The sequence below is a fragment of the Hydractinia symbiolongicarpus genome, chromosome 11, assembly GCF_029227915.1.
Source record: "Hydractinia symbiolongicarpus strain clone_291-10 chromosome 11, HSymV2.1, whole genome shotgun sequence".
NCBI classification, from domain to species: domain Eukaryota; kingdom Metazoa; phylum Cnidaria; class Hydrozoa; order Anthoathecata; family Hydractiniidae; genus Hydractinia; species Hydractinia symbiolongicarpus.
In genome coordinates this window covers 21337838-21454051 of record NC_079885.1, presented here as the reverse complement: position 1 = coordinate 21454051, position 116214 = coordinate 21337838, and the positions used below count along the sequence as shown (strand labels likewise).

Genomic DNA, 116214 nt, shown 5'->3' with positions numbered 1-116214 from the left:
TTTATTAAGGAGAAAACACATTTTTTCGTCTTGCTGCATTTTGTTTTTAATGAAAAGTACACATAAGTACACATCGACGGAAGTTAAAAAACTGGAGAAAACAAGGTTTCGTCTCTAACAAACTCTTATAAAAACACGATTTTACCTCCTTTTTTCCGATATTATAAAACGATGGAGAGCAGTAGGAACGCATGTATAATTGAATTATCGTAAAGGTGTATTGATGACAAGAGGAATTATGCTCACGAACAACGAGAAATTTTCAGGCAACAAACAAATTTTTAAAATTTCTCAATCCCTAGCGGATTTTTTTTTCAAACTTCAGACCCTCTCTCCCCCTTAGCTCTAACGGGGCCTGAAAAATTTTTTCGAAGGCTCCTTATAGAAATAAGTTGGACAAGTTCAGAATTTTAGTTTAGGCATTTCAACTAGTTTGGAAACATACAAGCAGAATTACGAGCTATAATTACTTTTGCAGATTTTTTACCTGCAACGCCTTCATTTTTTTAATGTCTGTTTTTCTTATCTTTACTTTATTTTGAACTTCTTTCGGTAATAATACAGGACAAACATAAATCTTTTGAAAATCACAGAAAACATAAAACGTGTGAGAGATCTGTTACTTTTACCACCACCACACCAGACTGACTTGTTGAACACTTCTTGTGTGTGCCCTAGGCCTAGCTAGCTAATTATACATATTTTTAGATCAGTGAATCTAGCTAGCAGACCAGCCAGTTAGCACAAATTTAACTTCAAAGGAAATAGGTTTTTTTCTTAAATGAGTTAGCAATCTTATATATTAACAAACAAAAACATAAATAAATAATCAGCTAAAACACCAAATCAACAACGACTATTTTCAATTTTTTTTACCGCCAAACGATCTTAAGACAAACATCGCATTTGCTTGTATTTTTATTGGCAAAGTGGATATCATCCAAGGATCAAAACATAGACTTTGGACTTTAGTTAAGTAAGAGAAGTCGAAGGAAGAGACCGGGGAGCCGTAGATTATCGCCACTTGCTTTTATAATTGTCACCAGATATGAAGGCCGCTTTCCATATTATACGACAAAGTGCAGGAAGAATTCAGTTGGCTCAAGCCAGAAAAAATATACCTACAATACGATATTACACATCAGCTGTTAGTCAAAAGATGGAAGACGCAAAAAAACGTGTTGCTGCATTGACGGAGGATCCTGGAAACGATGTAAAGCTCAAAATGTATGCCCTCTTTAAGCAGGTTAGCTAAAAACGAACTATTTAAACAACGTGTCACTGAGTGATTTCAGATGAAAATGATTGTTACAGGAGGTAGCTAAGCTTTAAGAAACTTCTAAAATACTGGTTTATGAAGTTACTTTTTCTATGTCATAAAATATTTACATTATTTATCTAGCGAAAGGTAAACCACTGTATTGATATGGCCAATTAATTTCAAAATATTTACACCTCATATCAACTCACTTCAGTACTGAATGTCAACGTCACCATCTTTTTCGATTATACTTCACCAATTGAAAGAGCCTATTTATTTCTAACAGGTTATTATTTAGTCCCAAAACATCCATATCATCATCATCATACAGCCATATCATCATCAAGTCTTTTACTGGTCTCATCTTTCAGTCTTCTTGTCTTTAAAATTTTCCTAATTTTAACATTGTCCAACAAGTTTTGTATTTCTAAAGATTTAATTAAAGCTATCCTCATGTATATAGCTAAGTAACCAAATAATGGAAAAATAGAAGTTTTACAAAAAAGTAAGCTGCTAGTACAAGTTAATTGGTCTGGAAAAGTATTATATAACTTCGCTGCATTAAACTGACATTTGTTTTTTGTCAAAATCTGTGTTGGAGTATTACATTTGAAATATAAACCCATTATGGCCTTGAATCTTTTTAGTTTTAAATCTTTTTGGTTGGTTTATTAGTTCAATATCATGAGGCCCTTCTTAATTGTTCTGAGGTTCTGTAATGTGCAAGTGACTACTTCTGCTACATTAGAAAAAGATCTTCACCTTATTACACTTAAAAAACTTTACAATGAGGCCTGGATTTAAAATTGAATACTGCCTTTGCTTAAAATCTACTAACTCCTATCCTTTACTTTTTAGGCTACTGTTGGGAAGTGCAATACAAAGAAACCTGGGGTGTTTGATTTTGTTGGACAAGCTAAGTGGAGTGCATGGAATGAACTAAGTGATATGAGTAAGGTAAGTACAATTGCAAAATGAAAACCTTGTACTGAAATTTATGCTTTTGCAAATATTTTTTTCACAAAAACTTATACTGTTCCAGGAAGAAGCAGAAAAGCAGTATATTGAAATTGTTGATAATTTGGCAGGTTTGTGCATAATTTTTATTTATAATTCTAAAATCTAAATTTTCGCTTCTGTAGTAACAGGACCTAAAATTTATGTACAGGCTTGAATCTGTACTGTGTACCTAAATTGAATTTAGAGCACAGAGAAGTGTGTAGTTGCATAAAATCTTATTGCTTGCATGGCGTTTTGGAAGTAATTCACAAAAACTTATTCAGAGTATCCACTTTTTCAGAAATGTTGGGAATTTTAAAAATATTGTGAAAATGTCAGGAATATTACAACTTTTTCAATATATTGGGACAATTTTCTATCTTCAAAATACTGCAACTTTCCAACCGTAAAAAAAGCACAGAAAAATCAGATTTTTTGTGGCATGCACATAATAATTAAAGAATTATATTTTTCGGTATCTTAGCTACAATTTACTTTGTTTTATGTCTATATGACATATTTCACAAGATATATATATATATAGCAAATAATCTAAAAACGTAGTTTATTGGTCCAGATATGTAGCACCTTTTCTGATATCGTTAAGTCTTTCCCTTCTTTTTATCACTAAAATTTTGTGCTAGGTTCTGCACCAGTTAAATCAGCTGGTACAACTACAACAGCATCATCACCGTCATCTGTGGTGGAGGGCATTGACATCAAAAAAGAAAATGGAATATGTACAATCAAATTTAACAGGCCAAAGAAATTAAATGCAATTACCACATTGGTAAGGAATTTTTTTTTCGTCACATTACTATTAGGTTCTGTTCAAAACCACTGGCTTTATAGTTTGTACAACCTTTTTTGAAAATAAAATTTAATGTCCCGAAGTTGGCAAGTCCTAATTTCTATTATCGAATTTAGCAAAAAAGATTTTGATGGCATTCTGTACCGTTTTTCAAGGGCCTTTATGTAGGAGACATAGAATAAAGACTGCTGGAGTTGAAATTTACCTAATATAACATTTATAGTTTTAGGTAAATCAGAAGAAGAAGATTTAGTGTAAATCGTGTTTTAAAAAGAAAAAGCATATGCAAATAGCGAGTTTCCTATTAATTTTCTTACAAATCAATTTTCGCTAAATTGACAAAAAATTGCGAAAATTAATTCTCTGAAGGTAGCAAAACACGTAACCAAGAATTTTTATCCTTTTTACCTTTGCAAACAATGAAAACTATTTTTTCAATATTTCAAAGAATAACACTTACTTCCAAGTGGAATAATTGTGAATGGTTCAAAGTTTAAAAGAAGGTTGATTTTATTGTAAGAATTTAGTTGTACATAGAGATTGGTGATGTAAATAGTTTTTACGAAAAGCTTCTCTCATATTCTAATCTTTTAATTTTTACCGTATATGCTTGGTATTTTATTTTTAATATTTGTTTTTTATAATTTTTTACCTCAGTAAATGTAACCTAGGACCTAGGGACTGAGCTGACCACACCCTTTCCCTGTTATAGATGTACGATGTCATTCGAGACACATTGAATGAGACAGCTAAAGATGACACAATCAAAGTAGCAGTGATCACTGGTGAGGGTGATTTTTACTGTAGTGGTAACGATCTTGCCAATTTTACACAAATGCCACCTGAGGGTCCCGCAAAACTTGCAGCCGAGGGAAGAGAGCGATTGAGGTATTTTTCTTGTTGGTGTCAATGTTGTTTTTCGTCGTTCTCGTTGTATGAAAGACTAAATTAATCCTAAAAATTATCTAAAATTTGAAAATTACTGTGTTCAAAAAACGTGTTTCTAAAAATCTTGAAATTTCATATTGTTAATGAAAATTAATTTTTGCGTGAACTTTAGATATAACTTTAAAACATGTAATCTTCTCTACAATTTATAGGTTATTTGTAAACGCATTTATTAATTATCCGAAGCCGTTAATTTGTGCAGTAAACGGACCAGCTATCGGTATCTCTGTTACAGTGATGGCACTCGCCGATCTGGTGTATGCATCTGAAGCAGCTACCTTTCACACACCGTTCATGACTCTAGGTCAAAGTCCAGAAGGCTGTTCGTCGTACACATTCCCGAAAATAATGGGGGATGCAAAGGTTGTTTTTATTTTTAATCAGCTTAGGCTTTTCATACATACCGTATTTCCTCCATAAGCGCCCTTCTTTTAATGAGCGCCCACCTTCTAATAATCACCCTCCAATAAGCGACGTCCTAACTTTTTAAATGTTTTAATAACCGCCCGGGCGCTTAAATATGATACTTCAATTAACGAAATTGTATTTTATTGTGACCTAACGATGTGTGTTTTTATATCTAAATTTTTTTTATTAAAGATGAACCACAGCTAGAAAACTCTAAACAACAAAATGTATGTTGTTTTCAACAACAAACGTAAAAATTCGCCCAAATTTTACCCGTTGCGCTAATGCAAGTATCAGTGTGCCAAAATTTTGTGAATTAAATTTTCCCTATAAGAGTAATTTTGGAGCGCCAGAAGCTTGTTTTTGCCATTTTTCTCTACTTTCCGGAACGTTCACTTTGTCTAAAAAAAAAGCAAAAATTGACAAAAGTGCAAAAGATTTTCAAAAAAAGTGGTAAGGAAAATACACTGGCATTTCGAAAGTGTTGGAAAGCTGTCATTCGCAGACTATAAATTGAAAAACATCGTTTCTAGCCTTTCAAATTTTTTCCCTGTTTTTTCACGTGTACCATTTTTTTTGTGTGTTCTATAGAGGTTTTTTTACTTTCCTCATGATTTTGGTAATAGAAAGTGGGATGAAATAGTAGTCAGAAAATTAAGCTTTGTGACATTACCATACTACCGCGTTTTGTTGTAGTCGTGTAATACTCATTGATTTTTTTTCGTAGGCTAACGAAATACTTCTAGCTGGCAGAAAACTTACTGCGAAGCAAGCATGCGATCGTGGCCTAGTAACAGACGTCATACCGCACAGTGAATTTCATCAGACGATAGCAGAAAAAGTTAACGCAATTGCGCAATTACCTCCAAAGGTACTTGTCCTTTGCGCTGTTGGTTTTCGATAAATGACTTTTAGATTTTAATGTTTTAAATTTATATCTTTTAGTCTGTGATGTATTCCAAAGCTTTAAATCGATCGCGGGAGAAGGACATGTTAGAAAAGGTCAATTTGGAGGAGTGTATACGACTCGAGGAAAGATGGCTTTCCGAAGAATGCATGAACGCTGTTATGTCGTTTTTGTCGAAACACTCGAAAATGTAATTTATAAAGTTAGGCGTTGTTTATATTTTTGTATTTTCTTTTCAAATTCAAACTCACTCTTAAAATTTTGTAGTATCCTACTCAGTCCACAGCAAGCTAGCGAGTTTATTTCAGCTTAGATAACATGATACACATGTGATAAGCATGCTTTACAGAGAGAAATTTTTCTCGTTTTATTTTGGCTATTTTCGCGAGACCTGCGAAAAAGACTGACTTGCGGATTTGCAAAAGTTTATCCACGCGAAATAGCCTAGGAAGCTGATTCGCGAAAAGTAAAGAAAAAATTTCATATGTTTTTCACGTATATTTCTTTCCACAACACGATATCGGTCTAAATCAATATCATCGGCTTTTGATGTTTTTTCTATAAATAATAAAATAAAAAATTTATGTTTAATGTAAACTAATCTTAAAAACCGAAAAATCGGAAAAGATTATCCCACCCGAAATTCAATTTTCAAGTTGAACCCGAAAGATTATTTTACGCGAAATAGATTTAATCACTCATTCGCAAAAGTAAATCCCTAAAATTTCGCGTTTGTTTTTTCGCGAAACTTCCTCCCCGCAAAACTTTCTCCCTGTAAAGTAGTTGATCAATAATCTAATAAATGTAAAAGGACACCAGAAGGCATAAAGGAGATTGATTACAGATTACATGGTATTGACGCAAATGGTTGTTAACACATTGGAAGTCAAAAAGATTAAAAACAAAATTCGAACGGAAACGATTTATAAGCATATATTTGAAGCTAGAAAAGCCTAAAACGGTGGAAAATAACCTTTGGAATAATACTAAATTTGGTCTCAACCTAAATTATTTAGTCCGAAATTAATTGAATGCACCACATTATTTGTTTAAATTTTGCCTATATAATTGCGATTTTGCGAAATATGAATAAAATATTAAATAAAAAAAAAGAAGAGTATTCGAAATAAAATAGTCAAAAAAATATAAAAACTCCAACTGGATTACTTTTCGTTAATTGTTCTTTTTTGAAAAAATTATTTTTTTATTTCATAAAATCTCCGTAGATCTAATACTGTATTCTTCCAACCCTCATTGCATATCACTAGAATCCAGTTCTCCATCCACCTCTTCTAACTTTTCTCGCTGCAAGAAAAGAAGTATGTATAATTTCACAAATTTTAATCTTTAATTATTACATTAATAATTTGATGAAATGGATGAAATAAGTATCTCCAAAGAACACAACACGAAGGTCATCATGAGATTCCTTCGATTGAAGTTGTCGATCATCAAAATGGAGATATAAAGCTACAGATAGACTATTCAAAAAAAGAAATTTTGCCTTTTGAAATATTAGGCAAGGAAGTTTTGTTTCAGTCTCTCCGACCAGAGACGATGAACAACCCGGATTTTCTGGAAGGTCTCCAGTCCGGGTAAAGCAAAGAGCTAAGAAAACTGGAAAACAAAACGTTCCCCTAGTCCTCATTCTGACAAGGCTTTCAGATGAGTCAGCGAAAGCTTTCCAGCCCGGGAACAAGTTCTTCTGAAGAAGAATCCCATCATGACGATAGTGACGAGTAACAAAAAAAAACGTGCTAAAATTTCTCGTTTTCGAGCAATATCGTCGGAAAAGAAACATTGGTGGAAATTACCACGAGATATGGCTAGATATGTAAACAAACACTTGAATAAATACATAGCTAAAAAGGATTTGAAGGACTTCATTACGGATCAAAATCCGGCCCCTAGCGATGTCAGACATGAAATTCCACTAGACGACTTTTTAAAAGATGTAATGATTGACGACAACAAAGTCAAGGGACATAACTTCGAATTAAACTTAAAGAAAATCCAAACTAGGCTCTTAGACGGACGACAAGACAGTGTTTTAAACGACACACTCAAAGCCAAACAAATACTCAAAGAACACGCAATGCTCTTATATAAGGAAAAAACTTCATAGGCAAATTGGACATGAAGGATGCTTACTTCTCGGTTCCTCCAAACAACAAGTCTCAAAAATATGTTCGTTTTCAATGGAAAGGGAACTTATACGAGCTTCTATGCCTATGCTTTGGTCTGGCACCAGCCCCACGTATATTTACCAAACTTCCAATTGCTATTTTAAGAAGGATAAATATACGAGTGATAATATTTTTGGACGACATGCTTATTTCTGGACGACATGCATATTTTTGGGAAAACAATCAAAGAACTAGTTATGGCTAGGGATACAATGGTATTTTCACTGCAGACCCTTAGGTTCATAATTAATCAAAAGAATTCTATTTTCCTGCCAGTTCATAAGATAGAATTTCTGGGGGTGATAGTAGATTCAGTGGAAATGACACTATCACTGCTATATCACAACAATAGTTTCTCAGTGTCAAGAAATTTTAATAAAAAGGAAAGTGTCCTTGAGGGGTTTGACTCAATTAATAGGGAGACTGTCTTCCACGATACAAGCAGCATTGCCTACAACAATACAGTTTCGATACCTTTAACAACTTCAAATATTCTCATTAGTAAAGGAAAAGAAATTATACGAGGACATAGTCCATTTAGACCAAAACTCTAAACCAATGGGTAAATAATCTCTCCCTAAAGAACAAGAAATCTTTAGTTTCTCTTTCAGTTCTGGTCATACTCACAGATGCTTCAATGGCTGGGTGTAGCATATCAAGGGATAAAGAGAGGGGGGGCATGGTCCATGATAAAAAAGAAATTGCATATCAATCTTTTGGAATTAAAAGCAGTGAAAAAGCTCTTCTCACTTCCTACAAAACAAAACCAGTGAATTCAATTCACTTTCAAATAGACAACATGACAGTATTGTCAAACCTTTTGAAAATGAGGGGCACCCACAACAGGGAATTAACAACAGTTGCCAAGGAGATATGGGATTATCTAATCCAACATAAGATCACGATTACTGCCGAGTATATCCAAAGCAAAATGAATATGTGAGAGATTCGAGTGAGTGGAAACTCTCCCCAAGGGTTTTCAAGCAAATAATAGAGAAGTATGGTACCCCATACATGGACCTATTTGCTTCAAGTCACATCAACTTCCAGCGTACTTGTCCTGGAAACCAGATCCATTTGCCAAAGCAAAAGAAGCGTTGCAACAAAATTGGAAACATCTTTATCCTTATGCTTTCCCTCCCTTCTCACTAATAGGAAAAGTGCTAAAAAAGGTCCAGAAGGATCAGGTTTGGATGATAATAATAACTCCAGCCTGGCTATCTCAAGGACGGCACCCTACTTTAATTCAGATGACTGTCAAGCCACCTATCCTGTTACCTCGATCACTAGATCTACTGCAGGATCCCAACGGACAGATTCATCCACTGATAGTTTTTAAACTCTCTACTTCTAGTGGCATGGATGGTTTCGAGAAAAGTCTGGCAGCAGAAGGTATTTCAAAATCAGCTGTTATGCTTATCACAAAAGCCAGACGACCAGGTACTATCTCTAAATACCAATCGCCCTGGCGAATGTGGACTGGCTGGTATTTACTAAGAAAAATTGATCCATTTCGATGTACTTTAAGTTATATTTTGGATTATCTAGTAGAACTGTTTACATCTTGGTTAGCATACAGAACAATTAGTTGTCATAGATCAGCTCTATTATCATAAATCGTTGGATGGGTTTACAGTGAGACAACATCCTGGAGTGACAGCTCTCATGTCTAAGATATTTAATAAGAGACCTCCACAGCCACGTTACGCATTTATTTGGGATGTGGAGAAAGTATTGGCTTATTTAAGAAAGTTAATTCCTAATGAACACCTTTTGGATAAGGACGCTAAAAACGACTGCATTGTTAGCTTTGACAGGCGTGTCTAAGTGTTAAGAATTTAAAGAATCTAGACATCAGATATATGACGAAGTCTGACAAAACTTATGCTTTTACTTTTGGAAAATTATTTAAAAGCTGAAAGAGAGGTAAAACTCCTCCTATATTATATTTACAGAGAATTTATGAAATAAAAATAGAGAATAACATAGAAGGGCCTACTAAAATCTAATACGACCCCACCCTCCACGAGCTATACATTTTATGCGATGTTAAAATTATTAAAAAATATGTGTTTATTTTTTTTCTTGTAGGATCGTCCAGAGGAAGGAACTAACTTGTATATTCTTTTATTTTGTGTAAATAAAAACCTATCTGGACCTGATTATTTGTTTTTTCTGTGTAAGAATAATGTTATCCAATAAAAACATAAATTATCGTTTCTATCCAAACTGGGTTCTAGTAATATGCGACGAGGTTTAGGAGAATACAATATTATATCTTACTTCGATTTTATTCATAAAATCCGAATTACATTTATTTAGGCCGTACGGGCCTCTATGAAATTCTCTAATTTTCCACTAAATTTCTCCTTTATATATTCCTAAATTTTCTGCAAAACTATGTCTACTTTAAAGAAGAACTAACGAAAGAAACTACATATATGTTTTTATGTAATAAAAACATTCTTACATATCACGAAAACATGGCATAAATTTTTTTAAATTTTCTCATTTTATTACGTCCAAATTTCGTCCCAGAAAAGCCATTATCAAATGAAAGCTAACTTGGTTCGTACATATTTTCTTGATTTGTGACGTCAGCAGCGAACATACACTTATGAGAATGCACTCGCTTCTTGGTCCTCCAAAAAAGATTATAATTTATCGCGTGGTTTGAGCGATGGAGAAGACAAGTTTAATTCCAATAGAACAACATCATTGTAGAAAGCAGGTAAACAGAGAAAAACTTGAGACGATTTTTGTTTTGTTTTACTACGTTATTTGGAGAAACTTTCGCGAAATCCGCAATTGGAAAGTTTTGGCGAGATAAACTTTCGCGATTCGTGATTATGAACTTATTTTCTATTTTCTTATAAAAAAGGTGGCCTATATTTCTTATGATAGAAAAAGGAAGAAGTGTTTTTTAACGATGTAATTTTCTTTCTAATGGTATGTAAAAACGTCTTTTTACAAATTGGGTTCATCGTCAAAATCACAAAGCAGATCAAACACATTTCTAGGCTCGTCTTTTTCCGGCTCCCACGCATCGTCGTCATCGTCTTCTTCGCCACTAACTTGGTTATAAGCATTCCGCTCCTCTTCATCAATTCTGCAAACCGTGTCCAGATTCAAAGCTAATAAGGTAGGGTCTTGATCGAGCAAGGGATTAATATCATGGAAAGGATCTATCGTCGGTAGCTTTCTTAATCTAAGTACAATGGTGTTGTGTATTCCAGCGGGTTTCCATTCATTAATGATGATATCTTTACCATCGGCTGATGTTATGTAGTTGCTAAAGGCAATCACCCACCCAGCATGCAAAGGCTTCAACGTTGTTCCTTTTTTATATCGGGAGGGTGAGCCACGTGAGGGAAATAACTTTCAAAAACTGCAAATTTTTTTTAAAATTTTAGTCAATAAACTTTCGCGAATCGACAATTTAGAAAGTTTGTACTGAATAAACTCTGAATGGCCATTTTTTGAAAGTTTTGCGAGACAAAGTTTCGCAAAAAGGCCCAAAAACGCGAAATTCGCGATAGTTTTTCTCGCGAAAGTTCCTCCGAATAAGGTATCACAAAATCCAGTACACTTTATTGCGTATATTCATTTGAAGTTTTATTTCCAAGTCTAGCTAATTAAATGAAGCATCTGTTGTTATCTTTCTAGATGTATTGATGCAAAAAAAATTTTAAACACAACTTGTTCTCAGTCGTTAATTCTCCTTTAAGGCTTGCTGTGAACCTTGAAGAAAACAGGAGCCAAGTTAAAACATTGCTTTAAAAATGTAAGTCACGAAATAACTTCATAAAATTTGCTCTCCCCCTCATTCATTATATAACTCAAAGTATTCCACGCTTGATTAGGAACCACTAGCAAATATTCGTTCCCAGGGGCAATGCAATTATACCAGTATTCCCCAGCTATACTGCACTGTATGTACCGAGCTAACATTATCGTATACAAAAGATTGATTTCATTCTTCTCAAGCGGAGATATTGAAATATACCCGCGCAAAAATTGTTGTATGTTACGAAAACAGCGTTCTTTCGTTGCAGAATACGAGATATGCATCAACGCGATACCAACATCGATGACGCGATACGAATACGTCATATCATCAAAATCGATAATTCCGACGATTTTGTCATAGTTGTTTTTTAAAACGTTAAATTCGTTTATATCGCTGTGAATCCACTGTTTCGGTAAATTCTCCAACTTTGGCACTACGTTGGATTTGAACTTGTTGATTAAGTCTACAGCTCTTCCTTTTCTTTCTTCGTTCGTCATGGTAGAAATGCAGAGATCCAGCATCTTATCTATGTTCACCATATTCCACTCCGAGTCGCTGCGATAATCTACGTGTGGCTTCGGAAATGTCTAAATGAAAATACTTTCCTGTGAGAGAAACTTTATAGCAGAGATACTTGCAAATCGCTAAAATAACTGAAGTTAGGTTTAGCAAAAACGTTGTTTTGAGATGCATTCCAAAAGGAACGTATTTTTGCAATACAGTCAGGAAAACACAAGTGAGAAGCGACTCATTCACACTGTCGCAGTGAAATCTGTTTACAATAGACGTAATAGTAAACCAATCACGAGCCTGATTTTTACAAATAACCAACCAAATCTAAACAGTCAGATCTAGGGTTACAACAACCATTTTGGATGTTGTGGTGTTGAAGTTTGCAGATCAGAAAAACATGTGTTTACATGTGGAAATAAGCATATTATCACGTTTTCAGCCATAAACAAACCAAATATTAAGATTTTGGCTATACAAACGTGGATCCACAACTCGGATGTGTAACATTGTCTAGCTGCATTTAAGCGCTCAACCTGAAGTTCAACGCTGTTTGATTGGCTTCGATATAAAAAGGACGGGCTATTATTAATTAAATCCGCCACACCGTGTGATGCTAAAAACAAACAAAATAGCGATGCGGAAATATGTACAACATGTGAAAAACTGAGGACCGAAGAACCTGTGGATTTTTCCACGGACTAACGACTAGCCTACAATAATGTTAGCAGGATTCATGATGACTTCCTGATGATTAGATGCTCAAAAACAATTCAACATTTGAACGGAAACAAAACAAAAACATACTTTTAGAACAGTATCCAACTGTGCAGCACACTTTCCATAACAAAACGCCATATCATCATCCATACTTTTAATTTCGATAACCTGACCAGGTATAAATGCTGTTAATCGAACTACATGTTTCACAAAATACCACGAATTTTCTTTAGATACAAATTTATTGTTTAAACATAACTCCTGTAACAATTCTTCACTTGCTTCAACATTTTTTTCCAGTGGTATATCATACAAAACACAGTTCCCATTTGATTTCACATCACCAATTGGTAATGGCACTTTAAAATTGTTTTGGCATTTCTCATATATAGCAGCTACCATACCATTGATGTGTGAAAACCAAGGAAAACCAGGAGTTTGGGAAGCATTATAAATTTTCAAAACAAATTTATCGAAACACTGGTACACTTCATCAGTTTGATTTCCACGAGCGTTCAGTTTACCTGTAAGAAAAACTTAGCTGGTGACTCCGAGTTTATGCGTAACCTTTTTTAATCAGCATTGTGTATTTTTAATCATACCCTATTAGGCTTGTTTCTTATTTATTACAGTCTTTATATACTTACAATCCCTTTTTCCATTTTTCAACCATTTTATTATCTTTAGGTAACTTAAAGAATCCAACGATAATAAGTTCCGGTGTAGCCTGTTTCAGCTATTCCAAAAATCTTATTTTTGTTTTCAATGATTCATTCACATTTAATGAACTCCGCGCTTAATCATTTTGCATTATGAAAATAAAATATAACACAGACCCACATTGATAACAGTGCTTCCAACACTGACGTGGCTATATTTTACATGTATAATATAACATAAAAGTGAAACACATAAAAAGGTATTCCTTAAAATAATCCCAACAGAGAAAGTTTCTATAAGTAATAGTTTTTATAAATTTCTATAGGTTTTGATTCTTCAAAACATATACCGTCAAATTCAGTTTGAATTTAGTGAAGATATCCCTTACCACTTAATTGTTTAAAGAACTTTAAGGGAGATCGAGGCGATAAATCATGTTTAACTTTACGAGCTTAAAAAGTTGTTTAACAAGCTTTTTAAAACTTTCTTTTGTCGTACAAAGTTGTTGATAATTATCATTCTGCTTAAACTTTGTTAACGCCACATAAATTTTCAATATTTTCAATTGTCATAAGGATAAAAAAAGAATAAAAATCTAAACTTTGCCAACACATCATGGCTGCAGACAAGACAGAAAACTATTACACGAAGTTCGAAATAGTACTACTTTACTTGCAGCAAGTCCCTTATATTTCCTTTAACCATCAACGTTTTTTATCTGGCTAACAATTAGGACGTCAGGTGTCTTTGCAAGGCAACATACCTTTAAATATAAAATTTCGGTCATCATAAGAAATTGCTTCTTTAATTTCACTGCATTCGTCAATTTGAAGACCAAAACATTTCTCTGCTATCTCTTTTATCTGTTCTTTATCAACAAATGGACGAATTTTCACCACGTCACTTGTAACAATGGTAACTTTTTGACTCATAATTTCATAATGCAATCTATCTACACATATAAGCAAGTGATACGAATAGTTTAAAAATATGAACTGCCAATCATATTGAAGAGAAGTTACTTCTCTAAACACCTATGAACTGCCAATGTTTTGTGGAAAAACTCCTTTATATTCACCTATTTCCTGTGATACAACTGTGAAAAAAATACATTGGAAATTTCCCTCTAAGGTCCTCAAATTTAATGCTGCTCAATAATTATTCTTAGCTTTAGATACTCATGATAGGACTTAAAGTTGTATAATATTGATGCTTTAACTGTAGTTAGTTTTATGAAAAATCAATGATTCTTGATCACTGTGAATAGCAAAAGACTACGAAAAACTACAGAATTGTTTTTATGTCTAAGATAACATAAGTATTAACAGCATGTGGCTTTAGATTGAAAAAAATGTTTTTCTATGATAAAACATAAAAATTTCCTTTAGTGTAATCGCGTTAAAATGGAACAGAAAGATTAATATGATTCAAAATTGCTCAGCCGTACAGCAAACACTAGACAAACATAAAATGATCTTTTAAGAGGTAAATTTAAAAGAAGCAAAATACTTGAACATTTTTACCATAAAATGTTTTATTTAATAGCAAATGTTCTTCAATCAAAGTATGTTTGAAAAAAAAAATTGTAATGTACATAACATAATACAACAACTACAAGTAAACACAAATAAACAGAAGTAAACACAAGTAAACATAAGTAAACACAAGTAAACACAAGTAAACAAAAGTAAACATAAGTAAACATAAGTAAACACAAGTAAACACAAGTAAACATAAGAAAACACAAGTAAACATAAGTAAACACAAGTAAACAGAAGTAAACACAAGTAAACATAAGTAAACAAAAGTAAACATAAGTAAACATAAGAAAACATAAGTAAACATAAGTAGACGTAAGTAAACATATTTAAACACAATTAAACACAAGTAAATTATAAGAAAGCATAAGTAAACACAAGTAAACAGAAGTAAACACAAGTAAACATAAGTAAACTGAAGTAAACATAAGTAAACACAAGTAAACACAAGTAAACATAAGTAAACAAAAGTAAACACAAGTAAACAAAAGTAAACATAAGTAAACAAAAGTAAACACAAGTAAACACAAGTAAACACAAGCAAACACAAGCAAACACAAGTAAACACCAGTAAACACCAGTAAACACAAGTAAACACAAGTAAACACAAGTAAACACAAGTAAACACAAGTAAACACAAGTAAACATAAGTAAACACAAGTAAACACAAGTAAACACAAGTAAACACAAGTAAACACAAGTAAACACAAGTAAACAAAAGTAAACAGAAGTAAACATAAGAAAACATAAGTAAACATAAGTAGACGTAAGTAGACGTAAGTAAACATATTTAAACACAATTAAACATAAGTAAACACAAGGAAACAAAAGTAAACACAAGTAAACACAAGTAAACACAAGTAAACAGAAGTAAACAGAAGTAAACATAAGTAAACACAATTAAACACAAGTAAACACAAGTAAACAGAAGTAAGTAGACGATTGATGTTACCTACTTGATATATTGGTAAAAACGACAGCCGACAGCCCAAGAACACAAAAAAGCAAGTGCTATGTAGCTTGAAAACATTTTGGAATATTTTTAGTTGCGTGTCTTTTGTATACACTACAACACAGCTATATTCGAAATACCTTTTATGCTATTTAAAAATATGAAATAATTTTTAGGAACTTATTTTGAAAAATCATCACATGGCACTATCAAAGTCATCATTAAAATGTATGACAGAGTTTAAAGGGGCTACCAAACGGCTGTTGGTTTTCGACTTTACTGACTTATACACGAAAGTCGAGCTAATGGTGATGGAAAAGTTTATGATCACTGAGGACAAAAACAACAACTTAAATCTGTTAAAATATGATATGGAACATCAAATATAACTTAAATGACAGAAAAGTTCCCTATATTATATTGGATATCCATGATTTATTCAATATAAGTACTTACCTTGCTTTTAACTCAAACTTTCTAATAAAATTAACTTTAAACCTTTTTAACTAGCTAGCTAGTTATATCATTCGAAATTCGAAACAAATAAGTTTATTGTACATTCTAAGCAACAACAATGACTTTTACAGATACTTAATTACCTTTTTAAAGCTAATAACATAGTATTTTTTAACAAGTAAAGCTTCTCATGTTGTCTCTGTCCCGTTGTCAAAACAAACTTTCGATTTACTGATATTTAATATATTTTACAGACCGTAGCTTATTTTACCGGCAAAAAGATTACTGAAGGGAAATTTTTCTTTTTTAAAAAACAAAAATAAAAGTAGCAAATTCAACATAAAAAATTAATTATTTATAAACAGGTTGTCTAGATGTCTGTGGTTCTAAAGTATTTTTAATTTCTTGCACCTATCGAGCGGTCCGTTTATTACACGTCATTCTTTGGAAATTGCAGGGATAAAGCTTATTGAATCGTTTCGTAGCCCCTTTAACATAATAAATTCAAAAATTCACTATAGAGTGCAGAAAAGGTCCATACAGTAACATAGAAATCCGATTTTTAGAGTAAAACTTTCTTCTTTACAACAAATACAGTAATAAAATCAAATGACAAAGTACTTTAAAAATTCAACTGCCGTAAGCAGATATTTATAAAAATCCATATGATGGGTAAACACGAAGATATGTGACAAGTAGTGCTCTTCTCCCCTGATTTAAATCGTTCAGGTATATTCTAAGAAAAGCTTATTTTTTTCTTATGCTCAAGAAAAATATATACCTAATTTGAATATTCTAAAAACCAGCTACAGATGGCTTTTTGATATTAGCTAATAACTTCTAAAAATTTGTCTTCACCTTCATTCATTAAAAACTTTAATGTCTCCCATGCACGACTTGGTGTGAGTAATAAGTATTCATTTGTTGGGTCTACATAATAATACTGGTACTCCCCAACAATGCATGATTGTATGTATCGTGTCAACATAATTGTAAACAGCACATGTTTTTCAGTGTCTCCTAATAACAACACTGATGTATACCCACGTATGAATTTTTTGATGATATCAAAACAACGCTCTCTGGGTGATGAATATGTAATATACATCAATGCAGTACCAACATCAATAACACTATATGAATAGCACATATCATCAAAGTCAACAATTCCAGTGATACGAGATTTACCATTATTGTCTATGCATGTCAGAAGATTAAGTTCATTTAGATCACCATGAATCCATTGCTTTGATAAATTTTCTAACTTGGGTAATACATTTTTTTCAAATTTTTGTAATATACCTATTGCAATTGTCTTTTTCGTCTCGTCTTTCATAGATAAAATGTAGGGATCTTGTAACGTTTTATAGGTATATAATGTGTTCCACACAAAATCTTGACGCAAATCCTCCTCTGGTTTTGGGAAATCCTAGGTACAACGTAAAAGGACAGACAGGTAAACAACATATCAGGAAATTTTAAGAAAAACAAGAATCGTCAAAACAAAAAATGTCACTTAAACTTCAGTCATTTACCTTCAATATAGTCGCTAACTGTGCAACACATGAACCAAATTTAAATGCAAGATCATCATCTAGATTTTTAACATCTACAGTCTGACCAGGTATAAATACTGTTAATCGAACTACATGCTTTACATAATACGACGAATTTTCTTTAGATACAAATTGATTGTTTAAACATAACTCATGCAACAATTCTTCACTTGCTTCAACATTTTTTTCGAGTGGTATATCATACAAAACACAATTTTCATTGGTTTTTACATCAGCAATTGGAAATGGTATTTTAAAATTGCTTTGACATTTCTCATAGGTAGCTGCTACCATATTGTTAATATGTTTATACCACGACACAACACTGGTTTCAGAAGCATTGTATATTTTTAAAACATATTCCTCAAAACTTTGGTACATTTTGTCAGTTCCACTACCACGACAATTCAGCTTACCTGGAAAGTAGACAAAATGGGTTTAAATGCAAATAAGGGTAGTGGTATGGCTAGATGATACAGAATTGTTCACAAATTACAGAATATAACATTATCAAAAGGGGGCTGTCCAAACGTATGTTCATCATAAGTTAAAGGGTGGTCATGTAATGGTAATAACAAACAAAAAAAGCAAGGGATGGATTTAATATAATGATTTTGCATATGTTTGCTTTACAAAAAGTTTTTCTTTCATTTTCTTCATGCTTTTTGATTGTTTACAGATGCGTAATACCATACCAGTTAATTTTCGCGAGTAGTTGATCAGAATAATCGCTAGATGTTTGCAAATAATATGGCCAATCATTCATCACATTTCATTATTAGCTTTATGAGAACTAACCCTTGTTAGGGTTAGATGTATAAAAATTGTAACCAATCGATCATCGCATTTCGTTATTAGCATTGGGAAAATGCGATACATTATTGACAATGGTCAATCTGGCCTTCAGAACAATCACAAAAGGTTTAAAATTTTGGGATGACATTTTGGAATGTAAACATGAAAGTTGAGTTTATTCCTGATTAGAGAACCCTTTCTCCCCCCCCCCCCCTCCCCCAAAAAAACAACAACTACAACAACAAAAATATTACTTAAACGTGCAGCACTGAGATTAAACACCTCTAGCTTGCTAGGTCATAGCTCCAACAATTTACAAATTATGTTAATACAAATCTTTCCTCCAAAAACATGCAAGAAAATTCATTTCTAAATAGTAACATACCTTTAAACAAAAAATTTCGATCGTCATACGAGACAGCTTCTTTAATTTCCTTTGATTCATCAATTTCCAGACCGAAACATTTCTTTGCTATCTCTTTCACTTGTTCTCTATTCACAGACGGACGAACTTTAATGCCATTTGTAGTTACGGTAACCGTTTGAGTCATTCTGCAATTATACTTCCTGGGATAAAGATATTAAAAAAGGTTTAAGGAGCACACTTTAAAATTTTTTTTTTTAAATTACTTTTTTAAGCTTTCTTCTTGACCAACATTTTTAATACAATTTGGCATAATTATAAGAAGGTTCGTTTTCAGTTATGATAGACAACTTGTTAACATGTCAACATTACAACATGACAGCAACTGTGTTGACATCTTACTATCCCTTATAAAGTTCTGGAATAAAAAGCTGATTAGTAGATTACACTTCTTTTCTAACCTTTTGCAATGTTATTGAGTACTCAGGACTGAAAAATAAGAAGTTTACCCTGTTCTTTTTTTTTTTGTTTAGAAAAGGAAAAGGGGAGGGGGCTTTATAGAAATATTTTTCGTTCAATTCACAAGCCCTGCAACTGCTAAATCTGTTAAAATAACGTAATTACTTTAAACCAAAATAAGTAAATTATGCAAGTGAATTTTAAAAGCATCTTTTAAAATAATTTTAGTGTTTTTTAAAGCAGAACTTTTTAATGATCATGTTCAAAAGTGTGTGTCATTTTTAAATTAGCAATTTTTGCAAAAAATACTTGCTTCAAGTTATTTCAAACTCGGCAACTACCATAACTTCATATAAACTATAAGGAAAAGTTTTTTGAAGTGTTGTGGGTTACACCAAAATATATGTGCCCAGTTCAAAAGTAACCCCAAAAAAGTATACATTGATAAAACAGAAAAATTATAAAAAAACAGATATTTACGCATGCAATAGAAAAAAAAAAAACATATATACAACTTAAATCTTTTTTATTAAGTCACTCTTGACTATTGAAGTGCTGTTTATTTCAGTCTTTATATATAAGAAAATGAGAAAAACTGGAACCAAGTAAAGGTGTGTCGTCACCAGAGCGCAAACATTCCATTCAATATAGTCATTGTAAAAATTAAAACAAAATATCACAATCAAAATTTACCCTGTATTACTTAATAGAAATATCAAGAAAAAATGCAGAAGATTTTAGGACAAAATTTAAAACTAGAAGGCATAATGGTATTAGCGGTGTGCAAAATCACACTTTTTTAATTCCACTACACCAATTATACTTGCATGTCATGATCGACTGATTGAAGAAAAACATTCTCAGTAAACAATGAATAAACGTGTGTATCATAAATTTTCATACATTACATCTGGACAAGCTGCCTATGTGTGTGTTGTTAATACAGTGTTGTAGCTTAGAGTGAGTCAAATCCTGCACAATCAATGCACAATGTAGAACTGCTTCAATTTCTTGATCATTCTAGACTTAATGTCTACACAACAATATCATATGACCATAAATGTCTTAAATTACCTTTTTAAGAACAAACAAAAGTGTTTTTCACTGATTAGTTTAATTTATTTTTTTACTTTAAAAATTATGCTGCATAATTTATGAGAGGTAACTTTTAATTTCCACACTCTATAAGGAAATTGTTTTGTTTTTACATTCTATCTATCAGTTAATTACTTTTTGCAACTCTTGATAAACCACAGACATATCGTCATACTGTTCATTTTTGCAATAAATTAATTTGTACTTGAATGATATTTTATCTTTCCATCAGAAATAATATTATAATACAAAATAATATTAAGATAATTTAGCTCTACATATAAGACATTATATTTTTAACGTTTAGTCCTTAAATTTCTTTTATAAAGAGTTGTTTGTTTCACTTTAAATATTTTGAAATGCTTTCTCAGTCGTAAAGATATTATTATCGCTATGAATGGTGTTGTTGCTTCTAAAATACTTTTTGGGAGAGCACTAAGTATACTCAAAAAAAATTCTAGATCATGTAGCAAAAATTATGTCTTATTAAAAGCTTCGTACACAGGCTTTTTAGTGAATATTTTTTTAAGCCTAACTAATCAGTTTCATTATTGTAAAACAAAAGCAATTTTTATGGCATCATGTTTTTAATTTTATTACTATTATTTCTTTGAATATGTATTTAATGAAGTGAGGCTACTAATGTTTTACTACAAATGCCAAATTTAGTTCAAAACGCTGTGATACATTTTTTTGAGAAACGTCTCATAAAACAACAAGTAGAAACTCTTAGACTTCATGTTGCATCATTTAGTTTCCTCACTTGTTACGTTATATTGCCTTCCTTGCAGAAATTGCCAAAGCCCATAGGCTTCTTGTTTAGACTTGACACCAATGAACCTACAAAATATTATATATTTTACGACAGGTCGCCAATAACTTACATGAAGGTATCTATGGTTGCTAATTCAAAAAACAAGTAACTAAAATAATATTATATCCTAAAATTAAGTTATTAAAATACTAATTACATATAATTTCCAAAATGATCTGGGCATGTTAGGTCACAGAAAAACGCCAGTAAAAAAATAAGTACACAACAGCCAACAAAGTTGTAAATATTCCAAGCGCCATTAAACCAGTCTAAAGTATAAGTAGAAATATAACATAAACAGGTTGGATACCCTAAATGCTCTTTTAACCATTTTTTTGGAGCAGGCAGGAAGAGCCTAAAAGATCAAAAAGTCAAATCATTAGTAAAATTGAGGTCTAATATATGAGGGTGGATTTGATAAAAATAGTTACAGAGAACTACCTTATTGGCTTAAAAAAATTGGCCAAATTGGAGATTTTCGTCTAACATTGCCAAACTGCACTAATATTTTCTTCCTTTGCCAACACCAAATTAAATCCAAGCAAAATTTCTGTTATCCTCAAGTTAAATAAACAACAAATTTAAGTTTTACTTCTGTCAACAAATCAACAAAGTCTTTTTTGCCCTAACTGCTTAAAAAAAATTTAGTTTTAGTTATATTTTTAATTCAACTTCACCAAATTAAATTTGACTGAATTTAAAGATTTTTTCTTCAATCACCAAATTATATATATACACTCTATTAGTACTTAAAGTAAAGTTACAAAATAACCATCTACCTTGAGTGGAGACTCTGATTTTCTCGCTTGTGCACGAGTTTTAACAGCCAAAGTATGTTTTTTATTACGTCCTTTAAATTCTTGTTTTCCTGAATTGAAAAAAAAAAAAAGATTTAAGTTGCACATTTCTCTCCCATCACAGAAGAAATATAAAAGCAATTTGATTACCTAACTGCTTCCTATACTTTTCAACATCACTTCTTGATTGGTTGGCATCTTTTCGAACCATAATGATACCAAATGTATATATCTTTTAGTGCTAAATAAAAGAACAAACAATTATATTAACAGTAAAGAATGATTATGCATGATTATTATCGAGTGATACTTAGTGCCCAGCTTCCATCAGTCAATTTTAAATTAAGGCTTAAGACTATTATGCGCTCCAACCCAGTGCCATTGATTCATCTTAAAGTATGGCTTTCTTGCGGGTGTTTGGTGGGAATATGGATATTCTCTCAACTGAGTGAATTTTGAGTAAGCAAGGGCACATCAAGAAATACACTGTCACTTTTGGAATTGGCCTCACATTTAGTTGCCTCTTCCACATCTGAAGTAACAGTGAATTACATACATAATACTTAATTCACTTAATTTTCACACAATTCTATATTTAGCTATGCAAAAAAATATTTACCACACTTAACCCTGCTAAATCTTTTTTTGGTACTGTGAGTACAGGCTGTGTATCATGAAACCAAGCTGTTTTGAGTATCTTAATGCAAAGAGATTCCACGTAAAAATAATTTAAGTCATACAAAAACAAATTTATCCAACAAAATTTTAGTGAGACAAATTATTATTATTTCTCCCTTCGCAACAAAAAATATTAACTGCGTATGTGATGCAATAATACATAAAAAAATGCTTGTCGTAACACACTTCTCCGTTGTAGACACTGTATTGAAGAATTAAACTTATTATTTAATTCTAGCGCAAGCAATATTATTTAAACTTATTATTTAATTTTCAAAAAGTAAAGTTCATTTTTTTTATATAACAAGACGCAGGAAGTTTATTTTGAAAGTTTTTCTTATAATAAGACGCGTAATAAGCGTGAATAATATTTGTTAAACAAACTTCGTTAATAAACGAATTTTGTCATTTGTAAAAAATATTTGAATATAAAAACCTAATAAGTCCATATAAAATAAACGAACTTCGTATAACGAAATAAACTTTATAATTGTTAAATAAATTTAAATATAAAGACTTTAGATAATAGTCCAATTATAATAAACGAACTTCTTATACGCAATTTCTCATACAAACTTCTTTGAAACGATACAAACTACAAACAAACTTTATTTTAAATTATACAAACTTTATGCGAACTTGTAATTTTGATAATACGAAAAAGTTTGTATTAAAAATACAAATGATACCAAAGATTTAACTTATTAATTTGTCTTTCACAACTGGTATTTTTCCTACAAACCTAAAAACTGCGAAGACCATCCCTATTTATATATAAAAAAGGATCCAAATTAGAATTAACAAATTACCAACCTATATCTTTACTCTCAAATATTGATTAAATATACAAAAAAATCATATGCAAACGAGTGTATGGTTTTCTCGAAGCAAACAACGCCCTCTACAAGCATCAATTTGGCTTTAGGAAAAATTACTTGACTTCTCAAACTCTTCTGAACATCACTCAAAAAATCATGAATGCTTTTGATGAAGGAAATTATGCATGTGGAGTGTTCATTGATCTTCAAAAGGCTTTTGCTACGTTGATTATAAAATTTTGCTTAAAAAGCTTTTTCACTATGAAATTCGTGGTACCCCACTCTCACTATTTAAGTCTTACTTAACAGGACGTCAACAGTTTGTATCCATCAATGGAAATATATCAAATAGTAATCTTATCAGGCATGGTGCCCCTCAGGACTCTGTTTTAGGGCCTCTTTTATTTTATATTTTATATTAACGACCTAAAATTTCTCTTCATGCTAATAAGACTAAGTACATTTGTTTTTAAACATGCACGGAAACATCTTAATTACGATTTTAGGCTTTTTATCAATGGTAAAAGGCTTATACCTAGTAATTTGTATTAAATATCTTGGTGTTTTATTAGATTCTGATTTAAGTTTGAAGTCGCAGATCAATGATACTGTTACCAAGCTCAAGAGGGCCAATGGAGATTTAGCTAAACTTCGTCACTTTGTGCCTTTAAATATTCTTATTCTAGTTTACTATGCCATTTTTCATTCACACTTGCAATATTGTAATCAAATTTTGGGTCAGTCAAACAGTCTTGATGTTAATCGTATTACTGTTTTGCAAAATTTTGCTAATCGACTCATGTCTTTTGAATCTCGAAGAGCATCATCCAGTCACCTGTATGGTAATCTTGAGCTCCTCAAATTCTCTGATATTGTCACAATATTCTATTTTTACATAAACTATTTCATGAAAAATTGCCTGCTTCTATCCTTAATACATTTGCGGTTGATTTCACCCATGCTCAAGGCTCTCAGGCAGAGAAGATTGGTTTGATCAATCTCCCTACCTCTAATACTATTTCTTTTGGGAAAAACTCAATGAGATTTAATGCCATTAATTTCTGTAATAAATTGCAGTCTTTAATGACTATAAAATTTGTTTCCCTTGCTTATTTTAATCTTAAAAGTGATCTGAAAAAGTACTTTGTTTCCTCTTACTATTCCTTCCTGAATTTTCAGACTTTTCAGACCATTTGTTTCCCGTATGGTTGTTTATCATTTGACCCACTATTATGTGTGTGTTGTTTTGTGTGTCTCGTATCGTTTAGCTTTATGCTATTAGGTATGGTCTCCCTTCAATAGCATTATACATTTTAATTTTGTTGCCCTGACTAATTATTATATTTATTTTATTTTTCTTTATATTTATTTTTATTTTAATTGTATATAACTGTTATTGATAAATAAAATATCTATCTATCTATCTTATATAAAAAAACACGTGCCTGCACTTTTCTAAACATTTCTAAACATTGTAAAGTCAGCAACTGCAGAAAGTTCTTATATGGCATGTTCTAGATAAAGCTTGTTTGTCTGGGTTACTCCTTTCTAAAAAAATTTGGGTTGGTTAAATACGAAGTTAGAAGAAAGATTACGTTAGCCTGACGTTACGTTAGATTACGCTAGCTTTATTTTAGTTCAGCCAAGTGGGACACTGTGTCTGGTAATATTATAAGTTCAATATCTGACCATTTCCCTCAGTTCTTAGTCTTAAAAAACTTGTCTGCAATCAATCCTTTGCACACCTCTGATGATATATTTGTTCATGATTGGAAGAAATTTCATCACAATGACTTTCTCACTGAACTTCACAATAAAAATTGGGATGATATCCTACAATTGAATGTAGATGATCCCAACTTATTGTTTAACAATTTTTACAATTGCATCAACAGTCTATTGGTCAATCATGCTCCTCTAAAAAAAATATGCAACAAAAAAAGAAAAAAAAAATCCAATCCTTGGATTACTAATGGTATCCTTACCTCAATAATCAAAAGAGACCATCTGCATAAATGCTTTTTAAGAGAGAAAGATCCACTTTTAAAGTCTTCCTTGCTAGAGAGTTTTAAAAAGTACCGCAACAAAATTGTATCTCTATGTAGAATGAGTAAGAGTAATTTCCTCAATAAATATTTTAGCAATAACCAAAAAAATATTGGCAATATTTGGAAAGGGGTTAAAGATATTATTTCTGTTCGTTCTTCTGTTTCTGCTTCTCCCACCTGTATGAACATTAATAACTCTGTTGTAACTGATCCAGTGACAATTGCTAATTCTTTTAATGATTACTTTGCTTCAATTGCAGATAACATCAGAATGAATATCCCGTTCACTCGAAAACATTTCTCCTCTTTTCTAAAAAATTCTACTTCTAATTCGATGTTTCTTTCACCAACTGATGATTTAGAAGTTCTGCATTGCATTTCTTCCCTTGACCCTGGTAAATCTTCTGGGCCATTCAGTATTCCTGCCCATATTTTAACTCTTGTTAAATCTGAATTATCTATACCACTTTCAAAACTTATTAATTTGTCTTTCACAACTGGTATTTTTCCTACAAACCTAAAAACTGCCAAGACCATCCCTATTTATAAAAAAGGGTCCAAATTAGAATTAACAAATTACCGACCTATATCCTTACTCTCAAATATTGATAAAATATATGAAAAAATCATATACAAACGAGTGTATGGTTTTCTCGAAGCAAACAACGCCCTCTACAAGCATCAATTTGGCTTTAGGAAAAATTACTCGACTTCTCAAACACTTCTGAACATCTCTCAAAAAATTATGGATGCTCTTGATAAAGGAAATTATGCATGTGGAGTGTTCATTGATCTTCAAAAGGCTTTTGATACGGTTGATCATGAAATTTTGCTTAAAAAGCTTTTTCACTATGGAATTCGTGGTACCCCACTCTCACTATTTAAGTCTTACTTAACAGGACGTCAACAGTTTGTATCCATCAATGGAAATATATCAACTAGTAATCTTATCAGGCATGGTGTCCCTCAGGGCTCTGTTTTAGGACCTCTTTTATTTTTAATTTATATTAACGACCTGCATTGTTCAATTAATTTTTCTTTGGTGCATCACTTTGCTGATGACACCAATCTCTTAAACTTCAGTAAATCTTTGAAACAACTGGCCAAACAAATGAATTTTGATCTCAAGCTTCTTTGCCATTGGCTCAATGCCAATAAAATTTCTCTTAATGCTAGTAAGACTGAGTACATTGTTTTTAAACATACACGGAAACCTCTTAATTACGATTTTAGGCTTTTTATCAATGGTAAAAGGCTTATACCTAGTAATTGTATTAAATATCTTGGTGTTCTATTAGATTCTGATTTAAGCTGGAAGTCTCAGATCAATGATACTGTTGCCAAGCTCAAGAGGGCCAATGGAGCTTTAGCTAAACTTCGTCACTTTGTGCCTTTAAATGTTCTTATTCTAGTTTACTATGCCATTTTTCATTCACACTTGCAATATTGTAATCAAATTTGGGGTCAGCCAAACAGTCTTGATGTTAATCGTATTTCTGTTTTGCAAAATTTTGCTATTAGACTCATTTCTTTTGAATCTCGAAGAGCATCATCCAGTCACCTGTATGGTAATCTTGAGCTCCTCAAATTCTCTGATATTGTCAAATGTCACAATATTCTATTTTTACATAAACTATTTCATGAAAAATTGCCTGCTTCTATCCTTAATACATTTGCGGTTGACTTCACCCATGCTCAAGGCACTCGGGCAGAGAAAATTGGTTTGATCAATCTCCCTACCTTTAATACTATTTCTTTTGGTAAAAACTCAATTAGATTTAATGCCATTAATTCCTGGAATAAATTGCAGTCTTTAATGACTAGAAAATTTGTTTCCCTTGATTATTTTAATCTTAGAAGTGATCTGAAAAAGTACTTTGTTTCCTCTTACTAATCCTTCCTGAATTGTCAGACTTGGCCATTTGTTTCCCGCTTGGTTGTTTATCATTTGACCCACTTTTATGTGTGTGTTGTTTTGTGCGTCTCGTATCGTTTACTGTAATTGTCCAAGGGTGGCCATACCCTTTGCCTTAGCTTTATGCTATTAGGTATGGTCTCCCTTCAATAGCATTATATATTTTAATTTTGTTACCCTGACTAATTATGATATTTATTTTCTTTTTCTTTATATTTATTTTCTTTTAATTTTAATTGTATATATATAACTGCTATTGATAAATAAAATATCTATCTATCTATCTGGGTTAAATATTCTTGAAAACTGAAAGCTTCCCTACCTCAACCAGGTTCCTGGAAAAGCCCAGTCCACGTTTCATTACTTGATTATTTCATCGAATCGAGGCGTAACAAATCTCCTACGCAGAGAGTTTAAAAAAGACATTATAAAAAAATTAAACAAAATGTTGGTTTGTATTAAGGAGGAGCTTTTGAGCCCCTCTCACACAGTGAATCATAGCCAGGTTAGGGAATACAAAGAAATATACTAAATGTAATGTAATATAATGTTTTTTTAATCTTCTGTTTTTGTTTGTTATAAATACAATTAAAATCCATTCTTTTCTCTAAAAATAAAATAAAATAAAACCTAGGGATAGTGTTTTTATAGTAGATTCGCCGTGTGTACCGCACCTTAGCGATAAGCAGCTGAACTGTTCTGCCCGGATTGCGAAAAAGACCTGTTTACAACCGGGACAGCCGGATTATGTACGCACGGTCCGATTATGTTTTTTTTGCACTGTTATGTCGTGGTGACCGGATTATGAACGCTGATATAAATAGCTGGGAGACAGGCTGTGATTGGCATTTTCTTCAAGCTTTTGTAAATTAAACATTCTCTGGAAGATAGAACACCCCTAACTAGACATGGCGAAACAAAAAAGTGTCGACGTAATTCTTAGTATAAACTACCCTTGTAGTAAATACATTTCAACATAATATACTTTGAAGCAACGTGTCGACGTAATTCTTAGTATAAACTACCCTTGTAGTAAATACATTTCAACATAATATACTTTGAAGCAACTAAATTTCACGGAACCTAAATTATTCTTTTTGCGGGAATTAATTTTGGTGAAAAGTTATTAAACTTGCGAATCCCAAAATTTAGTATTTGCCACGAATGATATAAAAGCAGTCAGCCCCAATTATATTTGTTTTATTTAAGTCCTATAATTGTCGAATAATATTTGACTGTCATACATAAGTCGGCCTGCCCCGATTATGTTCGTTCTATAATAAGTGAGAAATAATATTACACTGTCGTATATAAACTGCCCTGATTATGTTCCTTTTATAAGTGCCAAATAATATTTTTTGAGTAATAAGTTGGCCTGTCCCGATTATGTTGCCCTGATTATGTATTTTCTGCCCTGTTCTTAACCGGGGCAAGCTGCCGTACTTAATCAGGCCAATGTTCATTATCCGGGCAGAACAGAACGAAGGAAACAAGATGGCGGCCAGGTTTGCATGTGCTCGTACGTTGGATATTATTCGTTCCATCAGACAATATGGACCTAAAGTCGCCATGAAAACTTCTACTCAATTTTTTCAGTCAAGATGTATTGTTTATTCTTCCGTCTTACGTAAGTATATAGTTATTTACAAGTCTACATTTTTTAAGTGAACTTAGAACTCTTTGCAAAGAGAAAAAAATTAGCATTGGGATGAAATTTTCTATATGTATTCTGTTTAGTACTGACACATGCGTTTATGAACGATTTATATCTTTCAGAAGCTCTGAAATGTTTTTTGGAGTTTGAAATAGACATCCAGTTGTGGTTTAATAACATTTTGTGTTCCTTCAAAGGGACCTCCCACCTGAATTTTTTTTCTTATATCGAAAATATATCTGGTGTGGATAAAGAATTCGATAGTTTTAGTTTCTTTCTGATCTAGTATCTCAAAAGAAAGCTAAAACATTTTATTAAACTCAAGTTATTTCTTAAAAATCCTGATTCAGAAGTTTTAAGACATGTTATACTTAAAGCTGTTAAATCTGATAGAAAAAGAAAAGAAGTGACATAATAGACGGCTTGCGTTGTGACGTCATTTGTTTACATTTTCTCGGACCTTTTGGAAGCTGGCAGGATAAAAAACAGCGAGCGCTAATTCATAGGCCACCAAATTCACATCTCCCAAGGTTTACAAAAAAATATGTTCGCCGAAATTAACTGGCCTGTTTGTCGTTGCTACTGAAATAACTAGGACGCCATGTGGTCAGATTCAATTTATTTTCTTTCGCTTGATAAAGATGAGAAAACTTTGTATATTAAAAAGCTCACACCTAGCCAATGATGAGGTATTACCAGATCCTTATACCTTAAAAAAAGACTGGCAAAACGATCCAAAGTATTTACCAGATATAATATTTGGAGATATCCATATGTACTTAGTGAAAAGTCCTAGTAGTGGTATCACTCACGAGTCGATGAAGGCTTTTAAATCATTGGATTCATACAACTTTTTTATGTGGTCATGTACAAGACGTCTATTATCATAACATTGATGCAAAAAGCGAATTTTGCTACATTAAAACAGAGGTTTGTTTGCCTTTGCTGTATTGTTAGCTTTTTATTTTTATGATTACTCCACTTAATGCTCTACTTGCATTTTAAAGGTTTTACCAAGTCAAAGACAAGGCCAAAAACAAAAACTATATGAAGTATGGGTTGCATTACATAAAAAGGGTGGCTGGGACCTTACTGCAAATTGCACATGCATGGCCAGGTAAGCAGGTTATTAAACATTGTGTATATAACTTATTAGGCAACCTAGCTCTAATACACCTCTTTTTTTGTTTAGACTTGGTTCAGCATGCAGCCATGTTGGGGCTCTATTATTTAAGCTGCAAGCCGGTGCATTATTAGGAATAAACAATATTGCATGTACAAGTAAACTTTGCGCTTGGAAACACTCTAGACGATTCAAATTCAAAAGCAGAAGCAAACAGTACCCAAAGAAAAAAAAGTTGTGTCGGATAGAATGAAGAAACCTTTTTCTTTCGGGGATCCCACACATTTAAATAATGAGTTTCATAAACAAAAATTAAAAGAACTTTATACAGTAAATCCAGATGCTGCAATTCTTACTAGCCTATACGACAATGATCCAGAAGATTTTACAGTTACCAATACTGAAACTGACACTGCTGACGAAACCGAATTAAATAGCATTACTGAACCTTTGACAAGCCTTTTTAAGCCACAATTAATTAATAATAATCCTGAAGAAATTCAATCAGAGTGCAGAGAGCTTTATTACGAATACAAAAATGGCTACTGTGACAGTCAGTACAAAAATTTAACGAAAGTTACAAGAGAACAGCGCTTGTCAACAGCATGGCAAATTCATAGAGCAGGTAGAATCACAGCATCTGTCTCAAAAAGAGCATATAGTTTAAACCTAAATAATGAAAATTCTAAAAAAAAATTTACAAAAACAATCATGCAATATTCTACAAATATAACTGTAAGAGCACAACAATACAGTATTGACATGGAAGCAACTGCTAGAAAAAAATTTGTTGAGGTGTTCACAAAAATCATGAAAACGTTATTGTAAAAGAAACTGGAATACCCATTTATGGGAGCATCACCTGATGCTCTTGTTTTGTGTAAATGTCACAGCTTAGGCAATTTAGAAATAAAATGTCCTTCTAATACAGCTCAGGTTTGGATGATGTTGAGTGTGATAAAACATTCCCTATTGATTCAGATGGCAACATGAAAACAAATCATCAGTATTATTTCCAAATCCAACAGCAAATGATTGTTACAAACACAAAATTTGGTTACTTTTTTGTGTGGAGTGATAAAAATTATAAACTATCCAATGTTCCTCAAAACACAGAATTTCGTAAAAAAATAATATCAAAAATTGAGCACGTTTTTTTCACAATTATTTTGCCAGAAATTGTGACACGAAGCATGGATCAAGAAAGTGACAAGACAGAAAAGCTGTATTGTATTTGCAAAAGACCAAGCTTCCTACCAATGATTGCATGCGATGACAAAAATTGTGCAATAGAATGGTATCATTATTGCTGTGTAAATTTACTCTGTGCACCTTCTGGAAAATGGTTTTGCGAAACACCCAAAAACAAAAAACATTACAATAAAGAGCCTATTGTGCAACAACACTTTTGTTAATGTTTACTAACACACATATAACTGACATAACAGAATCTATTAAGTCAATTTGCGATATTGGAATAATTGACTGCAGGATACGAAACTTTCGAAGTCTTCCAATAACATGTTCTACATGTATACGAACATTGGAAATTTTCCGGGATATCGCCACATCACTTGCACTCATTTGTGCTTTTCCACGTGCAAATTTAGGTATTTTCAAGTAAGCACCCCTAGTAGCAAGATCTTGTGCTATCGTAAAACCACGATCAGCCAGTATACAATCGCCATGCTGCAACTTATCAAGAAATCCACTTCGTGTTGTTATTTCCTTATCAGAAATTCGACCACCATAACCATGTGACAAAAAGCTAACAGCCCCAGCTGGTGTTATTCTGATAAGATATTTCATTGTGCAAGTATTTTTGTAGTTGGACCATGTTTGTGCACATACATTTAGGTTATATGGTTATTCAGCAAAAATTTCAGTGCAATTAATTATGCATGTACAATTCTGAAAATTTTTTTTTAAACTTTTTGGCAAATGACATCGCAAGGCTTCTCTATCAGGCCATATTATTAAATGGCATGTCTGTCTAGATATGATAGGGATCCATCTACGATATATTCGAGAAGCTACTGTCTCACTCAAGCCAAAACAATAAGCTAAATCTTTGTTTAATAGACCTAGTTTTAGCTTCATAAGCACCAGCAACAAATGATCATTATGAGAAAGTTTCTCGCTAAAATATCTCACTTTTCTAACAAATAACGACAAAAACCATTCAAATAAACCAGGCGTGGTAATCCCAGTATAAAAGTTCAACATATTTTCAGCAACCACAGTATCATAAGAAAATTTGGTGCTTGAAGCATTTTCTAAAGGTTGAACCACATCATTCTTCAGTTCTAATAATTACACCCTAGCCGTAGATAACGCTTTTTGAATGCCTTCTTTTTCCTTTTGGAGATTAAAAATTTCTTGCTGCAATTTTTCAAATGTAACTTCAGTCTGTGAAGATTTTGTACACAGCTCTGCATCATTTTCAACATTGTCTACACCTGTATCAAAGTCAGCATCAGTGTCAGTGTGACTAGATGTAGAAGACATCCTTCTTTTGTACTCGCTCAAATCAATGTAGCTTTTGCTGCTGAAACACTTCTTTTTTGTACGCGAACTTTGATGGCACGTAATCTGGATGGTGTGTGTCTTTAGATTTTTCTCCTGAAATATAAAAAAAAATTGCTAAGACTTTTTTGTGGCTCATTTAGTTATTATAGATACTAAATAGCTAGCTAGGTTAGCTAGCATTAAAGAGTTTAATTTTATATATCTAGCAGGTACATCTAAATAACTAGCTAGCTATATGGATACCATTACTTTTGTTGTTAAAAATTATGTTTTATATAAAAAGGTATTTTTATTTACCAGATATATAATGTTCACTGCAAATTCTTGAGTTATCTATTTGTTTTTTTGTCCATTTTTCTCTCTTTATTGCTTGTACCCAAAGTTGACGAAGTTTCTTGCTTTCTTCGTTGTGACCGAATGGTATGTGATAAAATTTTAATTTTCCACCTTTTTTTCTTTTATTGGAGCAGCCTACTACACAACAAGAATCAGGCATTTCTTCAAATATAATACAATCACAACCAGAACCTCTTGTTTTCACTGGCGCTACTATCCTGCCACCTAGTGCGCATGCGTTCGGTTCCATAAACACGCAATCCGTTTATAGCAAGCTAAAAAATATTAATAGAAAAACATTTTCTATAAAATATCTGACAAGCAATATTAAGAAGTAATCAGACACATAAGTAATTTTTGTGTATATAATGCGTGTGACTGTTACTCACGCAAATTTAACCCTTTCTCATCACTTACCCACGCTGTTTTGAATTTGCTCATATGTATATAATGAGAGTTAGGATTTACAAAGACAAAAATATACCAAACAAGTGTGGGAGAAAAACACCTTAATGTTTTCAGTCTTTAAAAAAAATCAAGTTTGTAACATTGCTGTAGGAAATATATTAGATTTTTATTGTTAAGGTTCTTGAAAAAAGATCACATGAGAGATTATAATACTAGTTATTGAGAACCACATAGGTTTTTCTGCAGCCAATAGAAATTTACTGAAAGTAACAATCACACTCATACATGGTACGTAAGGAATGCAAGGGAGGAGTACAATCTTAATATGACATATTATTATTCCTACCATTGTATTTTAAGAGGCACTTCATAAGCAATTTTTGCTTTCTTTTTACTCCACACATCATTTTAGTTTTGTCGCTTTCGTCGCTTATATCTCTATCTATCTGTATGACTCTCTACTTTGTTGCCTTTGAAATCTATAATGAAATTGCCCTGATCTCTTGAAACGGCTGCCAAAGGTTAAATTCACATGATTTGTTTACATTTAGTTTGTTCAGTTTCTCAGGTTTAATTCCAGGTAAATAGTTGTTCTCTTTTACAGTCTTCTCAGGAAGGCTTGATATGTGGCTTTTTATTCTTGTTAGTAAACACATTAATAACCATTAAAGCAGTTAACCTTGCCGTAATCAGAAGATAGCTTTGTATCTCCTAAAACAAAAAAATTCAAAGATTTTCCATACCGTATTTTCTGGTATATAACCCGTGGGTTATAAGTTGCGGGTTATGTGATAAGTTTTATATTTTCTGTCATTTATTGTGAAAGTTTATACATTAAATGAAGAAAATACTAATGAAGAAAATACATAAGGCGGAGAGACAAAACTTTTCTTGCATGTAAGGTATGTGGACAAGAAGTCCACAAAGAGTGTTTTTTTAATCTTTTTCCAGATGGTACTCCAAACTACAATCGTTACAACGTCCCGGGGATCTACTATATCTGCGGAGCTTGTGAGCTTGAAGTTATTCCCCAAGAAGAAACGAACCCAACCTTTCAAACACAAAACCTTCCATCAGCCCCTGGGACATCAACATCAACATAGTGTCAACAAAATCTTTCACAGCCAGCTTCTTCAGAACCCCAGTCCTCTTCAGTCACAGTAGTAGATGATATAGGTGAGCATGAAACAGAAACTGAAAGTCAGGCACCACCAAGTCTGTCCAATGAAGACGAAGAAGATGACATCACCCTGCCAAAAAACAAACCAGAAAACCAACCATTGTCAACAGAGAACCCAGAATCACATGAAGATAGCCACAAAACAAAACTGACATGCAGATTCTACATTAAGGGAAAATGCGAATTTGACAGAATCAAAGGTAAAGAATGCAAGTTCTTGCACCCACCACCATGTAAGCCCTTTTTAACTCATGGAACCAATGCAAGAAACGGATGCACTCTTGGCAATAAATGTACCTCCTTCCACCCATTAATCTGCTCAACGTCACTCACAAAGAGAGAGTGTAAAACCTAAAATGCAACAAAAGCCATATGAAAGGAACAAAAAGAGTCAGACCATTAATGAGTACCGTGATCAGCCCACCCAACCAAGACCAAATGCTGCCTCAAACCACAAACACAGATTTTTTAGAATACATCCATCACATGGAATACAGGCTTATTGTGGCAATGGATACCAAAATCAAAGCCATGACTACCCAACAGACCTACAATCCTCACCCAAACCAAAATCAAGTGCCAATGCTCAATCAACACAACATCCTTCCTTCTGTCAACCACCAAAACCGCTAACCCACCTCATATCACTTCCACATCAACAAATAACAAACAACCAGATCCCAAAGAGGTACTGAACTCCTTCTCATATATTAACATACAAGGACTGAAACCAAAAACTGTTCAATCTAAAGTTTCATATATCTCTAACATACTTCATACCAAGAAGCAACTCTTTATTGGTCTTACAGAAACCTGGTTACACAACCATACAGATGCCAAACTACGCATAAACGGTTACAAAATATTTTAAACAGATAGCACTCGTAAAAAGACATCCCAACATGGGCAGTACTCAGGTGGTGTAGCCATGTATGCTCGAAACGACCTAGCGGGCACCTTCAAACCAGTCCTAAACTACTAAGACAATGCAATTCAGATCATCATCATTTTCTCAGAGCATGAGAACTTAGCCCTAGCTACTATATACTGCCAACCAGATGACCACCAAAACAACAGATCAACATCAGAAAACTACTCACAAGCAATAAATGAGCTACATCAAGTACTGAAAGCCTCCCTATCTCCAGACATATTCATAATGGGTGACTTCAACCTACTTCACACGAACTGGCCGGATTGCACCCCAAGCCAAAATAGTAGCAGAGGTGAAAAAGAAATGATCACCATCACAAACAACCTACTACTTGAACTCAGTCTCACCCAAATCATCCGCAAACCTACACACATAGCTGGAAACATACTTGACCTTGTATTCACCAACAACACCAACATCATTCACGATATCTCATTTATACCTACACTCAGATCAATATCACACCACTGCTTCCTAGATATATCAACATCTTATGTACCCTCACATATCCCACAACAGACAATTCCTAGAGTCTTCTCATCCCCTTTTGATCTTCTAAATTACCAGAGTGAAAGTGTAAACTGGACTTGCATAACGGAAAACCTCCATGCAGTCAACTGGAAGCGGGAATTCCAAGATCTTGATGTACCCGACATGCTAAAGAAATTTTACAACACCTGCACCAAGGCATCAAAAATACATGTCCCATCAAGAAAGATAGAACAAACCAACAGAAATAAAATTCCAAGAGGGAGAATGGCACTCATGAGAGGACGAACCAGGATAAACAAACAACTAGTACGCGTTACATCGCCACCACGTACTGATAGGCTCCAGGCAGAACTAATTCAGATTGAAAAGTCACTACAACTCTCATATAGAAATTCAACCATCATGCAAGAAGAGAAAGAAGCCAAAGAATCAATAAAGCGCAACCCTAAATTCTACGCAAAAAAGTTCTCAAAAGTTAAATCCACTGTTGGTCCTCTAGTCGACAAGAGTGGGAACTACATTTCTGATTCAAAAATGATAGCCGACATGTTACTGACGCAGTACTGCAAGATGTTCAGCACACCAAAACAGTACACAAACAAACAAAACTAAAGTCCAAGCAAATCCTCACTACAAAACATGATATTCGATGAAACACACTTCATTAAGGCAATCAATGAACTCTCAGCAAACTTCTCTTCTGGTCCTGATGGCTTCCCGTCAATCCTATTGAAAAAGTGCAAAAACGTCATAGCCACCCCACTCAAGCTGATTTGGACGAAATCATTTGAAGAAGGAACCATTCCAGACACACTAACTAGTGCTATAATAACCCCAAAACACAAGAGTGGAAGCAAAACTAAAGCTGAAAACTACCGCCCAATTGCCCTAACTTCCCACATCATAAAGGTCTTTGAAAAGGTCGTCCGAAATCAAATTGTGTCATTCATGGAAGAAAATAACCTGTTCAATAGCTCCCAACATGGTTTTCGTGGTGGACGGTCATGTCTGAGCCAGCTTCTTGACCATTTCGACAACATTCTACAAATACTCTGCAACAACTCAAACGCTGATGTTGTATACCTGGATTTCGCAAAAGCAGTTGACAAGGTCGATATAGACATAGCCCTTTAAAAGATAGAAAACTTAGGTATCAAAGGCAAACTACTCAAATGGCTGAAGTCCTTCCTAAAAAACAGAACCCAGTACGTCTCATTAAACGGTCTCACCCACCACAAAAGTCATCTCTGGTGTACCACAAGGAAGTATGCTTGGACCGCTCATCTTCCTGATCCTTATGGGGGATATTGATCTTTCTGTAAAGGACGAATCACTCTCAAGCTTAGCAGATGATACAAGACTTACAATGAAGGTTAGCTATGAAAGTGACGTTGAAAAAATGCAAGCAGACCGAAACTCAGTCTACGAATGAAGTAAACAAAACAACATGATGTTCAGAAATACAAAGTTTGAACTCCTGCAGTACGGAAAAGACCTAGATCTGAAGTCAAAGTCAAAGTACAAAACAACAGCATCAACACAAATCCAACCAAAAACACAACCAAAGATCTTGGAATACTAATGACAGATGATGCTACCTTCAAATCGCATATAAATAAAATCGTAGAAAATACAAAACAACTTACAAGCTGGATTCTTTGAGTCTTTCGATCGCGATCACCAGAAGTTCTCCTACCACTATGCAAATCCCTTGTCATCCCTAGACTCAAGTACTCCTCTCAACTCTGGTCTACTGCTAGTAAAGGACAAATCAAGGTACTAGAAGCTCTGCAATGGAGCTACCTGAAAAAGATCAACTGTGTACACAGAATGACTTACAACAACGCACTTAAACAGCTCAAATTGTACTCGTTACAACGACGACGTGAACGCTATCAAGCCATATACAGTTGGAAAATAGCTGAAAGCATTGTCCCAAACCTTCACCCACCCATGCAAACCCATGCAAAACAAAGAAAAGGGCGTTTCTTTCAACTACCATCGGTGCTGAACAATTCCACAAGCTTCGCTAAACTACACAACAGCTTCCGTTATCAAGCTCCAAGAACCTTCAACGCCCTCCCCAAGTCTCTAAGAAGCATCACTTCATGTCCAGTTTTAAAGTTTAAAGCAGCCCTCGACAAGTTTCTCAAAACCTTAACAGATGAACCTCCAATCCCCGGGACAAATGAAGCCTCAGAAAACAGTATAGTCACTGTAGTTCGATCTAATCCTCATCCTCCTCTCTTTAGAGATGGAGTAGAAGAAGGTAAGAAGTGACTGACGTTGGTCGTCCACGACAGGCGTGAAGCTACAATTTCAAACGTTAACATAAGTAAGTAAGTACTACCAACGGGATAAAATGCATACATTAATATAACTGCATGCGCGATCCTATATCTACGCAATCTTACTTCAACTACGTGATTTAATTTTTTTAACACAGTGAAATTGCTTTAACTTTCTATTGCTTGCCAGTGCTACTATTACGAGCTCTCTCTGAAACACAATCCTGAAGATCATTTTTCTTTTGTGTTAATGTAATTTTAATCTATTTATATCTTTGCAATCACATTGAGCACATTGAAATGATTTGCTTCTGGTAATAGAGCAATATAGCAGGTATCATTTTTAGGTTTAATTGACAGGTATTTTACAACCTAGTGCCCAGGACTTAATTATTAATAAAATATTGAAAAATTTTAAAATTAAAGTATAGATAATAATTTTCTTTTTTATCTTCGCTACCTTCGAGCAACAGGTGGCCACTGAAAATATCAAAAATTAATATAAAATACAATTAATAAGACACACGCAACTATCTCCTCCTCATTGCCGCCATTCATTTTATTATGCACACTGTGATTGCTGAGATATCAATAGATAACAAAATTCTATAAACATTAGAAAAGAACGTTCCGTACATTGTTGTTACAGACAATCCGTGATAATTATTATGTTGTTTATTTTTATGCCAAAAAAACTTAAATATACATAAAAAACAGAGATTTTACTTTAGGTTTATAACCTGATAGCATGTTTTTTTTGTTTGTTTGTTTAATCGCAGGGAGCAAGAGTTATTATTGGCTGAAAGTAATAAAAAAAACAGCGTTGTCTGTTTTATTACTGTCAGCTTTAGCAGAAGATCGACTTGTCAAATTAATTTTAATTCATTGTTATTTCGGCAATCGGAGACAAGGAAGTTAAGCTGAGAGAATCGCTAGTTCAGACACTTGGTTCTCGTGTTTGGGGTTCACAAGTTTAAACATCCCCCAATTGTCTCCAGCATGAAAAATAAACGAACTCAGGCACACGTTTATAAAATGATTAGGGTAAGTGAAAATACGCTAAATTTTTCTCTGAACATGATGCGGGTTATGCAAAGGTGCGGGTAGGTAAAACACATGGGTTGAAATTTTATGCAGGTTATACGAAGGTGTGGGCTATCTGATAGCATCTAGTTTATAAGCTGAGATGTGCGTTATACGATGTGTGGGTTATATACCGGAAAATACGGTAATGTGTTTTTACATATAAGTAAAAAACCTTGGGTTGTATTTAATTTCCTTTGCTAATATTATTTTTAACACTTTTACTCCATTTCGGCATGCTGACTTGACTTGGTTTCTATACTTTATATATTCCAAGTATTCCTTGCCTTCTTTTGATGCAAGGTCGATAGGGATTTTTTTTTTTACTTTAAGTAGAGCACTTTTATTCTTCGTTTATACCTACTTTTGCAGATGAAATGCGTTTACGATATTTCTTTTTCTGCTTTTCTTGCTAATGTAATTATCTAGCACTCTCTTTTCTATTTTTCATGCTCTATCTCACCCCAATTTTATTGTTGATTTTGATCTTAATAGTAAGATACATATGTATTAACTGTCATGGAACATAAACAGAACAAAAAGATGCACATGGTCAGGATCCTGACCAGGAGGTCAAGACATGGACAGCTTTTTTGTTTGAATGTGAGAAGAAGAAAAATTGTACTTTTTATGGGCCAATTAAATAAGTTTTGAAATAACACAGTCGGCAAAGAAGTCTCCTTACAAGTGTTTATGTATACCTAATATGTATGTTTTAGTTTCAGGTAAATCTATGTTGCTGCATGATTACATTTTTTGTTAGTAAAGTCATTGTTAGAACAGTTTAAAAATTTGCACAACACGTGTTTGCTTTTAATCTTTCCTTTCAATATTTTTATCACAATAGCTGTGGGTGCAGTTTACAGGCGACAGTCTATACACTTCTGTAATTGTTGCATTTTAATTACCCATCATGCTTGATTTCCGCTAAGCATCCTCAAATGATTGCAGGTTTTTTTGTTAGGAGGTCTAATGATAAAGTTGCTTCACAAATGGACATAATAAAATAATTTCCAGAGAATATTATTCAGGAATTTGAGCCAAGTTTGGTGATGAATATTTATTTTAACAGGACCTATATGATAATAGTATTTAGTACTGGAATAGTCATCATGTATAAATATTCAATTTAATAATAATAATAAAATTTATTATCTATCTAAAAATCGTTGTCCACTCTCTTAACATTTTGGAACATATTTTAAAGGAAAAAAGCTAATTCTTCAGTATTGCTTTACTTTGTCAATAAAAATAAAAGGGGTAAACAAGGCATGAAAAATCTTTCACTCATCTAAAATAAACATTTTAGAAGTGAGATATTTTGCAAATGTAAAGTAGTTACAGGTTGGCATGTGCATAGGCATGCATGTGTGGTGGCACGATTTATATAACTAAGCCTGGATTAACTTTTATAAAAAATTTTCATTTTATGGTAGGTGAAAAATATTTCTCCGATCAACATGAATGGGTAGATGTCAACGAAAACATTGCAAAAGTTGGGATAACAAATTATGCTCAGGTAGATTTTATGTTGCTTTATGTAATAATGTATATATTTTGTAAACTTGTCTTGTGATTTAATGCTATATAGGGTAAGAGTTTGGAACACAACCAGAAACTTTTTCTCGAAATGGTTCAGTAACTGTTTTGGACTTTTCCATTTCACAAAATATTAAGCATTTCGTTATCTTGCCTATGCATTTCACTAACGGCCCTCATTCTTTTAGCTTTTTTTTTCTATATTATCTTTCAATATCTTTTTTTTTTAAATACAATTTATTACATGTGGGAGTTGTCATAAACTTAAAATTAGGAAAAATGTTTACGTTTTTGCATTGCAATGTTTTAGCACAATCCGAATGTAATTTTTTTTCTAATTATCAATTCTGTTTTTTTACAGCAAATGAGTTTATATGCTAAGATTATAAATTTAATTTGCTCTCCCTAATGTTGTTCTCTATCACTACTTTAAAAAACCCTCCCTGCTTTCAAACTTCTTAATAATTTTAGGTTTAGACGGTCAATCAAAACTATTTTCGTTTTCCAAAATATTGGATTAACTTTTAGATTGTTCTAAAAGGAATTAGCATTGCTTTTTAACCGGTCTGTTCTATCAATATGTTGGGTATTAAAATTTACATTTTTAAAGTAATCCAAGGTTCAATAGCATGAAAGTCCCTTCGAAAAGTGAAGAAAATATCAGGAAATTGAGTCAATAAATTTCAGGAAAGCTAGGGAAATGAAGAGTTATATTGAGTTGTCACCCTGTAATGTATTGAAAATATCAATTCTGTATAGGCAAAACTAGGTGAATTGGTTTATGTAGAATTACCAGACGTTGATGCTGAGGTGGACAAGGATGGTGAGTTGTAGATAATTGATCTAAAAAGGTTAAATGTATCACCTAGAATATGTCTCATCGTTTAGGCATGGCATGGAACACAGGGGCAAAAAAGTATTTAAAATTATCATTTTTAAAAAAGTTCGGAGGATATGGTGTACCTTAAACTAAATAAAAATTGAAATATTTCTTTAGCTATCTTACTAGAACTAATTTTGTAATTTTTGTCTCCTTTTCAACTCGAATTAGGTGCTTCACTGTTCTATCAGTGTTACATTTTGATTTTTAACCAAATAAAATTTATGCAAAGCTCAATAACATCTTTTAAAATGATACTATTTAAAATAGCTTCACTTGTAATAGTTATCATGGGTATACTTCATGTAGATGTTTACAAAATACACTGAAACAACAATTTAACCAATTACTATAGGTGCTGTCATTAATAGCACTGATCACAATGGTTGGCTAAATTTAATGCTGAGTCATGAGAGCACGATATGATGCCTGGTCGCAGCAAAGAAAACAAATCTTTTGCACGCAAATACAACAGATTGGCTTCGAATTCTAGCGTTTTCACAGTGTGGTTTTTTGTGTGTATTTCTTATTGCATTTCAAATCTCAAAAATCTTGTATACATGTGAATGTTCCTTCATACAGAAAAAATAAGCTATACTCTATTAGATATTGAAGACAGATATACATGTTATTATACCATATTGTCCCATACCAAATGTTAATAATTAAGTTATATGACAAACTACTTTTGCAAATAACTTTACTGTTGTCAATGTCAACTTGCATTGCTCCAATTGTTTTTAAAACTCCTCACATTGTATCCTTCTTCAACCTTCCTGAAATCTTTCCAATTTTCACAATGAATACTTTCAATCAGTTATGTAAGGGTAAGTGTCGTTGTTTTTCAGATATCACTGGCACTGTTGAAAGTGTCAAAGCTGCTTCCGACATTTATTCTCCAGTAAGTGGCACTATCAAAGAAGTAAATGAAGAATTATCGGCTAATCCTGGTTTATTAAATACTGCAGCTGAAAGTGATGGTAAGGTTTATGAAGTTAAATGTTGTAAGTGATGAGTGAAATGTACGAAAGGACAGGCCCACTCAGAGGGACACGCCCACTCAGAGGAACACGCCCAGTCAGTGGAACACGCCCAGTCAGTGGAACACGCCCAGTCAGTGGAACACGCCCACTCAGTGGAACATGCCCACTCATTGGAACATACAAATAGTAGATTTGTACTGTGTATTGAACCTCATTTGATTTTTTTTTTTTTTTTTTTACATTTTTCAGAGCCGTCGTTGCAATTTTAAAAGTAAAGGGGTCGGATTTTAGTGATGTAAAATGACCCACCACGGTTGGGTCGGACGCACCAGAGGAGGTTTGCTTCTAAAATTTCAAAAAACTTTCCCTCCCGTCCGTATCTTTAAACAAGATTAATTTTTTTTTCTTGGCCTTTTAAAATCGACTTTGGCTTGACTTTCAGATTTGTTCTTCAGTCAAACGTATTCTTTTACTTGTCAAAGAAAGTTTAGCTTTTATTGAACAATATCACTATTCTTTTTCCTTGGTAGCACAACAGGTTATTGGAAGCGAGATTATAAAAGATTTACTGTAATATCATAAATTTTCCCAAACAGAAAATATTCTTGATTTTGCGAATTGACATCTCGTTCGAAAAATTAAATTCCCACGAAAAGAAAAGCTGTTAAAATAAAATATGTAAAATTAAATTTTCGCGAAATTTTCCATTGGCTGATTCGCGATATTTTATTAATTAAGCTAAAATTATCAAAACTGATTTTTCCAATATTCTTTAAAAAAGAGAGTAGAATACCAATTTTTCGGATTATAACAATCTTTTTTTCAGTCACAATAGAATATTATTTGTATGAAATCGACCAGAACTTGGTCGCTAATAATATCTATGAATTAACATCTCTTCCACAATGTTCGCATGTAAAATTATAAGTTTTTGCTGGTAACGCAAAAGGGATATTCGCAAAAATGGATTTCCGCACAATATTTGAATTTGACAAATTCTCGCAAAGCGTACAACATGTTGCAATTTTGGATACCTTTTTTGCAAAAAAATTAGATTTCTAAATTTAAATTGCAGTTGACGGCTAAGAAATAAATGGTTTACTAGCAGTATTTTTCATAATAACCTAAGCCTCAAAAGTTATTTGCGGCCGAACCCTGGGGCGCGTTAACCGTAAATGGACCGTAGTTCAACCTTCTCAAAGTAACTTCAATTTTAATTTAAAGTTATTTTTACCCACAATCGTGGACAAAATATAGTGAGACAGGACGGATAATTTCGAGATTGGCCACCACCTGATAGTTTGGTTGTTTCTACTTGTCAATGTTTACAGCTGAGTTAGCACATAAGATCTTAGGTTATTTGATTAAATCCATACTCTTGAAACATACAAATTGTTGCTGACGTCAGCACGACCATTTTTCCCGAATTTTGCCACCTTCGTGGGCCGCGATGTGGATTATTTCGTTGTACCTGACTTACGTGTGCGTAAAAGTAGAGAACATTTTACCCTTTTGTCTGTGTTTGAAAATATGACTTAAAAACTGCCTTTATTTCATTAATTTTTTCCATATTGTAATATTCACAAAGTTGAAAGTTTCATTAGCAAAGTTGACACTAATTGCTCTCTATCTTTACCTTTTATACATCGCAGTGACCAAAATCTTTTAATTGAGAATTTGCTGGGCTGCAACATATAAAATTAATGATTATTTATAAGGAAGCAACGTCGTTTGTCTGTCATTGATTCATGCTCGATTCCCAAAATACTTTAAGGGGCTTCAAAACGGTTGCTGGTTTTCGACTTTGGTGACTTTCACGAAAATCGAGCTAATGGCGGTGGAGCAAATTATGATAACTCCTCGTGTTGTCTCTGTTCCCTTGTCAAACAAACTTCGATTTTCTTATATAAAATATTTTATAGACCGTAGTATTTTACCGACAAAAAGAATATAGAACGAAAATTTTTCTATTTTCAGAAAATAAAAATAAAAAAGCAAATTCCTCATAAAAATTGATAATTCATGAACAGGTTGTCCACGCGTCTATGTGGTTCTAAAAAGTGTGTATAATTTCTTGCATTTTCGCCTTTTGAGTGGTCCGTTTTTACACGCCATTCTTTAGAAATGGCGGGGATTAAGTTTATTGAATCGTTTCGTAGCCCCTTTAAAATTTAAGCAAAACGAAAATATGTTTTATCACATTCAAAAAGAAAGACTCATTTAAAAAAACTGCAAGATTTTAGCCACTAAATGTTTTTTAGTAAATAAATCGATTTTTTTAGGATGGGTATATACAATCGAGCTGAGCCAACCAGAAGAGTTGAATGAGTTGATGGACCTCGATGCTTATAAAGCATTATGCGTCGATGAAGAAGAATAAAAAAGTTCAATTTTATATTTTTCGTGTTTCAGTTTTATACTGCGTTTTTAATTAGTACCAACTTGTACCAGAAAATGTATTTTTTATTATTTTCGTTATATTTTTTAATCAAAAAAAAAAAAAAAATAAATTATTTTGTATTGAAAATTGCGAAGTCCAACATATCGGTTTTTTCTTTTTCGAAATTTTGATTGAAGATTTTATATTTTCTTTTGTACTTTACCTGCCTTTTTATACCCACCCTTAACGCCAAACTGTTAGTAGCGACAAATATTAACGCCATCAAGGGTGGGCGTAAAAATGGGTCAAAAACGAATGCTTTGTGTACTATGTATTATGATAGAATAATAAAGGAGAAATTTTATATACTGTATTTAATTTACTCCCTCATCCAATACTTATACACTGAATTAAGAATGGAAGCTATACTTCAAGTTTCGAACCGCGTGACAATACCGGAATGGTGTGGAAGGCTGACCACTGCTCCGGAAACTACGCGGGATGTAACAAAAGTATTGACCATGGAATATACTCTGAAAGTCCTTTTTCTGAAAATGTTTTTTCAGAGTAGCTCTTTTTAGGGTTTTTTGTGTTTCTTAGGACTGTTGACATGAGAATTAAAGCTCACTTTATGTGGTATTTTACTTGGTCAAATTGACCCAATTCCAAATCAGTGCGAGATTTCTATATAACCACTTCACCTGGAAGTGAAATGCGGTTTTCGGTGAAATGCCCTTGCTTGAAAAGTCACAAACATTAAAGTTTCAGACCTTTACGAATGGGTCATCGAAATGAAATTCAAGCCGAAGTAAAAAATGTTAAGACGCTTGAGTTTTACTTCGGTGCCATTAAACGGGCTTTGAGTCGTCCGGTTATTGAAACCATTTTTTGTTTTTGTCGAGCCAGATCGATCTCATAAAAACTCCTGCCTTCTACTCTGTCAAAATAAGTTACCATATATGTTATATTCGGCAGACACCCTGATAATTTTTTTAACAAATAAAACAGAAGACAGCCGCCATCTCTCATATTGAAAAGGCAAAAATCTCTAGGGACGAGGGTGATCTCAAAGCTTCGCTTAAACCTTGTGCCTCATTATTCATCATTCTCTAGTAAAGAAAAATTCTTAAACCCTGAAATGTGATATTCGCAAAAACATTTGTCTGTTTTTAGTGTTTGATAATGCAACTTTTTTCACATTCTCCGCACGCATTTTAATCAACACTTTTTTAACCTGTTAGCTGCTGAATCAAATTCGCGCCCATCGTGCTCATCTTTTTCTCCAGAGCTCTTTGAAATGAAACTTTTGAGGTTTATCTGAAAGAGCTCTGGTGTCGAGAATGACACGCAGCACTTTTTTGACACCCACAACTCTGTGGAGTATATTGAGAAAAACCACAAGTAATTAAGTACTATTCTATCTAAATGACTTTGTTTGGTTAGATACAAAATCTTAAAGGTGCTAATTTTTGCTGACGTCAGTATGTCCCAATTCTACCATATTTCGGACGGTTTTGCGTGGTGGAGTGGATTGTTCCACAATGCGGACATTATTGAAAGTCCAGCTACCGCATTTTTGACGTTGGTTACTCGGCCTACACCCCTACCAAAATAGAACTTTTGTAGCCTAGCGGCTGTAAAGCACTGGCCAACTAATGCTCTTTGCTCATTTCGAGAAAATGCTGAAAACGAAAAACTTCCCAAATATTATTTGCGGGGTTATAATTTTTTTAATGAGCGTGACAAAAAATTATTAGGGAAATAGGAATATAATGTAAAATTTAGAACACAAGAACTTTTGCTGATAAACTAACTTCGTCTTGCTTCAACTTGTTTTTTTTTTTTTTGGCGAAATAAGGTTTAGCAAACTTAAGTCGTTTACACTTCTCCTCTTTGCATGTGGCGTTAAAAGTAGCGATGATCATAATAGATATGGTCGTTTGCGCTCTCGCAAAAAGGCCAAGAATCCGGAAATTTGACTCGCGATGCGGAAAATATATTTCACGGTGATATTGGAATGTTATATGCGTGCGCCATGTTGAGCTAGCCTCGTGTTGATAAAAAATTTTGAGCTCCGTGGTCAGTGTGTCCTTGTTGCTTTATAATAATTTCCTATGTACTTTCTTATAGTATATACGGATATTATTATATATCCGTTGACAACCATCATTTTTCGCAGAAGGACATAAAAAACTAGATGTAACAAAACAGCATATGTAACCTAACAAACGTGCTACAAAATTCAGAAAAAGTAAGTTATAAGTATGTTATAAACTGCTGGTTATTTGATGGTTTTATTAGCTAATATATACGTATTTTTTGTTTAGCTAGCTAGCCTGTCAAATTGTAGTAGTATTATAATAAATTGATTCTTCTTCTTCAAACGTGATTAGTTAGGGTAAACTTTCCTTTCCCTTGTTTTAAAAAAAGTGTTTTATTAAAAGGAAACTCACAGGACAAAAGCAAAATAAAATTATTGTTTATGCAAAGTCACTTTTGTATTTTGCAGTGCCCCACTATAGCCTAGCTATAATTAAAAAAATCACCATGCTATTCTGACAGTTTTTGATGGATAAACACTTTTACTCTAATTCTACGATTTCCAATGTTGATTTACATCAATCAGTTACTGTACACCTATTATTTTAATGTAATAGACTGAAAGTACACTGATGCAAGATTTTAACAGTAGTTTTTATATAATATATATATACAAAGATTATTTCTCTATTATCTGACATGGATAAAAATTTTGAGAAGCTAATATACAAACGTGTATATCAGTTTCTAACTCGACATAAAATTATCTTTACACAACAGTTTGGCTTCAGGAAAAAATACTCCACTGCACAGACCCTTCGAAATATCTGTCAACAATTAATGGATGCATTATATTCTAGTAATTTTGCCTGTGCTGTTTTCATTGACCTTCAGAAGGCTTTCGACACTGTTGATCATGAAATTCTCCTTAAAAAACTTTTCTATTACGGCATCAGGGGCAAACCACTTAATTTGTTGCAATCATATCTTTCAAATCGCCAACAATTTGTATCAATAAATGGATATAATTCAACGTACAAATTTGTCCGACATGGTGTCCCTCAAGGTTCTGTGCTTGGTCCTCTTCTATTCCTTATCTACATAAATGATCTGCATCATGCTATGAAGTACTTTCTTGTCCATCACTTAATCTAATATGCTTTAACAAGACGTTAAAGTCACTTTCCAAGAGAATCAACATTGATCTCAAGCTCTTAACGCAATGGCTCAATGTCAACAAAATTTCCTTAAATGCAAGTAAAACTGAGGTATATACCTTGTTTAGGCACAAATTTAAACAAGTAAACTATGACTTTAGAATCAAAATGAACAGCAAAGGAATTTTCCCTAGTGACGCTATTAAATATATTGGCATTTTCTTAGGCTCTAACCTGAGTTGGAAATCTCAGATCAGTGCTGCTGCAATAAAACTCAAAAGGGCAAGTGGAGCACTCTCTATCCTTCGGCATTATGTTCCGCGGAGTATACTTGTATATGTTTACTACGTAATCTTTGGCAGTTATATTCAATACCGCAGTGAAATCTAGGAGCTCTTTCATTAATCGTATTTATATCCTCCAACGACACGCAGTCAGAATTATACCTTCAGTCTTGGCATACTGAAATTCTCTGATATGATACACCTTAAAAATATATTATTTCTTCACAATCTGTACCACAAAAACCTCCCAGAGGCCCTTCTAAGTACCTTTAAGGTTGACTTCACTCATACTTATATTACACGTGGGTCCACCCTTGGCCTTATAATCATTCCCTTGCAGCATACAAAAGCTTTTGGTTCTGATTCAATACGGTACCAGTGCATCTCTTCATGGAATATCCTTCAACTTTCCTCTCCTAATAGCCTATTCATCACCCTCAGTTGTTCTGAGCTCAAAAAGTACTTGACTAAATTTTTTTTCACATTGTACACATGATTTTTCATTTGTTTTTTGTTTTTTTGTGTTCGCATGCCTCTAATATTGCATCTCCTTGTATTATTTTTGTACCGACGGGTGGTCGCCATCTTTGTCATATCTTTTAGCTAATAACAGTAGGATCACTTGCCATCAGTATTAACTATTTTTTGTATATATTATGTGATACTACTGTTAAATAAATCTCTCTTTCTCTCTCTCTTATAAGAAAGCCACTAGTCAAAAACAGCTACTTTTTTCTTCTCCCCTTAAAAATCACCTAATTCCGATTTGTCTGTATTTTCTAAATTCTGTATAAAAATCTGATTTTTTCACCTGGTGGTTACTATGCAAAAAGAATACAACATTTTCTTTAATCATTTGCGTAGATCTTCTAATGTATTATTATTATTAGTTGATAAGCCTGTGAAATCCAATTTAGCAGAGAACAGTGGAAAAGATCCGTTAATTGAATATTGATGACATCTCCAATAACTCGTTAATACACAGGATTTTTAGAATTCGTTTACCTGTTCCCTTTGATAAAAAATCTGATAAAAAGATAAAAAGTAATGTGTATATAGGATCATCTGATTCTGGCGAACTGTTAAAGAGATATTGGGATCGGTTTTTTGTTTGTTCCAAAAGTGGTGAGTTGAAAACTTAAGGAAATTGGTCCTGTTTTGGCCCAGGTGATTCCTAGTTACCCATGCAGGACATGATTTCAATTATTTTCACCTAAATGCAATGACGCTAATTGACTTTATAACATTGACACCAACGTAGTTTATCGACCTTGTGACATAACGTTAAGTAATTTGGCGTTTAGCAATAAAGATATAGTTCCTCACATATTTTTTTTAGAAAAAGTGCATGTTGAAATTCTCCCTTACAAACATAGACTTGTGCCCCACCATAAATTTTGTTTTTTCCATTGACTTTTTCCACAAGCCATATACATCGAATGCGTACTTTTTAAAGCAAAATCTTTTCATTGTTAAAAACCTGGTGGTTTACACAAAACTTTTCTGTCGACCTGTTTTTATGCTTGAATTCTTTTTTGTTTGTTTTTAAATGTAAGAAACACAATGAAGATAATAGACCTAAAAAACCTTTTTTAAAAACATTTAGGTATAAAAAGTATGAGAAGTATAACCAATCAACACCATGTGTGAATGTTGTTGTCCTACTAACCAATCAAACAACAAAGTCTCCCCAGGAACTGATGCGTATGTGACACATTATGGACGCGTCAATGGTTGGTCTTGTCCCTGGCATCCATTACAATTTGTTGGATGGTTCTTCATCCTTTTATTTGCCATAACACATTTCGCAATTTTAGTTCATTATTTACCCTTGGAATGGATTCCAGCTGGTGTTATTGTATCTTTTCATGTTTAACAAAAACTAAGTATTTACATTGACTAAACAGTTCCACACTTTGAATCATTTTTATTATTTCTTCTGTTATTTTATATAACGAGCGAACACTGTATGATATTGTATTCCTTTACTCTCAAAACCCAGATACCAGCTAGCGGCTATTTTATTCACCTTGTATATCACTTTCTGGCATTGACATTAGATCCTGCAGATTTGGCTGTGAGGAAAAAAGGAATCTTTCCAAAACATAGCTTTGACCAAACAAAACACAAGCATGTTATAGAGAATAGCTATTGTTACATATGTCAAACAGAAGTGTAAGTTTTATTTTGTTGATCTGTGACAAGGAAATTAAATATTTCACCTTTTTAATTTAAATGCCGCTTTGATAAGTTGTGTTTTATCAATTTAAACCATTTTATGTAGTTGACTTGAAGTCACATACTTGATTGATTGATTGATTGATTGATTCGCAGGTCATCACACAGTAAGCATTGTTCTGTATGCAACAAGTGTGTATCCGATTTTGATCATCACTGCAAATGGTTGAATAATTGTGTTGGTGGTAGAAATTATAAGTAAGTTAACTTTTGTTGTTTGTTGTAATATATCCAGTTGATAAATGATATCTACTTTCTGTCTTGTTGTGCTAATTTTATAGGGAGATGCTTTGTAAAGAAAAATTTTTTGGGAAATTTTCAAGTAATAAAAAACAATATTAAGTGCCCTTTCAGGTGTAAGTTAGTGTTGACACTGACCAATGTACTAAGTTTAAAAAAGTATAACGCCCAAGTATAACGTGACATTATACTTTTTTCGAAGCGCATGTTAGAATGGTATATTTCCAATGCATGGTTTTTACATTTTTTTTCTCTTAACTTGTTCAATCCATCTAAAAATCAAAAATTTTGAATTTTTTTGCTGACCAGGAATTTGCTGACTCACATGACTGTTTTGACCTTAAATTTTCAAACTATTTTTTTTTCAATTATTTGACCAGAAGAAAACAATGAAACAGAAAAATTGCATTTAAAAAAAATTAAAGATAAACCTTCCCAAATTGATTTTTTGGAAAAAATTCAAAAATTTTACAAAATTTATTGAATTTACACCTTTAACAGTCTGCTATTATTAGGACTCTTCCACTTTATATACCTCACAGCAATGTTTTGTTAACAATATTGTTCTATATTTTTAGGTTGTTTCTTGGAAGCTGTATATCAGGTTTTGCCACTGCTCTTGTTATGTTCATCATCGATTTATACTTAGTGGTTGCATACTATGTTGATCGACCTTACGTTTTACCAAGAAGTGGTATGTATCTTTTTTTCAACTTGCACCAAATGCATGTTTGCACCCCGATTTACTTATCTAGTTTTTTATTCTGTCCTTATCTTAAGTGAAAGTTGCAGCCTTTTCCTGTTTCTCTGCTTACAAAATTGGAGAATACCAAGCATGACAAGAATTAGCACACAACTGGATATGTCTTATATATAATATATATATACTGGATATACTGGATATATATAATAGGTCCAAAGTTTTACCTGACCTATATTGCAAATTTTGATTTAATTAAACATAAATTCAGAAGATGCCCCAATTGACCCATCTTTACAAAAATTGCCTATTGGACATTTCATTTTTTTTTTTTTTTTAAAAAAAATTGGATATTGTTTATAATCTTTTTTACCATAATAAACATATAAACCTAAACATTTCTCTATTTTGTAGCTATGGACGATTGGAAATTATTTGTACCAGTTTGTAAAGAAGCGTACATTATTTTCACCATTGTCAATGGAGTGTTACTATTAATTGCAATGGCGCTACTTGGACATCTTCTCATATTCCATGGATACCTGAGTAAGTAATATTACCAATATACTTTGTTTAGAGTAAAGGTCAATTGCAAGCTTTGTCCTAAAGTTTGTTATTGATGGAATAGAACACTTCAATACCAGCTATTTTATATTAATAAAAACTGATCTTGGAGAAGCCTGTTGATCTGATAACTAACAGCTGCTGGTAGTGGAACCACTCACTAAAAAGCATTTCTTAGAGGTGAAATAAACCTTGATCATTGTATGACTTGGCTTTTTATTTAAGGTGTTTTCAATGTTTCCAAGCATCTGTTTGTGTTTCCTTAATAAAAGTACCCCTACAGGGTAACAGAGGTTTGGCAAGAAAATTAATATATTTTTCGTTTAAGAGCAAAGTGTTAGTATTCATATAAAAAAATAATTTAAAAAAAAAAATGTATATTAAGAAAAATACAAGCATTTAAAAATTTCTATTTTTGAGTACAAAGTTAATTTTCATGAATAGATGCGTATCGTAGTGTCGTTTAAACGAAATCACATATCATATGGAAGCTGAACATGCTGTGTCTTTTCGTCTTTCTACTGTTATATTGTGTCATGTATTATGTATAAATATGACTTAGGGTCAACATATCAAAGTTTCTGGTAACCTGATAGCTTTATTGGTTTAATAATGTCACTTTTACCGGTACGTGTGTATGGCACATTTATATGCGAATGTTTTCTACTCTAGTTTGCAAGAAGATGTCCACGTATGAGTATATTATAAGAGAACGTCAAAGGAGTAGTATGAAAGATTTCACCTCAGATGTCGAATCTTCTGGCGATCCAAGTGTACCACCCAAACCGTTACACCCGTTAAATGTAAGCATGTTTTATACTTACCTGGTGCAGTGGTTTTAATGTCTCTTTAATTTATGTTTTATTGATTCTCATCGTTGTGATCATCATCATTATTATCAGGTTCATCATCATCATCTATAATTATATGTACTATGTGACTCTTGCATAATTTGCAATATACAAAGTGCTTTAATGTTTTTGTATCTTTCCACATTTAATGTCTCTGTCTAATGTTAATCAACATTTGCCAAAAAGTCTCCATTGTAATATACAAAAAAATCGACTCGTAACGTGTTCATCTCAAGTTATAGGGAAGCTATATTGGAAAAGTATAATGTATTAGTTAGATGAAGTGCACGCACGGTCATTCTATCATTTGCATTGACTGTGTTTTACATTTTAGTCTACGCATACACACCACGAAACGCACTACACTCAGGACACATACGTGAAAGGGTATATACACACTACTACTACATTCATTAACTACATTCAGGAAACTACTTTTTGCGCATTTTACGTTGTAAAAGTTGTACTCTTGTTTATCCTTATTACACTAATTTTTTTGGGAGGCTGTTTCGCGAGCTTCTCTCGCAGAAGTGTATGCTCATCATTTCAGCGAAAACTTTTTCTACATCCCTGCCTCCTCTCCCTATCCTCCCTACGTGTAAATGACAAGGAGCCAAGTGAGTAAGGCCGATTAATTTCACGCCCGTTTTTGTTTCTGTTTTTACTTGATTTTTTACGATCGACCTCTTGTAGATCTACAGGCTCTAATTTTCAAAATTTCTCCCTCAAGCAAATCCGTGATTTAGCGGAACAGCCAAAATCTTTTTAAATAAATTTCATGCTCGGCCGATTTAGGGGAAGGAAGCTTTCAGAGACAACTGCGTAAAAAAATTGTTTTCGCCCATTATAAGTGCATTTTCTTTTAGGATTTATGAAGAGCCATCTGATAATGTACGAATCTACGCCGAGGTACTATTTGAGTATTTGATGTTATGTGTACAAATTATATTGTAAATTATTTTGAGTATATTTTATGGTTTTGGTTTCATTTCAATGTTTCTCTTTCTTTAGTTGAACAGTGGTAGGCAATCCAGAGCAAGTCATGAACGTGTTTCATACGTGGGTACGCCGGAAACCAATAGTGTTCGTGTTACTGACAATCAGATGACTTCTACCTCTGGTTATGAGTTATCAGAAAGACCTCTACCTGACCAATGCGAGGAAAGTTTGGACGAAGCCGTTGCGGAGAGTAAAAAGAAACGCAGGCTGAAACATCGTACTTCAAGCAAAGTAGGCTTGATACAATCGGAAGTGAACGAGCATCAAAGTGATTTATCGCCGACGCTGTCCAAGCGGTCAGTGGAGAGCGATCACGACCGTTACAACAGAAATATAGATGAAATGGTGCTAGATGATTTCCGATCGCCTAAAGTAAGTCGTGTAAGCAGAACGTCCAGACCGTCTCACCTTACGGAAGAATCCGCGTACGCTAACATTCAGGAACAACGAAACGAGTCGGTAGTTTCAAGACCCAGGTCTCCATCTCCCGAGTCGACTCATCGCTTATCGAATGTTCAAGAGACTGATTATCTTTTCTTGACACGTGGTAAAGCGTCCCAAAGCTCGTTATCAACACTAAATTTACAAGACCACGCAGAAGATGGAAAACCTACGTCGCCGCGTGTCAGTTTATCATCGCGACCTATATTGACGCCGACGAAGGAAGAATCTGTGCACAGTAAGTCATCGAATACAAGTCTCCTCTCCCCCTTACAAGAAAATAGCTCTACAAAAGGCGATGTCCAAGATGAATCTTTTTTAATCGAAGATGGAAGGATCGTTTCCCCAAATCCTAGTTTGTCAAAACAACCAGTGTATGGCACGCAAGAACAAGGTGCTATATTATCACCTGTGCCAAGTTATTCATCTCAGTTGTCTCTGTCTAACGCTGGGGGCATGCGAGGGATGTCTCCAACCAACACGCGAAATTCCACCCAGGGTGCGTACGTAACAGAAGACGGAAGAGTAATATCACCTAAAACTCATCGAAGAGAGACTCCACGACAGAGTACAACGTCGGAGCTAACAAACGTGACTTACGACAGCAACTATGACTCAGACATGCGTCGCCTGTCTCAAGCTCATCCCGCAAGTGAGCAACTTATTTCTTCTCCTCTTGGTAGCGAGACCAAACTTACTCAGGGCGTTCCCGGTGAGAAACCTGTACAGAAAAAAAGCACGGATGATTTGAAAGTTACCAATGTTTTTTCTGAGGATGAAAGTTTGATTTTTGAAGATGAATTCATTAATGTGAGCGATCAAAACAATGAATTCTTGCAAGCTTCTGTACAAGCAGCTAATGCGAACATATTGGCGGAAGATCGTCGAAGAAAGCTTTCGAAAAGTCCTAACGCGTTTACCAACGATCCCCCCACCGATTCGCAAGTTGGTTTGTCGGAACCTGGATTTTTAAGTGACGCTGATAGTCAAAAATTAGCAGGCTATGTCGAAGCCTTCAAGAAAAAAAGAAATTCCAGTCAGTACTCTTTTGGCTCTGATTCGGGTGGTTCAGGTTCTGACATACCGTTAGCAGTGTTGAATGAGGAAACCGATACTTACGCCTTGACAGATTCGTTGAACCGAGTCAAGAAATTAAGTGATGCGTTTCCGTCAGCGATAGATCAGGAGAAATTAAAGAAACGTTCCTTGCCACACCCACGCTTTAAATCAACCGAATCGATGGCAGAATTGTCGGTTGTTGAATATAACCGCAAAAAGAAACTCAAAAAGAAGCGCCCTGGTACTGGTAGTAAGCAAAAGAATCTCCCGCCATTACGAGGTAGAAAACCTTTAGCGGAGGTTACAGAAGAGAGCGATCAAATCTAAATCGTACACCTTTGCGTACAAAAGCAGTACGGCATTTATGTAAACCAATTACGTCTGTGGAATGTGGTAAATTCTGTACGAGAGCTTCCCGAAAAGAATGGGGAAGATTTCATAAAGATATTTTTACTAGAACTATTAAAATATTCTTGTTGTTATAAAGAGATATTTTTTAAAGACAAAACTTATTTAAACTTTAACTACCAGTCAGCTTTTTACTAGTCTCAAAGCATTTCATGATTGGTGGAAAAGATTTATGCACGCGTTCGATAACAGACGATTTTTTATAAGATCTAAGTAAACTTTTCGCTTCAGTGCCTACGTCTATTCTTCAAAATCACTGATTTAAGAACACTTCAGTCATTATTCGTAGATTATTTATACAATCAGATGTATTATATGATCGGTATAGTAGTTCAAGGTGATTTCGTCTGCATTTATCATCAAAATGTTCAAGCAAGCATAGAATTATTTTTTATGAAAAAAAGACTTCGTAAAAAGTAACCACAGATGCTTCTGATGTTTTGAACTTTGAACTCTGTTTTGATATTTTATTGCATTTCGCGCGAAACTTAAAATATCAATCAATTAACACGCACCAATAATTATATTTTAGTGGATGTGTTTTTTTTACTAGCAAACAAGCAACGTTTATCTGTTACTATTTTGAAATGCATTACCATGATTTCGTGCGTTTTTATGAAAGTTTAAATAATAAAAAAAATATATAGCTCAAACGTACTTTTGCGTGTACTCGTTTCGTTCAATTTTGTTATATAGAAATCACCTCTAATAAGATTGTATAAAATATATGTAAAAAAGTAAAGTAAATTTTTATAAAAATGTGAGGAAAAATTAGCTATGTATAAAAAGATTGCAAATAATTAAAGAGAAATTATCACACATTTCGTTGTTGATTTTGAAGGCGAGTTTAAGGCTCGTTTCCATTTGACTGCGCGAATTTATTGTTAGTGCATGCGCATTTTGGAAAAATCTCTTATTTTGTTAAAGTGCTCACTTGATTGGTTGAGAAAAAAGTGTGTTAAAAACGATTTCAAAGTCTTTACCAATCTGCTAAAATACGGGTAATACGCGTGCGCAAATACCGATTGTTGGAAGCCTGTGGACAAGAACGCCTTAATGTAAAGACCTGTTGTTGCCACAATCAACAGCTAGTTGAAGACAGAATTAGAAAAGAATTATATACTTCTAAAGCATTCGAACTGTGACCACTCTTTTTAAGGACTTTTGTTAAGTCAACATAAGCTTGAAACTTGTCAAAAATACCACTGCTTAAAATATGGCAAAATTCCAAAAATCATCCGAAAATCCGATTTAAAACTACACGCAATTTTGAACAATGAATACGGGACTTATTATAGAGACTACTTGTTAGCCCGTTGAAAAATCTACGGTTCTCCGTAAATTTTCTCTTTTTTTATATATTTTCAGTAACTTTCTTTAGTCCATTTTTATCCTCCTGTCAGCATGAATAATGAAATTACTCTGCAAGGCACAAAATGAAGCTGCGTCGCGACCATGTTAAACAGGCAAAATACAACCGTTATCTACAAGAAACTTTAAACCCTAAGCATAATTCTAACAGATAGTACTAAATTAACCGATCATAAAGATTTCCCAGAAATTTAAGGGAGTATTTTTAAGTAGTACTCGATATCTAAAGCTTTGGGAGGTATGAGACCTAAGAAATTGGCAGGAATATGTCTAATAGATAAATATCAAAACTCAGTAAGTGACCTAGCTATAAAACGAAACATAAGACAGTTATTAGGCCAAATATGGTCAAGAAAACAGCACGCTAAACACCCTACCTTATTCACAGTTTATGTTGATTTGTTTACACGCAATAATGTCAGAAGGGTTTGGGGACGAAATTTAAAAAGTTCCAATTAAAGTTTATCTCAGCATCACGTGCTATGGTTATGTAATCCTACGTGTCGTGTTACCGAATTTTTACGACGATACGGTAGTTGATTTGTCGATACATCCCATCACCTCTTGCAACGCGGAAATACTAGGTTCCACACTTATATCCGATTTTAACGCAGATAAAACTCCACTTCGCTCTCCAGATACGATTTCCCGCCATACTACACTGTTAACCGTCACTTTAATGTCTGCATGTCGATTGTAGCCACCACTTAGATCCATAATACCGTGTCTAACATGAAACGAAAACTTTGATTTAGTATCAGGAAATATAAACAAAATAACCTTATCTAAATCCATGCATTCTTCAGCTTTAAACTTGAGCGAAATCAAGTAAAACAGATCTTCCATTTTCACACTTCGAATTGTGTGTTTTACCATCGCCTTGTTACTGGGAACATAGTCTTTTCCTTCAATAGTCGAGTAAGCGCAAGTGGCATAGTAATTATATCCGTTCATACTCGTTTGCAGCGAAGCAAGATCTAACAATGCTTTTGACTTTATTTCTCTTGCCTTCATGATCTTTCCATCGATTCGTAACGCAGCTGACGATAAGCGGAGCGCCCATTGTGGATCGTTGTCATTTAATGACTCCTCGGCAGCAGATATCAGCGCATCAATTCCACCTGCTAGCTTTGTCAAACGGTGAGCTTGTTCAGTAGGAGTATGAGGACTCAACTCAGCTATATCGCCACTAAACCATCCCATATAACCGGTAAATAAACTTTTTGACGACCATTTAACCGTTCCGTATAGCTCCTTCAAGTAAGGCTGCTCTTCGAGAAATTTAGGTAGCTTGATACGATTAGCGATCTCGTCTGGATGTAGACCAAGATTCATCATTCGAACGGTTTGATCGTGAACAAGTTGAATTGCATCGCGGTAGTTTGTGAGCTTGTTGTATATAACCTCTGCACCTATCACAGGATCTGTGTGACTAGGTACAAGGTACTCTGGCTTCAGTTTTCTCATTGTATCGATGGAATCTTTCCATTTCTTTAAACTGCGGTAGTGTGTTCCACGTATAGCATATAAATTTGGGAACGCTTTGTAAAAATCATCGGCACAAAGTAGAACTTTCTTGGCTGGCCAGTATACTGCAATTTGATCATCAGTTTCACCTGGAATTTCCATTAACTCAAGATCCATTCCAGCAATATGAATACTTTGCTGTTTTTTGTATAAAAGACGATTCGGTGGAATTAACCTTGAAGACAGGCCATCTAAATTTAAACGTTTTCCTATACCAGCAAATATCAATTTATCCTTTAAAAATGCACCGAATTGATGCATGCTTCTATAATAGTGTGCTTGACCAACTACTCGCATGCTGTGAAAAAACGTATCCACAAGAGTGTGATGCGCCCAAATTTCGACTTCAGTGTCATTGGACAAAAATGATATTGTTCCCATCACGTGGTCCGCATGATTATGGGTGTACACAATGCCTTTTATTGGTTTATCGGTTATTTTTCGAACTCTTTGTATATCTGTTCTGTTGCAAGGACTGATTCCGTTGTATCCACAATAACAACTCCGGTGTCACCGATCAACATAATCGAATTTGCGAGAGCATACCCGACAGCAACATATACATTATCTGTAACCTTTACAACTTTAGGTGGCTCAGTGCTTTTTGTCGGCTTAGGGTCTGTCGTCTTCATTTTACCTTGATGGTAGGCAATCACGCTCTGCGATAGTTTCCATTGTGCATAGTAGTGGTAGCTATGATACAGTATGATGGCCAGTAAAATGGGTGTAGATATTTTTTCCAGCATGATTTACATCTAAAAAGTAAATAATTTTATATTCGAATTGCGAAAGTTTTTACCGTTGATATCGTACTGAGCCCTAGTGCGCTTTGATCCCTTTTCGCATTCCTTTTAGGTTTCTTTAAAAACCTAACAAGCCCTGGGGACGAAGTTCATGTCATGAAGTGAGTTGCATATTTGAAAGTTTGAGCAAAAATATTAAAAAATAACATGGACTCGAAGGGTCAACATCGAGTTGAGACCAACAAGTTAACAAAGAAGCGTTTTATAGAGCAACTAATTTCAACGCACCCGATTTTCTGATTTTTCTGGATCGTGGAGCGGATTCTCCCATAATAGCATTGCGGGGAAAGTAAAGCTAGCGCATTTTCGACGTTGGTTAATGGCGTCACTTCTACCATAGTAGAACTTTTGCAGCCGACTTCTACAGGGATCTGGCTATGTGACACCATTTATCAAATGGCTAGCGCTTTTTGCGAAAATATGTCCGACTTTAACTTTTCTGCGATTCGAAGCGAACAAAACAAACATTCTCGCATGCCCATATTTCATCATCAAATTAAAAAAAGACGTTAAAAACACGATAACTTTCTTACCAAAAATTTTCATTCAATACCATTTATGCAAGAATTTGCTTGTTTGGAAGAAGTAGTTTGTAAAATATAAAATAGATAAAGAAGGGCAAACAAACAACACTCTCCACCGGACTTGTTTTCATAACAAAGTCTGTAATATATGATCCATTTAACAATTCCACAAGTCTCAAAGACACCCTCCTTTATAATGCTTCCTTACCTTTCTATGTAAACTATTTTTTGCTTATTGCATATCCTCGCTTCCAGATTCTGCTCTAACTGAGTCTTTTTTACAGCGACACAGGCCAGAAAATGCCTTGGTAACGAGATTGAACTACTGCTTACAACTGAATTATTTTAATCATTGTGTCGCACTCCTTCTGCACTCCCTCACATTTTTACACTTGAAAAAAGCTTTAGAGGTCAGACAAGCTATCATGGACGTAATTTGATAACTCTTCGTGACCCTTGCACAATTCTATTTTAGTTACCTAAACATGCCCTTTGGACTTTTTAGTGATAACATCCTCCCATGTAATGTCTTTTTTGCAACAGCCACCTTAACATCTGGAAAATTTACCCTGGGGACAAGATTGTAGCGTTTTTGGTCCTTATAACCTAGACACAAACGGCGTTTAAACATGCGAAAGAGTTTCTCGTGGTGTTTTAATGGCACAGATTAAACACTGGAATTAAATTATCAGATTAACCAATAATATATTTTTTATTTAAATATTGGTTGAACTATGCACACAATAATGTTGCTCCGGGTAAATAAATAAATTAATAAATAAACGAGCAAAACAAAGGTCATTAATTTATGAGGAAGGGAGAGTGCGTCCACGTACCATAGTTCTTCTTCTACGATGTTCTGCTGTCTTCAACAACAAAGGTTATATAAATATTTGGAGTTAGCGAGACAAATTTGTTGTTGCTTCTCCCAAGCCAACTAATTTAACGCGGCAAATTAAATAATTATTTTCGAGGTACTGCGTTAATAATAAGAGGAAATAATTTATGATGTAATAATTAGAGGGAAATTTCAGCCAAATCCGCAGTAAATTAGAGAAAAAAGTTTTTCGCTATTTTTTATTTTATTTTTTTCTCTCTTAAACTTTTTTTCACCCTTCTTTTCTACTTTCTTCAAACTTCTTTATCTCCTCCGACGTTCTCTTTCCCATTTTAGGCTTTTAGGCAGATCGTAAGAATATCTTCAGACTAGACAAGGCATGGTAGACTGGGAAGAAGAAGCGTACAAATCAGCGGATGAAGAGATGGTGATGCGAATTCCTTCACTTTTATTAAATAATTAATCTGGAAGGAAGAGTTAACTTAGAGAAATAACGGTAACCGATTTACAAGGTTTTGCGCCAGAAAGTCAGATGAACTAAAATTTTCGATCATAATCACTAACAATCTAAAAGACACGAAGCTTATATTACGTTGTGAATTGGCAAAGTTTATGTTAAATAGCAATCTTCTTTCCAGATCTTCTCTGATATTCTCCGATATTAATACATGTATTTTTGTAAAAATGATAGCTAAACAGTTACTTTGTGAAGGATACATGGAAATAGTATTGGCTGGGATATGTACGACGGGCAAACCTGGGTCTTTCCAGACTGGTCCTATTAACAATCGCATTTTGTCTGTTACCAGTTTCAATTTCGTGTTACAGGACGCATGAAATGTTTACGTAAAAGTAAATGCGATATATATTTTTGCCCGTGAAATAAATCAATCCTATAAATTTTTCACGGCTAACGGGTTGTGCACACATATATAACCGTAAGTAGATAGACAACGTTCAGCTTTGTTTACAAAACGTCTGATGATATATTTACTTTACAAGAGAGTTAAATGTTTACTTGCAACCCTGTTCCCAGGACCCAACAACAATGTAAAAGATGATAACTTAATTTTGCTAAAAATTGAGGAGATAAACAGTAATCAAGTTTTCGACCTTTTTTTCAACTCTTAAAAATCATGTGGACAAATACTGATCAAAATGGAGTTAAAATATTTTGGGAGATTTTAAAAAATAAATAATTTAGATTCAAATTTACAGGTTATTTAGGAGATTCTTGTAAGCCACTTAGAAGAATTTAAGCGTGGCTAACATGGGAGATAAGAAACAAGAATCAAATGGATCCAATGCAAAAAGAATAAATGAAAACCTAATTCATAACGTCAGAAGTATAAAGCAGGAATTTCAGATTACACTCGTTTGTAAGAAACGCACTGGGGATTGTGAGTTGATCAGTTTCGGCTTGAAATAAAATATAGGTATGGCTATTTTTATATACTCCTTGTCCTATTTCTATGTTCTTTTTTTGGAACCAATTATGACCCGTTTTTGTAGACACCAGTATTTGGTAAGAAAAACCCTGGGTTTACGAGAATTTTTTTTTATTTTTTTTCTTATAGTAAACTTCATGTAAAATATACATTTTCAGTAGGAAAATGGAAAGAGTATTAGAAAATTGCGTTTCTTTTTATTGAATTAAAAAAACATTAAAAATAATTCAAATAAAAATAATTAAAAACAACAAAAAAACAGATTAAACAGACTCTTGCATTTGTTTATACTGGCTCAAACTCCCACTACCTAACATGGCGGAATCGTACGCGTGATGTCGCATCGGTTGTGACGGCGTGTCGTTGTTTTCATTCGGCTCTCCATACCCTCCTCCACCTGGTGTACACATCTGGTATAGATCCTAAAAAGTTAGACAATTTTTTTGAATTTTTTTAACTTTAGAAACAAACAAACATCAAACACAGAAACAAAAAGAAGCGTGATAAATCTCATGTTACTTACACCAGCATTGACAGGCACTGATGTTTTTCCACCCAGATTGATAACATGACCATTTGATTTTAACAGAAGATTCAGGCCTTTTGCACCGGGATTTCCGCCTGAGAAAAGAAAACGATTAAGTGTTGGGAAAAAGAGAGATAAACATGAAAAAGATAGCGATTAAGAAATCATATCACTAAAGATAAAATATTAACTTTAAGCGATATGAGCCGACGCGTAGAAAATATATAAAGAATCCAGAACACCAAGGTCGCCCACTACTTAATTTTTATTAGAAAATTATTTGTTGCGGTAAAGTAACAACATTTTCATGAAGTGACAAGGATTTCCCATGGCGGAAATGTATCCCTCAAATAAGCGCCTATTTTCAAAAAAGTGCTAAGCGTCCAGTCTTAAAAAAAATGCTTACGGCCCGAATAAGCGTTCATTCTTAAAAAAAAAAAAAAATAATTACGGCCCGAATAAGCGTCATGTCATAAAAAAATGCTTACGCACAAGCGTTCATTCTTAAAAAAAATGCTTACAGCCCGAATAACCGTCCATTTTTTTAAAAAAAATGCTTACAGCCCGAATAACCGTCCATTTTTTAAAAAAAATACTTACAGCCCGAATAAGCATCTATTCTTAAAAAAATGCTTACAGGCCGAGGTTAAAATGCAAAAAGACGCCCTGCGTTTAATTTCAGTTAAAAAGGTTTAATTTTCATTTCATTTAACTAATCCATTAAACTAGTTGTTAGTAAAAACTTTCACGTTGGAAATAATTCTATTTTCAAAACATTTGCCTTAGCATACTTAGGTCCATTTAAGGTTTGTTACATTATAAAGAACATTATTGTACTAAAATATTATAGGGAAAACATAGATTTGACGAAAAGTAATGAAGTGTTTCGAAGGTCACGATAATTTCTATTTTCACCGTTAAAGTTTTACCCGTATATTTTAAGAGTTTACTACGATTCATTCAAGAAATAAATATTTTTTTTTACCTTGTAATCCGTAGGGTTGCAGAACTCTTCGCTCTGTTAACACAGACAACACTTGTTCCCTGCGAAACAACAACTCTCGTAACAAACCGTCGCCACCGCGATACTTTCCTTCTCCTCCACTACCATGTTTTATCGCAAAACTTCGTAACACGACAGGATACCTATAATTACGGGAAAATGTCGATATTGTTACCGAAAAAGAATGTCGATATTGTTAATGCGGTAACAGTGTTTAATTTTCTCCCTCCCAAGATAACCGATGACGCACATGAAGTTTTATCATTGCACGTCGTGTACATTCTAAGGATGGTTCACCCTTAATCGGGAAATCTGATCATACCGGGCGAGTCTAAGCAGAACTACTTTGGCCTTCGCTAACATATTGCCTGGCATTGCGCAGACGAACCACCTACACTGCGTGCAGTAGTCTGTTGATTTTATGGACCTTGGATCAAATCCCGCTGGATGCCAGGCAGTACGTAAGCGATGCATAAAGTAGCTTTTTGATAACCAATATTTGAGAATATAAAATATTCCACTCTCAGATTGTTAACACCAAAAATAATGATAAATTTTAAGATGGCGAACAACAATAACAACAATAACAACAATAAAACCATATGCCAGCCTATTAAAAGTTTCACGTCAGCAAACAATTGTCCACGTGATATGTTATTTGGCAATATGGTCGGCCACTGCCTCGTGCTGGCGAGAAGAATGCATGTATTCATTCTAATAAAATTTATCTTGAACTCACGCATAAATTGCTTGATCAACAAAAAGAATCTTGAACAAGGAACTACTGTTGATGCTGGTGATTCCTTTTTAATAATTTAATATTGATATTCAGAAATGTTTGTAGTGACACTGGAATCGTGAGATAAACATTTTTGTCTTGTAATTATTTTTTGCTTTAAAGAACTAAAAAAGTGTTGGTAAGTCTTAAGCTGCGAACCACTTCTTGTGGTGTAAATAAAAAATTCCTATTGATAGTTGGTTAATAAAATTTAAATAGAGTTACTTTGTAGCTCGTTGACAATAGCTTACAAATTCAATTCACATATTACCTTTTGAATTTAAAAAAATATTAAGTACAACAAATTATTAAGCTCGAGGTTGCGTTACAGCGGGAAAACTCAGAGTAACAACGAGTAATAAGCGCACTTGAAAATTGAAGACAAGTTTGTTAGATTTTAAATAGTGGTCACACCTCTTTTCAAGAATTTCGGGATCAGTAATTCTTGTGTTTGTCATGTGAGTATGAACACCACTGCGACCTTCCCAAGTTGGCCCCTAAACCAAAGTCATAAAAACAGAGTAAAATAAAAAGAAATTGTTAAATAATGAGACTGGAAAAAAATAAGTTTTTTCTTCATATTAACGTAACAGCTCGGTAAATTTTAAACAGCCTAAGGAAATCAAACTACTTCACTGGATTGGAATTACAAACAACTTACAGCTCCTGATCCACCTGCAACGGTTTCATAATACCCACTTTCTCCATCTCCAAATGTTACATTGTTCATACAACCCTAGAAAACGATCCGTCATAACAGTAAAAAAGAAAGAGAAATCTCTCATATTTTCTTTCTTGCTGTTCACTGGAGTTCCTCATCAACTTCGTAAAAAAAAAGATTTAGAATTATAAAAGAAACTTTGTTGTATTTTGATAGAGAAAACTCTCACAAGCGTGAAAATCCTCAAAACTCTGTGTTATTATTCAAATATGTGTCGTCCAATTTTTACGTGCACTGTATGTGATCTTAAAGGGGGATGCTAAAAAGGATATATTGACTTATACTATAAAAACATCAAAAAATAGTTGAACACGGTGCTTTAAGTTAGTTAATACGCTGTAAAGTGGTGGAAAGTTTTAGCATGTGTTTCACAAAAGGACGGTTTTCAGGTTTACTTTAAACAACACTATCAGAGCACATAAATTCAGAGCTGGTCCAAGTAAGCTACCTACGTGAAAAACTTCTCCTATATCTATCAAACGTACGAGTGACGTCATACCTGGGACGCAGCGCAAGTCTGAAATGCTTTAAAGATGACGTCTACAAGACGTTGACTTGTAAGTACATTTCCACCGACAACCGCCGCTTCATCGTGTGGGCTTATCATGCAACCATGAGGTATGATAACTGAAATAGGTGCTAAACAACCCTGTGATGGAGAGAAAAGAGAAATAGTAAATCTAAAGTCACACTAATAAGTGGTGCGACAGCCGCAAAATTACTGTATGCTTATTTCCTTCTGCATAGCTGTGGGTAGTGGTACGTGAAACGAGTACCTTTTTATTGTATTACCTGGTTAAGAGGAATATCTTTCCCTACCATACAACGGATACAATATATCAACGCAGATAGCACAACAGCTCGTGGCGCATTGCAATTACCATACACTTGTGGACCCGTACCAGTGAAATCGAACACGGCGGAACCCTACAGGTAAAAGGAAGTGCTAGTGAACATTTCAGAATATTTTACTAACTCTTAGAAACACTTACAGAGCCTGAAAAAAAATATATGTTTCTCCATCTCTTAAAACATTTTGGAGCTACACCTGAGCTAAGTCTAAATACATCTAATAAAAAAGACAAATGCTAACCTCGTTTTCGTTGATCGTGACAGTGAGGTTAATTGGTGAACCGTCATCCATGTAATCAACTGAGTGTAAAACACTTTTTCCAGTCCGTAACTACAAATAACAAAAATTAACATTCTGTTGACGCCAAAATAAATAAAACTACTTATAAACCGAATCTCAGAATGTTTATTCTCTTCCATTACGTTTTGGATTGGGAGTCCGAAGCATGCTGTATTTTACCTAATAAGTGCTGCAGTTTTCATTACCAGATTAAACTTCAAAGGACAGCGTTTATGTGGGCGGTGTTCATTTTAAAAACAAGATGAATTAAGATAATTTTTTTTTTTTTTTTAATTTTAACTCTTCGTTCTATCGCCATAATGTGACGTGTCAAAAAACTCTTGAGAACTTGACATTTTCGAAACAGAAACGCTGCACGTAAAAAACGTATATTCTAACAAACACCGCATCATTTAAATGTTTGAAAACTGTTGGGTAAGCTTTGGAGGGTGAGGTTTAACTCTATTCAGGCCCAATAATAACTTCTAAGCTGTACCGTTTAACAGGTTAAAATTTGCTCCCTTTTTATTAATTTTAGAGAAATTTTAGGACAGTCAAAAATCTTTTGTTGTGACGTGACGTCATATATTGTCATGATGACAACAAAAATTACCCACCCGTGGCTTTTCAGAGACCTAAAAAGTCCGGCCTGAATAGTTCAAGTCACGTTTGTATAAATTTCATGCTGATATGAACTCTAAAAGGAACTCTGATTAGTGATATATATAACATAAACAATTGAAAATTAAACAAGCCCACCTTAGTTTCGCTCCCAAACACCTTCAACATACCGCGAACGACATCCTCGGCATTTTTCTAAACAAAAGTTTAATTAGTTTATCAATTCTGCTCGTGCTGTGAAGATGAGAGACACAAAAAGTGGAAAAGTTTCAAACAACGGTATTCATGTTGACTACTGGTAGACAAATAATTTGTGTTGAACGTCAGCAGACATAACTGTGTATAGTGCTTGTCTTCTTGACTCACCTGTATATAACTCATGTACGCTTGCACTATTTCAAGTCCATACTCATCGATAAGTTTTTTAATAAGATGAATACCCTGCAAAAACAAATACATAAATAAATAAATTATATTTATTATGGAGAATTCTACGTCAACTGAAAAGAACTCTGCTGGTGAAAAGGAGCTTAGATGGGGACATAATTTCTGTGCAGGTGGTATTCTAAAATATAACTTTCACAAATCACAAAGAAATGATAAATTTGGATAAGTAAATGTAGACATACAAGGAAAATTTATAAAAATATGGCTTTCTCCGGTAAATTAACGAGTTTTGATAGTTCTATAAACAAATTTACCCTCCACCAGATAATTCCCACAAAAACAGACAGTGATTTCCGTTGATTAAAAAATTTCATTAGTAATGATGGAAAATGTGTAGGAACTGTACTGATGTGTTCACTATAGTTCTAATTTACGACCAGTGCAATGCATTTTACGAGACCACTGTAAAAACGAAACAGCCTTACGTACACCAATGCAATGCATTTTACGAGACAATTATAAAAACGAAACAGACTTACGTACACCAATGCAATGCATTTTACGAGACCACTGTAAAAACGAAACAGCCTTACGTACACCAATGCAATGCATTTTACGAGACAATTGTAAAAACGAAACAGACTTACGCACCTTGTTATTGGCAGCAATTTGTGCCTTCAAATCAGAAATGTTATCTTTGAGATTTCTCGTACCAGAACAGTTGGGGTACTGACTTGGAGCCATCAATTCAGCTGTGACAGCTATACATGAAAGAACAACAAAAGAGAGATATTGAGAGTGAGAAGTAAATTGATCAATAAAAGGATGAGTGAGTGGGTGAATAAATTGAAAAATTAAACAATGAATGAATGAACGAAAGAATGAAACAATAAATAACTTAATGAACGAGTAAAACAATGAATGAATGAATGAATGAATGAATGAGTTGACAAGTAATCTGATAAGTAAATTTAAAAATAAATTAATAAGATCAATAAGAGAATAAATAAATGAATTAATGAAAAAATAAAGACATTACCTTCTTCTTGAAATGTTTCATTTTTTACGAGTTTAAAACTTTTAAACACTGCTCCTTCTTCAAATATAGTTTTTGAATTAGGTGGCATTGAACCTGAAAGAAAAAAATTGCACGTGAACAACAATGCTGCCCAACTCAAAAACTAGTTTGGTTTTAAAATCAAATGTTGTTTCCAACTCAACAACAACAACAAAAACAACTATAACAACAACAACAACAACAAGAACAACAATAACAACGACGACAACAACAAAAACAACAATAAATCTACCTGGAGTGATGCCACCAATATCAGCATGATGCCCTCTAGAAGCAACAAAGAAGACTGGTTTCTCATTTCCTGGATAAAACACCTATAAAAAGTAGAACGATAACACTTCAAAAAAATGCACGGAAAAACGTGTTTAGGTAAAATATCAGTAAAATTGAACTTTCTACTTTATTCACAAAATTCCAGTCATTTGGTCCTTTTAAAAATGACAAGGTAAATTGCATGTCGAGTATGACAAATTAATGGCGTTAACATATATAGTAATTAACACTTTCTAAAGGCGATACGTTTTTCAGCATCTCCCTTCTATTTCAATTTTTCCTGAATATTTATTGAGTCTGGGAAATATTTTAAAAGTATTCCTAATTTTGGACATAGTTGTATACATTTTTTTTATAAGCATAAAGCTTATAAGGATATCTACGCACAAAATGGGTGAGTTTTTATGGTATGCTAAACACATTGCCCACCCTGGGTGAATCCTTCCCATGTGTGATTTTCTTGTGTTATTTTCTTCTTTTATTTCTTACACAATAATATTTAAACTTGTCTTGTGTGTTTATCCCTTTAGTTTTATCGTGGTTCTTTTAACAGTAAAAACAGGAACATTTCATCTTATCCATTAGCTCATAAAATATAAATCAAAGTTTAAGTTTGTTGTTAATTTGTTTGTTTTTGCAATAAGCATAATACAAGCATACTAAGCCCGATTTTGTGTTTTCGCATACCGTAATAACGGATTAGACGCCCGGGCGCTTATTTAAAAATTTCATCTTAAAAGGGGGCGCTTATTGGGCAGGGGCGGTTAATTCAACAGGGGCGCTTATTTATTTATTTATTTATTTATTTATTTTTAGAAAGCAAATTTTCAAAACTTCATTCTCATAACTTTTATGAATAAAAAATAGAGATATAAACAAAAAATAAAGAAATATTAGTAATAATCTATCTTTTATGAAATTTTAATATTTTTATCTACATCTTCATCGTCGTTGTTTTCGTCCATTTTGAGGATTTCATAGTCATAGTAAATATCGTTGTTTTTTTGTGCCGATCCGAATGAGCACAGGGCGCTTGATTTGTCATTTACGGTAAGCATATCCCAGCCAGAATTTGAATTTATCACTTGCTTATTAAAAACACATGTAAAACAAAATCTTATTACAGGAAAACACGTAATTTCTTTATGCAAACATTTATACGAGAATCAAACAGATTTATTTTCAGCATTGAAAACCTTTAGCAGAAAAGAATAAACATACTGGAGTTATCACAGTCAGATCAGGTAGATGACTCCCACCAGCAGATGGATGGTTGCTTAGTATCACTTCCCCTTCCTTCAGGGAATCTCCTAGCTGTTCGATCTAAAGGTAAAAAAAAATCAGGAACAACGCGAAGTTCATTAGGATGAACAAAGTATACTACCAGCTAATGGAAGCACTTTTTAAACAAATGTGGAAATAAAATATAGACATATACTAATTCAAAAAAAAATTCTCTTTTTTTAAATGAAAGGTGCAATCAAGTTAAACAGGCCATTGAAGCCTTCATCTAATTGAATTTTTTTTAAATGCCTTCTCAACTTTAGCCCTTAAAAGGACCCGTTTTTTGAAAAGACCCCTATTTTAAGTCTACAAATAATCGGCTTTGGTGTCTCTGGAAAAGGCCTGAACGGTTCATGTTTGGTACCATCGGCACAATTCATCCTCTCTCATTTATGTGCAGCACTTTTCCTAGTTATAGTGATCCAACTGCGAGGCAGCTTTTGCCAGAACAGTAGCAAGACATATCCTTCGAACGCTATTATTCAGGGCTTCGGTCTCTCCAATCCGTTCCAAAAAACGATGTACCTAACTTAAAACTTTTATTCAATTCCTGTGAAGTCATGTATACTCCCTCCACCAAACTTTTTATTTTCTTATATACATATATCCACAAGCTTACCATAATATAGCCTTACATTTCACAACCTTCTAAAGCTCTGGAAATAATGAAGTCTGTTTAATACTTATTTAAGGAATATATCAACATGCAAGATGCTTATTTAAGGAATATATCAACATGCAAGATGCTTATTTAAGGAATATATTAACATGCAAGATGCTTATTTAAGGAATATATGAACATGCAAGATACTTATTTAAGGAATATATTAACATGCAAGATGCTTATTTAAGGAATATATGGACATGCAAGATGCTTATTTAAGGAATATATTAACATGCAAGATTATAATTTGTTTAGCTTCTGCAATAAAATTTCCGCCATTACTAGAAATCAAAACAACCGTCACGAAATGTCAGCAGTGTCCATAAACAAAAATATGGGAAGTAAAAGTAAAATTCCCGAAATTAGGTTGTATACCTGGTACTTGATAGTTTCTTGCATGGCTCCAAGATGAACAGGTATGTGAGGTGCATTAGCTACCAGACCTCCGTCTGGCCCAAACATGGCGCATGAAAAATCCAAGCGCTCCTAGTAAAAGATAAGTTCAATTGATAAAAAAACTTAACGTATTATTTATTGCTAATGTCTAAAGATTATTAAAAAATTTTTTCATCAGATGCATTGATGATTCTCCTCCTAATCAAAACAAGATAACGGTGAGAAGAAAAAAAGCTTTTAAAGTAACATTGCATTTTTATTTTCCTTTTATAAGCAGTAAGGACTATTTCCCGTAGTCTAATATCTTAATGAGCTAATCACAAATTGTACCTTTTGCCAAGGTCTTAGCCACCACATTATGAAGTCACACTACAGGGGATGGACCAGGAGAGGGAAAACATTTTTCCTAATTCGATTTATAGTAAATTCTCTCCAATCGACCATTGTTGTACTTGAAACGCGGTTGTACCCATATTATCAGGTGAATCGCCTTAGCAGCAGTACGTACATGTGACTGTTTTCAACTGTTATGAGTAAGATCAGGAGTCCTGGTTTCTGAGCAAAATACTCTACCAGTTAAGTTACCACTGCTTAAGTTGTTTTTTTAAAAGTATAACATTGTAGAGTTGCAGCAAGACTGTTTCAAAATCCCGAATTTACAATCATGGACAAAACTTTTGGGATTTTCTGTTAAATCTACCTTTTCCTCTTCCTTCATGTACAAAGTTGAGATAAGCAATTTCAAAATCAACTTTGCAGCAAGGGGGAAGGGGGTCAATATTGTGTAGAATTTTATAAGGTTTTGACTATGATTGTAGCCTTGACATATGTTAATTTCTCAGCACTTGAGACTCTGCTTTTACAGTATATATACAACTTGAAAAAGTTCACGGAACAACAACAACAACAACAACAACAACAACTATAACAGCAACAACAACAACAACAAACCTTGATGTTTGTGGACAATGAAGTTCTTTGCAGCACCCTAAAAATAGAAGGTTACATTAAGTAGAGTAAAAAATACATTTTATCTAACTAAACTTAATGTTTACATTTTTTACCTAGGAGTGTTTACCTTAGAAAAAGGTTGAGTAGAGACATTTTTTTAAAAAAAAATTGCACTACTTAACCAACTACTTAACGAAAGTTATCGGGAGGTTGAAAAAAAAGAAAGCTGAATGAAGCTGAATAAGCCTGGTTAATCAGAGTTTGGTATATCTTCCGTACAAAAATTTGGTACATCTCCCCACATATTCATTTATATTCTTGTGCTTCTTTAAAGTGGTGTTTGTACTAGCCTAGTTAAATAAGCTTTCTTCGAGGATATCTGACCCAGTTTCTCTCAAACGAAAGCTTGGACGCATGAAAAAGTGCGGTCAGAATTCTGACCGCAGAAAAATCGTCACCCAGCGTTATTTTTTCCACCTTAACTATTCTGATTTGTGGTAACAAAAACTATGCAAGGTCTCCTGGCTATGTTTGTTAAAACATATGCAGAATACCCCTAGTAATAGCAGAGTTATGACAAAAGTGTAATATAAATTGACCAATTTTGGTTTGATTTTTTTTTCAATTTTTAAGATTAAATGAAATTAATTTATCACAAGATTTCAAGATAATAGCTATACCTCTACTTTTCCAAATAGAACTTTAACGAAAAACACATTCCAAAGTTGTCAATTTGTTAAAACAACAAAATTTCCATCATTTGCATATATTTCAGGGAAATCGTCATAGCAAATACTATTGTATCTCTGCCATTACCCCATACCCCGCAAACAATGACAATCTCGAAAAGTTTATATAAACTTGAAAATTTTTATTTTTAATCTACATAATATGACTAAATGAAGCTACATCAGACAGTGCGTTAAATTTTTGAGAAAAAAAAAATTATGAATTTTCAGGCCTCCCTGGTTGCTATGTACACCTGTCGCATTCAACACACAGACTAATTTCTTCTTTTCATGACAAAAATTTTTGGATATATTGTTCTCAACTGACCTTCCCATTTGTTCAGCAGTACTCATAAAGCGATGCGAAAAGATGGAGAGCTAGAATGTAAACAAAGCAAGAAATAATAATAAGGTGTTGCAATAAATCAGCATCGGTAGTGAAGTGATCGGTGTGATCAGCTTAAACCACAAGTTACCAGGGGAAGCCATGTTTTAGCTCCATTTTTATATGTACATAGTATTTTTAGTCTGTTTGTACATCCACTGACTAACTACAGATAGGTAGACATCTTACACATAATACTCCACAGGTAAAGTCAAAGAATAGCAAATAGTCAAAAGAAGATGTACCTTGGTTGAGCACAACATAATCTAATCACTTTGCAAAGATATAATTCTAACCTGTATTCTGTCAAGGTTTGTTCCAATAATCTTGTGAGTGTTTCCTGATGTAACCTGAGAAATAAATTTTAAATGCCTAGTAAAAACATTTACATAAAAAAATTTCCCGCAAGTATAATTATCTTATCCACGTAAAATCTTTTAAAATAAAAAATGAAAATAAAGCTTGTAATAAAGAACTTTGCAACTAAACACAATATAAATAAAAAGAGCCATTTTTAAAAAAATAAGAAACAAAAAAATCCACAAAATGCTCAGTTGATTTTCTTGATCTTACATCAATTATTTGATAATAGAAACCAGGTCACACACATCTGGTCAGTGGAATTTACAACTAATGATAATGTTTACGTGCAGAAATGTTAAACGTCAAATAAAATGAGTGCATTGATACTCTACACATGATGCAAATCAATTTATTTTTAGGTTAGGTTTCTCTTAGCACAATATTTTAAAAGGTGTTACCTTAATTCTGACATCTCCGTGTTTTGTTATGCTAGCTACACAGCCTGGTTCAACAAGGATTGTACTAACAAAATAAAAACAGTTAGAATTCAGTCAAACCTGCAAATATCCAACATTCTGTACTTTACCTAATAGCAAATAATATCTTTACTAGTTGTTACCCGTGGGAAAATCACCAGGGACGTCCGTTTTCATGTTTTCATGTTCCTGTTGCACGACACTTTTCTTGCAGATGGAGAGCATACTGTACTTTATCCCATGAAAATTTATCTTTATTACCCGAGTAAGAAGGCTATATTTATATTTTTAAAAAATTACAAAATGTGATTAGTTAGAGCTCATGTCATAGGTGGTAATTATTCTCCGGTATTGCCTGCAACAACTCTAACTTTGTTTAAAGTTTAAATGTGTTAGCATTGAATGTAAAAAAAAAAACACGGAAAATGTTCACAAGTGCAACACAATAGTGACAGACAATATTCCATTTATACTTTTTATTCCAATCTCAGTAAGGACATATAAGGAGTAATCCTTATACCCCACTTCTACTGTTCTATTTCTTTATAGTAAGTACAATAAATCCAAGAAAAAAGGAAAAAATATTTCTTTGAATCAAATGGATTATTACTTCCTAATTCCTCATAACTGTACAAATTGACACTTTTAATTCCCTATGTATTGCATGCATAAGTTTGGCTGTATGGGGTTTGAGGTTGGCATATATCTTACGTCAATTGATTTTTCAACTGTATCAGCTGTATTTTTTAATTGTTAAGATTAAAATGATCTACATGTTAAACTATAAACAGACATTAAGGGTCTTGTGTGTTATGTAACATCATCAAAACTCCCAGTTTCAAACTAACACAAAAACAACAACAACAACAACAACACAATTTACCTGTTCTGATCAATGATTATGGAAGGCCCTTCAACTACATGTCCAGCCATCAATTTGTTCAAAAAATATACTTTTGTTTGTAAATATGCATCGTCAAAGTAGCACTGTGTAACCTGGAAACAAAAAGTGAAATATGCTACATATGAAAAAAGTAAAAAAGAACAGACCACAAGCAGGAAACATGTCTCTCAATAAAAGATTTCCAGATAAAGTAATGCGTTATGTGTCCACATTTTTTTTTCAATGTTCCAGACTGCGTGTTAATCAAGATAATGTTAAAAATTGAATACTCAAGTCCCAAAATGAAACTGTGTCAGAATTTCCTTTTAGGACTTTTTCTTACAATTTTTTTGTATTACTTCAAAAGGCAAGCATGCACCCAGGCCTTTATTTAAACTTGGGATTTCTATCTGGGGTGTTCAGGGTTCTTACTTGACAGGATAAAACTTTAAATATTTTTTTCTAACAAAGAGATTTTTACCAGGATTAGTATCGTGAAAAAATAACTAACATCAAAAAGAATACCTTCTCTACATGAGGTGGCTCAGTCGCTTGTGGTGCTTCTTTAATTAATGGAACTTTAGACATTGCAGAGGCTCGAACAATAATGTCATCAATTATAATGGACCTGTCTTCAATAACAAATCCAAATTCCCTTTTATACCTAGTAGGATATATGCTATTCAATCATCAGAAGATTTCAACCAGCACAAATAAACTATAACAATGATTTAACAATAATACATCTAAAAATTCAAACATAAATTCTTAGCAGTTCATAGTCGTAAGTTTATCATGGCAAATTTTAAAACAATTTTTATGGTCCATTTTATTTGAAATAGACAACTGGAAAAAATATATAATTTGTTGCGCTGCCACATGTAGAAAGACAGTGGCAGTACATAATGTTTATAAAAGTGATTGTCTTGGTTTCTTTGCAACATAGAAATACTGGAGAGATCAGTGTTGTACAGAAGATACAAAATAAAGCTCAGCTCGAAAGATTACAAAATGCCCATCTCAATTTCATTTCAAATTTCTCATGAGTAAGGTCTAAAGACAAACTTAGATTGAACACAAATTCAATATTGATATACACCTTTTGGTAATGTAAAAAAAAGTAAAGCATATACCTTTGAAGGAATGCTTGTTGAAAATCGCCATACTTAAAACCATCTTCGGAAACCTACATGCAAATACATATATTTGAAAATATATTTGAAAAAAAAATATATTTGAAAATCTAAATCCCCCTCCCCTCCTTATATACCTCTTTAAGGAGCATTCATCCATGTAGACACCTTTGTTGTGTATTTTTTAGCTTTCCCTTCTCTGTACTCAACCACAAAAGCATCTGCTACAATCGTTGCCAAAAGTGTTGAGACATTTTTTTAAATTTCGAATTATTTCCACAATCACCCCCGCACCCTCCTTACAATGTTGCACTCAGGTTTTTAAGATAGAAGTTTGCTCATATGACTCTTCAACATTGTGTAAAAGGAAAAGGGAATAAAAAGGATCGTAATTCTATATTTATTGCCTTTTTTGCCACTAATGGTCAGTTTTTGGATTTGTCTCAACTACTTTTGGCAACGATTTTAGGTCGTACATGCAAATTCAGGGAAGAGACTATAGCACCTTAAACACCAAATTTAATAGAAAAAAACCTTAGGGTAGAAGGGGTTATTTCTATCAGAAGCGACATTCAAATCTGAATGCTCCATTTACCATTTCTTTGATATTCTGGGGCAGTCAGAGTTGAATCTGGATAAATTCCTTGACTAGCTATTTACTTGGAGCACTTAGAATTAATGATTAGACTTAATACTGTCAACCCATTTCTTTGGCGCACTATTTTATTAGTGAGAAACCATTTTGAATATTTTTTTTAATATTTTACATAAATTAAAAAAAAACATAAAAAAAGGACAACGTCGCATGCAGACAAAACTTAATGATAAAATTGAGATTTGAAAATAAATTTGAAAGCGAATGAAAAATGTCAGGTAATACAGCAACCAATGGCAAGACTACATCAATTATATCTTTATTTCCTTTCTTTTATCTTCTTCTTTTTCACTAAAAAGGCAAAAAGCCTAGCATTTTTGCTTTTGGTTCAGCCATATTTGTTTAAAACAAAGCACAGTCTACAATGGTTTCATTATTATGCAAAAATCTCAGGTATGAAAGAAATATCCCTTTGAGAAAGAAATTTGAACACATACTAACGAATAACTATGTTTTCTAGAACAATAACATAAAGATAAAATAAAAGCAGTGAAAAATATGTATTATTTCTTGCACATTCTCTGTATAAGGTGCTTTGAAAGCAAAAATTTTAATTTTTTTCTAATTTGATCTTTATTTCAAGCTTTATTTTTTCATCCATGCAAAAGCTGTTATTGAGGTATATATAACAGGGATATTACGCTTCTGAAGCAATCCATAACATACCCAGGTACCACACTCTCCTCTGAGCACTCTTTACACATAACCTTTTTACATGCCCATGCATTTGCGAGTTATTCCTTTCATAAAGCTATATTTTATTTACGATGGTCAGCTATTTTCAAAAGAGAAATACCTTGTGATTTTCATCTGAAACAAGAATTGCAACACTGGTGCCGACATATTTCATATTTAATCGTGGTTCAACAGATATTTGATCTCTAAAAAAATATCAAACTTAGCTTTGGCATTTCATGGTAATCTTTAAACAAACAAAAAAACCTAAAGTCAGTCTCGGTCATAATAAAACGATTTAAAAACAACAACAACAACAGTAACAACAACAACAAAATAAAACAGACGAAAAACAAATTTATCAAAAAGCATTTTTTAAAAGGATATTTTATAGAAGATTAGGCAAAGAATAAAGAAGTACTCTGCGAATCCTTGAGATTTTAAATCCTCCACACAATCTGCAGTAAGCTTGTCAATTCTTTCAGCAATGGCGTCATAAAACTCTACAGAAAAAATGGAGATAAAAATATCCAAAACTTATTAACACATAACACAAACTTGTGAGTCTACGACATGACAAAAGTAACAACCTTTCTCATAAACAAACGCAGAGGATTCTTGTTTTTCGCAAGTAACATCAGCCAGTGCAATACCATAAGCTGATAAAATACCAGAATACCTGAATGCAATTTTTTTAGAAATTATTTAAAGCATACCATGACTGGGCAACAACCCCATTGGTCTAAATTTGCATTTGAAAAAAAGGTGAATTTAAAGTCGTTTCATCGAAAAGCTCAAAAACTTTATAGTTATAAAAACTTCAATGATTTATTGTCAGAAGACATTTATGGTGTTAAAATTTCATTGATTCAAGACACAAATACAATAAACTTCTTTTCAGTTCTTCAACTGTTGTTCTCTATCCCTTTCAGAAGCTTTTTGGTTTGGTTTGGCAAGCACTATGTGTATTCGAATTATCACTAAATGTGATAATTCGAAATCTTATTTTTTTGTGTTCAGTAATGAAATGTTTATAAAAAAATGCTTACTTGTGAATAAATATATCTGACATGCCTAAAGCTTTAGCTATTGCGCATGCGTGTTGTCCTCCCGCACCACCGAAACACGCTAACACATGCTTTGATGTATCAAATCCTCGTGCTTCAGTCAAAACTCTAATAGGTTTGCACATTGCTTCATTCGCAATATCAATAAAACCCATTGCAATAGCTTCGACAGATTTGTTGTGGGTAAGATCAAATGCATGAATCTAAATTTGAGAGCAAAAATGTTTTTAAAAGATTACGATGACGGTAAAATAATTTTAAAAAGTACTTTAGAAAAAAACTGTTAAAAAGGATAGAAATAGATCTCGCTTTAACAGGAATTTTAACACAGAGGGTAAAGAAAATAATTATAATAGATAGAAACAACGTAGAAAAAATATTTGTTAAAATGTACCTCAGTAGATAATTTTTCAAATGCTTTATAGGAACTTGCTCTGTCTAATGGTTGATTTTGATTGGGTCCAAAAATATTTGGAAAGAATCTAAAAGTACAAAACATACATGGAGAAAATTATGAAAATATAATATTAATGAATCAATTTTTCAATTTGTAGATAACAAGCAATGTAACACATTATTAGGATTAGTTGACAAATATTATATTACGCACTCTGGTAAGATTCGTCCAAGAACTAGATTTGCATCTGTAACAGCTAAATATCCATCTATGAAATAATATTTTTTAAAACCATAATATATATCATGTAGACTTAAACCAAGGCTTTTGGATTTTACCAAGGATAAATTACACCTTGTGTTCGGAACACATAATAACTTGTCAAATAGAATTACTGTAGTAAATAGCCGAAATCATGTTTGTTAGAAATAGTTACAGTTGCGTAGTTAAATATATGCATAATAAATTAACTGATAACATTCACTATTATAACTATTAATTAGAACTATTCTAAGTGTTAACTATTCATCATCATCATCATCATTCTCGGCTTAACTATTCTAAGTGTGATTTTGATAGATTAGCTACAAAAATTATACTCAAGTTTCAGTGCGTTCACCTGTCTTGGTAACAAAACTTACACTTTATTTAACTTATCATATAATTTGAGTTATCTTTTGTTGAAGTCACACTGAACACTTAAGTTAGGGTGACACAAGGGATTTTTTCCATGTGCATACAATGCAACTTGATGCTTCGCGCATGCATGCAAAAGACCCATTGTGTCCCATTACTACACAATTTGCTGCAACACACCAAAAAGTCCCTGGGAACAATAAATGTTATTCTATTTTGTAGCAGGGACAACTGTTGTCGTAGGGAAAAATTTTGTGCTGACAACAATTTTTCGAAATGTTCATTCTGTCACCACCTTGTGCAGGTTCTTGCAACACATTTTTGCATCATATTCTTCATTAAACAATCAAAAACACTCATATGATCATTTAAAAATGATTTTCCCATGCGCATACAATGCAACATGATGCTTCGCGCATGCATGCAAAAGACCCGTTGTGTCCCATCACTACACAATTTGTTGCAACACACCAAAAAGTCCCTGGGGAAAATAAATTTTATTCTATTTTGTAGCAATTGTTGTCGCAGGGAAAAATTTTGTGCTGACAACAATTTTTTGAAATTTTCATTGTGTCACCACCCTGTGCAGGTTCTTGCAACACATTTTTGCACCATATTCTTCATTAAACAATCAAAAACACTCATGTGATCATTTAAAAATGATTTTTTCCATGCGCATACAATGCAACTTGATGCTTCGCGCATGCATGCAAAAGACCCGTTGTGTCCCATCACTACACAATTTGTTGCAACACACCAAAAAGTCCCTGGGGACAATAAATTTTACACTATTTTGTAACAGGGACAACTGTTGTCGCAGGGACAAATTTTGTGATGACAACAATTTTTTGAAATGTTCATTGTGTCACCACCCCCTGCGCAGGTTCTTGCAACACATTTTTGCATCATATTCTTCATTAAACAATCAAAAACACTCATATGATCATTTAAAAATGTTTACATTCAGCATATGACTCTTGATTTCTTTAAGTAAGAGGCTGAAAAAAAAGTTGAGTATTTACCCTCATTCATAATATTACCTGTGAACTCTTGCTGCATAGTGATAACAGCATAGTTGTTTGGCCTATTACCTCTCAGAGATAGATATTTAAAGACAGTCAACTTTTAGATGGTACGTTTTCCTGCCAGGAACCTTATTATTAATACGTTTCCAGATTCACGTTCTCGGTCGACAAAGCTGTTAGGTGATTCTAATTTTACTTGATTGTAAAAAATGTTTGTTGGTTTTTATGGTGGCTACATACACAATATTTTCAGGTGCATGGAATGCAATAAGTCTTGTTGCATACACATGAACAAAGTTCCTTGTGCCGACCTAGCTTTACAAACACATGCTCCTTCACTTATTTAAGAAAAGCTACGGAACTCAAGGTGGATTAGCTACAATGCAAACATTTAACTAATTTTTACATAATTAACTGTTAGCCTGACTTGAGCTAATTTAGCTTGCTAGTTCATTTGAACTTTAAAAAGTAAGTAACATTTTAATTACTTAATGGTTAGAATTTAATTCCCAAGTTAAACAATTAAAAAAATGTGGGATTTAGATTATGCAGGCCCAAAAAATAATAAAATAATAAAATAATGTAACAATGCAAGAAGAGCTATGTTTTCTTCTAATATTTACCAAAACAAATATATGTGATTGGTAACAAACACTTAGTGAAATTTAGTGTTTAACCCTATAGCGCTAATAAAATTTTGTTGAAATGATATTCACGTTAAGACAATAATAATAATAATTAACGTTAAAATAAGTTGTTATATTAGCAGTTGTTCATGTTGAAAAAATCAAAAGGAATTTACAAAATATTGGATAATTTAGTTTCTAGTGTTCTCTTTGTGTCTTGCTTTATTCCTTCAAGCTGCAAGGTGCACATGGTGAATGGCAATTTGTGCCAGTGGACAAGCCATCACCATGCTCAATAAGAGTTAGAGCTATAGCGTTATTAGGCAATATTAGCTCTATTTTGTAATGATAATTAACGCTATAGTGTTATCTTATTTTAACACTATAACGCTAAAGTGGACTTTTTATTTATCGTTAATTATCATCATTACTTTTGTTCTTTGCAGCGATATAAAGATTTAACGTTAATTTGTTTGCTTTAAAATTCTCTTGAACACATTATGCCAGATTGTGTCATTTTGAACAAATAGAATGGTAACAGAAAAGAAATTTCACTGAAACTTCAGAGTAATTTAATTTTTTTAATTTGCATTTTGGAAATTCTGGTGGGATTTTAGCATAGTTCTATAAAATTCCTTATAAGGTATATTTATCATCACCTTTATTTTTGATTTAACCTCTCATTTTTCATGCAGAGCATATAAATGACCTTCTTTTAATCTGACTTAGACTTTTTAGATCTAAACTGAATTCCTCTACATTAAATCCTGACCACTTCTTGCCCAGACTTTTGTTACAGAATAACTCATGTTTAAAAGAATGTTTACTTTTTCGGTAACAAACTGGACCAGGATGTGCACGAGCTGATTCTGGTCCTACATCATACCGCCCACATCTGAAAAACAATCTCGAGCCACCACCAGCTGCCACTGTGTTTATATCAAGCTAAAAATAGAAATAAAAACATTGAATGCTTTATGTGAAAAGACTTTCCATAGTGTAACATGAAATTATTTGATTACAATGAAAGTAAATCAAACTCCTAAAAATAGTAACGGTTTCGTTATAAAGTTGAAAAAATCTCTTTTTTTAAAATAGTGATTTCGTGAAGTAATATGCGGCAATTACAAAGTAGTGTTTCAGTAACATAAAAATTTATTCCAATCAAAATTATTTTGTAAGTAAATTGAGATTTTGTTACTAAATGACACCTACACATTTTTTTTTAAATTATAAGAAACCTAGGGAATGGGACAGTTCCAAATTTGAAACATTTATTTAGTTTTAAATGTTTCCACATCGGTTTCCTAGCTAACTTTGTTGTTGTAAGGAGAATAGGCATTGATCTGATTTTGCACAATCTTATTTCCTGCACAAACTAAATAAATATATGTTTAAAATATATGTTTTTGCTTTAATGTTAAATATGTTTGCATAGAGATAACTCACTAATCAGGTAATAGAAAATATCATTCTCCCCTTTCTTAGAATTTCTTATAACGAAACAGCTGAAATAAATTTATTTCTAATTAAAAAAACGTGTACTTTGCAAATTCATATTTTTAATGCAATATTCAAATACAAAAAAAAAAAAATTTGCTAATTTTCGAAAATCTGTGGAATCTTTATATACAAGAAATTGGTTAACTTTGTATTTTTTTTTTAAATCATTATCCTGTTCATATAGTTTACCTGTGGTGCTTGAATGCTAATACCAGCGGTGGTATTCTCAAGAATTTCTTCATAGCTGCCAGAATAGCGTGAAACATCTGTTGATGTACCTAAATTTAAATTAAGATCTCGACAGATATTAAAAATGACATGGCTTCCACGGTTTAAAGGGATCCCGAGGTACTTTTACAAGTTGGACTTACCTCAAAGATTTTCATAAGAAAATCCCAATGACATATTCACTTTTTGTTAAAAGTTCATGTAACCCCAGATATCGTTTTTTAAATATTTGTTTTTCTTCCTGCCTTGATGGCTGCTTCGATCTTCTTGTTCGTTTAAAATTTCAGACTAGCTCTGTGAACCTATTACGTAGTCTTTCAGTAGCGCTCACAAATTAATGACTTTCACTCGCTATTATTAATGACTTTCATAGCCAAAAACAATTAATATACTGTCGCAACGAAGTTAAATAAATTCAATGTACTTTTCACATCGAACTCTGTACGAATGATTTGTTTTTTTTTTAAAAAAATAATTCAACATGATATACTAGCCATCTAAGCAATAAAACAAAAAATAATATATTAGCAGCAGGTGTGTGCCTATGATTTCTTTTGTTTTAAATTGAAAAGAGTTTATTTCAACAAACAGGTTGTAAAAATTACTGATCTATAACCTGTCGACCTAGGTGGGGTATGATGCTCAAGTGAGTATTGCTAACCGTGTTCTCAACGATCCTTGATGAAGTTGCCTAAGTTACTCAGTAAATTGATATGTTTTTTATTAAAAATATTAAAAAATCAATAGAAAAGAATACTACTTTAATTCATTCCACGATACAGAAAGAACCAGAAATTACTGTCTAATTAAAGTTTGTTTTCATGATAATCTTTCAATATGTAGTGCAAACATCAACGTAGTCTAGTAAACTAAACTCATCATTTTTTCTCTTTTGCGATAGTCCGCTAAAATAAGCAAGGCAACAAAAGCAGGACAGACATCGAAGCACAAGAGCATAAAAGAGGGACATGTATCCAGTCTATCATCAACCCTGCTCTGCACCTCCATGATTAGACCTTTTAAAAGCATACATCATACACTAATGTTCAACGAAGCCCTCATAATTCGCCATTTTTAAGTTGACAAATAACTGCTGTGGCTATATTCACACATATTAGAATACTGTGGCAGCTTCTAAATTTTTAAACATGTTTTAGCTACCTCCTAAAAAAAATATATTATTTTTACCAGAGAAAAGCAAAGAAAAATAAGAAATAAAATAATAATAGTTAATTGCGTAAATATTAAAGTTCAACACAGAAAAAATGGCATTTTATTAAATATATATTAGCGTTTTCTGCAATGATTTAATCAAACTACATTGGTGACAAACTGTTTTTAATGATGCAGTTGAAGCGCAAAACTAACTGTTTTTTTTGCTAAGAGTTTGTTGTTCATGCATTGCCGTAGGAGGCGACTGAACTATGCTCTGGAAAAACAAATACTTTTTTCCGTACTAAAATAATACGTAACAGGGTCACGTGCCACTAAAAAAGACTAGAGCTAGAATGAAAATTTTTAACGAAGAAGAACGACAAGAAATATAAATATTTAAAAAGCTGTATAGAGAGTTACATGAAGTTTTAATGAAAAGTAAATATATCATTTAGCATTTCTCATGCATATCTTTCAGATGAGTCCAACTTGTAAAAGTACCTCAGGATCCCTTTAAGGGTTTTCATCTAACTTACATTGCTAACCTGATTAAGTTTTTTATTTTCTTAAATTTAACATAAGTGTTAAGTATTTTTTTATGAAATCTGACCTCCCATATCAAATCCAATAACAGGCTGGTGCGTTTCTTTGTTATATGTTGTGAGAGCATATCCAACCTAACACATAAAGATGCAGAATAAACTCTTCGGTTTCCAATGATACTATCATCAATAAGCCTATTTATGCTACAACACAAGCTTGATAAAGACATGTCCATTCAACGGCCTAAGATGTAAACCCAATTACATGCTACAAAAACAGAATTATGAAGGTTAGTTCAATGTAAAACACTTATATTTGCAAAAAATATGGTAAAAATTGTCATCTGTTATCATAAAAAATCTGAAAAGCAGCTACCTGTTATATTTTTTTAACGTTTTTCAAGGTTAGTCAGTTATTTGTATTGTTTCAGCCATACGAATATTTGACCTTCGAAAAACACTCAAAATTATATATGGTTGAGTTACTTTTTACACGAATTACAAATGTAATTTAAACCAGAGCAAAAGGTACTTACTACTCCACCAGCTGGACCAGACAATATTGCTCGACTACCAATGAATCTAACAAAAAAAAAAGAGACAGAGCATGAATGTTGTTTATGTTTTTTGTAGAGCTGTACGGTTAGGATCGACAAATAGCTCTGTAAAATCATATCAATGTTATATCATATTTAGAAGGAAGATTCTCACTGTTCAACTGGTGTTAAGCCTCCGTTTGATTGCATAAACAACACTGGAACGTTCTAAAAAAAGATAAAAACTATAATTTTAAATAAATTCTTTTCCACAAATTTCTCCTGAAACACAACCAGTGGACACTAATAGTTAATGTTTAAAATAATAATAAGTAAATAAATTCCAGCAAATTATAATTACAATTCACCTCAAGCTTGTTATGAAATCCTTTTGAAAAACCATCGACATATGTTTTGATATGTGGAGTCAGGTATGCATCCGCACAAGCTATATACACAAACAAAATTATTTAATGTTTCAGGGAGTGAAATCTGATGTGAGCTGACTGGTGTCATTGCTATGCATATTGTGATAAATTGTGGCATGTTTATATAGAGGATAATGCTTGCTGATAGCATTACTTTAGAAACAGGTGATAAATCACAGGCATATACAGCCTTTGGATTTACATTTGGGTTGTAAAAAAAGAAAAAAGTAATTTTCACATGAATTTTTACTTAGCATACCTTTCTTCATTGTGTTTCTTGGCTACAATCTCAGACATAATATTTTGAAAGGTCGTTTTAATTTATGTCTGGGATTTTAGCTATTTTTACTCCCTAAGTTTATCTGATTTATGTTAATTCTTGTCATGAATGTGTCTGTGAGACAAAACTGTTGTGTTGATGTTTTATTTCTGACCTCTTGTAAAGTTATTTCACAATGTCATGCTAACAGGAGAACAACTGCCTTTTTTTAATTTTGTCAAATTTGTCCATTTACTTCCCTTGTTAACACGTCAGCATTTGTGTTAGCAATTGCCAAGTGGTAACATGAATTTTAGAGGCACTGAACCGCTATGGTATTTAACCTGTAAGAATGGATAGTAAATAAACCATGACGCCATGAAACAATGTATGTGACTTTTTCAACCTCAACTTTTTTGAATAATATAAACAAAATTATACCTGTATATCCACGAGGAACAATTTTCTCCATCGCCATAACTTCAGATGATAAAGAAACATGTTTAAAACCAAGGGATTTTGCAATTTTTCCCACTTGTTGCTCATGACCCCCATAACTAAAAGTAAGCCACTTATGTTCACAGCCTAGCCTTGTCACAAGGTACAAACATCAGCCTGGCCTGGAGACTTATTGCTTTTATTGTTAAGGACATTGCCATTTGATATTCAATGGTACGGAAGAAGTAACCTTGTTACAAGGTAAAAACACAACAACCATGTTTACAGACTTACATTAGATATTTTTTCAAAACACTTTTAAAATTTCATATCGTAACTATCATAACTTTTTTTATTGATTCTAACTTGAGAACTCTTGATGAGAATTTTCAACTTTTTTTGGATGAAAGTATTTTGACAAAAAAATTGAGGAGATTTGAGAAAAATATTATTTTCAAAGAATTCGAGATTTCATGAGAAAAGAACAAAACTAATAGCTGTGTGCATGTAGCATTTCAAAACAAAAACATGACAAACCATATAGATTCATAAAACGAAAATTGAGAATATTTAAGAAAGTTGGTAAAAAATCTACTTTTTGAGAAGTTATTAGGAGTTTTGAATTTTAGTTCAAATTTGAGTGGGAAATGAGAAGTTTAAATTTGAGGAGAACTTTGGAGTTTTGAGAGTGCAACCCATTGTCAAGTTAATATATAAAATTATAAAATCATACAAACTATATACATTACATGTGACTATGCATCAACACTACAGCTAAACATTGTATCCCTTTATCTAGGACAACCTAAACAAATTGGAGATGACAAGGTATACAAAGTGATATTTAGAACAAATGTTTAAAAGTGTTAAACATTTGTTGATACCTATTTAAATTTGTGAAGTAAAAATTAGGAAAAAATAAAAATTCACTTTTAAATCTTTAATAAGTTTCTCCTCGTTAACTTCCTCCCACACTTCTAACACCTAAAAAAAAATTTTTTATAAGGTAACAGTACACTCAGGCCTCGATTCCTCTTGACGGCGATTCAACATGGGCGAGTGAATGTTACCATAGCCCCGGGTTAACCCAAGCCATGTGAGGGAAATTGGGGAGATGGCACACTGTGTGGGCCGTTGGATGTTGCCGGGAGTTGTCTAGTAGAGCGTGGGCCCTACTAATTGGGTCTGCGTAGCTCAAAATGAGCATTAAATACTCTAGGACTCTCCATCTAAGCCATGGCCCCTCCTGGAAATAATAGACAGGGTATATCCCTCGATATTTGTGAGGCTAGCCATGTAAAATATGCACATCTATCTATCTATCTATCAATAAGGGAAGAGCAATTGCTCTTGCTCACGCAAAGACTCGCCCAATTCTGAGAAATGAAAAACAAGCGGAGCCATTAATTGCTCCCCCAATTCCAAAAAAGGTTTTCTGGCTGAGCAATATCAATTTATCTCACAATGGAAAACAATGTTTTCTTTCTTCTCATTTACAGTAAAAAAGAACCAAAATAGATAAAATAGACTTTGTGATAAAATATGCGTTTATAAACTTATTCTATTTATTTAGATTGCTCACCCAGTTTAAATTATTGTAACATTGGGGGAGCAATTTATTGCTCGGGTGTTATTTTCTTATTGATAGGCCTGTACACTAATTCCATAAGTTACTTTGGAATTATGAAATACCAATGTCACAGCAAGAAAACAAAAAATGATCAATTTGTTTTAAATTTTGGCAATTATTTTAAAGTTTGAACAAAGAAAGATAAAGTTGCCTCAGTTAAATTTTTTCTCATATTTTTCCTCTTGTTTGTAATTTTTTTCTCCTAGCAAATGATTGTTGTGGCTTGTATTGTAGAAAATTGATTCAGTGGTTAAACCCATTTCACAGAGTATTTGGAACTTTCAATTTTAAATTTCCAGCAAATTTTATTATATATGATATACTCAGAAATGAGTAATTGAAGAGAAACCACTATTTTTTAGATAGTAAGGTCAAAGCATCACAAGTTTTAAATGAATAAGGTATCAAAATACATCAAATATCATTTTTGTGATTAAAGAATAAATTTTATATCCTATTTGTTAGACATTTTAAGCAATTATTGAAGATAGAGAATCAAACAAACGGTAGAAAAAAATGTTAAAATTGTGAGTCACATTTTTTCACTAATCCTTGATGTCACCTATTTATACTGTTGCAACAAAACAACCATTAACAAGGGATTAATAACAAGTGCTCCGGACCATAGCTGCAAAGAGGTTTTCTTCTCTACAGGCAGCAAATTTTTACAAACTGCCTTCATATTTCTAATTTGAACCAAGGTCTTTATCTCATTAAAAAATCATTTTAATTTTTAAAGTCTCATATTTTGCAACTTTTACACACTTTCTATTTTATCTAAGTTCGTGTTAGCTATGTATAACATTACAGGAGCATTTTTCAAAAGCTTTTTTAGTGTTAGTAGATTTACATTGCTGCATGTTGTCAAATATCACTCACAGAGAGAAAAATTTACTCAATGCTGATGTTTAAAAGTTGTCTAGGATTTCTCTAAAATATCAATTAAATACAATTGGGGTTGAATCTGCCATTGAATACCCTGTGTAGATGTTTACTATTTATTAACCATTTTTGAAAAGCCCAATAAAATTGTCTCAGCTCTCTTAAAAAATTTTTCTTAAGAACTCCAAATCAATTCTACATACCTGTTTCCTGTCCTGACTGTAAACAAGTTTATGTTGATTTTTTAATTGACAACCATCTTGCTTTATGACCAACCTCTCTGAAACCTCAACAACATCTTCATACAATACATCTGGTGAAATGATTTTCTATAAAAGAAACAACAGGGTCTTAATATAATTTTTAAGATACAACTTTCTGACTAACTCGCAATATTATCTCTTTCAAACTTTGCTTAGACTGCAGTACCCATTCCGTCCAAATATTCAATCAATGTTCAAAGACACGTGCAATCAGACTTAAATTGTTTAAAAGAGCATAACTATAGATACTTGACACTGTATGGCAAAATTAAAACCATCAAATATGATTGTATAAAACTTTTATGCTACTGTTATGTCTCACAAACGATTAGAAAATCATTATAAGAAGCTTATTTCCACGTTTTGCAAAAAAAGATTGAGAAGCTAGTGGCTATTTCGCTCTAAAAATGCAACAATGTGTTATGTGGATCTTCAACAATGTTACGTTTTGTTCAAAAACTATCAAAACACAATATATACACAAAAAATTTTGTTTTTTGAAATCTCCTGAAGTAATGAAGTGAATTACACACAACTTACTAGATCAAATATATTTGGTCGTGCCTGATTTCCAATGTATAGCAAATCCTTAAAGCCTTTTGTGATAAGCAATGCCATTGGTTCACCATTTCTTTCCAACAAAGCATTTGTAGCTACTGTTGTACCCATTCTTATAAATTCAATCTTATCAGTTGGAACAGGATTACCCAGTGAAACATTTTTTCCAGTTTTCTAAATTTAAAAACAAAATAGTAAGTCAGAAAAATGTGCCTTTATTTATACCAGATGGAATTCTACAAAAAATCTGGATATTCAGCACTGTAACGGTTATTTCTTTAAAGTTGTTAAAATCATAAAAAAGATATGCTACAGTGATGTCAAATTGAGGTGCATCTGAGCTTTATGCATTAATTTTACGGACTTTTCTTTAAGCATCTACAGTCACATTTATGTAAAACAATTTAGTACTTAGATTATTTACATAGGTCTATCAGGCAAAGTCACAATGAGCACAGAACAACAAAACTGGAAAACTGGGTTGCGCAACTATAGCTCAATTGAAAGAATTTGAATATATATAAAATCTTTTAAAGTAACAATTTATTTTAAAATTATTTTTACATACACTTTGCTGTAACAATACAACAACAAAGCATTCTAAAAGTGCTAAAAACACGTTATATAAACTTTAACAACCCTGCATTTTAATCCCCCATTATCACAACATTTGCACAGACTGAAGTGCTGGGTTGTTTTGCAAAGAGGACACAGATATACTATCACTTGTCACAATTAACAAAAAAAAAACTGAAGTGACTTACAAATTCCTGCTACACCTGAATAAATTTGAGACATATACCTGAAGTCTTTGGACCTTAAAACTAACTTTCACCTTCCAAAAGCGTAAATTACCTTTTCTATAATTCTTCTAATGGCCTCAGTTGGAGCATCTGGATAGGCTGGATCTTCCGAAAGAAGTTTCATTACTTCGATATCACCTCCAGGGCATTCTGCATAAACATCTGTGAATGTACCACCACGATCAATTGAGAATCTGAATTTATCCATTTTTTTTTCAAACATAAATCGCTAAATAGTAGAACGTGCAATCAGTGATGAATATTAAAAAAGGTATATAAAGGTCTCTATCAAATTTCTTTTATAGTAGCAGCTGAGGTGGGGGTGGTCATAAGTTAGTTTCTGGTCTGTGTAATACTGTGCTAACATATAATCGAAATACTAACCAAATAACCCTTTGTGAATGAAAAATACAATATACAATAAAAACCAGGGTCTACACATGCACAAAATGTAACAGAGAATAACACATTATGAATTTTATTTTAAGTGGAGATATATCTATAAACAGATTGCTGTAAACATACACACTAAAGTCTATTATGTAGTATTATCTAATTACAGTACATTTCACAATTTACTTACTACATATAATAATCTCACATTATATACAGATCAAGTTACTTCATAAACAATTTCTGCAAATAATGTCATTATTATTAATACTATAAACAAAGAGAGGATTAACAATTTTTAATGTCAGATTACTCAAGCATAGTGAAAGGGGGGTTGCAATTTTATATACTATATAATTATTATAATTTAAAATTTTTAAATTTCATATTATTTAACTGCAATAAAAAATGTTTCACTGCAGTTGATTTGCATGGACATTTCTCCAAAGAACATTAAAAGTTTGGCTACTAATAGACAAGTTGGGGTGTAATCTAATGTTTTAATTTTGCATCAAGAGCAATAGACATACGCACAGGCAAGAAATATACACAACAGATCGACAACAAGATATCGTGTAAGTTAAAAAAACACTGATGCTAAAATTGGTAGTCTGCTTTTAAACAGAGAAGGTAATAATTGAGAAAACTAATTCCACTGCGCTTTCAATCTTATATTCCTAAAAACCTATAAATTATATATGTTTTCTATGCTTTGAAGGATGTGCATGCATGTATATGGAACTTTGTGAACATTTGCAACTTATCTACACTACAGAGTCAAACTCAGTATATACTAAGTACAACACTGCCTCTGTATATGAGTTACAAACCTGAAAATTTACATGTTTCTATAAATTGAGTTCAAATGTGTGCCATTTTGTTGAAAATAATTAAAAATTTTAAGCATGTTATAATAACAAATATAATTCAGTTACCTGTCTCCCACAGAAACCCCGGAGGAACCTACCACTTTCGTTTTTCAAATAGAACGTTTTGAATATGCTTTTGGCTGAGGCGCTATGTGAGACCTCATAAAAAAATGCAAAATTGACCCCAGCATCAAGCCGGCTCCGTCGGGGGGGGGGGGGGGATCAGGTAATAAACACGCGAAACCGCCGGCGTCTCTGTAACGAAATCCCCGCTGCTCCAGGTTGAGAACTCTCGTAGTTATATAACGCTAGTGGTTATAACTCCAGCACTTTAAAGTTTTTGGAGACCAAGGTTAGATTTCCCTTTGGTGGCAATTCAATATGGGCAGGGAACGTTACCATAGCGCCAAGCGAGGAAAATGGGGAATATGTCTGTGTCTGCGTAGTTCAAAATTAGCATTAAATACAACCTCGCCCCAGGAACTTGGTAGGCTTTTATATTTAGACTGTTCAAATATAAAAAAGGCCTATCAACAAGTCCTGGGAACGAGGGTGCATCAATTACGCCAGGGCTCCCCATCTAAGCTATAATAATGCCCTCTCTATAAATAATACACAGGGTATATCCCTTGATATATTTAAATCTAGCCATGTAAAAAAGCACATCTATCTGGATTTTTTCGTCCCCAGGGATTCTTGCTAAGGCCTACCAGCGGTCAAGCTTAGCGCTAGTGGCGCGGCTTTGTAGTCAACAAATCTTATGAAAGTGCATGTTTTTTTCAATACGACATGAAGAGTCAATGTTTGTGGGTTTTTATTTATTTACTATGTTCTTGTTTGCCGTTATTATTTATCTGTAAGTAAGAAAAACTTGCATTATAGAAAACCCGCGCCGCGTGCAACCCCTCCCCCCGCAGGAGTTTTATAAATGAGAACTTTTTAAAAAAATAACACATTATTAAAGTGCAAAAATAGTAATTTTTAACTTAACAACTTTTTATTTTAGAAATTCTCTGTGGCCTGAAATTAAAATTTGACCAAAAACCACTTTGCACCCCTGGGGCTTGTATTGCCGCCTTCACTCCACGCCGCCGCCCCAGCATTGTGACGGGTTTTATCAATCATTGACACAAATCTAATTTTGTTGTATATTTAAAGGTACTGTCCGATTAAAAATCAACTAAAATTTTGACAAAAAATTCTTATATGGAACTAATTTCTATAAAATAATTAAATAATTATTTGTTTTCTTTCCTAACACCAACTGAACAATATCTCATTCTTGTTTACAAAAAAAGCATGCGGTCTCTCGCTTCGATTGTTTATATGGATGGCGGATGATAGGCACTAAAGCGAGGCTGAAATAATATGTCGCGTGTGACGTATTTACCTGGAGCGCGCCGAACTGACCAAAATAGATAAAACGTGGGCCAGGGCTGATATTTTATTTCATGTTTAAAAATTTTGGTAATTTTACCCCCTGAATTGTGAAAGACCGCTTTTTATGAATTATTCATATGGAATTAAAAAATCGAAGGCGAGAGATGTGTCTAGACCTTAAGGTAAACACACACTGTGCTAATTCTGTACGAACCTAAGTAAGAAGCTTTCGCTAATAACACTTGAAGTTCAATATGACTTTAGCCTTAGGGTTGCATAGTTGTTTCAGCTACTCTAAAGACAACCAATCAATAATTAAAAATTAGTTTCCTCTTCACTAGATGTCCCGCCACAGAGAGATTAGACTCAGATCGCACATTCAGTAAGGTTGAGAGGCAGAATAATGTCGTGGTGCGCTGTTGTGAATTGCACTAACAACAGTCGAAAAAAACAGGATAAAATTTTTTTTTTGCTGCTCAAGGATCCAAAAAAAAATCTTCCGTATAAGGAAAAACCAAAAGTCGGAGAAATATCTGAACGGAGGAAAGAAAAGGATGTTAAGGAGGTGAGTGGGGGCTGGTAACTAGGTGGTCGTTCGAAACTCTCTGTCATGGAGTGCCACCAAAGATGTTCACAGCGTACTCTTCAATAAAACCACCGCTCGGAATTCTTCGTGTTCCGTAATACATTTTTTATCTGAAAAATATTACAATATTACTCAATCACACTTCGCATCTAAGAATTACTCATGAAGGAGTAGAAACTTTTATACCATGTAATTGAAAATATTTAATAGAGTCCAGTCTTTTTCAGGAGAGGCGTGCGATCGCACGCGCACGCCTTGGCACACGCCTAAATCGTTTCAGGCGTGTGATTAATCGCACGCCTGAAAAATAAATATTGAGTTTTCAAAATCAACCTATAAAATCCATAGATCTCAGAAATTATTGAATAGTCCTGGTCCTTTTAATCCACGAGCAAGCTTATTCATAGCCAACCTGACCATCCTAGCTAATTCACCGACTCCTGACTTAGTTAAAAGAACTACGTAGATATAAATCTCTTTTGCCTGGCCCCTTCGTCGTTGGTAACCAGGTCTTACACAAGAAATCCAGCCATGCGGTTCTTAACTAATGCGGAGGTGAACGCCGACGGAGCACGGATGAAGCAAGTCTGCAAAACTGCACTTACAGGCGGAATAGACATTTTATCATGGATTTAATTGTAGATAATTTCTTCATTTGACAAAATAATTGGAAACCATAGCAGGTCCGAATTTAATGGATTTTTTCTTTATGCCTGTAAAACCGAAACCCACGGGCGGTATAAATTTTTTTCTGTAAAAATTTTGTTAAAGTGTAGCTGAACTTTTTGAATGAATTTTGAAGTTTTATTTAAGCCACGTGGATAAAGATTTTTTTTAATTTGAAAACAAAGCATATTTTTGCCTATTTGCTTGTGAAAAATAAACAATAAATATAAAAATGACAGTATAGTCATGCATACTATTTCGGACATGTAGAAAAGGAAGTTAAGATTGAGAGAGTCGCTATACCAGTAGACGCTCGATCATCGTGTTTGGGGTTCACGATTTAAAACGTCCCCCACTTTTCTACCGCAAAATGAATGCGCAACAAAAATAACCTCGGGCGGAGCCCGTATCGCAGGCGTAACATTCTTTGCACGTGCGTTTTACATCGCACGCGTTACTTGATTTACACGTGCTGCGAATCATCGCACACCTACTCAAATATTCCTGAAAAAGACTGAGAGTCTGTCTCGTGACAGCAAAAACATTCTATACTTTAGAGGGCATCCTCTCACATTTAGGAGTAGGAGCAACAAGGTTTCCAATGTTATGTTCGTCTACGTCTTGAAAAGTCGGAACTAGCTCATCATTCGCTGTTCTTTCCGGCTCGAATTGAAATCCTGGAACCTGCGAATTATTTTCATTCATTGCTATCTTCATAAAGAACTTTTTTAAACAAAGGAAAAAAATTATAAATAAACATTTAGTCGTTCGATGCGCAAGTCGGGGGGGGGGGGGGGGGGGGGGGGGGGGTTCGCCTAATAAGAAGCCAGGTAACTACGTCACAAGCAAAAATGTGCTGAATAATGAATTGACCCAGTCCTTTTGCCGCGTTCGAAAGTTTGTGAAGATGGTAGGCTAGTGCAGCAAGATCAAAACAAACAAACGATGGTGCGTGCTAAGTATTGGATAAATTTTTGTTGTTTAAGAGTGCAATCTTCGTTATTTTTGATACTTAATAAAACAAAAGAAAATATATTGTTTTTTAATCGGACAGTACCTTTAAAGCCCGTCACACAAAACAAGCAAGTCTGGTTGAAGGGGTGGCCTGTCTAAACTCTAGTTCTAGCTATCTAATCTATATTTGTTTGCTTTACTTTGTGATACATTATGAGCATTATTGCAAAAGTTTATAACAATTAATAAAATTAATAGCTGTCTTTCAATACTATTCAGTTAATAAGCTGCTGGTTCGCTGCTGAAGCTTCCTAACAAAATGGCTAAAACACAGTCTCGACCAAGTAGTGCAATAAGTGTAGAAAACGATCCCATTTTACCACGTTATGGCAGTGGTCGCTGGAGAAAGGGAAATAAAATGTCAGGAACACGTTATAAAGTCTGTTTATCAGGAAAATTTGATGTTGGAAAAACGTCAATATTCATGCGTGTACAGGATATGGAATTCTCTGAAGAAAAACCCACCTGTCAAACGTTAACATATGAATTTAAAGACAAAGATGATGAAACTATTGAGGTGTGTTGTTTTTACAAGATTACACTTTAATAAGAGTTAGCTGTATTATTACAAATAAGGGTAAGCACTAAAAGTGCCATACATGGAATCACAGTCCCGATATTTACTTGCGCACGCATGTAAGTGATTACGTAATGCCCGGATCGCGCGCAGAAATAGAGTTAAAAATGTAAACAAACTAAGCGGAAAAATTACCTCCATTTCTGCGCGCGCAGGAAAAACATGGCACTTTGATTGAGTGTATTATCATATAACTTTTGTAAAGCTTTGTAGATTTTTTCTTAAAAAAGGGCTAACTAGACCCGTTCCCCTCCCCTTCTTAAAAATGCTCGCAAAGTGTGAAATAAGTATTAGTTGAAAAATATAAAAATACAAATTTAACACCTTTATCATTATTATGCTTATCACACTCACCGATTTCTAAAGAAATGTTATTATCAAATTATTTAAAATACGGTATACTCCCCATAACTTGAACCCCCAATAACTCGAAATTCCAGTAACTCGAACTGTTTTTTGAATTCCCGTTGAACCTTCACTAATACTTTCTCTTAAGTCAAACCATTTTTCCTGTCCCCTGGACAGAAATTCCCCCGGTACCACGAACTTCAGAGGAAAAATGAAAACAATCTCAGTAAAAAGTGGCTAATTTTCTTTCAATAATATAAATTGTTCTTCCAAAGTTGACAAAAACTTTCTTGTTAGAATAGAAAATAAAAAAACTTTTAATAACTCGAACTATTTTCACTTATCGGCCAAAGTTTGACTTATTGAATGCCCCAGTAAGTCGAACATTTGATAACTCAAACTATTTTTTTGGTTCTCTACGATCTCGTTCATCTCCATAGATCGTTTAAGAACCTTCAAAAAACAATTATAAGAAGCGAAAACATCGCCGTAGATGGTTTAAAAATTATCCAAACGTGATCGTAAGAAACAAAAACATCGCCGTAGATCGTTTAAAAATATCAAAACGGGATCGTAAGAAGCAAAAACAACTCCGTATATCAGTTAAAAATTATCAAAATACGATCGTAAGAAGCTAAAACATCGGCGTGGATCGTTTAACAATTATCAAAACCCAATCGTAAGAAGCTAAAACATCGCCGTATATTGTTTAAAAAGTATCGAAACGCCATTGTTAAAAGCAAAAACATCGCCGTAGATCGTTTTGAAACCCATCTAAAAGGTATCGTAGATAGTTCAAACGTTGACATAATTTGCTTGAGAACTATGAAAGTCGCCGTATTTTTTTAAAACTAATAAAACAGGATCAAATATAGTCACAGTTGGTTTCCAAACTACGTAGTTTTACCACCCCATTCAATGAAAGGCATATTTTTGTAACTACTGTCGAAGTGAGAAAGGAATGTCTAAAAAGAGTTTCAAGCAATTAATTTATCACGTTTTTGATTGTTTTTTAATTGTTTTGGGAGTACAATTCGCTTCAGAATTCGTTTCGAAAGTTTTTTTTTGCATTTGTTTCAAAATAGTTTTGGAATCGTTTCCCATTCGTATCCTGTTCGCGTCCACTTTGTTTCATTTTTGAGCTTACAGTTTAAAATAGAATTCAATCGTTTCAGGATTGTTTTAAATCGTTTCATGAAACGATCTGTAAACGATTTTAAAAAATGATGATAGAATCTCAAAACGATCATAATTGTTTCAATTCGTATAAAATGTGAAACAATCGAGAAGATGTTACATTTTATGTGGTAAGCCCTTTGGTTTTAGCAATTGCATGGCAGGCAAAAAGATGTGGGCGTACGTAAGTAGGGTCCTTTTCAGTCTGTTTCTTTGCACAAAGATATCGTTACGACTTTACATGAATATATGTCATTCGGAAGTTGTCCATCTACACTACATCATAGTTTAAAGCTTCAACAATGTTTCCGTAAAAAGAAATAAGCTGAATAAGACCTTTTTTAGCAAGCTTTTATAGCTACATTTTAAAGGAGACCTCCCACCATACTGAGAATATATCTGATGCGGATAAAGAATTCAATGATTTAGCTTATTTTTGATCTAATGTTTTCAAAAAAAGCCCAAGTATTTTATTTAAATTTACATTTTCTCATTACATGCCCACAGTGTATTGAAAACACTGCCTTGATAATAGTGGAAAACAAATGCTAGAGAAAGCAATTTTGTACTGTAACATTACTTTCTAAAAAAAATAAAAGGATTTTTAATTTAATTGTTTTTTAAAGATTTTTATTACTATTATTGTTAAGATCACATCGTTCTCTCCAAATGTGGTACATTAAGAGATGCTAATGATGAGTACAATCTTTGCACAATAACACCACATATTTGTATTCCTTACTACTATCATATTTTAAGAGGAACCTTAAATGAATTTCTCTTCACTCTACAAACAGTTTAAGCTCACAACATTCTACACAGATGTTCTCAGCCTCTACTTGTTTCAAATAGCAGGATAACAAGGTTTGAGTTTGCATCTTGTAGTTAAGTAAAAATAATATTGTTGAGAAAAGTTGCTACTATTGAAGTAAAAAAGAAAAATGTCATCAAACAACTTGGAAACTTAGGGCTGTTTTTTTTCACAAACAAAAGTGAATTGATGTCCTGGAATTTTGTTATGTTATGGTTAATTGTCTTGGTTCCTTAGTAAAATCAACACATTAACAGAGAATGTTTTATTATGCAAAATATTTGTAGCATACAACATCGTGTATGTACGTATGCATGCACGATTTGGTTGCCCCTCACAATAGTATGTTGGTCTAGATCATATATTGCGTGTGGATTCCATGACATGACCAAAATCTCTTCATGCATGAATTACATTCTTATTTCCTGCATTCACAAGCGACATGACCCAAATCTCTTCATGCATGAATTACATTCTTATTTCCTATATATATATAATTTTTATTCAAAAAAGCCGCACACCAAATACACCAAAAAATAGTGGGTGGGTCAATTTTTCTACAAAAGTGTTAAACATTCAAGTTTGCTTCATAATTTGGTATCTGTCATTTGTTTACATTTTTCTCGCATTCGCTGAACTAGATTGTTCGGGATAGGAAGATGTAAAAATGCCTTCAATAAACTGAAGCATGATTTTTACATTTTAGTTGATTGTTCATTTTATTTTTTAAAATGACAGAAGTAATCATATCCAATTTGTATAGGCTTTGACTGAGAGGAGTATGAATTTTTCTCATTTTCCGAATGATTATTCAGTTTTACAGCTTAAAAATCTAATATTGTCAGTTCTCAAAAAAAGTGTTTAATAACAAATAAAATGCATATATTTATAAACAATTTCTATTTAAAACTATGTCGGTGACTGGCAAAGGGCGTTATATTTCCTAATTGCCCCTATAAACATTTCCTATAAGGCTGTTCTGTCTTCTATAAAACTTTGTTTATATATACATTTTTAATTGGCAGGACAAATCACATGCTAATCCCATGTCATTTTATTAACCGGAAATTTTATTTCAAAATCAACTTTAGTTTGCTGTGACAGGGAAAGTAAATATGATTTGTTATAAATTAGTACATGGGCAAAGTTACAGGCAATTAACATTGTTGTTCATTTTGGGTGTTGATATTTCGCTGTGCATGTTAATAGGGATCACTTGGGACAAAAATAGTCCAATTTCCCAATGGTATAGTCCAGCTTATCTGATATGTAAGACTGATGGATTAAATGGGACATCCAAAATCCCTATAATATACGTCAATAAAATTTATTAGTTTAAATGTTTTTGTTCCCAATTTATATCCACAGGCCAATCAATTCTTGTACAGTAATTGCGTGTCTCTGTTACAGGCAAAGTTGATATGTTTATTTTCCATTGAAATTGACAAAATCAACGAATTAAACAACACAATAGCATTACATTTATTTGACGTCACTGCCCTTTTCACTTGTGCTATTTGGTGGCCTTCACGTTGTTTTTAGCTTGAAATTGTCTTGGTCTCCAGCCATCGAATTATAACTGTAATTTGTACCCACATTTTGTATGGCAAATAAATTAAATTGAATTAAATTGATGTCAATACCATGTATAAGATTATTGAAGCCACATATTGCACATAAGTTTGACACAAAAAAACATAGAAATAAGTAGCCGCAAAATTGCAGCTGTCTTAATTTTTTGGATTAGCCATGGATATTATAAACATATGGGCGTTCTATCAGTGCTTTAGTGAAAATGCCATTATAATGACCTGCATAGTTTTAAAGCCATGTTCAAGTTTAAAAAATGTACAACTTTTTAAATTTCCTTGTATATTCGCCTCTGGCCTGCTTTCTCATTATGATTTTTTTTAAGTTTAATTATATAATATTCTAAGGCAAGAATCTATTCTCTGGTAGATTAGGGGTAGATTATTTCTTCAGAATAAGGTGTAGCTAATCGTAATGTTTTTTTTATTTTTATGTGCAGTATTCTATATGGGACACAAATGGTTTTGAAGAGCGTGATACATCAACAATGGGTGACCACTACCGGAATGCTCACTGCATTATATTTGTATACGATACTTCAGATTTTAGTTCTTTGGAATATTTAGAATATGAACTGGAATCAATCGAAAAGAACCAATATGCACCCAATACAAAATTTATTTTAATACAAAACAAAATCGACATTAAACCTACCAAATTAATACCATATGAACAGCAAAAAGAATTCATTTCCAATTCTAAGTTACGAAATAAAATAGATTTATTTTGGCAGACTTCGGCAAAGACTAGTGAAGGCATTAAAGAATTATTTGATGGAGAGCTGCAAGAATTATTAACCATCCCGGATCGTGAAGAGAAACAACTAACAGCGTTTGATAGGTTTATAGCAGAATCGACAGAAAATGTAGCAAAGATCAAAGGGAAAAAGAAGCGCAAACTAAAATGTAAAACTATGTAACGTTGTATTTCCTTGTGTATATTTTTTGTAAATTTTGTATTTACACAATTCTATAATGTCACTAACAACATAGGGAGTGTTGACTTCTGTTCCACTTTTATTTAACTTCCACTTTTACTTAAAATTATCCAAAGATGAGAAACCATGTTGAGCTTTTGTGGTAAAGTTATTCATTGTTTTCAGAAGGTTTGCCAGTGATCTGACGAACCTAGAGAACCTTTGGAATTTTTATAACTGAGTCAAAAAGCATCTATTTTGCACTTACGCCGAATCAGATATTTAGACACAGCAAAATTGGTTATATACGTCACTACGAAAGAGCCTTGCAAGTTTTGCCTTTTATTTATGTTTATTATTTTGTTAAATATTATATTTTTATTGTTTTGGGAATCTCTTTTAGATTTATTTTTGCACTATTCCTATAAAATATTCTAATATAATTTTGACTAAACCTGATGTTTTGAGTAATGGCCTAAAGTTGTTTTATTTTTAAAGAGAATAGTTTCTGTTATACTGACAGTAAATGCGAAAATGGGGAATAAACTTCCAAAGGCAAGCAGACAAATTCTTATAGGAAATGTTTGAAATGATTTTAACCGAATTTTTTTTGTCCCGCTCAAATTGTTTCCAGAACTCGGAATTTTAAACAAGAGATAGAATAATCACTTTGAAATTAGTTGGGGAAAAAATAAATTTACTGAAGCTTATTAATCTCGTGTTGAGCCAAATTTTTAAAAGAATTTTAAAATTAGCAAAATCCACAATATGCTGCTGCCATGATAATTTTTACTGACAAGTTATATTTCTGATTTGTTTTTGTTTTTCAACCTAAACTGTTCAATGTTTATGCAAAATTATCTAGTTTTCCCATATTTGAAATTTATACTTTATTTAAGTAAACTTGAAATAACTTAAAATGTAAAAATTTTATAGGGGTGTTATAATAAAAATCCAGAGCAGACAACAAAATAAACAAAACACAAAGAAACAAGCAAATAAACAAACAAACAAACAAACAAACATTATTATCACGTGGTGCGTGTATAATGTCTTCCAGAACATTTAATACTCAAGCATCAGTCATTCAAGATCGTTATAAAATTTGCTTCTGTGGTAAATACGGCGTTGGCAAGACAACAATTTTCCGTTGTTTGAGAGATCATGTGAGAACTGTGAATAGAAATAATGCGTTGGAAGGTGGTCCACCGGACTCTGGTGGTATTGGAATTGATAGTATCACGTATGTTCTTCCGGAGTTGAATTCAGAAGTAAGTGGATACTCGTTTACTATTTATTATATTATAATACCCGTATACGTCTGTCCGTCTGTCTGTCACGCAAAATGGTAGCTTAGCTGCGCAAGTAGCGAGACGCACGCAATGCGGTATAAAAAATGGCCGCCATTGTGGATTTTTAACATAAGATGGCCTTATATTTGCCAAAGTTTTAACACCAGCTTTTCTTAAAAAAAATTTACAAAGGGGTTCCTTTTCAGCACTGTGGCCTTTGGTGGTTCTAAAAAATAACATAAAAGAACGTATTTTCTTGTATCTTATCCTTCGTTTTTTGGTTAAGCTGACCAGTGTGACCGTATAGATAAAATTTAACATTGTGAGGTTTTTTATGGGAGTTTGTCCACGAATTTGGCGTGGAAAGCTTTCGCCACTTAAGCTCAACGTCCTCAAATAAATGCATCATATGGTTGCTATCGGGTTAGCTGAAAGCTATGTTAGAACATCCTTACACCGTGCTAAATATTATGAAATATTATTTAACATATTGTTTTTATTATGTATACGACGGCAACGTACCGTAACAGAACTAATTTTCGCGTGAATTGGTTTTCTTCCAGTCAAAAAAAGTTGCATTTCGTAAACATAATCTGTGGTTAATGTCATATTGTTTAACCATATCTTCATGGACGTGTAATATTCCACTCCCTAAACATTTTATTGTTTATCGTCTTTATTGTTTAGGTTATTCTCTTTGACACCGGGGGTTTAGAACGACATAACTCGTTGTCATTGGGCTCGTATTTCAAGAATGCAGCATGCATAGTTGCAGTGTATGATGTCACAGACCTCGACTCACTTTTTTATTTAGACAGAGAATTTACGAACATTACTCAACGTGCTTATTGCGATTCTGCAAAATACATCATCTTCCGTAACAAATCCGATATGCCTCCAGGAAGGGTGCGTGTGGAAAAAGAGCGGGAAACAGACTTTTTGAGTAGCACTGTGGAATTTAAGGAACATATATATGATATTGTAGAAACGTCGGGTTTGATGGATAGTGGTATTAAAGACTTTTTTTTACGTGGTTTAATCGAAGTATTGAAAGATGCACAACCCACACGACCGACTGTTCAACCTTTCAAAAGATTTTATAGCGAAAATAACGGCAAGAAATCCTTCTGCTGTTAACATTGACATTTCCATGAATTTAGATATGCACATGTAAATGACGTCTCTGTTCCTGATCATTTTTATGTTAAATAAAATCAGGTGAAATGCCCTCTAAAGGCGGATTTTCATGAAGTGAATTGCACGGCGAATTTGGCGCTAAAGTGTATTCTAGTATGCGCATTTTCGTTGGGTTTCATTTTGCTTCGAAAAATTCGCTTTGTCGAAGAGTAAGTAGAAGTAAGTAGAAAAGTAAGTAGAAACAGTTCCTACTTTTTAGCAGAAAAATATTTCTCTGTAAAATTTTAACCAATCCGAACGCAAATCATTATTATTTATGCTTAGAAATTTGTTTTGAATTCAAAAAAGATGGTTTACTTGTTTTTCCGCCGAATTCCACATTCACTATTCTCTTTCTTTAATTAAACCAGTGTAAGTTCTTTTACCTAACATCTGCAGTTTCTTGCTGACGCAGAAGACTGTTTATTGGATGGTTTTGTAAATTCCATACTGAATGAATGACAGGTAAGGACAGCTATGTTGTTGTTCAGTAATCCTTAAATTATTATTTTTGTGAAAATATAGATGGGATGATATTCAGTAGAGATATTGTAATTTTTTATTATGCAAAATATAACCAAATAGAATTTGTAAATTGTCAACTTTTCATTTCTTCATTGTATGTTATTTAGAAACATAAAGAATTTGTCAGCGCAATAATAAGATTGGATTTGAATGTTCTGTGTTTGTGTTGGTGCACAATTTGTCATCGTTGTTTCAAAAAAATTTCATACGCAGATTCAATGAATCAGAATATGATCTCCTGTCTCTGAATATCTTTAAATTATTGTTCTCATTTTTTGGTCACATAGATGAGACTGACTTAGCGTTTGCATTGGTCGTGGCGACTAAGCTTGACCACCCACGTTTTCACTAGATCATGAATATTATAGATACGGCATATGAAAACTAGGGGTTCCTGAGAGTTGATAGAGTAAAAGGGTTTTATTCGTCGCCCTACCACGCTGGTTAAAATTTACATCATGAATGAACCCCTTTAGGTCGTACTTCTGACTGTTAACCTTACTTAAACCTCGTTCCCAGGGCTTTTTCTCTCTTATCGGCGTTGTGCTTATTGATAGGTCTGACGAAAAAGTGTTCGTCCATCTTCGTTTCCCTGTCCGATATGCAAAAGGACACAACAGGTCTTGGGAACGAGGTTGACCCTCCGTACACCAAATCTCAGATTTTTTATTAGCTTTGGTACCGGTTTAGGAGTTGGGTGTGGTCAACACATTTTGTTGTCAAGACTAACACTGAGTCATTAGATTCGGAAATGAGTGTTGCGTGAAAAGCATAGCTCTTGATACACATCCAGAGATTGCTAGAGGACGAAATCTTTTCGTGGGAGGTAGAGTAGGATTGATACGTGCGAAATGCTTTTTTTTTCATTGATACATTTCACAATTTTGGACAACATCTTGCAAATAAAGGATGTTCTACAAACATGGCCGAAAGCATTAATGGTTAAAAGTCCTAAGCCGATAGGCTACCAAATCGCTACTTTTGCACATTTGTAGGTCAGATAAACAGCGTTTAAAATCTTCGAGTTGCACGTCGCCGCCCATAAATGCCCTAAAATTCGAGAAAAATGACCTTATTGACGTCAGTGACGATGTGCACATTATAATGGTTTTTATCTAACCAGAAACCCTAAAAAGTCCGTTGTGAAAGATTGAAGTTCAAAATGCGTGAATCTAATACACGCTTTTTTCTATAAAAATAGGCAGAACACCGATAGCATCTTACCATTTAAAAAGAAATCAAGCGCTTTGACTTGTTGTTTTGGTTTTCACAAAAATCCATTTATTTTACTGAGATATTTGAATTCTGATGAAAAAATATGTTAGAATTTTTATTTGCTGCGCTTAAAACAACCTCACGAACTCGACGAGCTTGTCTGGCAACTAAGCTCGCCGAGTGTCGCTTGCTTAAAATACGGCCGGTTATCAAGCAAACACCGCATATTTTGCAGCGTGAAGACAGGCCAGTGCCAAGGCTATTTCGTCTCGCTTTCCTGTTATAAAAAAGAGTCAGAGCTCCGGGATCGAGGTTGCATTAGACCTATTGTTTTAACCTTAAATCACGTAACGAGCATTTTGCTTTTTGATTAATTTGATAGTTGTTGGCCGCTCCGTAATAACAGCTTTGCCCCTCAACCTCGTTCCCAAAGAGAGGGCATTTTGCCTTATTAATAAGTTGATAGCGGCGAAAAGATAACTCCGTAATAACGGCTCAGAGGCCACAAGACCCTGGGGACGAGGTTGCAAAAACAGATATTCTTTACTTACGTAGAGACTTTGACTAATGGGATATATAGTATCATGGTAACCTCGTCCAGAGGGCTTTTTTTCTCTTTTTGACAATCTCGGACTTCCCGCAGTCCGAGATTGTCAGAAAGAAAAAAGCCCTGGGGACGTGGTTGTTATCACGGTAGCTCTGTTTAGGGTTTAAAAAACAGAAAAGTGTTCTTGAGGTCTGTGTCATGTATAGTTAACGAAATGAATAGAGGGTGCGGTTCTATGGACCCCGCACATTTTTTAGAGGCAGAAACATTATTTTTTCCATTCTAAAAAAACTCACAAATTTTAGTAGCGTTTTAGACCTCCGGCGACTTATGAAGCGACCCCCATAAAGTTCGTCATGGTAGCCTAAGGTGCTCATGTGTCCAGGTTAATTATGCTTAGTTGTCAGACGCAGCCAAATAACATTTCTCGCGTTTAAGGACCACGAAACTGCCGAAACGCGCTTTCCCGTGACTTTATGAACCCAGTGATGCGCACTATGGGCACTGCTAACTGAACGAAAAAAAATTTCAAAAAACTTGCTGAAGAACTTTTTATTATCCACAACATATAAAAAAATCATTTTAAGGCAGGAATCCCTTTTACTAATTAAGGCTGTGATCTCATCTTCTCCAGAGCTGCACTAGCCACCTTAAGTTTTTAAAACATTAAAATTCAAGTCTGTCTTTTGTTCCATCAGGGGGCGAAAATTGTAAAAAGTCAAAAATGCTGTAAAAAAATTTCTCAACCTCGTTCCCAGTGCTTGTTCCCTTTTCTTTAAAATTGAAACGGCGACATGCACCTCGAGGAAAAGTTAGTTTTTTAACATTTTTGGCACATTATGATCACATGATTTTATTTCTTAAAATTCAAAATAGTGTGAACATCAAGGCACATTCACCGAGAGGGAAAGAAAATAGCAGGAAACACAAATCTCCATTAGACCCAATTTTGAATATTATTAAATTGACCATAACTCTGACATTGTTAAAATTTACAGCGATCTCACACTTATTCAAGCACACCAAAATAATGTAACTCAAAACTTGATAGTTTACAGATCTATACAATGAATGGTTTGGGTGTAAAAAGCTACATGGAAATCTTACCACTTTATATCACCACAGTATCAAAAGAAATAGAATAATGGGCAGATTAATCACATACTATACTTTCAACTCATGCATAACATATGTACATTTTTTTATCTTTATAATATATTTATAACATAGAAACCGCTGAAAAAACAACCTAAATACCACATTTCTACGGTTACCACAAATTTTTAATAATCACTAAGAGGTTGAAAACATCAAGAGTAATGTATACCATGCCATTTAAGTGCGAGATACATACATATATACAGTCTATACCTTTCAAAATTCTACGTTATGTGCCTCTTGAAAAATATAACAACGGACTTCTGTGTAGATGTTTACTACTTTGAAAAATTAAAAAAAAACTCACAAACTGATTATAATTACAAACTTACTATTTAACAAGAAGGCAATGTAAAAAATAAGGAGAGCATAAGAATGCATTTATTGAGAGCCGAACGTATTCTCGCCACTGTATGCGATGTACAGAAATCCATCCTCGTCTTTATGTTCTTGGTATATCGAACCCATAGTAGCACTAAATACGAGAAGATTATAAGTACAAGAAACCCTTGAAAAGTGAGAAGTGAGACTGCTTTCCATGGCAACGGCACCAATTTTGAGGAATTATAGGTTGGGTTCCCATGAAGTTTAAACATGCCTGAAAATTGTCTCCTTTCTGGATATACGCTACTCTTTTTATAATAAAGAATTTTTACAGTCTCCATTTCCCTAAACACATTTTCTTAATAAAAATCGTGTAATTGTAGACTGGATTTTCATATAGTGTTTCTCAAAAATTGTAAATGATATAAGTAAGCCTGGCGTTACATTTTTCCATATAACAATTGAGATTAAGAAGCTACTATATATTGTGTGCAAAGAAATAAAATGTTTTCTAAGGAATCATCACACAACGATCTTGACACTGAACAAGACAAAAGCTAAAAGGGTAATTATTGAAAGAAGTTTTAAGTAAGTTTTCAGGATAGTGGGTTTTCTTCACTTTTTTTAGCATTTCACAAAATTCAGACTTATTTTCTTATAAAATGTTTTCTTATAAAAAAACTTATAAAGAAGCACATATGTACACAAGACTTTGGTAATCAACACAAAGCAAAGCAGGGCTGTCAATGTCAAAAATAATTATCTGACTTAGTTCTCACCAAAGTGTAGTTCGTTCAATATTACCTTCCTTTGGAATTTAGTTTTGAGTTTGATTTATCAAAAGTCAGATTTCAGTGAAATTTTATTACCTGGGATTTTAGAACCCTTAAAGATATTTTAAAACTAAGATGGAAATAATTCATGCCTACAAATATATATACAATCAGCAACTATAGCTTTAAAGGAACTAGTTGTTAGTATGTGGAAAAATGTCACATTTGCTATTTTCTGCATCTCAGATTTTAGCAAGATTATTTTTTCACAGATAGACAGGTGTAGGTGTTTAAAACTCTACTTAAGCAACAGAAACCCTTACATTTGTACCAAACTAGACTACATGAATGCTATAATCACTGAGCTTTTTATAACTAAAAATAACAAAGCAATTTACCTTGTGGCAGGTAAGATTTTATTAACAAAAAGAAACATTGCTTTCTCAGGTGGTAGTTGGATTCGTTTCCTGATGATGTACATAAATTGTGCAACTAAAAAAATAGCAAAATGATTAATTTTCTGACTTTGAACAGCATGTATCTTTTAAAAAGAATATTTGACAACCAACATTATGAGGCTTTGTGTCATTAATTCAAGCTATGTGTTGATATAAATAATTAAAATTCTTAATCTTCCATCCATATTTAACGGAATTCATTCCATTACATGCTACGTTTGAAAACACACCTGTCAAATCTGATGGAACAAGAAACTTTCGCTTGTCAATATCCATAATGTTGGTACGAGGTGCTTTTTCAACAACAACCTGAAATTAAAAAAATACAATTTAGGTAATCTAAATAATAAAACCACTAAGAAAAACGATTTTCAGAAAATTTCCTTATATCATACTCCATACAGAATAGCATAGCACTTAGCTCCTCCCTGTAGAGCATTCATATTTAATTTGACCTGAAATAAATTTGCCCCTCTCTGGTGCCTAATGGACAATTCTCCTGCTAAAATATTTCTATATTTCTTTTGCCCTAGATATCTTTTTAAATTACCTATTAAGTTTCTAAAAAAAATTCTAACACCTGTTTATCCCAACCTCCCTTTTACTAAGCACGAAAGAGTAAGCACTTCCCAGCATCTAGATGAGTATATACAATATGCATTCAACTTTATGGAAAATATAGTAATGGTTAATCTGGGCTAAGTATACGTTTAAACAGCTGCCAGTTTATTCTTTTTTTTTTAAAAAAAGCCATTTTTTTTATCTAATATTTTTTAAGGTGCCCTTTTGAAGAAGTAATCTTGAAGGAAGCCTTAAATGTTCTTAGCTTTTAAAATTTGAAGTCTCAAATTGTTCTTAATTTCCCTCCTGTTTTACCATTTCTAAAGTTTGAAGAAGCATTTCAATACTTCTTGGTATTGATAAGGCCTTAAATGTACTCAAGATGTTCTAAATTTTGGACCTCTGAAGCTTATGTTCTTATAAACTTAGTTGTTATAAAAAGTGTGTATTCAAATGAGAACCTACACACATTTTAAAACACCATGATGCTTATAGATTATTATTGCATATCACAAACAATTTTACCTTTCACTTTAGTTAACTTTAAAAAATGTAAACAACTATTTGAATGAATAGACCAGCAGGTACTTTACACCTTATAAAAGCAAAATGCTATTTTTTAACAATTATTGAGCATTGACAAAATTATCTTTTTGCATAGGTAAATTATTTCTGTATTTACAGTTGTGTTAATTTTTATTCAACTTACCGGAATTCTGTCAGGATACTTGCTTCTAATCTTGGAAGCTTCCTGACAACGGCTATCTAAATGTAAAACATAAAAAAATTCTTCTCACTTTTTATTTATTGAATGGAGAATAATTAAGTCCACCTAAAAACGTTTGGTGCAAAGCAACACTTTGTCTAACTGAGGTACACACAAGTTTTCTGGACTATGCTATATGGTATGGTGTAACATGTAAAACAAATGTAATATGAAATGCACAAAACAATTACAATAGGTAATTTTAGGCAATTTATATGAAGGATTTATAGTAATTGGCCAGCATAATTTTGTGCTTTCTGGGTAGAACAAGACTATATTACAGGTCCTGTGCAAATTATGCTTGTTTTTGCTTACCTTGCACAACTAAAGTGCCAACATGGCAAACTGAACATTGAAACCTGGCGAGCTAGCTAGCTAGCAATAAATATATATATATACATATTGGATTGTGAAAACACCTAACAATTTGTTAGCTTAAAGTCCTGGCAATATTTTTTTTTCCTATAAGATAAAAATTGTAAGGCCATTTGATTGTTTTATTGCAGCTTTTAGTTTTTTAAGAACTAGCTAGCTAATACAAATGCAGCGAAACAATTAAAACATGCATGGTCAGATCAAAAGTTTGACTACTCAGTGTTAGAGCTCGAGGCTACATGAAATATGTTAAACTGGATTAAAAAACAACACGTTTCTACTGCGTTTTGCAACAACACAACAAAAGGATGAAGATGAAGCTAGCTACACAACAGACAGGATGATCCTAAAAGCCTAAATACGTTTGCTTACCGATAGAGTGCTCTTCTTTGAAAGCCCACTTCATAGTTGCAAGATGATATTAAAAAATAAAAAATTCTTCTTTCCTGTTTCAACTAGTTGCTACAAAGCTTGATATGTTATGCTTTTGTAAAGTTTTCTGAAACTATTTTCAACAGCAGCTGTGACGCAATGTTTTCGTCCCGAAATGCAATGCGCACGAGTTACTGCGAACGGTTAATCCCCCCTGCAGCCCCCCTTACTTACCCCAGGAGCCTCCGCCATCAATTTGTCAAAAAAAAATTCGGGCGGCGACACGACAAAACTTCTTCAGGCGCATGCAATGCAATATGTTGCATTGCATGTGCCAAGAAATTGTTGAAACAAAACAACAAGTAAGTTGTGAGGGACGAAATTGTTGGAGTACCACAGGGACAAAAGAGATTCCTTCTATTATGTTGCAGGAACAAATTTTTGTTACAGGGACAAAAACTCTTACCCTCTCGCCACCTTCCACAAACTGTTGCACAAAATTTTTAGATGTATATTTTTTTGACCATGCATTTGACCATGCATATCATCATTCGAAAATGCGATTCTCAATTTTTGTACGGGAATTGCAGACACCATGATCATGGTTGGAAAAATTCAAAGCTGTGACATTTGACGAATAAAAACTACAAAAATAAGGACGAAAAGGTAATATCCAGAAAAAACCCTAAAAGACACATCCTCACTTTAACATCCAACGGCTCACATAGTAGTGTGTGTCATCTTCCCAATTTCCCTCACTTGGCTGGGGTTAACCCAGGGCTATGGTAATATTCACTCGCTCAAATTAAATCGTTGCCTGGAGGAATTGAACTCCAGTCCCTGTACAAACTGCGGGAGTTATAACCACTAAGCTACGGCACTGATAAACATGCCTCTTATTTACAATTGTGAGAGAAACAAATTGTTATTTCATTGCTATATAATATATCTGTAGAGAGGAATTTTTTTATATATTTAATATTGTTTTAACATCCCAGTTTATAAAAAATTTGTCAGCATTAGCTGTTTAGCACTCATTTTCCCTTACTTTTTTTCCGTCAACTATATTTTTTAGTATTTTTACTATTATATTCAGAATGTACTTTTAAAACTAGCTTGAAGAGCTTTCGTAAAAACTAGAATCTTCGGATGAATTTAACCTCGATCCCAGTACCTGTTGTCTCCTTTGCTCACCAAAAATAATCAATGAATCAATTTAGACCCGTCGGTTACGACCTTGTCATGATGTCATTATGCAAGTAAGTAATGTCTCCTCGGATAAGCCATGATAAGATGCCACGAAAGCTAACATAGTTAACTCGAGGACTGCAAGAGTGCTTTCATAACTAGAGTTAAGTCTGGAGCGGTTCAGGTGCTGCCTCTTCTGCATGCACATAATTTGAAGTTGAGAAACAATAATGTATCTTCGTTTGCATGGCCCAAACTTCCTCGGTCAAGCAGGTTAGTGACATTAAAAGACTGCCTTAAACCTATCAATATATGATTAAATTAAAAATTTTAAAAATTCATTTTCAGCCTAGGACTAAGTTTTTCGTTTAAGGTGTAAGCCTACTTAAACAATTGTTAAGCTATACTTTCATCAACCTTAATATCTATCGGTCACATAGTTTTCACCACCTTCTCAAAATATCGTGACTTAGAATCAACAAAATTTCAGCCGACGACGTCTAAAGGACCGTGCAAAAGAATCCTCTTTTGTTCATCACCTGCTGATGGCAGCCGATCCTGAAAGAATGGTTTAAATCGTGTTTACAGTTATTCTTCTATATTATTTAGCGGAGATAGTGTAGTGGTACCGCATTCGGCTTGTAATCATAAGGTTTCGGGTTCGAATGCCCACTTCGGCGCACTTTAAATGTAGTGTTGTAAGCGCATTTGGAGCAATCTACTGACCGCTAATCGGCATGTTTGGCGAGCAAAGCCATGCTATACGTATGTCTCGCGGTGATGTGACATAGTTACAGTCGGAGGGGAGGAAAAACCAACCATTAGGATAGAATCCCCAAGGACATTAAAACTTTGCGTCACTTACTTACTTACTATTGTTTTTCAAAATCCGACGCACATATTGGCAAATTAGCACAGTCAATGCCAGTAAGACCATTTTAAAGTACCTTATTTCGAAATCTTGTTTTATTTTTCTGGATTCTTTAAAAATTTTTGTCATTCTCTAAACATTTTTAGTCTTTCGCGAAAGTTTCAGCTGCTTCGTTTGTACTGTTCGGCTACACTTTGGAATTTTGAACTTCGTGTGGATGTTCTAGATACCAAAGATACGAGTAGATGATTAAAGATGGGCTTTGCATACCTACAACTCTGCATATAAAATATTTACACATTGATATTTCACGGTGCAACCAGGGCATTTGCCTTGTTGATCACTTCGTAATAACGGTTCAAGGGCGACAAGACTCTGGGGGCGAGGCCGTTCCCCGCCAATCGGAATCACCCAGCCTGCAATCTGTGAAAAATTCGTTTTTACCGAGATGTGTAGCGAAGATGAACAACGATGAAAATGCGATATTAGTAGTGTCTGTATTGTCAGCATAATGGTAAAATCCACACAACAACATGCGTATATCAGTGCCCCTCAAGCTATTAAATCTAATTATTCCTTACTATATTCCACTAAGAAAAAACAACTTTCTTCACGGAGTAACTACTTTTGACTGAATAAAATTTCCGAGAGATGAAAAGAAAACAAGAAGCCCTGCGGCTTAACCCTATTCGGTCCGGGGGGGGGGGATTCCGCCCCCCCTGACGGTTTTTTTTAATAACTCCTGATTGCTTTGTTATATGGCTATGATACTTACTGAGTTTCAACATTTATCTATTAGACACCTGCATGCTAATTTTTTAGGTCCCATCCCTTTCAGAGGCTTTGATATTGGCCATTACTCGAAACTACCCCTAAAAATCTCTATGAAATCCTTGTAATGGGGAAAATATAATAACTCCTGTTAGAATTATCCTTAGAACTTGAAACTTGCAACACAACTTTATTTCATCAAGAAGAATCATTTTGAATAATTTGAACACGTGACTAATCCGATTTCCCGATTTTGTCGGATTTTACCCGAAAATCGGAAAAAAACGGATTTTCGGGCAATTTTTGGCAATTTTTTATCCGATCCATGTAAAAACCGGAAGATATGTTAAATAACTTTTATTTAGCTTTCAGAAACTTTAAACAGAATGTAAAAATTCACTCTAGAACGAAAGTATTTATATTTTAAGCAGATAGTGGCATTTTTGACAATTTTCAAGCTTCTGATGACGTCACAGAAAATGTGCTGACGCAAGCAAAAGTTTATTGGCGCCATTTTGTTCCTTTTATGACGTACTATAAGTGTGCCAAGTTTGATTCAATTTGAACAATCCTATGAAAAGTTATTGAGGGGGGGGGGCGGAATCCGCCCCCCCCCGGTCATAGTATGTTCGAAAAACCCCGGACCGAATAGGGTTAAAGATTTCCGTCATTAGCCTAAAAGATTCTGAAACTTGAAAACAAAGAATTTTGGGGTAAACAAATCGTCAATTCTTAATTATTATTGTAACTAACCTGCAATGTTAAAATATAACTCAATAAATAAAATATATGTATATAAAAAAATTAATCACTTTCTTATAATGATTTTACCATAATAAAATTAAAAGACACAAGCACGACTTCAATTATATTCCAGCTTTTTTGTTTTCCTGTCCCTTCTGACATCCAATGACCGTGCTTAAAAATAAATCTTTCCTCATCGTTGCTTCCTGCTGCTGCCGAAGCAAATAAGCCTTTTCTCAACCTTGCTTCCTGTTGCTGTCGAAGCGCCGCCAGAACGTAAACCATATACCGTCATTCCCTTAATTTCATGCGTCTTGAAATTCGTGCGGATAGCTTGTTTTGAAATTTTTTTAATTTATTTCCTCTTAATTTTAAGTGCAACACTCTTTTTACTAATTTTTGTATTTCCTCTAATGTAATGCGTCTAAGGTCGGATTTTCTTCTAATTATTGTGCGAACCAGATAATTTAGGGGAGATGTTTGCGTTATTTTTAAGTAATCTATGATAAAGATAAAATATATAACTTAAGTTCCCCTAATAAAATAGCACACGCAGTTGTAAAAATGATAAGTAGAAAGAAAATGAAAAAATGAAACTTAAAAAAAAATTTGTTATTTTTGGTCAAATTTTCCTAGTATATTTAGTGCGAAATTAAATTTTCGAAACAAGATAATTTATTTCCTCTAATTAAAATAATTATTTTTTCGGCTGCACTAAATTTAAAGAAATAACAGTAAGTCGTAATTTCCAGCTTAGTTGTTTGCTACATTAAATTTCTCTTTAAATATTTCCCAGTGATTCAAAAGTAATTTTCTTCTGTAATTAAATTGAAACTGTTTCATCCTTCGTGTTCCCTCGTTTTTCTTCGAGATTGACTATTTGTTATTTGTATTTTATGATTCATTTTATTCCCTACCCTCTCCGTTTATCTCTATAATAATACCCGTCGTCTGTCTGTCTCTGCGCGGACCCCCCGCTGAGTTAGAAAATGATGTTACGGAAACACGAATTTCAAATGCGATATCTTTTTATCCACTTTGTTACGACGGGTAAATATAAAGGATGGGCGACCCCGTTGATTCTTCCACGGGCTAACGACTTCTCTATAATAATAGCCGTCCTCTGTCTGTCTCTGCGCAAGATGGCACCTCAAGTAGCGAGACATACGAAATGCGGTATACATAAAGGACGAGCACCCCGTGGATTTTTCCACGGGTTAATCTCTTTAATAATAGCCGTCGTCTGTCTGTCTGAGTGTCCGCGAAAGCCGTGTCCCGTAACAGAAACACGAAGTTTTTAAAATGCGCATCAATACCAAATGCGATATATTTTTGTCCACTTTGTTGCCACAGGTAAGTTTAAAGGACGGCAAACCCGTGGATTTTTCCACGGGCAACGACTAGTCTATATTATAATACCCGTATACGTCTGTCCTTCTGTCTGTCACGCAAAATGGTGGTCTAGCTGTGCAAGTAGCGAGACGCACGCAATGTTGTATAAAAAGGACCGGCGAACCCGTGGATTTTTCCACAGGCTAACGACTAGTTTGTTAAAATTTGATAAGATTTGTGAATACGTCACAAAATGAGTTTAGCTCGACAGGTAAAACCCTAAAAATGAAATACCTAGTCGTTCCATCTGAATAATTCCAATGAAAACGTAAATATTTACCTTGTTCCGGATCAATGTTAACATAATGGTAACCAGAAGTTAAATCAAGTTAAGAAGAAATCATTCTGAAAATATAGATAAGTCCTCATTTGGAAACAACTACGAGGAACGTTCTGAAAGTCCATAGTGCATATGTATTTTAAAAAAACAATCTTTAAATTCACTTTTTACGTAAATAATAGTATCTAAACCAAAACTTTGTCACGATTTTTTAACCTGTAAGGTATTCGTCTCTTTTTTTGCAATATAAAGGTCTCCCAGTAACTCGAACTTTCAATGGACCAAG

At 33.5% G+C, this 116214-nt stretch overlaps 12 protein-coding genes across 13 annotated transcripts; 6 read left to right on the top strand and 6 right to left on the bottom strand.

Moving 5' to 3' along the window:
• Positions 1-966: 966 nt before the first annotated feature.
• LOC130614340 (enoyl-CoA delta isomerase 2-like) lies at positions 967-5593 on the top strand. The gene is made up of 8 exons (XM_057435764.1): positions 967-1246; positions 2120-2218; positions 2304-2349; positions 2905-3050; positions 3784-3959; positions 4172-4382; positions 5155-5298; positions 5373-5593. Exons 1-8 carry the CDS (start codon positions 1049-1051, stop codon positions 5526-5528), a joined length of 1176 nt encoding a protein of 391 aa, XP_057291747.1. The 5' UTR covers positions 967-1048; the 3' UTR covers positions 5529-5593.
• A 4207-nt stretch (positions 5594-9800) lies between these two features.
• Positions 9801-15690, bottom strand: LOC130614393 (hydroxylysine kinase-like). The gene is made up of 3 exons (XM_057435824.1): positions 13964-15690; positions 12628-13064; positions 9801-11897 (listed from the first exon to the last, which is right to left on the bottom strand). The coding sequence occupies exons 1-3, from the start codon at positions 14130-14132 to the stop codon at positions 11310-11312; spliced, it is 1194 nt and encodes a 397-aa protein (XP_057291807.1). The 5' UTR covers positions 14133-15690; the 3' UTR covers positions 9801-11309.
• Positions 15691-16705: 1015 nt separating this feature from the next.
• LOC130614705 (hydroxylysine kinase-like) lies at positions 16706-19386 on the bottom strand. The gene is made up of 3 exons (XM_057436143.1): positions 18883-19386; positions 17682-18118; positions 16706-17575 (listed from the first exon to the last, which is right to left on the bottom strand). Exons 1-3 carry the CDS (start codon positions 19046-19048, stop codon positions 16973-16975), a joined length of 1206 nt encoding a protein of 401 aa, XP_057292126.1. The 5' UTR covers positions 19049-19386; the 3' UTR covers positions 16706-16972.
• A 443-nt stretch (positions 19387-19829) lies between these two features.
• Positions 19830-28119, bottom strand: LOC130614708 (triple QxxK/R motif-containing protein-like). Of its 2 annotated transcripts, XM_057436147.1 has the most exons (5): positions 27808-28119; positions 22177-22267; positions 22009-22097; positions 21387-21498; positions 19830-21255 (listed from the first exon to the last, which is right to left on the bottom strand). In XM_057436147.1, exons 2-4 carry the CDS (start codon positions 22235-22237, stop codon positions 21415-21417), a joined length of 234 nt encoding a protein of 77 aa, XP_057292130.1. In that variant the 5' UTR covers positions 22238-22267; positions 27808-28119; the 3' UTR covers positions 19830-21255; positions 21387-21414. The 2 variants fall into 2 exon arrangements, with proteins under 2 accessions (XP_057292130.1, XP_057292129.1); XM_057436146.1 differs by lacking the exon at positions 19830-21255 and having other exon boundaries at positions 21340-21498.
• Positions 28120-28154: 35 nt separating this feature from the next.
• LOC130614707 (glycine cleavage system H protein-like) lies at positions 28155-45658 on the top strand. The gene is made up of 6 exons (XM_057436145.1): positions 28155-28180; positions 28968-29112; positions 40949-41031; positions 41811-41874; positions 42780-42911; positions 45197-45658. Exons 2-6 carry the CDS (start codon positions 28980-28982, stop codon positions 45292-45294), a joined length of 510 nt encoding a protein of 169 aa, XP_057292128.1. The 5' UTR covers positions 28155-28180; positions 28968-28979; the 3' UTR covers positions 45295-45658.
• On the top strand, positions 29134-33097 carry LOC130614706 (uncharacterized). The gene is made up of 2 exons (XM_057436144.1): positions 29134-30256; positions 30332-33097. The coding sequence occupies exon 2, from the start codon at positions 30512-30514 to the stop codon at positions 31088-31090; it is 579 nt and encodes a 192-aa protein (XP_057292127.1). The 5' UTR covers positions 29134-30256; positions 30332-30511; the 3' UTR covers positions 31091-33097.
• A 1743-nt stretch (positions 45659-47401) lies between the features above and the next one.
• On the top strand, positions 47402-57092 carry LOC130614703 (uncharacterized). Its single transcript, XM_057436142.1, has 10 exons — positions 47402-47545; positions 50382-50633; positions 50778-50950; positions 51110-51211; positions 51832-51947; positions 52368-52499; positions 53190-53320; positions 53703-53755; positions 54235-54277; positions 54380-57092. The coding sequence occupies exons 2-10, from the start codon at positions 50418-50420 to the stop codon at positions 56192-56194; spliced, it is 2781 nt and encodes a 926-aa protein (XP_057292125.1). The 5' UTR covers positions 47402-47545; positions 50382-50417; the 3' UTR covers positions 56195-57092.
• Positions 57093-57979: 887 nt separating this feature from the next.
• Positions 57980-60963, bottom strand: LOC130614709 (linear primary-alkylsulfatase-like). The gene is given in 3 exon segments (XM_057436148.1): positions 57980-59605; positions 59608-59928; positions 60510-60963. Coding segments are annotated over 2 exon segments (1752 nt in total). The 5' UTR covers positions 59920-59928; positions 60510-60963; the 3' UTR covers positions 57980-58165.
• A 1222-nt stretch (positions 60964-62185) lies between these two features.
• On the bottom strand, positions 62186-92223 carry LOC130613834 (5-oxoprolinase-like). Its single transcript, XM_057435182.1, has 41 exons — positions 92143-92223; positions 90867-91043; positions 89994-90185; positions 89394-89519; positions 87609-87662; positions 87428-87483; positions 86682-86797; positions 85922-86001; positions 85729-85781; positions 85554-85599; positions 85086-85152; positions 83282-83370; positions 82417-82534; positions 79516-79570; positions 79300-79387; positions 78888-79108; positions 78429-78517; positions 78260-78341; positions 77960-78044; positions 76509-76561; positions 75901-76039; positions 75376-75488; positions 74475-74538; positions 74010-74063; positions 73657-73706; positions 72601-72637; positions 71629-71739; positions 70527-70628; positions 69265-69346; positions 68994-69086; positions 68606-68715; positions 67934-68008; positions 67706-67762; positions 66908-66997; positions 66607-66741; positions 66314-66463; positions 65755-65829; positions 65508-65590; positions 64298-64458; positions 63310-63407; positions 62186-63208 (listed from the first exon to the last, which is right to left on the bottom strand). The coding sequence occupies exons 2-41, from the start codon at positions 91035-91037 to the stop codon at positions 63050-63052; spliced, it is 3879 nt and encodes a 1292-aa protein (XP_057291165.1). The 5' UTR covers positions 91038-91043; positions 92143-92223; the 3' UTR covers positions 62186-63049.
• A 3301-nt stretch (positions 92224-95524) lies between these two features.
• LOC130613871 (uncharacterized) lies at positions 95525-101594 on the top strand. Its single transcript, XM_057435227.1, has 3 exons — positions 95525-95656; positions 95942-96239; positions 100664-101594. Exons 2-3 carry the CDS (start codon positions 95982-95984, stop codon positions 101141-101143), a joined length of 738 nt encoding a protein of 245 aa, XP_057291210.1. The 5' UTR covers positions 95525-95656; positions 95942-95981; the 3' UTR covers positions 101144-101594.
• Positions 101595-102050: 456 nt separating this feature from the next.
• On the top strand, positions 102051-104210 carry LOC130613873 (uncharacterized). Its single transcript, XM_057435228.1, has 2 exons — positions 102051-102411; positions 103120-104210. Exons 1-2 carry the CDS (start codon positions 102190-102192, stop codon positions 103567-103569), a joined length of 672 nt encoding a protein of 223 aa, XP_057291211.1. The 5' UTR covers positions 102051-102189; the 3' UTR covers positions 103570-104210.
• A 2834-nt stretch (positions 104211-107044) lies between these two features.
• LOC130613874 (gamma-aminobutyric acid receptor-associated protein-like 2) lies at positions 107045-110843 on the bottom strand. The gene is made up of 5 exons (XM_057435229.1): positions 110683-110843; positions 109879-109934; positions 108839-108917; positions 108549-108642; positions 107045-107528 (listed from the first exon to the last, which is right to left on the bottom strand). Exons 1-5 carry the CDS (start codon positions 110714-110716, stop codon positions 107435-107437), a joined length of 357 nt encoding a protein of 118 aa, XP_057291212.1. The 5' UTR covers positions 110717-110843; the 3' UTR covers positions 107045-107434.
• Positions 110844-116214: the final 5371 nt, after the last annotated feature.

Coding starts and splice junctions, on each gene's coding strand:
- LOC130613874 (XM_057435229.1), bottom strand. CDS start 110,716: ATGAAGTGGGCTTTCAAAGAAGAGCACTCTATCG. Junction 108,918..109,878: donor AGTATCCTGACAGAATTCCG/GTAAGTTGAATA, acceptor TTTTAATTTCAG/GTTGTTGTTGAAAAAGCACC. Junction 108,643..108,838: donor TGTTCCATCAGATTTGACAG/GTGTGTTTTCAA, acceptor CTATTTTTTTAG/TTGCACAATTTATGTACATC.
- LOC130614708 (XM_057436147.1), bottom strand. CDS start 22,237: ATGGTTCGAAAAGATGCCAACCAATCAAGAAGTGATGTTGAAAAGTAT. Junction 22,098..22,176: donor AAAGTATAGGAAGCAGTTAG/GTAATCAAATTG, acceptor TTTTCAATTCAG/GAAAACAAGAATTTAAAGGA. Junction 21,499..22,008: donor AATCAGAGTCTCCACTCAAG/GTAGATGGTTAT, acceptor CTTATACTTTAG/ACTGGTTTAATGGCGCTTGG.
- LOC130614707 (XM_057436145.1), top strand. CDS start 28,980: ATGGCGGCCAGGTTTGCATGTGCTCGTACGTTGGATATTATTCGTTCC. Junction 41,032..41,810: donor GGATAACAAATTATGCTCAG/GTAGATTTTATG, acceptor AATTCTGTATAG/GCAAAACTAGGTGAATTGGT. Junction 41,875..42,779: donor TGCTGAGGTGGACAAGGATG/GTGAGTTGTAGA, acceptor GTTGTTTTTCAG/ATATCACTGGCACTGTTGAA.
- LOC130614393 (XM_057435824.1), bottom strand. CDS start 14,132: ATGAGTCAAAAAGTTACCATTGTTACAAGTGACGTGGTGAAAATTCGT. Junction 13,065..13,963: donor CCGAAATTTTATATTTAAAG/GTATGTTGCCTT, acceptor TTTTTCTTACAG/GTAAACTGAACGCTCGTGGA. Junction 11,898..12,627: donor AGTTGGATACTGTTCTAAAA/GTATGTTTTTGT, acceptor ATTTTCATTTAG/ACATTTCCGAAGCCACACGT.
- LOC130614706 (XM_057436144.1), top strand. CDS start 30,512: ATGAAGAAACCTTTTTCTTTCGGGGATCCCACACATTTAAATAATGAG.
- LOC130613834 (XM_057435182.1), bottom strand. CDS start 91,037: ATGTTTGAAAAAAAAATGGATAAATTCAGATTCTCAATTGATCGTGGT. Junction 79,109..79,299: donor TTGAAAAATTATCTACTGAG/GTACATTTTAAC, acceptor TCTCAAATTTAG/ATTCATGCATTTGATCTTAC. Junction 70,629..71,628: donor AAGAAACTATCAAGTACCAG/GTATACAACCTA, acceptor TTTTACCTTTAG/ATCGAACAGCTAGGAGATTC.
- LOC130614703 (XM_057436142.1), top strand. CDS start 50,418: ATGTGTGAATGTTGTTGTCCTACTAACCAATCAAACAACAAAGTCTCC. Junction 50,634..50,777: donor GGATTCCAGCTGGTGTTATT/GTATCTTTTCAT, acceptor CTCAAAACCCAG/ATACCAGCTAGCGGCTATTT. Junction 53,321..53,702: donor AACCGTTACACCCGTTAAAT/GTAAGCATGTTT, acceptor TTTACATTTTAG/TCTACGCATACACACCACGA.
- LOC130614340 (XM_057435764.1), top strand. CDS start 1,049: ATGAAGGCCGCTTTCCATATTATACGACAAAGTGCAGGAAGAATTCAG. Junction 1,247..2,119: donor TGTATGCCCTCTTTAAGCAG/GTTAGCTAAAAA, acceptor TTTACTTTTTAG/GCTACTGTTGGGAAGTGCAA. Junction 3,051..3,783: donor TAAATGCAATTACCACATTG/GTAAGGAATTTT, acceptor TCCCTGTTATAG/ATGTACGATGTCATTCGAGA.
- LOC130613871 (XM_057435227.1), top strand. CDS start 95,982: ATGGCTAAAACACAGTCTCGACCAAGTAGTGCAATAAGTGTAGAAAAC. Junction 96,240..100,663: donor AAGATGATGAAACTATTGAG/GTGTGTTGTTTT, acceptor TTTTATGTGCAG/TATTCTATATGGGACACAAA.
- LOC130613873 (XM_057435228.1), top strand. CDS start 102,190: ATGTCTTCCAGAACATTTAATACTCAAGCATCAGTCATTCAAGATCGT. Junction 102,412..103,119: donor TTCCGGAGTTGAATTCAGAA/GTAAGTGGATAC, acceptor TTTATTGTTTAG/GTTATTCTCTTTGACACCGG.
- LOC130614705 (XM_057436143.1), bottom strand. CDS start 19,048: ATGACTCAAACGGTTACCGTAACTACAAATGGCATTAAAGTTCGTCCG. Junction 18,119..18,882: donor TCGAAATTTTTTGTTTAAAG/GTATGTTACTAT, acceptor TCTACTTTCCAG/GTAAGCTGAATTGTCGTGGT. Junction 17,576..17,681: donor AGTTAGCGACTATATTGAAG/GTAAATGACTGA, acceptor CGTTGTACCTAG/GATTTCCCAAAACCAGAGGA.